The following is a 132676-nucleotide window of genomic DNA, read 5'->3' on the forward strand; positions in this document are numbered from 1 at the left end:
CCAGGAGCTCTCCCTCCAGGAACTCTCTCCTCTCAGACCTCCTTCAGAGCATCCACTTCTCTTAAGAGCATCCACCTCCTTCAGAGCATCAACCTCCTCCATCTTTAAGCAAACAATCTAAGTTCCCTCCCCTCAGTTCTCACATCTACCAATCAATGTTGATGTCTCCCCTGTGCCAATGGTGGCTCTAGCTTAACCCAGGACCGCCCAGAGGTCTGCCCCCTTTGCACATGTCTGTTGAAGGTCATATTCTCAAATAATTAAATCTTGATCTTTGCTGCAGCCCTTCCTAAATCCTGTTACTCTGAGCAGGGTGGAGATTGTAGTTTCCAAGACCTGGTTCTGTCATTCCAAGTATCTCTATTGCATCAATTCTAAAATCAATCATGACTCAAAGAACTTCCTGTTCTATGCTTAAGCATAGGTCAAAGTCCTTTCCATTGTTTAGCAAAAGGTTTCTGTCCTAAAGTAGTCTTAAGTAGGGAGGAGAAGGATCCTCCCATGCCAAGGAGTTTCATATTCCAATAGAGTTCTTACTATCAGTAGGAAATTTTTTTCAAGTATGAAATTTCCCAATGGGGAAATTTCCAACATTCATAAGTCTAAGAAATTTTAAGGTTTACAGTCCCCCCCCTTGATGATCATGGGAGACCAGTCTCCCCATTGATCAAACAACATAACCAATTTTGTAATTCTGAATTCAATTCTAACTATAGATATACACAATATTCAAAAAAAAATTTTAAGAGAATTAGAATAGTGAGAGAGAAAATAGAAAAGAAAAGAAAGCAAAACCAATGTTTTGCTAGGTGCATTGACAGAAAGCCAAATTAGGGGCAGTCCCTTTTGGCATCAATGTGTACAATTACAATAAATGTTCAATCAAAAGTTCAGTCCAATCAATCATATCCAAAGTTCATTCTTGTGTAGGTTTTCGGCATCTTTCTCCAACAGTTCATTCTCTGGATATAAAAGTTTCTTTCTTTAAGATCTTTTCTCGAACAGAATCAAAATCTTTGATTTTTTATAACAGTAAAATCTTAAACAAAGTTCAAAATTCTTGGATTTTTATGAAAATACAATCTTAAACAAAAAAATTCAAAAATTCTTAGATTTTAAATTAAAATACAATCCCCGCTGAAGTAAGTATTAAAAAAATATCAAGTTTAGCTCAGAATGCAATGTTCAGTTATGGGGTGTATGTGTCAATTATCAAAAGAATAGAAAAATAATCAAAAACATAAGAAAAATTCAAAATAGGCCTTGTATAGGTCCAGTTTAAAGTAATTTCTATCCCACAAGTATGTAGGACAGAATGCAGTAATATTTCACTTAGCCATTTGTAGCCAAGACTACAGGAAGTTGCCATAATATAAGAAGAAAATAATTAGAATTCTATTTTGATGGGGAAATGTCATTCCCTGGTCTGATTTTTTTTTTATTCTCAGGGATATAGGGAGCCAGCATGATAGTCAAGCTTTGTACTTGTTTGAATACTTCGTAAACAGTATAGATACAAGGAAGTCCTACGACTTAAACATAAGTTAAGCGTCGCAACCTTGAGTCTCACGTTAATATTTCTTGTGTGCTCTATTGGCACTATTCAGGTTTAGTCTGTGCTCCTTGTTTTTATCCCTTTTCCTGGAATCAGACACAAACATTAATCACAGTCCTATAATATTTTATCGATAAATGGCAGGTTCCCATAGTTTAAAGCTTTTAGGCATATATTGATATTATAGCAAGAGTATATATATTAACTTGTATTACTGCAGGAAAAAATAATATTAATATTAATTATGTCTACCTTAAGTACAAAAAATGAGAAAAAAATCAAATATTCTGATCAAAAAAGAAAAGAAATTAGAAAAATAAGGGAAAAAATCAGTAATTCAACGTGTTCTTGAAAAAAACAGTATCCATTTGTCTATGGATTATTATCTCCAATTCATATGATAAGATATAGTCACAATTCATATGATAGGATAGAGTCAATAAGTCTCAGCAGTAGATGCTTTCTTCACATGTGAGCAGTGAATCCAAGAGTCTCTTTCTCCAATCTTTATAGATGTTGGAGTAGTTAATAATATTTGGAATCTTCCTTCCCAGGAAGGTTGAGTTGCTCCAGTTCACTTGAAATTCTTGATATAAACTTTATCTCCTGGGTTCAGGTCATGCAGAGAAAAGTCTAATGGTCCAGCTTGTACTGCAGCTATGGATTCATGAAGTTCATGTAGTTTGTGCTGTAACTCCTGTATATAGGAAGCAATAGTAATATCTCCCCCTAATAGCAATGTATAAGCCGGGGAGAAAGGCTTAGCCTGTATAGGCGGATGTCCAAAAAGCATCTCAAATAGTGAAATATGTAAGTCTCCTCTAGGCCTGCTTCTAAGATAAAATAGGGCCAGAGGGAGGATTTCAGGCCATTTTAGAGGGGTCTCAGTGCATAATTTGCCAACCATAGTTTTAAGTTCTTTATTCATCCTTTCAACTTGGCCCTTGGCTCTTCGGATCATATGGAACATGGAATTTGGGAGTTATCCCCAAGGAAGAGTATATTTGATTTAAGACAGAATCAGTAAAATGACTTCCTCTATCTGAATCAATATGTGCTGGCAGGCCAAAAAGAGGAATCATTTCTTTTAAAAGTGCCTTAGCAACAAAAGCCACTGTGGCTCAGGTCGCAGGAAATGCTTCTGGCCATTTGGTCAGTTGATCTACTATGACCAGACAAAATTTATAATGTCCAGCCTTTGGCATTGTTATGGAATCTATCTGTAGATGTTCAAAAGGTGTGTAAGCCAGAGGATGTCGCCCAAAGGCTTTTCCACAATATGCATGTTGGTTATATGCCTGGCAGGTAGAGCAGGCTGAACACACTTTAGAGGCTATGGTAGTTATACCAGGGGCTATCCATACTCTCTTAACAGAGTCCACTATGCCCTGGGTACCAAAGTGATCATTTTTATGAACAGATTGGCAAATTTAGTGATAGAAACTTCTAGGGAGCAGGGGTTTTCCTTCAGGTGATACCCATACTCCATTAATCTGTTTTGCTTTGAATTTTTGTTTCCATTTTTCCACTTCCTTTTCATTATAGGAAACTGATAAATTTTAGTCATCAGTGGTTGTTAATGTTAAAATTAATTCAGGCCCTTCTATGGCTGCTAGCTTTGCAGCAGCATCTGCTGGGTCATTTCCCCTAGAGACAGGGTCAGTGCCACCTATGTGTGTCCCTAATTCTTCAACCACCATATAAATGTTGAATAATGTAGTATTCATATATATATATATATTACTTTTCTAGTGGGCTTAACAAAGCCCATGGGGAGCAGGGCAAGGCCAAAACTCTCTTTAGGTCCCATTCACTCCTAATTAAGAGTAATCTAGGCAATTGTTCCCTGAGGGAAAAGGGATGTGTAGCTAAACAGCTTTCCCAGTCCTGCCACTTTGGACTTAAAAAAAAAAATAACTGTATTCAATCTAACTTAAGGAGAGAGTGAAAAAAAAATCCAAATTTACTTAGCTCTATGTAGCAGTCCACAGCTATGTTTACTCAAGACAGATAATTAAGCCATAAAGTTAGGCCTGAGAAGAGGGCATTCTCTGTCCTGTGCATGGCCAGTAAGGCAATGAACTTTGATCCCAACTAGTTTGGGCGCAAAAGTAGGTTTCTTTGTTCTCCCCAGGCTGAAGAAGGATCCGCCCTTATCTTATGACAATTTACCTCTCTACCAATGATAATCCCCTATGTCATTAATTACTATGTATTATGTATCTTTGCATATGATAATAAGTAGACGAGCCCACAGGCCCAGCCCAGCTTGTTGGTCTTAATTACCTGATTTGTACAAGGAGCTGGAGAAGGAAATGCTAAATGCCTCCAGTCTCTTTGTTAAGAGCACCTCAGATGGCATCATGAGAAGTGAAACAGCAGAGCCCTCAGTATTTACTTCTTACTCTTTCCTTTGGAGCACTGGCATCACTAGTTTTGCAGAGTGCCAGAGCCTATTGTGTCTCAAATAGCTGCTTGTGTCCCTGCAGTTAACAAAGCTTATGACACCAGATTCCACCCCAGCTACCAGTTTGCAGACTTAATTTTGAATTAAAACTCATAGAGAGCTAGAAGAATATACAAGCTCTTAATCCTTGGCTAGCTCCTCCTTTCCCCTCCATCTGCCATTGGAATAAATAGGGAGGAAAAACCCGGCATTTTCACTTGCTAGTGTGGATGCTGATGTGTTTGGGCCAATAACTCAGAATCATTGACTCTCAGAGCTTGAAAGGACCTGAGATGTCCACTCCAACTCATAATGCAACAACAGTCCTTTCTACATCTTAGCCAGGTGACCATTTTGAATCCTCTTGATGACCTCCAAGGAGGGGGAAGATATTACCTCCAGAGACATTCCATTACACTTTCGGATAGGCTAATCCTTAAGAAGATTTCCTTATCTAGATATGAAATCAGTATCTGGGCAATGTTCACTCAGGTCCTGGGTGTGTCCTCTTAGAATCATCTAATTCTTTCCTCCTTCAAGTATATGAAGACAACCATTTTCCCCTCCATATTTTCCCTTCTCTTCAGTAAACATCCCCAATCCCTGAAATCAATACTCCACACCTTTTTTCTAGCTTCCTCACCTTTCTGTTCTAAAATATTGTGCCACAGACTGGACATAATATACCAGATGTAGCTTGAGTAAGGACGGATACTGCAGAAGTGCTGCTTAAAGGAGTTTGGTGGGGGACAAAAGAGAACAAGGAAGACTCTGAGAGGTAGGAGAGTGTTAGCCACTGAGGTAGAGAAGGGCTAAGGAGATTTGTTCCTTATTTTTCACAGAGGAAATGTTCCTGGAAGAATGGAAAATCTTAAGGACTTGCCTACATTTTTTTCTAGAAAACTGGTGTCTACATAATTGCATTATGGGGGAGGAAAGTACAATGGAAAACGATAAACTTTTTCTCATGATAACATTTTTGAAGCTCTGTTGGGATCAAAAGAAGACGAGATAGGAGGCTGAATAAATGTTCTGATAGCAGAAAATGATACATAACGAAGTAATTCAACTGTTCCATTGCCTTTCCAGGCAACATCAACTTCAACATGGTTTGAAGGATTAAGGTGGAGGGGAGGCTTCCTATTCAGGAATCTTTCTACATTAGCATGCTGTGGTGGAAAGAGGAATGAATTTGGAATTATGGGGTATAGGTTCAGATTTCAATTCTGCTATTCACTACCTTTATGACCTTTTAAAAATCTTTTAATACATTCATTGGTCTTCAGTTTTCTAATCCATTGAATGAAGAAGATTATCTCTAAGATACTTTCTAGGGTGTGCAACAGTTAAAATTCAACTGTTATGATGAAAATTTTGGGGAAACTGAGGCAGGTAAAAATTAGTTTCTCTTTGCAAAGAGTATTATATTTTATAAGATTTTATAAAAGATTACAATATAAAGAAAATACAAGTAAGGAAAGCATATGGGTCGAGAGACCCATTTGACCTCACCTACATGATGGGACCCTCTGCTCAGAGGCAGATGCAGGAAAGAGACCCAATAGCCTTTACAGCCAGGTTACATAGAAATTCTTGAGGTGGAAATCTCAGGGAGATTAGAGGGCATTCTGGGAGTCCAGAGTTCAAGTCTCCATTTTTACAGGTGAAATTTACAATATCCATAAAACTTATAGTTTCCTGCTTTCCACGTTGGGGTGATAGGAAGGAAAAATCTGACCAAAGGGTCCACATCCCTTGTTTCATGAGTCTCTCACAAAATCCTGTCTTCGTATTTTAGGTGGTTCAGAATCAACCTGATAGTGGCTCTTTCTTCTCTTCTCCCTCCCCCTACTAATAAGGACGTTCTTTCATTTCTGTCTCACATAATTTGTGACCCCATTTGCGGTTCTCCTGACAAGGATACTGGAGGGGTTTACTATTGAGTGAATTGAGATAAACAGGGCGCAGTGAGTTGAGCAGGGTCACAGACCTAGGAAGCATCTGAGGCTACATTTGAACTCGGGTTTTCCTGAGTCCAGGCTTCCCTGCACTCTGTCCCAGGGCTTGATCCACTGCTCCACTCAGGTGGTCCTTTTCTCCCGAGACAAAGCCTCTACTCTATATCCAAATTCCAGCTATTGGTCTCTCTTTTATTCTTGGGTCTCTGGGTTATCTCCAAGGTCTGAGGAGAGACAGTGACATAACTTGACCGAGGCACGGCTGGACTGGATGTCCTTAAAATGGAGCTGTTCAGCCAACACCAATTGTCTGCAGATTTCTTTCTCCAGTCATCAGATTCCTCAGTTGTCTGTGCAGAAAATCTTCCCTCATCTCAAAGAGAGGAAAGGGCGACACTGAGGAGGGCTGGAGGCAGGAAGGCCGGCAGAGAAGGGATGAAGTTGGGAAAAGGGTTGAGGCTGCGACCTTACTTCTCAGGAGCTCTCTGGATCAAACAGGGAGCAGGAGAGCTGGGTGTTCCCGGAGTGCAGAGGGGAGGCGGAAGGGCAGCCCAGAATTAGAGGCTGTTTGGTGAGTAACCGACTAATGAAAGGTCTGGGCTGCTGGGGATTTCCTCTGTGTCAGTTTCAGTTTTGCTCTCCTCATCTGCGAGAGAACGTTCTGCCCATCAACCGATTATGTTTTTGGTATTCCATCTACTATTGGATCTGAGAATCCGAGTCGAGCCAATCAGAAGTTAAGGATTCGTCGGATCGTTGTTTGGGCCTCCGCTTCCCGGGACCATGGAGCTCTCTCTGCAGTTGCTGTTTGTGCTGGGGGTTGTGGCCCTGACGCAGACCCGGGCAGGTGAGGAGAGGAGACTATTAGAGGGCAGCCTGGAGACGGGGCTAAACCTCTGGGGCTAAATGTTGGGCTATCTGGGGGCTCCGCTACGGAGAGCGCCTCCAACAAGCCCCCAGGCGGCTGCCCGGAAACGAGCTGCTTAATCTCCGCGCAGTCTGGGTGGAGGTGAAGGGAAGAAAGAAGGAATAAGCGGGTAAATGTCCCCCGGGAGCCGGGAACCTGGCAGGTGCTTTGGCAGGAGAGTGGGGGTCCTGCAGGGTCTCTTAATTGGGGGAGGGGAGCGGGTTGGTGGCGGGTGTGAGTCCGGGACAGTGAAGGCAGAGCTGGCCGGAGAAATAAACGCTGTGGCTCCACCCACAAGATTTTGTTACTAGAAAGGCCGAGATTCTGGAGCCAAGCTGCTCCCTCCCCTCTCCAGGTGCCTGAGGACTTTTCTCACTTCCCAGCCTCTCCCATCGCAGCCCAAACGGAGCTTCCTCCCTCTCCTGTGTGGGCTTCTCCGTCTAAAAGGTGCCCTCACGGAGCCATAGCCACGAGATTACTGTGGCCCAGGGAGGGGCCTGCAGTGTGGGGGTGCAGAGGCTGGGGGGAGCCTGGAGTCACCCACGGTGTGAGGGGGTTCAGGGGTCACACCCCAGGGGGGAGGGGCAGCCGCCCTGAGCCCGGCCGGTGCTCTCCGTGTCCCAGGCTCGCACTCCATGAGGTATTTCCACACTGCCATGTCCCGGCCTGAGCTCGGGGACTCCCAGTTCATCACGGTGGGCTACGTGGACGATCAGCAGTTCGTGCGCTTCGACAGCAGCAGCAGCGAGAGTCAGAGGATGGAGCCGCGGGCGGCCTGGATGGACAAGATGGACGAGGAGGAACCGAACTACTGGGAGGAGCAGACGCAGATCTACAGGAAGAACGCGCAGATTTACCGAAGGAACCTGGAGACCCTGCGCGGATACTACAACCAGAGCCAGGGCGGTGCGTGCTGCTCCGGGGTCCCCCCAAGCAGAGCAGGGGAGGGGGGGGCGGGGTAGGGGGGGAGGAGGGAGGTCACTCTCGCTGGGGAATGGGAGGGGCCTGCCTTGCCCCGCCCTCTCAGGGGGAGGAGCACCGGGCGGGGCCCTTCCTGAGTTGCTGACCAGGCCGGGGGCGGGGCAGGGCTTCACACCATCCAGAGAATGATTGGCTGCGAGGTTTCCCCGGAGGGCAGCTTCAGGAAGGGGTTTTACCAGTTTGCCTACGATGGACACGACTACATCGCCCTGCATACGGAGACCCTCTCCTGGACAGCAGCAGACACTGGAGCCGAGAACACCAAGCGCAAGTGGGAGCCTGAGAAGAGCATCGCAGAGAGCTATAAAGCCTATCTGGAGAAGGAGTGCACGCACTGGCTGAAGAAGTACCTGGAGATGGGGAAGGATGTTCTGCTGAGGACAGGTACCACCCTCCCCAGCCCCAGTGTGCTCGGCATTCAAGGCCCCGCCTCAGCCTCCACTGGCCTCTCTGAACCTCCCCTACACCCCCAGCCCCCAGCCCTGGTGTCCGGACCCCCAGAGCCCCCTTAGACCTCTGACCGATGGTGGGGTCGTTCCTGTCCCCCCCATCAGACCTTCCCCCCAGGGCAGGGGCAGAAGGGGAGCCCGGAAATGCCTCTGACCTTCTCCCCCAGACCCCCCTTCTGCCAGAGTGACCCGGCACAGCGGCCCCGACGGGGAGGTGAGCCTGCGGTGCCGGGCCCACGGCTTCTACCCTGCGGAGATCTCCCTGATGTGGCTGCGGGATGGCGAGGAGCAGCTCCAGGACACGGAGTTCATTGAGACCAGGCCGGGGGGAGATGGCACCTTCCAGAAGTGGGCCGCTGTGGCCATGGCCCCGGGCCAGGAAGACAGATACAGCTGCCGAGTCCAGCACGAGGCCCTGGCCCAGCCCCTCAGTCTGAGATGGGGTCAGTGAGGGGGCCGGCCAAGGGGGAGGAAGATGGAGCTCTGGAGGGCCTCTGGGAAGGGCTCAGAGAATGCCAGGCAGACCCAGCTCAGGCCTTTCTCTCCTCTTTCCCTCCTCAGAGCCTGAGGCCTCCTCCTTGTGGGTCATTGTGGGGGTCACTGCGGGGGTCCTCGTCCTGGTCACTGCAGTGGTGGCTGGAGCTGTGATCCTGAGGAGAAGGAATTAAGGTAGAGAAGCCTGGAAGGGGCCCATCAGGCAGCAGGAGGCTGGCCCAGGAGGAAAACTGCTTCAGCCTCAGAGCAGAGATGAATGCGGGGAATTCAGCCAAGGAAAGGGATGTGTCTGGGGCTGAGGGGGACACATGAGGGCTAGAAGCTTAAGGATAAAGGCCTGGAGGTTGGAAGTTGCCCATTTGTGGTTTCTTTTCTTCACTTCCTCTTGGATCTGGATACTGTACTGGAGGGGTCGTGGAGTCACACTTGGAACCTGTTGTGTCTAAGAGGCAAATCAAGTGAACTTCTGGGCCCTTCAGAGGGTTTCCTCTCCTGAGTGCCCAACTGCCATTGTTGTTTCTTTTCTAGGTGGAAAAGGAGGAGCCTATGTTCCAGCTGCAGGTAAGTGAAGGGTTAACATGGAGGCTAGAAAGAGGAGGCTCAGCCTCCATGACCTTTGAGACAGGAGAAGTGAAAGGCTCACCCCAGTAGTCTTTTGGGGTCCCTTCCCTTCTCACACCCCCTTTCTGGCAATGATGTTCCTCACTGGGTCCTTTCCCTCCTTTCTCTCCAGACAAGGACAGTGCCCAGGGCTCAGACGTGTCTCTCACAGCCACAGGTGAGGCCCCTGGAGCCCTGGAGCTAGAGGGGGGCTGAGGAGAAGGGGACAAAGCAGAGGACCAGCAGGGGAGGGATTCAGGGAGAAGGTGGGTTGGTGGGGAGGCTCCAGGCCACACATGACTTGGAGGATCTCCTTTAAGCTTTCCCTTTTTTCTGCAGCTTGAGAGAATCTCCTTGTGCAGAGCTGAGGAAAAATCCTGGTTATATTGAAGGCTGCATTTCCTGTCTTGTTCCTGTTGACCTCTGACCTCTCCTCCTCATCATTGGCCCCTGGGATCATTACTGTACTGGACTGATCCAAACCCAGGGAGAATCATTCATGTCCTCATCCTGTTATCTAAGATTCCATCCCCCCCGCCCCCCTGCCTTCTCTCTGCTTATCTCCCTTTGCAGGGAAACAACCAGCACTGGGCGCCAGAAATGAGCGTCCTTCTCTGGCCTCAGACACTCCTCAGCTGTGTGACCCTGGGCAAGTCACTTGATCCCCATGGTCTAGCCATTACCACTCTTCTGCCTTGGAGCAGATACACAGTAATGACTCCCTGATGGAAGGTGAGGGTTTTTAAAAAAAAGAAAAGAAAAAAGAAATGAGCGTCCTTTGGATGATGCTCTGAACTTTGTGACTTGTACTTTTGTAAAAAGAACTGAATCATGAGGTTTTTATTATTATTTATTCATAACTACAGTTCATTAATATTAATTTTTTGAATTACTTTATTTCTCAATTCTTCATCTTTCCCCCCATAATCTCCAGTGAATTTTTTGAGGATACACTAAGTCCTTTGTGCTGCTTCTGTGAATCATTACCCCCAATTCTTCATGAGGAAAACTCTCCTCATCCCTTAGTCTGTACCAAAATCTCTCCTCACCAGAGCTGTGATGAAATAAACTTCTCCATGCTTCACCATCAGTGTCTTGTGGTCCTCCCGATCCCAGAAAAGCCCTCCATCCTTCCTCCACGGTCTCCGGCACCCACAATAACCTCCCCAGCCAGCCTGGCAGAGCTTTACATGTGTGGGGGCAGTCTGGTGGTGGGATGATAGTGTGGAGGCCTTCGGGGCATGTCAGGGGGAAAAGAAAAGGAAGCTGAAGCCTTCTCAGAATTCTCTCTCTTTGCCCAGTCTGTGATCGTAAAGGGGAGCTGGGACAAGCCTGAGGGGGAGGCACAGAGGGAGTTTGGCTGGGATTTCTCCTGCTCAGGGGCACTTTCTGACATGGCCTAATCTGAGCTACTGAGGCTTCCAGACAAAGGCCAAGCTCCATCCTCCTCCTGCAGCTGGAACTCTACATTGACAGGCTGAGAGCTTGTTACCCCACAGACCTGCCCTCAGCACTGACTTCTCAGGTAGTTTTGTTGTCATTTTCCTCCATCATTTGTGTGTGTACATATTTGTGTGCATGTGTGTGTGTATATACACGTGTGTCCTTGCCCTTGCCTTTCCTCAGATGCAGGAGCCTGCCTGAGACCACAGTACAGGCTGCTGAGCCCCATCTCAGCTGCTGATGGCCACGGCACTGGGGAACTTAGACAGTCCCAGGGTTGGGGTTCTTCTTCCCCTCTGGAGAAGGGAAAGGCCTGAATTTGGAGTTCCTCAACGGGATCATCTGTTTTCTGAATATGAAGAAGCCCCAGCCGGCCACTCCTCTGTCTCTCTGAGGTCCTGCCCTATATGTGTTAGAGCCAGTTTGTCCTGCAGGATTGTTTTCAGTGCAGGTGGTTGTAGCCTGTAGCAAGTTTTCAACGTCCTTGTAAGACGGATTATACTGAAAAATATATCTGCCATCTTTTTTGTTACTAGAAAGGGATCTTGTTCATATGTGGGGATATTCCGTGTAAATTCATTTATTTCTTGGGGAGTAAACGGTGAATTGTGTCTTAAAGTCACCACATCCCCATTCTGTCCTATTTCCGGTACTTCTCTTAGAGGAAACAGGCCTCTAGTTGAATTTTGTACCTGTGAGTCAGTTCGACAAGGACAGGTTTCTCTAGGAGGACAAGATCTCCTTTGGGCTGGAATTTGGTTTTGTGCAGGAGAAGGAACATGAGAAACTGGGATTGCAGGGGAGGGTTTGGGGGATTAAATTCAGCCAAAATTTGCAGACCACAAGATGAGCAGCCTGTTAGCTGAGCTATAGGGAAGGTGTTTTCCATCTTAATTTCAGGGAAGGAATTTTCCTCATTCAAAGGTTCAGAAACAGGTCTGTTTCTGGTAGGGTGGATGTTTGCCAATTGATCCTGTAATAAATGTTTTAAATTTTCTAATTGAGTTTGCATGTTCTTTATGTTCTCCTGCATTTTATCCCCTTTTTTATTTTAGAATCTCTAAACACAGTACTGAGGAGTGCAAAAATGACTACATATAAAAAATTGGAGGTATGTATATATATAGGGACATTTCTCAATGTCCCTAATTCTTCAACCGCCATATAAATGTTGAAGAATATATTGTAGTTATTTTTCTAGCAGACTTAACAAAACATGTGGGAAGCAGGACAAAGCCAAAACTTTCTACAGATTTTCCCCACTTCTAAACTAGGCAGTTGTTCCCTAAGGGAAAGGAGATTTAGAAACAGCTCTCCCAGCCAGGACCTTAGGGCCCTGTTGCTAAGATTTAAAATAGCTGTGTTCTATCTAATTTAAGGAGAGGGGGAGAAAAGGAAACAACCCTCAAATTTACTTAACTTTATAGCTGATCAAAATAAGCTATACAAAGGGATAGTCACAGTAGAGAAAAAAAATTTAGGAAAGTTACGAAGATTGCGTGTATTTTGTCACAACTGATGTGGTCACCAAACTGTAAAGGGTGAAATTATGGCTGAGACTGAATGTATAATTAATTTAGGTCACCAAGAATTTTATTTATAAAAATCCTAATGAAAAACCCAAATAATAAAATACCCAAGTCAGCTGCCAAATTTTATGGTGATTTAATTGATATAGTGGAGAAGATTAAGAAGAAGGGAGAAGGAAAGGGTGAAGGATTTCTCCCCCCATCTGGCTGATACTGGTCAGGAAGATTAGATGATCTAGAAAGTAAGGGTTTGGAGTGTGAAGGAGGAAAAAATCAACCTGAACTCCAAAAGGGGCTCAGCTGAGATGCCTGAACCTGAATCAGGTCAAGGACAAAACTCACTGCCAAAACCCAGACAAATAACTGCCACTACTCCCAAGATGTTGGAACACTTAGCAAGCTGCCAGCCAGAGTCGCCTCTCCAGGGAAAGAGGAAGGGACAGGAAGTGACATGCCTTATATGGACGCTTTTACATCACTTTTCTGTGTCTCATCTATACCAATGAGGACTTAGTTTGACTTAGGACAGCCTAGAGGTCTGTCCTTTTTTCTGCACATGTCTGTTGAAGGCCATCTCCTCAGATAATTAAATCTTGAGTTTGATGCAGACCTTCAAAATCTTGTTAAACTAAGAAGGGAGGAGAAATGTAGAGTTTCCAAGACCTGATTCTGTTATTCCAAGTATCTCTATGGTTATTGATTAGGAAATAGCTAAATCAAATCTTCTAAAGAATGGTCTGATTAGGGTGGAATAGTTTTAAAATTCACTGTATCACTAGGTCAAAAAGTGTGCATGGTTTTATAACTTTTGGGGCATCATTCTAAATTGCTTTCCAAAATGACCGCACTAGTTCACAGTTTCATGATTCTTTTTTTTAAACCCTTCCCTTCTGTCTTGGAGTCAATACTTTGTATTGGTTCCAAGGCAGAAGAGTGGTAAGGGCTAGGCAACGGGGGTTAAGTGACTTGTCCAGGGTCATACAGCTGGAAAGTGTCTGAGGCCAGATTTGAACCCAGGACCTCCCATCTCTAGGCCTGGCTCTCAATCCACTGAGCTACCCAGCTGCCCCCAATTTCATGGTTCTTAATGGATCTCTCTTCTCATAGCCTCTTCAGCATTTGCCATTTTCTTTTTTGTCAACTTTGCCCATCTGATACATGTAAGGCAGTACCTTCGAGTTATTACAATTAGTATTTCTCAAATTATGAGCAATTTATGTCACTATTAATATCTTGAATTGCTTCCTCTGAAAATGACCCAATTGTCCTTTGACAATTTATTATTTGTGAAATTGCTCATTTATATAAATTTGAGTCACTTCCCTCTATCTATCTTAAAAATGAGACCTTTATCAGAGAAAATTTTTGCAAAGATTTCCAACTTCTAATGTTCTGCTTCTCTTCCACTTTGAGTTGCACTGGTTTTGTTTTGGAAAGACTTTTAAATTTTATGCAATCAAAATGACCACTTTTACCTTCTGTGATCTTTTCTATCTCTTCTTTGGTCATGAACTCTTCTTCTCTTTATAGATTTGACAGATAATTTCTTCCACATTCTTCTTATTTGATTATAATGTCATTCTCTTTGTCTAGGAACTTATCATATTATATGGTATGCCTAGTTTCTGCCAGAATGATTTAAAGTTTTTCCAACAGGTTTTAATTGGCCATATATTAAGTTCTTATCCCAATAGCTGAGATCTTTGGGTTTATCAAACACTAAGTTATTGTACTCTTTTGCTTTTTTATGTCATATACTTATCAGTCCCACTGATCAACCTTTCTTCTTTTTTTTTTTTAAAACCCTTACCTTCCGTCTTGGAGTCAATACTGTGTATTGGCTCCAAGGCAGAAGAGTGGTAAGGGCTAGGCAATGGGGGTCAAGTGACTTGCCCAGGGTCACACAGCTAGGAAGTGGCTGAGGCCAGATTTGAACCTAGGACCTCCCATCTCTAGGACTGGCTCTCAATCCACTGAGCTACCCAGCTGCCCCCCGATCAACCTTTCTATTTCTTGGATAGTACCAAATTGTCTTGATGATGATAGCTTTGTAGCAGTTTCAGATCTAAGGACTTATTTGAACAAAAGTATTTATAGCAACTTTTTGTGATGGTAAAGAATTGAAAATTGAGAGCATGCTCACTGATTGGGGGATGTCTGAACAAGTTGTGACATATAATTTTTATAGAATACCATTGTGCTAAAAGAAGTGATGAGCCAAATGGCTTCAGAAAAACCTGGAAAGATTTTTATGAATTGTTACAAAGTGAAGTGAGTAAAACCAGAAGAACCTTGTACACAGTAATAGCAACATTGTATAAGGATCAACTGTGACCAACTTACCTACTATGATCAAGACAAAGACCTAAGAACATTTCAAAGGACTCACAATGCAAAATGTCATCTACTTCCAGAGAGAGAACTGATGAACTCTGAGTGCCAATTAAAACATAGTTTTTTTAAGTCCTCTACTTTTCATGTGTATGTGTGTTTTCCTTTGCAACATGGTTAATGTGGAGATGTTTTGTATGACTTCATAGGTATGATTAAAATCATATTGCTTATTATCTCTTCTATCCCCATTACAAATGTTGGCTCTTGGTTTTAGATAGAGACTACTTATTATTAAAGGAAAACACCCTTTAGTCTTATGCTTTCTGGTGGTGGTGTGTTTTTTTTTTAAACAGGAATAAGTGTTGTATCTTGTCAAAAGCTTTTTCTGCATCTTTTGATATACTCATGATTTTTTTTTTGTTTGTTTGTGCTATTAACATAGTCGGAGGGGAAGGAAGGAGGGAGAGAATTTGGAACTCAAAATTTTGAAACAATGAATTTAAAATGTTTAATTTTAGAATGTTAAAAATGTTAATATAATTGGAAAATATTTAATGAAATAAATAAAAATACATTTTAAAAGAGGAAAAGTTTGAGAACTGGTAATGCTAGGTCTCTAGGTGACTGAGTAGATAGAGCACTCAGCCAGGAGTCAGGAAGACCCAAGTTCAAATCCAGCTTCAGACATTCACTCACTATGCAACCCTGTGCAAGTCACTTAAACTCCAGCTGATACACTAGAAAAAGAAATAGCAAACCACTTCAGTATCTGCAACAATAAAATGCCATACAGGATATTAAATTTATGGTTGGACTTGAATATTTTAATTGGTGGTAGCCAGGGATTTAATTTCTAAATCCCAAAATGAATTACTAAAGTAAAATGTAGTTTATGGTAGTTTATTTACAATAGAGGGAAGATATTAGGGATGAGAGAAAAGGGGAGAGATAAAGCTCTGGCTTCCTCTGAGTCAGGTAGAAATTCTAAGCACCAGTCAGGGGAAAGAAGTCTCAAGACAATGGGCCTTTCTCAGAGGTTCACACCTCCAGAAAGGCAAGGAAACTAAGTCAGCCTTTCACTCACCACAGTGACTGTCTAAAAGGAAATCAGTCTGAGGTCTCCTGCACGAGCTCCTCCAGGGGTCCAGTTCCACAGCCAAGTATCTTCACTCCAAATCTGAGTGTCTTACTCCAGTCCAACTCTGAGTGACTGAGTGATCTTGATCTATCAAAATTCCTTGTGTGCCTCTCTTTCCTCTATTTAAAGATCTTTTTCTCTTGTGTCACCTCCCCTAAATTTTATATCTACCAATCACAGCAGACACTCCTCTCCAGGACTGCCCACTCAATGTATGAAATGGGTGTCACACCTTTTTGTAGTTACTTAACACCTTTTTGTAGTTAGTTAACACCTTTTGTGGTTAGTTAACACCTTTTGTGGTTAAAATGAGTAGATCTACTTTAAATACTGGGTTAACATTTTTGGGGATTAAAATCTAAAAATAGACAGGGGATTACAATGTAATCTTCACAATAAAGGAAGAGCTAAGTACTTTCATTGTTACAATCAGGGAAGAGCCAAATCCAATCTTCACAAGGATCAAAAGAGTAAGAAACAATCGAATGACAATGCTAGGTATCCTTCCCATTTTTTCCATGAACTTCCTTGATTCTCTCAATCTTTTGTACCTCCAGATTACTTTTATTATTTTTATAGCCGTATAAAGTAATACTTTAGTAGTTTGATTAGTATAGCACTGAATAAGTAAATTAATTTAGGGAATATTATCATTTTTATTATGTTGGCTCAACTACCCAAATTATATTTCTCCAATTTAAGCCTGTCTTTATTTGTATAAACAGCATTTGTAATTATTTTCACATGGTTCCTGTGTGTGTCTCAGCAGTAGACTTCCAAATGTTTTATTCTATCTGAACTTATTTAAGTGTTATTTCTCTTCCTATCTTTTCTTGCGAGATTTTCTTGGTAACTTGCAGAAATTCTGCTGGTTCATGTGAAGTTAATTTATATTCTGCAACTTTGTGAAAGTTGTTAATTGTTTCACTTGTTTTTTTTAGATGATTCTCTAGCGTTATCTAAGTGAACTATTATATCATACACACACAAAAAGTGATTGCTTTGTGTCCTCATTGATTATTCCTTCAATTTATTTGGTTTTGTTTCATTACTAAAGCTAGTATTTCTAATGCTGTATTGAATAATAATATTGATAGTAGACACCTTTGCTTTGCCCTTGATCTTATTGGAAAGACATCTATCCCCATTACAGATAATGTTGGTTCTTGGTTTTAGAAAGAGACTACTCATCATTTTAAGGAATGCACCATTTATTCTCAGGGTTCCAGTTTTGTTTGTTCTTCTTTTTCTTTTTCAAAAAAGGGAATAAGAGTTGTTTCTTGTCAAAAAAAGCTTTTTCTTCATCTCTTGATATAATGATACAATTTTTAGTTTTGTTATTAACATGATAAAATATACTTATTTCCTAATTTAGAACTAGCCCTGCATTCCCAGTATAAATCCAGCCTGGTCAGAATGAATGGTCTTTGTGATATATTGCTATAATCTATTTGCTAATATTTTATTTTAAAATTTTGCATCAAAATTCATTAGGGAAATTGTTCTATAATTTTCTCTTTGATTTAGGCATCAAGACTATATTTGTGATACAAATCAAAACAACTCTGAGGTATCACCTCACACCTAGCAGATTGGCTAACATGACAGCAAAGGAAAGTAATGAATGTCGGAGGGGATGCGGCAAAGTCTGGACATTAATTCATTGTTGGTGGAGTTGTGAATTGATCCAACCATGCTGGAGGGCAATTTGGAATTATGCCCAAAGGGCGATAAAAGACTGTCTGCCCTTTGATCCAACCATAGCACTGATGGGTTTGTACCCCAAAGAGATAATAGATAAAAAGACTTGTACAAAAATATTCATAGCTGCGCTCTTTGTGGTGGCCAAAAATTGGAAAATGAGAGGATGCCCTTCAATTGGGGAATGGCTGAACAAATTGTGGTATCTGTTGGTGATGGAATACTATTGTGCTCAAAGGAATAATAACTGGAGGAATTCCATGGAGACTGGAACAACCTCCAGGAACTGATGCAGAGCGAAAGGAGCAGAACCAGGAGAACATTGTACACAGAGACTGATACACTGTGGCACAATTGAATGTAATGGACTTCTCTACTGGCAGCAATACAATGATCCAGGACATTTCTGAGGGACTTATGAGAAAGAACGGGGGGAATAGAAACAGAAGAAAAACAACTGCTTGATCACATGGGTCAATGGGGACATGATTGGGGATGTAGACTCTAAGCGGTCACTCTAGTGCAAATATTAATGGCATGGAAATGGGTCTTGATCAAGGACACATGTAAAACCCAGAGGAATTGCGCATTGGCTACGGAAGGAGGGTTGGTGGAGGGGAGGGAAAGAACATGAATCTTGTAACCATGGAAAAATATTCTAAATTCATTAATTAAATAAAATTTTCAATAAAAGACTATATTTGTGTCATAGAATGAATTTGGTAGGACTTATTATTTACTTTTTTTCCAGTCAGTTTATATATTAGTTGAATGAATTCGTCTTTAAATGTTTGGTAGCATTCACTTGTAAACATATCTAGTCCTGGTTTGTTTTTTTTTTCCTTTAGGACTTCATTTATGGCTTGTTCAATTTCTTTTCCTAAGATGGGGTTATTTAAGTATTCTAGTTATTTGGTTCATCTGAGCAATTTATGCTTGTATAAATATTCATGTGTTTCATTTAGATTGTCAGTTTTATTGGCATATGGTTAGTGAAAATGTTGCTAATCATTTATTTTATTTCTTTTTAATTAGTTATAAATTCACCTTTTTCTTTTTGGATACTGACAATTTGGAATTTTTTTTCTCTTTTTAAAGCCAACTTAACTCATGACATCTATTCATGGTGTTGTTTTTTGTTTTTGTTTTTTTAAACAAAAACTGCTCTGAGTTTTGTTTATTTATTGGGAATTTTTTTTTTTGCCTTCAGTTTAGTTCATCTCTCCTTTGATTTTCAGAATTTCTAATTTGGCATTTAATGAAGTTTTTTTAAATGTCTTCTAGTTTTTTAGTTGCATACCCAATTCCTCAATCTGTTCTTTCTCTTCTGAATTGATGGTGTTTAGAGATATATATTTGATGGAGGTGGGCAGTGGGAAGTGAGGGGCAGTAATAGAAGCAGGACCCTCATGTTCTGAATCTTATAGTTCTTACCATTTAGCACTAGCTAAGTATAAACTGCAACATCTGTATTATTAATCAGTTAACCATTCTGTATTGTTAATCACTCATAATGACTTTCAGCTTTTCTGCATTAGTTCTAAACTGTTGGGCTGTTCTGTGCCTATTCTATATTGTCGATAATTCTGTATTTACCTTAGTTATGTTCCCACCTTTGACAAATTATGACAGGTGGGACAATGGGGGGAAACATGGACCATGTTCACCAAGGGTTCTGGCAGTCCAGGGCCCTCAATCAATATACAAACCCTGATTGGGGGGAGGGGGGAGTTGCTCCACCAGCTCTCAAGCTACTGCATTAGCTCCAGAGCTGCTACTCCACCAGCTCAGAGGCTATTCCATCAGCCCAGGGCTATGGGACTACTCCATAGTTCCAGACTGGGCTAACCCATCAGCCCCAAAGCTATAAGGTTAGCCCCCAGGCCCCAGATATTAGTCTATTTCATCACCTTAAGCCTCTTCTTTAAATAAAACTCTTTTCTTGCTTCTGGATTGAACAGTTTGAGCCTCCCATTCTTTGGATGAGACCCTGCTACGAACTTGGGTGTGTTTTCTCATATTTCCCCCTAAGAACCATTTTGGCTCCTTCTGCAAAAATCTTCTTAGGCTATCTCAATGTTGTCATCTTTAATGAAATTATTGATTGTTTCCCTGATTTGTCCTTTGACCCACCCATTATTTACGACTGAATCATTAAACTTCCAATTAATTTTCAATCTTTGTTTCACCAATTTTTATTGAATCTAATTTTATACCATTATGGTAAAAAATACATTTAGTATTTCTGCTTTTCTGCATTTGTTTATGAGGTTTCTATGCCTTAGTGCACGGTCAAATTTTTGTGAAGGTGCCCAGCTTAGTTGAAAATAGGTATACTGCTTTCTATCCAATGCAAAATTCTCCATTCAACTGTCTCTATTCAATATTCTAGAAGTTAATCATACCTAAATTTTATTCAATTATTTTCAAATTTCCTCCCCTCCTCCTTTGTTTTCCTGGTCAGTTGTTTTTGCTGTAAGATACTTCAGATTTTCTTCCATTTTTTCAGTTTTTTTAATTTATTTAACTATTTCTTTTTCTTAAACCCTTACCTTCCATCTCAGAATCAATATTGTGTATTGGTTCTAAGGCAGAAGAGTGATAAGGACTAGGCAATAGGAGTCAGGTGACTTGCCCAGGGTCACACAGCTAGGAAGTATCTGAGGCCACATTTGAACCTGGACCTCCCATTTCTGGGCCTGGCTCTCCATCCACTGAGCCCCCTTATTTAACTATTTCTTGATGTTTCATGAAGTCATTAGCTTCTATCTGGTCAGTTCTCATTTTCATGAAGTTATTTTCTTGGATAAGGTTTTAGGCTTTCTTTCTCCAAGCTGCTAACACTCTTTTCATGTCTTTCTTCTATAGCTCTCTTCCCATTTTTTCCTCTACTGCTCTCATTTAGTTTTTAAAATAATTTTTGGCTCTGTTTTAATTCTCCCAGGAATTATGGCTGGACTTATAGCAATTTTTCATTTTCATTTGATGCTTTTCTTAATGGCTTTAAGTTATCCTTTTGTTCTTGGTATGTGTCACCATAATCGGTCTTTATGGTAGGATTTTTTTGGTATCCTTCCAATGTACTTCTTTGACTTGGGATCACAGGTGAAGGCGAGGAAATGTCTTCTCTTGTCCTGCTGCTGCTTTCACGGCTCAGGTGGGGGCCTGAGAGATTCTGGCTCTCCCAAAGTGATATAATCCAGGGTTGAGTCTGCTCACTTCCTTCCCTGTCTGAACTCTTCAGGTTCCTGATCCAGATCTGCAGGCTTGTTTCTGGTTGGAGTTTATCGGTGAAAAGAGTAGCTGCTAATTCCGATAGGGGCTACCAGATCAGCCACTTTCGGTCTGCTGGGAGGCTCTGTGGGTCCAGAGTGACTGATCTGGGATTCCTGCCCTGGTAATTCCACTAGAAGCTGGAACTGAGACCTTGTTCTCCTCCTGGAATCAGAGTCACTGAGCTATTATTTTCTTCTGGACTTGTCCTTCACTCTGTACGCTGATACAGCCCGTAACTGTGACTCCTCTCTGCCATGCCTCGTTCCCTCTCCAATCTGCCCTGGATCTGTGATCCGGAACTGAGTGGTGGGCATTGGCTCCCAAATGGGGACCGGCTCCTACCCTCTGGGCTAGCTCGGGGATTTCTTGGGACCTGGTCCTAGAGATGATGGAATTGGGCAAAACTGGCAACATCCTCACCCAGCCTCCCTCTGTGACTGTCGTGAATCTCTTGCTCTTTGGGGACCTCAGTCTTCCCTTCAGCTCAATGAGGGGGTTTGATCTGCTCTCTTCTGCCTTGGTTCTGAGCTCTGCCATTTTGGAAGAACACCAATAAACTGGACAGTGTCTGTGGGAAGCCACTCAAGTTGGTGAAGGGCCTCGAGTCCATTCGTGATAACCATAACAAGGACAACAGCTGGAATTGACTCACTCCTTCTCGGTGTTCATATCACCTAACATTCCCACCTAGCTACACTCCCATGACTTCCTCATTGCTGGCTGGGTGCTTCCTCTCTCTCTTCTGCAACTTCCTTTGACAGGTCACCTTCCCCATTAGAACAAAGGTTCCTTGAGGGCTCGGACTATCTTTCTTTGTGCTGGTATATTTATTCTCAGCACAGGCACGTAGTCAGTATTTAATAAAGGTTTGTTGATGGACAGCCTTTACATGCCATCTCATTTGATACTCATGGCCATCCTGTGAGACTTGTGCTATTATTAGCCTCATTATATAAATAAAAGACATTGAGTCTAGAAAGGTAAATGTCTGAGGCCGGATTTGAACTCGGGTCTTTCTGACTCTGGGGCAACGAGGTGACAGTAGATAGAGTGCCAGGTCCGAGTCAGAAAGATCCATTCATCTTCCTGAACTAAAATCTGACCTCAGACACTGACCAGCTCGGTGATCCCAGGCAAGTCACTTGCCTCAGTTTCCTCATCTATAAAATGAGCCGGAGAAGGAAATGGCCAACCACCCCAGTATCTTTACCAAGAAAACCCCAAATGGGGTCACGAAGAGTCGGTCACGACTGAAAAATGACTAAACGAAAACTTTCTGATTCCAAGATCAACCCTTTATCCACTGAGCCAACTACGCTGACCAAGTGGAGGAACTGAGGACCCAGGAGGGCGATCCTTGGCATCTGGGCACCAGTCATTCGGGAGAGGGATTGGACTGGCTCTGCTCGGCCCCAGAAGGCAGAACAAGGACCTCTGGATGGGAGTTTGCCAAGAAGCAAACTGAAGTGATGACAGTCAACAAGGACTTTTTTCAAGCCCTCACTTTAAGGGTTAGTTCCAAGGCCAAAGAGCGCCGAGGGCCCGGCAATGGGGGTCAGGGGACTCACTAACTTAGAGACCAGATTTGAACCCAGAACTACCCATCTCTAGGCCTGGATCTCAATCGACTGAGCCATCTAGCTGCCCCTCAACAAGCACTGACTGAGCTGTTACTGTGAGGGAACTGAGGGAGACCAGGAGCCCTGGAAAGAGCTGAGGAGCATCGAGCTGTCCCAGGGCACAGCAGCCGGCCCTCCCTGGGCAGCTTCCCCAGAGACTCCCCAGGGGAAGCTGGGGCGGGGGGCTTCTCTTCCAAGTTTGGGCTGGACTCACCTGGCTCTGAGAGCCCTTCCAGGCCAGAGATGGTGCAATTCTCTCCCCAGGCGAGCCTGGAGTTCTGGGAGCTCCCCGGCAGCCTGATCTCAGGGGCGGAGGGGCTGGGGGTGGGGGGGATAGGAAGAGGCAGACACAGGCCTGGAGACATTCGCCTTTTATTGCTTGTACAGACTCACGGCTGTGTGCACCATCCTGCCTGCCTTTGTGTCATAGATCCCAAGGCTTGGCCTAAGGGATGGTGGAGGGCCCAGAGATGCCTCGGTGCCACCCGGGGCCTGCCTGCCCTCTTTCCCCCCCAAGTCACCCCCAGGCGGAGGGCCCAGAGATGCCTCGGTGCCACCTGGGGGGCCTGCCTGCCCTCTTCCCCCCCCAAGTCACCCCCAGGCATAGGGACTCCTCGGTGCCACCTGGGGGGCCTGCCTGCCCTCTTCTCCCCCTAAGTCACCCCCAGGCATAGGGACTCCTCGGTGCCACCCAGGGGGCCTGCCTGCCCTCTTCTCCCCCTAAGTCACCCCCAGGCATAGGGACTCCTCGGTGCCACCCAGGGGGCCTGCCTGCCCTCTTCTCCCCCTAAGTCACCCCCAGGCATAGGGACTCCTCGGTGCCACCCGGGGGGCCTGCCTGCCCTCTTCTCCCCCCAAGTCACTCCCAGGCACCCCTCTGCGGTCCGGCACTGCCAGGTAGCAGGACCGGAAGGGACCCGCTTGTCTGTGTTCTCCCTGATCCATGTCAGACTACAGCCAGCCCGCCCGGCCCCCAGGGATCTGGAGCTCCTCTGCGTGGGCCCGGGGCTCACTGGGTCCTCCTAGAACTTCACGAGCCCGGGCTCCACGGGCGCCGTTGGCTCCCTCCTGTCACCAGAGCCTGCTTGGCCCATTCCTCACTGCTGGGGGCAGCCAGGTGGCCCAGTGGGTTGAGGCTAGAGACAGGAGGTCCTGGGTTCAAATCTGGCCAGTCCCTTAACCCCTTATCCCCCCTGGCCTATTGCTTACCACTCACATGAGCCCTGGAATCAGTCCACGGTATTGATTCTAAGGCACGAGGCAAAGGTTCAAACCACACAGGACTGCCCGGCGCTCATTGGTCCAGGCTGGCTGGGGCTGGGGGAGACCCCAGAACTAGGCAGTCGTCGTGGCCTGAGCCACAGACAGGTCGGGAGGCCTGGCCAGGAGGGCCGGCCGTGGCTGGAGGGCCGGCCGTGGCTGGAGGGCCGGCCTCACCGGTCAGCCTGGTGCCCCGGGGAGTGGCCGAGCTGGGGGAGGGCCCTGGGCCGGCCGGGCAGGCACTAGAGGTTCTGGAGGCTGAGGGCCAGCTCGCTCTTGTTGTCCAGGAGGAACCGCTCACAGGCCTTGAAGGTGGTGATGAATTCGGACGACAGTCCCGCCACGTTGGTCGTCACGTAGTTCAGGAAGCTGGTGGTCGCCTGATTGTAGTAGGACACCTGGAAGGGCAGCAAGAGGGCAGGGTGGAGGCCAGTCAAGTCCAGCCGGGTGCCGGGCAGGGTGCCAAGAAAGGCCTGACTGATCGCGAGACAGCAGGGACCATCCAAGAAGACGAGGAGGCTGTCAGGGAGAACGAGCACTGGGGGGGGGGGGGGGGTCGAGGACGGCCTCTCGGGGCATTCTGCGGTCACAGCCAGTCCCAGACAGGTTCTGAGTGACCCTGGGCAAGTCACCTGACCTGTCGGGCCTCCGTTTCCCCATCTGTAAAGTGGGCATAATGCCTCTGAGAGCGAATAGGAGAATCAGAGGAGACACCGTGGGGAGAGGAGGCGAGGCAGGCTGGGTTTTCCTCTCCCTCCTGCCTGGTTGTCCTCTCGCACACTTCCTCTTTGTGACGGGATGGGGCGGTCTTGCCTCCTCACGAGCTGAGAGAAGCGTGGGGGAAGGAAGCCTGGGCGGCCACCCACAGCGGGCAGCCCTTACCTTGGTTTGCTGATCCCCCTCTCGCCAGAGGCAGAAGCCAGAGCACAGGGTCTCCCCTCTGGTGCGCTCCGGGGTCTCGGGGTGGGTGGGCAGGGTGACTGACCTGAGGGCGACCACGTAGGGATCCCTAGAACAGAAGTGGGGAGAGGGGATCGCACACTGGCACCCGAAGAGGGAGCCCCCCACTTTGTGGCCCTGGAGGGGACACCCCTTCTTGGCACACAGTCTCTCCCTCTCGGGCCCCGGATTCACCTCGGGAGCCCTTTCAGGGTGAGGGAGGGTTCCCTGGGCTCGGGGCCACGTAGGACCTGTGGGGCCCTGCAGCTAAGGCCACTGGGTGGGGTCATCTAGAAAAGGAGGGCAGCTCCGACCAGCTGGAACTCCCTGGTCTCCAGCAGGCTCCTAAGGAGAGAGCGGGGCCCCCCAGTGCCAGGACGGGCTCTCACTGGCCAGGCCACCCCACTGCACACAGCCTGACTCAGCCACATTCCTTGTTATTATTCCTCTAAAGAGAATTATGAACGTGAAAATAACGCAGAGAGCTCTAAGAGATCATTTAGTCCATCATTACCTCTCACCTGGGGCCCAGTCCAGGCAAGTGACTTGCCCAAAGTCACACAGCTCAGAAGCAGAAAAGTCAGGGCTTCATGGAAATATAAAGACAAAAATGAAGGGGATTTGACAAGCACAAAAATAAATCAGTACATACAGAGCATTTACAAAGTAGCAAAGTGTTTTGAAGAGGGACAGAGTCAACCAGGGGGAGAATCAGGAAAAGTTTCCCAGAGGAGACAGCCTCAAAGCTCAGCCTTGAAAAAAGTTAGGGAGTCTAGGGGGCAAAGGGGAGGAAGGAGTGCCTTCCAGATCCAGGAGACGTCTGAGCAAAGGCATGGAAGCTGGAAATGAGCAGGCACTGATTATGTACTGACTATATGCCAGGCACTGTGCTAAGTTACTCTGGTGATGCAAACAGAAGCAAGCAAGAGCCTGTGCCCTCCCTCAGCGAGCGAGCATTCTAATGGCAAGTAGTGGGGGAAGAGAACAAAAGCTGAGAGCAAGTCAGGAGGTTCAAGGCCAGGAACCAAGGCATAGGCTGTGCGCAGAAGAAAAGATGGGGCGGAAGACAAAGGCTCTGTGAGGAGGGTGAGGGAAGAAGGAACGCTCTTGGCTCCAATAAGGTTCTAGAGCCTGGCCCTTCCAACACTAACTTTCCCAGTTTTTATAGATGGTTGAAAGTTCTCGGGCTCCCACCCAGGTCTGGCATTCCCCATTCTCAGGTCTTTTCTGCACCAGAAATTCCCTCATCAAAAATCTTCCCCATCGTGACACGCCCTGTTCTAGGCCCCTCCCTCTCAGACATGCCTTGTTCCAAGCCCCTCCCCCTCTGACACTCCCTGTCCACAGGCCCCTCCCACTCCGACACACCCCATCTTAAGGCCCCTCCCCCTCTGACACTCCCTATTGGACCACAAGTACAGTGGGCCATCCCGTTAGATTGAGAGCCCAGAAGACCCAAATTCCAAGGTCCGGCTTATAATTTCACCAGCGCTGTGTCCCAAATTAGGTAACTTCTCTCGGACTCAGTTTCCCCTGCGCTGTGCTAGCCACATCCAGGCACCCTTTAAGGGCGGCTCTCCTTCCATACTCTAACCTGAGGAACAAAAACCCCTGGGCGCTGTCCCTCCTGACTCCGCAAACAGGAAACTGCCCTGGGTTCCCTCTCGCTGGCTTCCTGAGCATCTCCGAGCTGCCCCGCCCAGGGCCACTCACCCACTGTCGCACGGCTTCCTCCTCGAGGCCAGGATGATGAAGTCCCCGGGCTTGCCGTCAGCTCCGGGCAGGACGGGGCTGATGACGTGGTAGATGGCGTCGTCGTCATCCACCTGCTGTATGAGTTCAACGCTCCTGGAGGGGAGGGGGGAGATACACGAGGGAGTCATCGGCGCTGCAAGCGAAGCGAGGATCGATTCCCGCCTCGGCTGCTCCACACCCCTGCGCTGCCTCGGCCCGAATATTTCATTTCCCATCTATTATTCACGAAGCAGCACTGCTGGCTCGAAACTAGGTCCTCACACACAGCCTTGAGCACGCAGGTGAGCTGGAACGAGCCGCGAGACTCAGAGAATGGGAGGGCTGGGAGGGATCAGGAACGGGGAGTGTCAGGGCTGGGAGGGGCCTTAGAATAGGGAGTGTCAGGGCTGGGAGGGGCCTTAGAATAGGGAGTGTCAGGACTGGGAGGGGCCTAGGACAGGGTGTGTTAGGGCTGGGAGGGGCCTTAGAATAGGGAGTGTCAGGACTGGGAGGGGCCTAGAACAGGGCATGTCAGGGCTGGGAGGAGCCTAGAACAGGGAGTGTCAGGGCTGGGAGGAATCTAGAATAGGGAGTGTCAGGGCTGGGAGGGGCCTAGAACAGGGCATGTCTGGGCTGGGAGGAGCCTAGAACAGGACATGTCAGGGCTGGGAGGAATCTAGAATAGGGAGTGTCAGGGATGGGAGGGGCCTAGAACAGGACATGTCAGGGCTGGGAGGGGCCTAGAAAGGCATGTCAGGGCTGAGAGGAGCCTAGAACAGGGAGTGCCAGGGCTGGGAGGGGGCCTTAGAACAGGGTGTGTCAGGGCTGGAAGGAGCCTAGAACAGGGCATGTCAGGGCTGGGAGGGGGCCTTAGAACGGGGAGTGTCAGGGCTGGGAGGGGCCTAGAACAGAGCATGTCTGGGCTGGGAGGAGCCTAGAACAGGACATGTCAGGGCTGGGAGGAGCCTTAGAACAGGGTGTGTCAGGACTGGGAGGGGCCTAAGACAGGCTGTGACAGGGCTGGGAGGGGCCTAGAACAGGGCATGTCAGGGCTGGGAGGAATCTAGAATAGGGAGTGTCAGGGATGGGAGGGGCCTAGAACAGGACATGTCAGGGCTGGGAGGGGCCTAGAACAGGCATGTCAGGGCTGAGAGGAGCCTAGAACAGGGAGTGCCAGGGCTGGGAGGGGGCCTTAGAACAGGGTGTGTCAGGGCTGGAAGGAGCCTAGAACAGGGCATGTCAGGGCTGGGAGGGGCCTAGAACAGGGCATGTCAGGGCTGGGAGGAGCCTAGAACAGGGAGTGTCAGGGCTGGGAGGAATCTAGAATAGGGTATGTCAGGACTGGGAGGGGCCTAAGACAGGCTGTGACAGGGCTGGGAGGGGCCTAGAACAGGGCATGTCAGGGCTGGGAGGAATCTAGAATAGGGAGTGTCAGGGATGGGAGGGGCCTAGAACAGGACATGTCAGGGCTGGGAGGGGCCTAGAACAGGCATGTCAGGGCTGAGAGGAGCCTAGAACAGGGAGTGCCAGGGCTGGGAGGGGGCCTTAGAACAGGGTGTGTCAGGGCTGGAAGGAGCCTAGAACAGGGCATGTCAGGGCTGGGAGGGGGCCTTAGAACGGGGAGTGTCAGGGCTGGGAGGGGCCTAGAACAGAGCATGTCTGGGCTGGGAGGAGCCTAGAACAGGACATGTCAGGGCTGGGAGGAGCCTTAGAACAGGGTGTGTCAGGACTGGGAGGGGCCTAAGACAGGCTGTGACAGGGCTGGGAGGGGCCTAGAACAGGGCATGTCAGGGCTGGGAGGAATCTAGAATAGGGAGTGTCAGGGATGGGAGGGGCCTAGAACAGGACATGTCAGGGCTGGGAGGGGCCTAGAACAGGCATGTCAGGGCTGAGAGGAGCCTAGAACAGGGAGTGCCAGGGCTGGGAGGGGGCCTTAGAACAGGGTGTGTCAGGGCTGGAAGGAGCCTAGAACAGGGCATGTCAGGGCTGGGAGGGGGCCTTAGAACAGGGAGTGTCAGGGCTGGGAGGGGGACTTAGAACAGGGAGTGTCAGGGCTAGAAAGGGCCTTAGAACATGGCATGTCAGGGCTGGGAGGGGCCTTAGAACAGGGTGTGTCAGGACTGGGAGGGGGCCTTAGAACAGGGAGTCTCAGGACTGGGAGGGGCCTTAGAACATGGCATGTCAGGGCTGGGAGGGGCCTTAGAAGAGGGTGTGTCAGGACTGGGAGGGGGCCTTAGAACAGGGAGTGTCAGGACTGGGAGGGGCCTAAGACAGGGCGTGTCAGGGCTGGGAGGAATCTAGAATATGGAGTGTGAGGGCTGGGAGGGGCCTTAGAACAGGGCATGTCAGGGCTGGGAGGGGGCCTTAGAACAGGGCATGTCAGGACTGGGAGGAATCTAGAATAGGGAGTGTCAGGGCTGGGAGGGGCCTTAAAACAGGGTGTGTCAGGGCTGGGAGGGATCTAGAACAAGGAGTGTCAGGGATGGAAAGGGCCTTAGAACAGGGCATGTCAGGACTGGGAGGGGGCCTTAGAACAGGGAGTGTCAGGGCTGGGAGGAATCTAGAATAGGGATTATCAGGGCTGGGAGGGGACTTAGAATGGGTGTGTCAGGGCTGGGAGGGGCCTCAGAACAGGGCGTGTCAAGGCTGGGGGATCTAGAACAAAGAGTGTCAGGACTGGTAGGGGCCTAGAACAGGGCATGTCAGGGTTGGGAGGGGCCTTAGAACAGGGTGTGTCAGGGCTGGGAGGGATCTAGAACAAGGAGTGTCAGGGATGGAAAGGGCCTTAGAACAGGGCATGTCTGGACTGGGAGGGGGCCTTAGAACAAGGAGTGTCAGGGATGGGAGAGATCTAGAATAGGGAGTGTCAGGGCTGGGAGGGGCCTTAGAACGGGTGTGTCGGGGCTGGGAGGGATCTAGAACAGGGAGTGTCAGGGCTGGAAAGGGCCTTAGAACAGGGCATGTCAGGACTGGGAGGGACCTTAGAGCAGGGAGTGTCAGGGTTGGGAGGAATCTAGAATAGGGATTGTCAGGGCTGGGAGGGGACTTAGAATGGGTGTGTCAGGGCTGGGAGGGGCCTCAGAACAGGGCATGTCAAGGCTAAGGGATCTAGAACATAGAGTGTCAGGACTGTGAGGAGCCTAGAACAGGGTGTGTCAGGGCTGGGAAGAATCTGGAATAGGGGGTGTCAGGCCTGGGAGGGGGCCTTAGAACAGGCTATTTCAGGACTGGGAGGGACCTTAGAACAGGTTGTGTCAGGACTGGGAGGGGCCTTAGAACAGGGTGTGCTAGGACTGGGAGGGGCCTAAGCCAGGGCATGTCAGGGCTGGGCGGGATCTAGAACAGGGAGTGTCAGGGCTGGGAGGGGCCTAGAACAGGGAGTGTCAGGGCTAGAAAGGACCTAGAACAGGGCTGGGAGGGATCTAGAACGGGGAGTGTCAGGGCTGGGAGGTATCTAGAATAGGGAGTGTCAGGACTGGAAGGGGCCTTAGAACAAGGAGTGTCAGGACTAGGAGGGGCCTAGAACTGGGCGTGTAAGGGCTGGGAGGGGGCCTTAGAACAGGGAGTGTAAGGGCTGGGAGGAATCTAGAATAGGGAGTGTCAGGGCTGGGAGGGGCCTAGAACAGGGCATCTCAGGGTTGGGAGGGGCCTTAGAACAGGATGTGTCAGGACTGGGAGGGGCCTAAGACAGGGAGTGTCAGGGCTGGGAGGAATCTAGAATAGGGATTGACAGGGCTGGGAGGGGACTTAGAATGGGTGTGTCAGGGCTGGGAGGGGCCTCAGAACAGGGCGTGTCTAGGCTGGGGGATCTAGAACAGAGAGTGTCAGGACTGGGAGGAGCCTAGAACAGGGTGTGTCTGGGCTGGGAAGAATCTAGAATAGGGAGTGTCAGGCCTGGGAGGGGGCCTTAGAACAGGCCATGTCAGGACTGTGAGGGACCTTAGAACAGGGTGTGTCAGGACTGGGAGGGGCCTAAGACAGGGCGTGTCAGGGCTGGGAGGGACCTTAGAACAGGGTGTGTCAGGACTAGTAGGGGCCTAGGACAGGGAGTGTCAGGGCTGGGATGAATCTAGAATAGGTAGTGTCAGGACTGGTAGGGGCCTTAGAACAGGGTGTGTTAGGACTGGGAGGGGCCTAAGACAGGGAGTGTCAGGGCTGGGAGGGGCCTTAGAACAGGGTGTGTTAGGACTGGGAGGGGCCTAAGACAGGGAATGTCAGGGCTGGGAGGGCCCTAGAACAGGGCATTTCAGGGCTGGGAGAAGCCTTAGAACAGGGTGTGTCAGGACTGGGAGGGGCTTTAGAACAGCGAGTGTCAGGGCTGGGAGGGGCCTTAGAACAGGGTGTGTCAGGGCTAGGAGGGGGCTTTAGAACAGGGAGTGTCAGGACTGGGAGAGGCCTTGGAAAAGGACATGTCATGGCTGGGAGGAATCTAGAATAGGGAGTGTCAGGGCTGGGAGGGACCTTAGAACAGGGTGTGTCAGGGCTGGGAGGGGCCTTAGAAAGGGTGTGTCGGGGCTGGGAGGGATCTAGAACAGGGAGTGTCAGGGCTGGAAAGGGTCTTAGAACAGGGATTGTCAGGACTGGGAGAGGCCTTGGAACAGGACATGTCAGGGCTGGGAGGGACCTAGAACAGGGAGTGTCTGGGCTTGGAGGAGCTTAGAACCAAGGAGTGTCAGGGCTGGAAAGGCCCTAGACCAGGGAGTGTCAGGGGAAGGAGCTTTAGAACAAGGAGTGTCAGGGCTGGGAGGGGTCTTAGAGATCATCTAGCCCAAGCCCTTTCTTATACAGAAGGGACTGAGAGCCCAGGAAGAGAAGTGACTGGCCTGGCGGATACAGCGGAGTATTTGTTGAGACAACCAAGGCCTTTGTGTCACCTCCTGTTCCATTAATGCTGCTGATTTTTCCTTTAAAGAATCATTCCCCAGCTACTGGGTGTTCATCTCTTCCCTCCTCCATGAAGGCTACCCTGGTTGACCACATACCCCCACAGGGAAATTCCTTTTATCTCAAATGCCTCCCTCCCCACTCCAATCCGCTCCCTTCTCTAATTTTTTTGTGCTTGAGAAATACGAAGAGAGCATAAGAGAAATAAAAAAATATGAGAGAAATAAGAAATCAAGAAACTGTTCAGAATAGAGAAAAGAAAGCTGAAATCAAAGGACCTGAGTTCGAATCCTAACTTTGGGCCTCTTGCTATTCAACATTAGAAAAATCATTTCCCTTCTGGAAGCTCCCATTCCTTCTTCCCTATAAAGGAGATTCCTTGTGAGGGTCTCCAAGGTCCCTTCCAGGTATGAATCTCTGATCTAAGAGTGTAAAAATCTCCTCCTTCACCTCCTCCACTTGAATGCCCATCAGAGTCCCCCCAAGATAGAGCTTGTCACCTTCCCTAAGCCTGCTCCTCCTCCCGACGTGTCCCTTTCCATGGAGGGCACTGCCATCTTCCCAGTTACCATTGTGGTAAAGGTGGTCATCTCTGTCTCTTCCCTCTCTTCCTACTCCTCCCCTCCCAGAGTCATGGGCAGCCTAGTCCAGTGCAATCCACCTCAGCACCTTTCAGAGGCAAACCCTGCCTCTGCCCTCACTTTCCACCCCTCAGCTCTCTTTCAGCCCCTCATTTGGCACCTAAGGCACCCCGTGCTCAGACAGGAGGAGAGACTTTTCTCTTAGGAAATAAGCTCCAGTCAAGACTCGAACCCAGAACCAGGAGGTTACCCCCTAAAGTGGACAAGTCACCATAGCTTTCCCTCTAACCTGCCCACACTAGTCATCAGAAGCAGAAATAACCCTGGCACTTTGAGATATGTAACAATTCTAGAACATTCTCCCATTTGGTAATCATTACTAGAATAGATAGCAATCAGATGATGCTTCCGGTGGCTCAGTGGTGCCAGAGCACTGGGTCTGGGGGCAGGAAGACTCATCTTCTTGAGTTCAAATCCCACCTCACACACTTCCTAGCTGTGTGACCCTGGGAAAGTCACTTAACCCCATTGGCCTCATTTTCCCCATCTATCAAATGAGCTGGAGAAGGAAATGGCAAATCACTCCAATATCTTTACCAAGAAAACCCCAAATAGGGTCATAACAACCCTGGGAAGTAGGAGCTATTATTGTCTTCACTTAAAAATTGGGAGACTGAGGTTGGGAGAGGTTAAACCCAGGACCACCCAGCTAGCAAGTGCCTAGAAAGAGACGGGATTCGAACTCATGACTTTCTGACTCCACATCTAGCACTCTCTCCCCTGAATCACTCAGATGCCTACCTTGGATCCTCTGACCTCACTGGGATTGGCCCCAAGAGCCAGGGTGGATGCTGAATGGATATTTGCACCAACCATCAGGGTTCCCTATTCCAGGAGCCTCTCCCTCACCCCACCACCAGCCAGGGCTCACTTGTAGTGCTTGTCCCACTCAGGTCTCCGGCGCAGGTCTGAGAGCAGGAGGAAGGCTTGAGTTGTGTCCGTATGGACAGTCATCTCCAGGTGGAAGGACAGGAATTTGTCATCCTCCAAGGTGTAGAGTTTGATCTGAGGGAGGGGACAGAAACCACTGTCACACCACGGTGAGGCACAGCCAAAATGGCATCCAGAGCGCTGCTCCCCGGATGGGCTCATGAACACCCTGGGGTTCCGTCTCACCCCCAAACCCTTCAATCCTGCCTTGTTGACCCAGAGCTTTGCAACGTCCTTTCTTTCTTCCCCCCTTACCTTCTGTCTTAGAACCAGTGCCAGGTATCAGTTCTAAGGCAGAAGAGGGGTAAGGGCTCAGCATGGGAGTTAAATGACTTACCCAGGGTCATACAGCTAGGAAGTGTCTGAGGCCAGATTTGAACCCATAATCTCCCATCTCTGGACTTGGTTCTCGAGCCACTGTGCTATTTAGCTGCCCCTCAGCAGCTTTTCTAAACTGTGAAGCCCAGACCTGACCCAGGTAGGGGACAGAGGAACGAACATCACCTTAACCCAAAGCCTGATGCTTTTCTTAAAGCAGTCAAGCATCACAAGTGTTCTTGGCTGCCATTTTGCCCTGGTGGCTCGTCTTGACCTAGTAGTCCACTAAGACCCCCGGATTGCTTTCAGAAGAAATGCTCACTGGCCACATTAGTCAGGGCCACCTTCTCCTTCTTGGGAAATCTAAACCTGAGGAAGAGAGGGGTCTGTGCCAGGTGTCTCTGGAGCCCTTGGCCAAAGGGGCACACGTGCACACACGCACACACACGCACGCACACGCATGCACACTTCATGGGGCAGCTCGTGAAGAGGAGACGGCTAGCTACCTTATTGATCTCGGAAGTAAGCACCCAGGTGTCTTTGGCCATGAGCATCTTCAGGGAGGAGACATTATTGTAGCTCAGATATACCTGGACAGGAGAAACACCCAGGAAGATCAACGCCCCTCACCCAGGCGGGGAGAAGGAGGCAGACGGGTGGGCCAGGCCAAGAGCCAGGGATTGGGGACCCTCACTTTGGCCTCCCTGGGCCCGCCACACCTGCCTGGGCTCCTTCAGAAGCCGGGCGTGGGAGGGATGAGGAGAGCCTCCGTGGAGGCTGGGATGGGAGGACGGAGAGGGGTGGAGTTCCCTGCTGCCTCATGCCCACCCTAGCCAGGCGGGAATCCGGTGATGGGACTCCTCCATACGTGGGGATGAAGGAAGCCTTTGCAGGAAGCCAAAGGAGGATAATAATCGTTTGCAGAAGGATCAGTGCTGGAGCCCCTACTATGTGCCGGGCACCGGAGAAATGAAGATGAAACCAAAACTATCCCTTGGCCAGGAAGTTTCTGCTCCTGTCATCCAGTGGGGATGGCGCGCTGTATACACAGGAAGAGACAGCGGACGGGAAGAGGCAAAGTCGCCAGGGCAGGGGCGCCAGCAGCCCAGGAAGCAGGAAAGCAGGAAGGGCAGCGTTTGAGCCGACAGCAGGGAGTGGATGCAAAGGCGTGGAGAGGGGACCGAGCTCTAAGGGCCAGCTTAGCTGGAGATCGGAGATTAAGGAGAGTCATGGGAAATAAGGCCAGTGGAGAAGCAGGAAGAGGGGGCCGATGTACACTGCGGCAGCCCCGAGTGGCCCTCCAGCGCCATGAGCAGTGGGCAGGGCCGTCTCCCTTCTCTTTCTCCGTGTCTTTAGTCAAAAAGCCTCCCGCAGACCCACCACGCTTCGGACTAGAGTCTCCCCAAGGGTCTCCGGGGCGAGCTGGACTCACCTGGTTACTTGGGTCCCAGGGAACAGAGAGGGGGACCTCGGCCTGCTTACAAGACACGATGTACTTCCTGGGGGAAGAAAAGGGGTGACGTCCTGCGCGAGGAAGGGCCTCCTGGCTGTGCCTTCAGCCCAGTGCTGGGCACCTCGGGGGGCCCTTCCTCCCCGCAGACAGCAGGCGGGCACTGTCGGAGGGCGGCGCTCCTTGGCCTGGTCCCAGACCTCCTAGGTGGCGCCTGAGGGAGACGACGATCTAGGCCAGGACGCAGAGCCCTTTGATCGCTTAAACACGGGCTCAGTGGGCGGCGTCTCCAGGGGGCCCGGGGAGCGCTCACCTGTCCAGCCTCATCTTCTTCCTAGCGCTGGCCTCTCTATAGCGACGCTCGCCGTCCTGGAGGAGAAAGAGAAGCAGGGCTCAGGCCGGAGGCCCAGAGGGCTCCTGCGGGCCGCAGCGATCCTCCTCCCTGCCCCCGCCGCCAGGACCAAGGCAGCTCCCCCCCCCCCCCCCCCCCCCCGGGAGAGTTTCCTTTTCCTGGTCTTTGTGACCCCAGTTCTAGGGAGCTCCGTGTCGCTATTTTTCAGTCTTGCGCCTGACTCTTTGGGACCCTCTTCAGGGTTTTCTCAGCCAAGACGCTCGAGGGCTTGGCCATTTCCTTCTCATTTTACAGAGGAGGAAACTGAGGCCAACAGGGTCACGTGACTTGCCCAGGCTCGCGAGGCTCGTAGAATTCGAGATGAGGGCCTGGCCCTCCGGCCCCGCGCCACCTAGCTGCCCCAGATACCCACGCCGAGCTCCCTAAATGTCTGCCAGAGCGAAGGGGGGCTCACTCCTCTCTGCGGCTGAATCCAGGGCAGGGTCATGGGCTGGTCCTCTCCGTCCAGGACCACGAAGGTCATGAAGGCGCTGTTGAGGTGCCGCCTGCAGGACTCCATCTCCTGGCGGTAGGCTTCCACGCACACCCCGACCTCCATGCTGCAGAGACACTGCCGGGTGAAGCCCTTCCCTCTGACGCCGCCGTCCCCCAACAAGCAGCCCCTCAGCTCCCTGCGCTTGTCAAGAACTCCGTTGGGAGTCCCAACGTGCCCCCCAAACGGTGGCTCTGTGATCGCCGCGGCTATCGCTGGCATCGCCATCCTCCCTCCATGCCAGCTCGCACGTCTCCAGGCATCCCTCCCTCACTCTGGAAGCCTCCGTGTGTCACAGCCCTCCCCAGGTCTTCCCTGTTCCCTTCTCGGTACATCCCTGCTCGCCCTCCCAGCGTCCAGGCTCACCTGTTCTTGAAGGCATTGTTGACGATGGCCTTGAGCACCAGCCGGTCCCCAACCTGGGATGGGCCTCGAAAGTGGAACATCTCAATGGTCTTCAGGGTGGGGTGGGCTCGGCATAGGCGGCTGAGGGAGTCGGGGGGAAGCATAGCCACAGTCTCAGCCCACCTGCCCTGCTCTGGGCTCCTCACCCGCCAGACCCTCCAGGCATGGCCCAGCTTCATGGCAGACTTGGCCTCCCATCGCAGGGTGGGGGTGGAGGGCAGGGATGGGAAGCGAAGGCAAGCAAGAGGAGGGAATAATTGGAGTGATAACTGTCTGTTGGGGACCTTGGCTCCCGGCCCCCCACCCCAGCTCAGTCTTATCCCCACCTTTGTCTCTGAACTCAGGCTGCTCCTTCTGCCTAGAACATCATGCCCTGACCCAGTCCTAACCATCCTTCAAAGCCCAGCTCGTGGGGATATAATATGGCCCTGGGGAGAGAGCACTGGATGGGCGCACGTATCTATGCCTCAGTTTCCTCCTCTGAAAAATAAGGAGGTCGGACTCAGTAGCCTCTAAGATCTCTTCCAGCACAAAATCAAGGGTCCTCTCATTTTCTCCTTGCTAAGAGTCTTTCCCCAACTACCCCTATGCCTCCCTTCACCATAACATCTGCTAGGCCAATTCAGCATCTCTTCGGTCCCTACAGTGTCCCTGTTGCTGAGGCACAAAGACAAAGAGCTGAACCGTCTGCCCTGGAGAAGCTTAGATTCTCCAGGGGAAAACATGATGCTCTGAAGAAGGTTAAATATGGAGGCTCTGACACTCGGGATTCAGTATGACCCTGATCGAATCACTTCATGCTTCCAGGATCCAATTGAATGATCCACACAATAATGGGATTGGACTGGTTTCCCCCGACTTGGTCATCAAGACGCATCGGCATTCTCCTCGCTCCACAGGGCCACTTCCAGATTCTCACTCCATACGGCTCACTCAGTAACGTCTCCTCCTTCGACGTTCACATAATTCACATCTATTACCCAATGGCAATCCTGGTAGCTGTTGTCTACACACTCTCCTTCCTCCCTCAATGAGCTCAGGTCTGGCTCACAGGATCTCTCTCCTCTCCTGTGCCTTCGCTCATCCAGGGAGGGACTCCTATGTATTCCTTCAAAAGCTCACTTCCCATCACTCCTCCTCCAGCCCACCTCAGCCATACACCAAGATGGCCATTCTTGATCTTACCATCATCCATAGATTCACCACTTCCATGTTCTAGAGTTCCCAAACGCCCATATCTGACCATACTCTATTGGCTTTCCATCTCTCCATCTGCCTTCCCTTACCAAGGTCTACTCTTCACCTACAATGACCTCCAATCCCTCAACTCCTCAGTTCTCTCCCAGGCTATCACCCCTTCACTATCCACTTTCTCTTCTTTCCCCTATATTGAGCCCTCAAGAGAACAAGTTCAATTCTACCCTGTCCTCTTCTCTCAAGACCTTGACTTCTTTATCATATCACCGACTGTGCCTTGTCAAGCTTCAGCCTTGGCTCACACTCACTATCTTCTATCTCATTCCTTTTCATGTGTTGCCAAAAGAAACTAGAGGACAAAACCCTGCTGACTGGGTCCACTACAAATTGGTGTTACATATCCTCAATTGGGTCCTCACTGCTGCTAGGCAATCCTTTTCCATCTCCTTAATTAACTCATTATCCCAATCACTGCAGTGACTTTTCTAAACCTTCCCTTCAAATTTCCCATAGTCCCCTTCTCCTCAGTTTTTCAGTTGGAAACTGCCTCAAATTACACTGAAAAAAAAAATGGAAGCCATTTGAAGAGTTCCCTCTTCTCCCATCTCCCAGATGCTTTCTGCCACCATCTTCTTTGTCTCATATTAAGAGGTGGCCCTTCTCCTTGCCAAGGGAAACCCCTTCTCCCTATCCAAGTAATTCTATTCTATCCTGACTCCTCCAGCAGATTACCCCCCTTCTCATCCTCATTCACTCAATCTCTCCTGGAGCATTGGTCTCCTCTCTACTGCCTACAAATATCACCCCCATTCTCAAAAAAAATTCTCATTTGATCCTTCCATCCTGCTCACTGACATGCTCTAGTTCTCCCCTCTTTTGTGGCTCATCTCCAGAAGGATGTTCACAATTGGTGCCTCCACTTTCTTTTCTCATTTCTTAAATCTTTGCCCCCTCATTCAACCCAAACAACTCTCTCCAAAGATCCTAATGAGCTCTGAATCATCAAATCCAGTGGAGGGGAGGCTCACATTTCTGGTCAAGGTTCAACTCCACAACTTCTGTCTGCCTTCTAATTCTAAGAGCCCATAATCCATCCGTGGGGTGAAGGCCATGGGGCAGTGAAGCCCACCAGGTAGTCATGACACCCAGGAAAGACTTGGGGGAAGAGACCTAGGAGAGAGTTATTCAGTTAGGCCACACCTGGCTGCAATGGTGGCCACATTCTCCATCCAGGCCATGATCTGTCCACCAAAGGTGTTGCCCTGGTGATTGGCATGGGGGGGTAGGACCAACTCCACACTCTCCACTCGGGTCTTCTCAGCAGGTACCTTCATACTGCAGTCTCTGCTCTCTAGATCTGACAAGGGATAAAGGATGGGGCTGAGAGTTTGCTGGTAACCAGGCGACTGCCCATCAAGATTTTGGCTAGCCTAATGAATGGGGGAATATGAATACACAGCTATTTGTTTTCTGTCACATAATGCCTGGAATACAGTAGGCACTTAATCAATGCTCATTGATTGAATTGACTCCATCCAGCTATACCTGGAGGAATCAGATCTGGGCACCATATTTTAGGAAGATTGATAAGCTGGAGAGGGCTCAAATGGAGCCAACCTAGACAGTGAAGACGTGTGAATATTGGGGGGCTATTTGAGGATTGGCTACAGGAACTGGACATGTTTAGGCTAGAAAGGAGGTTATATAGGAAATCGGATGGATGTGTTTGAGTTTTAAAGGACTGACACATGGAATAGGATCATACTTGTTCTGTTAGCCTCATAGGGCAGAACCAGGAGCAAAGAGTGGAAGTTACAAAGAGGTAAACTGAGGCTTGATGTCAGGAGAAACTTCTGAACTAGGATAATTGCCTCAAAGTGCAATGAGCTACAAGCAGAAGTAGGGAATTCTCTCTCACCGCAGGTCTTCAAACAAAGCCTGGGAGATTCTTTTTAGGGATATACCAGATAAGGATGGCCATTTTGGTCCCCTTTTCAACTCTAAAATTCTACAATTCCATGAACTCCTCCCCATCAATCAATAGGTGTTTATTAAGCTCCTGCTCCCACGTGCCACACACAAAGACAAAATCCCATCCTCCAAGGCCCAGCACCAATGCATCTGCCTCCCCTGGTCACAAAGGACCTTTCTCCCTCGGACCCCAGAGGGCACTCTAGCCACATGTGTCTACGGTGCGCCTCTCAGCCTAGTGTCGGGTTTATTCTCCTCCATAAGCTCCATGGGAACAAGAACTGACTTTTATCTGTATTCAACCCCTCTCCCAGAACCCCAGATGTTTGCTGAATCAAACGGGAGGACATCACGGTCCGTGCCGGGGGCAGCCACCTCCCGTTCTCTTGGAGACAGAACGCTGGTTTCTGTCCTGCTAGATAACTTCAGAGCATCCCTGAGTCCTGCCAGCCTGTATAAAATGTGGCTGTTAGTTATCCTGATTATATCTGGAAAGAGGCTCGGTTAGAGGACAAGGATAATCCGTATCATTATTCGTTAATCAAGAACAGACACTAGCATAACCATGGTTCTATAGCAGCTGAAGGTTGGCAAATCCTCTCCCTTTCAACATCCCTACATCTCGGATCCTTGAATCAGAGATTCTTGCCCATCTACTGAAGAAGCTGGATGATCTCCCGTTTCCTTTGTTTGGGGAAGATCCCTTCCAAAAGACCTCTAAAACGCTGAGAAATTTTAAAAATAAATGTACAAAGGATGGGAGCAAAGCTAAGGAGCAGAGAATGGCTATAATGGCTTAGCCCAGTGCAGTAAAAATGGCATCAGGAATGCTAAAGTTCAGAGTGAGCTGAGGTTGCCATTAGACTCTATGGCCAACAAGGAGGGCTTTCATACCCACAGCTGGTCAGAGAAGGGATTGGATCTTTGCTTGGGGTGGATGAGATGATCTAACAAAGAGGTCAAAATGTGTCTATGTTCTTTGCCGGAGAGAATGATCTTTAGATTGAAAAAGGACACAACAAAAGTTGGCTGATGAGGAGCTGAGGTACAAGCTGAGCAGGGAGAGGGCAAGAGCTCCTCATTGCCCTGAATGAGGTCAAGTCCCAGGACCCAGGCAGACTACATACATTCCTAGGCACTGACTGGATGGACTGAGTGCTGAGCTCATCGTTAATCTTTGGGAGATCAGAAGGAACGGGAATGATGCGCCTGGATTGGAGAAGGATCGAGATTGGGCTGATTTTCTAAAAAAAAAAAAAACTGGCAGAGGACAGAATCTGTAAACTACAAGTCAGTGAGTTTGGCTTCTCCTTGAGATACAATTCTAGACTATGTAATTAAAAGGATGGTGAGAGAATGTTTGGAAAAGGAAACAGTGATCACCAAGAGCCAGAACAGCTTCATCAAGAGCAGGTACGCCAGATGAATCCAATTTCCTTTATTGCCAGGGTTACTGACCCACAGATCAGGGAAATGCTATAGATACAGTTCACTGAGATTTCAGCAAAACATATGACCACGTCACTCATGGTCAAGCTAAAGATGCATAGGTTAATTCTGGAGGGTCAGTGAAGCATGCTACCCACTTCCTAAGACCAAAGGGGTGAGTGCAAGATGCAAAATGAGACATATTTTTGGACCTAGTCAACGTGGAAACCTGTATTTGCTTAGTTATGCATATTTGTTAAAAGAGTTTGGGGGGGGTAATTTTTTTTCTTAATTTTGTAAAAAATGGAAACACTCATGTACCAGATAGTTATCAAGTTCCTAAAGCGTGAAAGGGCTGCTAGATGGTGCTATAACACATACATTACCAGGGTTGGAGTCAGGAAGACTCATTTATCTTCTTTGAGTTCAAATGTAGGCTCACACACTTAGACTAGCTGTGTGACCCTGGGCAAGTCCTTTAACCTGTTTGCCTCAGTTTCCTCATCTATAAAATGAGCTGAAGAAGAAAATGGAAAGCCAATTTTCTACCAAGAAAATCTCAAATGAGATTACAGAGTTGGACATAACTGAAAAACAACTAAATAACAGTAACAGCATAAAAACTGAAAGAGAACTTGGAAGTCACATGGTATAACTCATTTTCTGACTTTATTAATTTAGAATATTTTTCCATGGTTCCACAATTCATGTTCTTTCCCTCCCCCCTCCTGGAGCTGACAAGCAATTCCACTGAGTTACACATGTATCATTGTTCAAAACCTATTTCCATGTATAACTCATTTTCTAGAACAGGAAACTGAGGCCACCTAGCTGCCCCAAGTCCAATCACCTCTCCACCCAGACCTTTAAATTCTTGGCAATGGCTCTTAGGTGCTCCCTGAGTCTTCTCTTCTCTGGGTTTTCTCCCCTTCCCTCTATTCAGCCTACCTGACATGGTTTGCAGTTCTCTCTCTACCCTGGTCACCCTTCTCTGAACCTGAATTCCAATATCCCAACTCCCAGCCCAGTTCTGTCTGCCCCATGGAGTGCTCCCACCTTGGTCCTGCAGGGGCATCTCACCATCCTGAATGATGCTTTTGGCCAGCAGGTCCTGGATGGTTTCCGTGTAGACCAGCCTCATCCTTCGACGCTCTGCAGCCACACTGTACTCCACCTTCTCCTCCTCTGTCAGTGGCAAGATCTGTTTTAGCTTCACCTGCCACCCAGAACAGGGGAGAAGGAGAAAGGGAAGAAGAGACCGAAATCAACAAAAAGTACATCCACTCAGGTTGAGGGATGACCTGTGCATTGGCAGGAGTCATGGCGCATGCAGGGAAAAGGCTCATCCTGGAGAAAGACCACCTTGGGCAACCCCCAGTATCTTTCTCCTCAAAGATCTCTCCACCGCCGGCTTTTGAGACACTGCATCCTCCCCCATATTCCCCTCAGACCTCTCTGAGCACCCCTTTTTGGTCTCCTTTACTGTTCTTCTCCTCATCCCTTCCCCCCAAAAAACAGCCCATGGGTCCCTTCCATCGTGTTGTTTTGATTCCTCTTCCCATCTTGTCGTTCTCTTCTACTCCCACAATTCCAGCTAGTCCCACTATGCACACAACTCCCATAGCCGTGCTTCCAGGCCAGCCTCTTTCTTGAGCTCTTGCCCTACGGGAAAGCTTCCAGGTGTCCTGTGGGCCCCTCCACTGCTCTGTAAGCTGAGGGGGCTGAAAAGCCTTCCCTCAAAGCTGAGCTGAAGCACCATCTTCTACGTGAGTTCTTTGATGACTTTTTATTGTTGTTTTCCAGTCATTTCCGCCATGTCCAACCCCTCATGGCCTCATTTGGCAAAGATCCTGGAGTGGTTGGCCACATCTTCCTCAAGCTCATTTTACAGATGAGAAAACTGAGGTAAACTGGGTGAAGTTTGCCCAGTCACTTAATTAGTGAGGGTCAAAGGTTCAGACCCTGCTTTGCATCAATGTTTCCTACTTGGACGTGTGATGGCGAGTACAAATTGCTTCCTATCTCTGGGAGGGGTGAGAGGAGGGCCTGAGGTTAGTATTTTGATTGAAAAATGTCAGGAAACTTGTTAAAAATGGTTTCTATGGGTTATTGGGAAAAATACAATATCATAATCCTGGAGGAAAAAATAAGTATGATAGAGATAATCAAAGAGCTCCCCCCAATCATAATCATCAATGAAGGGCAGTGAGATGGATTAGAGTTGGGGGTAGAGAAGGCCTGGGTTCAAATCTGGCCTCAGACATGTCCTAGCTGTGTGACCCTGGGCAAGTCACTTAACTCCCATGACCTAATTCTTACAGTTACGCCTTGGAGCCAATACACAGTATTGATTCTAAGATAGAACGTAAGGGTTTAAAATAATAATAGTAATTAATAACTATTAATTAAACACCTACGATGTACCAGGCACTATGCTAAGTGCTCAATCTTTGGGACCCTGGAACATTGGGGGGGGGGAGCATTGATGCTTTGGATAACCCAGAAGCCCCTTGGACTCCTGATGGCAGCAGAGTGTGCTTGAGTCAGAGGAAGAGGAAGAGGAAGAACTGTCCACTAACCAGATTTTTAAAAGAAAGACAAGTTCTGCTCATTCCCTTCTTTCTTTCCCTGGAATGTGGGGAAGGAATTCTCTCTCTGGACTTCCCCTAATGGGGGACAAAGGTGCCACGCCATGTGCCCCCCTCACATTGGGCGGCAGGAGTGACCGCAGCAGCTAGAGCAAGTGCTGCCTTGGCAAGCTTCAGGCTCATCAGCCCCCTTGGTTTTGTTTCTTGTCCTAGTCATGGGTGATCCAATAGGATCCCGAGATGGATGTTTCTGGTCCTCAGGGCGAATGGGTGAGCCAGAAGCCCCTGAGCCCCCCGTCAGGCCTCGAGTCACTTTTTGGAGAAGATGACCCGTGCCTGGAGGAGAAGCCCAAGCTCTGTCCTGGTTTCCCGAACGATGTTGACCTTAAGGGGGTTGTTTGAGCAAGGTAGACTTAAAGTAAAGGTGACATGCCGGTTCTGCCGGCCCACTAAGTGGCTCATGTTTTAATGGGTTAAGTGTCAACCTCCTGGGAGAGTCCAATATGGGAGATGGTCACTGGCTCGAGTTGTAAGCTCTGTCAGGCTTCTGGGCTCTAAGCAACACTTTGTGTGGTTTGTCTCTTTCTTCGTGGAGGAAATAAATAACTGTCCTATACCTTGTTTACGTGGAACACACTCCTGCCCTTCGGGGAAATCCTAGAAATAAGTGGAATCGGAGCATTTCGTGATTTTCCACAGGGCTCTGATGTAAAGAACCAAAGAGCAGGAGAAAGAACCCGAACCCTCTCTTTTGGAGGTCAGGCCCCCTTCCACACTGCAGAGCTTCGGGGTCCAGCACCATCACAACCTGGAAAATGCTCGTAAAATGTCTTGGCCCTCCCTTCCCTCCAGAGCAGGAGTCGGAACTTTTTTCCTTTTCTTTTATGGGGTGTTTACAGCACCTTGTTGTAAATTTGGGATTAAGCAGCCATTTCTGAGTTTCTAAGTGCTTCCATGTCATCTGCAGCTTCTGCTGACCGCCCTCAGAATTCCCATTTCATTTCTTATGGCGACTAGTGATATAACCAAACCGCCTTGGGGAAAGCCAGTGTGGAAGAGGTAGCTGGATTTGATATCGGGGTGATGGAGAGCCACCAGAATGGACTGAAAGGGAGGTGTCAGGAGTGGAGCCGCACTTCAGCACAATCACTTTGGCAGCTGCTCGCTCGTTGAATGGATTGGAGTAGAGGGAGACCTAAGGCGGGGGGCCCAGCGAGTAACAATCCTGGATGAGGGACTGAAATCCACCCCAGGGGGTAGCAGTTCCAGAGGAGAAAGGGGGGTGTATAGGAGAGAGATGTGGACAGGACAGGAAGTGGCCACTCAGTGGACGGGGAGGTTAGAGAGACTGAGGAACTGAAGAAGACACGTAGGATGGGAAGATGGTGGTACCCTTGACAAGTTAAGGAGAAGGGAGTGAATTTGGGTTTGAACATGTCGAGTTTAAAACATCTGGGGTTCAAGATGTCTAAAAGGCAATTAGAAATGGGAGATTGGAGGTTGGGAGAGGGTAGGACCTGACCAGGAGATATGAGTCATCTGCCAAGAGATCATTGAAACCATGGGAACTGATGAGATCACCAAGGCAAATAGAACAACAGGACAGAGCCCCGTGGAGTACCCAGAGGGAGCAGGCCTCCTGAATGAAAATCTAAAAGGGGATACTGAGGAGTGGTCAGACACAGAGGAGGAGAACCACCAGCCTGTGGTGTCCTGTAAGCCTATAGGAAAAAGAGTGTCGAGGAGAAGAGGAAGATCATTGACTAGCGTCCAAGGCTGCAGAGACGTCAAGAAGGATGAGGACTGAGGGGAAGGCCTCTTGATTGATACTTAAAAGAGCATTAGTAACTTTGCAGAGAACAGCTTCAACTGAATGATGGATCTTGAGCCAACCTGGGGAAAAAAGTAATAAGAGAGGAAAAGGGAGGAAAATGAAGACATCAGGTATCGCTTCTAATGGAGTTTAGCCAAGAAGAGAAGACAGATCTGGGATAAAAGCTAAGGAGGATGGACAGAATAAGTGAAGTGTTTTTAAAGATGGGGGAACATGGCTATGTTTGTAGGCAAGAGTCTGCTAGTCAACAGGGAGAAACTAAAGAAAAGGGGAAGAGGGGGGATGACAGAGGGCCAATCTCTGGAGAATATGGGGAGAAATGGGATCACTTGTGCAGGTAGAAGAACAGAAGAGTCAGTCTTGATAAGGACTATGGCCACTTCATCATATGAGACAGGAGAGAAGGAGGAGAGAGGGGCAGAAGGCTTCTGGGAGATGAGGTGACGAACATGAGACAAAAGGAAGTTCTTGAATGGTCCTAATTTTTTCAGTGAAATATGAGGCAAGTTTCTCAGCTGAGAGGGTGGTGGGCAGGGGAACCATGAAAGGTATGAAGAGGAATGAAAAGGTCTAGAAAAGCCCTTTGTGGTGAGTGGTATAATGAGTTAATTAGGAAGATGTGAAAGGTTTGCCTGGATGTCGTGAAAGCCCAATTGAAATGAATGTAACATAAATTTGTAGTTGGATCCAGTTAGTACAGTTGTGTGATTTTCTCCACCTTCAGAATTTGGTCATTCAAAGTTTAAAAGCCTTCAAGTGGAGAAGTGGATTCTAAGGAAAGATTCTAAGGTGGATTCTGGGAAAGAACTGGCCCTGGCAATTGAACATTGAACTGCAGAGAGGACTCTGCAAAGAAAGAGAAGAAACAAAGGCCCTAAAGAGTTGTGCTGGTCCCAGATGGCCCCCACATGAGTGCCTCACTACCTTCAAAAAAGGAATACTGGAGGAGGTCAGAGCCAAGATGACCACTTAGAAGCAGCAAAAGTCTAGACCTCTGTGAAAACCCCTCCATACCAATCAAAAACAAAGTGCTTCGAGGAGACAGAAAACCAAATCTAACAAAAGGACAGAGCTGGGGTACCCTCCTTCTTGATTCAACTTAAAATGTACACAGAGAAGGCTGAATTCTTGGGTTTAAGGAAAAGGAAGAAGGAAGGTCCCAGGACCCCTCCCCCACCTACTGTGCTGAGTCTCTCACAGTCACTGGAATCTCAGGATGAGGGTGACAGCCTGGAGGTGCCTTGCTGCCACAGCTGTGCCAGGCTCAGGGCTCTAACCACAGCCTGCAGGGAAGTAGCTGGAGGAGAGGTGCAAAGGGGAGGGCAGCCTAATCACATCCACCACTCTCCATTTTGGGTTTACACTTCTCAGGGTTTTGGTCTCAGGATACATCCAGCTCCTCAGATCAACTCTGCCCTGGCTTAATCTAGTCTATCAATAAGTCAGAGAAGAAGCCTCCAGAAGGCAGGGAAGTTCAATATCCAACACACACACACACACACACACACACACACACACACACACACACACACACACACTGACTGTGCTAAGAGTTGCTGTAAGAATCCTGCTGACTCAAATCCCAGGGCAAAGCCTGCAACCCTGACAGAATACCTAGATAATAGGGTAGGAAGCCCAGCTCCTTTTAGCCTCCACACCTACACCTTCAGCTTCTGCTGCCAGCTGGGGAAGATCTGACCTCAGGATTCATTAATACCATCAGCCTAATCTATTCAATCAGCAGAGCAGAGAAGAAGCCCTTTCAGACAGAATAGCCCAAACCCACAGATCTAGCAAATAATCAGAGGAGCAAGATTACAGTCAATGACATGGGGCAAAGAAGGAAAAAAATATGAGTAAACAACAGAAAAAGAAATTACAGTCAACAGCTTCTATCCAGGTAATGAACAAAGAGCAAATGGAATAGAGGAGGACCAAAGAATGCCAAGAAAAATCACAGAAGCTCCAGAAAATTGAACTTAGGCTTTGAAAGAACTCAAAACACAAATTAAAAAAAAAACAATTAGAGAGGCTGAAGATAATTGGGAAAAAGTAAATTAAGTCATCTGGAAACAGAGGCACATGAACTAAAACAAGAAAATAGTGTCTTGAAAGCTAGAATTGACCAGCTTAAAAATGAGGCAAAGAAAGTGAAAGATGACCTACAAAGAAAAACAGACCAGAAGGAGAAGGATGACCAAAAATCCAGTGATAAAATTCAGTCTTTAAAAATTAAAATCCAACAACTAGAAGCAAATTACTTCACAAGACACAGTCTATAAAACAAAATCAAAAGAATGAAAAAATTAAGGAAAATATGAAACACCTCATTGATCAAACTCTAGACCTGGAAAATAGATCCAGAAGAGACAATTAAAGAATTATTTGACAACCAGAAAAATCATGACAGAAGAAAAATCTTGGATATCATTCTACAAGAAATTATCCAAGAAAACTACTCCAACATTCTTGAACACGAGAGAAAAGCAGAGATGGAAAGAATCCACAAATCATCTCCTGCATTTAATCTCCAATTGACAATGCCCAGGAATGTTATCACCAAATTCAAGAACTACCAGACCAAGGAAAAGATACTACAAGCTGCTAAGAAGAAACCATTCAAATATCATGGAACCATGATAGGATATCACAGGACCTGGATGCATACACAATGAAGGACCAGAAGGCATGGAATATGATATTCTGGAAAGTAAGGGAATTGGGTCTACAACCAAGAATCAATTCCCCAGCAAAACTGACTATATTCTTGCAGGGGAAAGTATGGTCAGTTGATAAAATAGAAGACTTCCAAGCATTGACTTAAACAGAAAATTTGATGCCCAAGGAAAAAATATTACAAGCTGCTAAGAAGTGATTCAGATACCATGGAACCACAGTTAGGAGAACACAGGATCTGGCTGCATCTACACTGAAGGACTGAAAGGCATGGAATATGATATTCTAGAAAGCAGTGGAACTGGGCCTACAACCAAACTGCCCTGTTAGAGTTGGATATGTCTAACCATAAAATTAATAAGAAGTAAAGGAGCTTGTAGCCCCCAGTAGTGAGAGTGGATGCCAGTAAAATCAAAACCATGATCTGACCAGAATCACTCCTCACATGAGGTCCCCAAAATCCATCCTTTCTTGCCCCTCCTTTCTGTACTTTGTAAAAACGATATGTTTTCCCAAGAAATTACTGGTGCAGGAATTCTGTGAGTAGCTTGGTTAGATAGTTACAACTGACATATTGATTTATCAGCCTATAGAAAACTCTGTCTAAGCTTCATTGAGGTAAACTAAGTCATTGTACTAATTATAAATCATTACTCACCATTGTCCCTGTACCAAGCTTACCTAATTCCTTAGCCTACATCACTTTCTCTATAAGTATGTACCTGAAATCAATAAACTTTGTCACTGATTAGCAAGAGACTTTAAGTCTGTCTGTAAGTGTGCCTGTGACCCTAAAAAAAAGAGGGATACAGTGTACGTTTGTGGAAGAGGGCACCCCAGATTTACTAGTGTAGATGTTACGTCACTATGTTATTACTATGTCATTTTAGTAAATGTTTTTGCTACGATTCAACTTGCCTTCTGTCTGATTGTTATGGAAAAGCTCCTCACTGGGAGTTCATAAGCTACAGTAGTAGGATGCCAGAGACACATGCCCCACTGGGGACCCAATCTTCAAATCTAAGAGCACCAAGTTGATGGAGGCAGGATGGATATCTTAGAGGGAGTGCTATTAAGTCCATGCTAAATGTATACAATATAAATGGGCAGCTAAGTGGTACAGTGGATACAGTGCCTGGCTAGGGATCAGCAAGACTCTTCATAAATGCAAATCTGGTTTCATACACTTACTAGCAGTGTGACCCTGGGCAAGTTGCTTCACCCTGATTGCCTCAGTTTCCTCTTCTGTAAAATGAGCTAGAGAAGGAAGTGGCAAACCATTTCAGTGTCTTTGCTGTGTGACCCTGGGCAAGTCCATTCACCCTATTTGCCTCAGTTTCCTCATCTGTCAAATGATCTGGAGAAGGAAATGGCCAACCATTCCAGTGTCTCTGCCAAGGAACTCCCTAGTGAGGTCACGGGGTGAGACATGACTGAAACAACCAAATGAATACAATATAGATGCAAGGTACTTAGGGAGAAGGGCTCTGGGTACTGAGGGAAATCAGAAAGATTTCCTGCCAGATCAGAGCTGGGGACCCCCAGCCTTAGCTCTCTTATTTCAAACACTTGCCAATGTCACACGAATGTGTCACTTCAAAATCCTAGCTGGGTCTTAGAGGTTGCAGTGACAAATTCCTTAATTAGAGAAGGTCAAAGTCCTCAGGGATCTCCTAGGGCAGGGGAAGTAAGCAGAGATTAGAGATAAATCCTAGAGATTAAAGACTGCAGAGCTGAGAGAGGAGATCCGTGTGTGGGAGGAGTCTGGGAAAGGGCAGAGGGCAGAGGATCAGAAAGTTAAGGCTAAAAAGGACCTTAGAAGGCATCAAAATCCATCCCTTTCATTTTACAGATGAGGAAACTGAGGTCCAGAGAAGGCAGGTGACTTTCCCAAAGTCAACAAGTAGTCTGTTAGACTATGACGCAATCTACCCTAAAGTAAGACTGGCAACCTAGAACTTCCCTGTTCTCATCCAGTCTGCCAGAATTAATAAGCATTTAGTGAGTACCTACTATGTTCCTGGTATGGTACAAAGTGCTTGGAGGAGGACAAAGACCAAGATGAAAGAATCCCTGCCCTCAGGAAGCTAATATTCTATGGAGGGACAATATGGACTTAGATAAATATATACTAAATCCATATAAAATCAAAGCAATGACTGCATATGTATATGTCGTGTTGCTCGCCTTCTCAAGGAGGGCAGACAGGAGGGAGGAAGGAAGAGAACTGATGTTGTTCAGCCATTTTTCGTGAACCCATCTGGAGCTTTCTGGGCAAAGATTCTGGAACAGTTTGCCATTTCCTTCTCTAGCTTATTTTACAGGTGAGGTAACTGAGGCACAAAGGGGGAAATGACTTGCCCAGGGTCACACAGCTAGTAAGTATCTGAGACTAAATTTGAATTCAGGAAGAAGAGTCTTCCAGGCTGCAGGCTTGATCGTCTAGCCACTGCAGAACATGAAACTCAAATTTACAAACAATGAATGTTTAAAATGTTTGTTTGCATGTAATTGAGAAAAATTAAAATTAAATGAAAAATAAATGCAAATTTGGGGAGTGGAGACCCCGAATTTGAGCCCAGGTTCTCTAACTACAAATCTCGTTTCCTTCCTGATAAACCAGAATTAAAGAATATCAGAGTTAGAAAGGACTTTAGAGAAGATCTAAACCACTCCTCTTTTACAGATGAGAAATATCTCAAATTTTCACATCTGGAAATTGGAGTAAGACTATGGGAAATGAACAAGGCAGTGCCTTGGGGAGGGAAGTGTTTAACCTGACGGGAGAAGCTCCATCAAACTTCATTTTCATCCTATCAATATAAAATAATATTATGGCTAGAATAGCACACATTTATATAGTGCTTTGAGATATTAGAAGCTCTTGACTAATCATCTCTTATTTGATCTTCACCAGGAATCTGTGCTATGATTAGCCTCATTTAAGAAGGAAACTGAGGCAGACAGAGGATAAATGACTTGCTGGGGGTCACACAGCTAGTAAGTGATGGGGAAGGTTTTGAACTCAGGTCTTTTGGACTCCAATACAACTCACTACCTACTCATTGATCGATTAGTTGATTCCACTTTCCTGCTAGAAGCCTACAGCAGTCCCGAAATTTTAATTAGATCAAGTTCCATATCTTTGGCATGTCATTAAAAAAAAAAAAAAACCCTTACCTCTTTATAGATGCTCTTTTTGTGGTAGCAAAGAATTGGAAAGTGAGGGAACGTCCATCAGTTGGGAAACAGCGGAACAAATTGTGGCATATGTTGGTGATGGAATACTATTGAGCTCTAAGAAGTGATGAGCAGGATGATGTCAGAAAAAGCTGAGAAGATCTACGTGAACTGATGCAGAGTGAAATAAGCAGAACCGGAACATTGTACCCAGTAAGAGCAATACTGTAGGATGATCAAATGTGAAGAACGTGGCTACTCTCAGCAATGCAATGATCTGGAACATTTCTGAAGGATTTTTGAGAACAAATGCTCTCCGCCTCCCGAGAAAGAATGGGGGGAGTCAGATGCAGATCAAAGGGGACTCTTTCACATCAATTTATTAATGGTTTAATTGGGTGGGGGGCTGGGTTTTCTAGGAGTATTCTCTTACAACAATGACCAATATGGAAATATGTTTTGCATGATAATACATGTGTAACGCAGATCAAATTGCTTACCATCTCTGGGAGAGGAGAGAAGTGGGGGGGAGAGACGATTTGAATCTTTTAATTAATGTATGTTGAAAATTGTTATTATGTATAATTGGGAAAATAAAATATCTTTGAATAAAAAAAATTTCAACCCTTACCTTCTTTCTTAATATCAATTCTAAGGGCTAGGCAATCAGGGTTAAGTGACTTGCCCAGGGTCACACAGCTAGAAAGTGCCTTGGCATGACATTGAAGACCAGGAAATTCACAGCTAACCCGCTAGAGAACTTGTCATACGGGATGATCTGTTCCCAGGCACATAACCTCTCATTTGGAAGGGGTTGGGTGCCCCGTGCATCAAGTGTCAAACCTGGAATCAGAGCTATCCGAGTCTGAATCCTGCAGGACCCTGGGTAAGTCACTTCCCTACCCTATGCCTCAGTTTCCACATCTGTAAAATAGAAATAGTATCTCTTGCCTCCCGAGGTTGTTGCAAGGATCAAATGAGATCATCTATCTTTGCAAACGTAAGAGCTCTATAGAAGTGCCAGCTCTTATTATTATCATCGCCAGGTTGATGGTAGTGATTATAATAATAGTATGGGTTATGGCGTTGTGGTTCAAACCGGATGCTTCCCCCAGGAATGATTAACTGAGCCAGAGATTATAGTTTAATTATCGAGGCAATTATGCTCCTTACCTAGGCTATGTTATTTCCAGCTCCTCCTCGACTTAGCGCCAGCCAGCCAGCCCCGGCTCCTGGCCTTCCCTGAACCCGCTGCCCCTGCCCTTTCCTACCAAAGCCCGTGTCTCCCACCAACTGAAATCACGCAAGACGCAGCTCAAGAGACTCCTCTGCCAGGGACCTTCCAGGAAGCTGCCCCCACTCCTATCTGGCTGGTCTCTGGGGCTCAGGGGAACAGCGAGTCCCCCAACACTGGCCTGGGCACCACAGGAAGGACCTGGGTTCAAAGAATAGCGACGCTAAGGCGTGTGAAGCCCTTTACAAATGGCAGTTCATTTTAGCCTCCCAACAAGCCTGGGACAGAGGCGTTATTAGCATCCTCGGGATTCCGAGGCTCCGTGACTTGCCCAGTGCGTGTCTGAGCTCTGCCCTTCCTGACTCCAGGTCCAGCTCTCTAGCTGTTGCCTCAATATCCAGGAGAGGATTTAGTCCGTGCGGGCCATTGGGGAAACCCATCCCCGCCTCTGTTTCCTCTGTAGAATGAGGAGAGTTGGAGTAGATGACTCCTGTGGGAAGCCAGAGGGTTCCATTCATTGTGTCTTTAGCCCCAGATCCCAGGATGGTACCTGCTACATGGAAGGGGCTGAATAAATGGTGGGTTGGTTGGTCGATTGATTGACTGATTGAGGGCAAAGACCTTCAGTGGTCATCTAGGCCAACCTATACCTGGAAAAACAACTCAAACCCTGCTACAACCTACCAGACGAGTGTTCATCCTGCCTTCGTTTGAGGGCCCTTCACTGACCCTGAAGGTGGCCCATCCTATCCTGGGACAGCTGTAACTGTTTCTTCCTCATGGCAAGTCTATGTGTTCTTCCTGGTTCTGCTGTACAGGACCACAGAGGAAAGACCACGGAATCCCGCTTCTACTTCCTAGCACTTGGGATAATAGAAGACGGCTCTCAGCTCCCATGTCCCCCCTCCCTACCTTCCTCATCCCTAGTCTTCTCCTCTTCAGTTTCTTTCCACCAATCTTCATACAGTATGGACTCGAGTATGGCAGAAAGAGTTCCAATTTCTGGAATCTCAAGATTTGGGTTCAAATCCTACCTCTGGCATTTTTTTTCAGCTGTTGTTACCTTGGGAAGGTTAATTAATCCTCCCTGGACATCATTTTCCTCATCTATAAAATGAGAGATGAGACTAGCTGCCCCGTCTCTCCCATGTCAGTCCTAGGATCCTAGAATCCATAAATACATCCTATACATTCCAGATGGAGTAAATCCTACGCTGGCTGGCCTGGTTTGGCCCTATCCCATTTCACGGACACTTGCTGGGGTCTGCTGGGGCACAGTCTCTTGAATGTCCTCCCTGCCCCAAGGGAGCTGAGCCTACAAGCAGGACCCACAATAGTGAAGGGGAAACCCTGGCCCAGGAGAGCTGGTCATAAGCTGGATCACAATGGCGATGGCAGCCCTCTCCCTACCTTGGAAGAGTCTCGCTGGGCCACGAACGTGGCCAGGGCTTTGCACACACTCCACTGTTTCTCACTGCATAGGTCCTCTGAGGTGACCTGGATGCCCACCTACAAGGGGAAAGACGTCTGGATTTGAGGAAGCTCAGTGGAAGGTGCTTGTTGCTACCTCATCCTGCCAGAAGGCTCCTGCATCCTGGTCCTTCATGCTTTAACCACATATGAATCTACTCATCCTGGTCTGGCCGGGAAAAAGTCCTCCCTGCCCCTTTGCATGCTTCCCAATTTCTCTCTTCCACACCAGTCCTGCCCGGGGCGTGCAGGGAGTGGGCGATGAGGGATTTGTCCAAGAGCTGGTTAAGACAGGACTAGAACCCCACATAAAGAGTCTTTGGATTCCTTTCCTCATGGGGTAGCTATGAAGAAAAGGCTGGGTAAGTCCCCCAAACACTGTAGAAATGTGAGCCGCCATGAATGTTGGGTAACAAGAAAAAGAAAATGGCAGTCATGAACCAAGAGCCATGAGCAGGAAGGGATGCCCTAGTGGGGGGAATGCACGTGGGCAGTCCAAGATGGCGGCTGGAGGGCCCAAGCTCCTTGGATGCATACCTCCATGCTGGTGTTGAAGGCTCTGTTCACCTTGGCTTTTATGTTGACCACCTGTCCAGTTCTGGGGAGAGAAGAACAGAGAATGTAACACTGACCGTCATACGAGCATCCGTGGGCCCGAGTTCAAGCTCTGGCTGGGCTGCTTCCTTTTTGTGGGACTTCAGACAGCTCTAGGCCGTCATTTCCTGATCTATGGAATGAAGACATTCCAATGGAGGATCTCAGGGTGCCTTCCAGCTCTAAATCCCAGATACTAAGCTTCCAGGAGGAAGAAAGGAGGAAGAGGAAGAGGAAGGAGGAGATGCAGCCCCCAAGGCATCGCCCTTTTAAAGGGATGCTTCAGGCCAAGCCCTCCTCTGCCATACTGTAACTTCAGGATCCAGTGTGGATTCTGCCCCCGGGTCAAGCAGAGCCCTTTGGACAACCTGCCTGTGTCCGGGGCATACATGGCAAGGCCAGACCCTCGTCTGATCTGTCATTGATGCTGCCCCTCCCTTGAGGGTGTGGAGGGCAGCTTGGGATGGACCCTCTACCCCCTCTGACCAAGCATTGAGAGACGTCGGAGCTGGGGGTTCACCCCGACACGGTTGGGAGGAACGAGGGTGCTAGAGAAGGCCTAGAAGGGGGGGAAATGACCAGTGGGGAAGCTGGGAGGACTCGGGGGCTTTGAGCCCTGCCTTTCTCACTGGCTTACGGTCTCATGGGCAGCAAGTGACTGATGGTGAGAGGAAGCTGGTAAGTGAACGAGCCTGCTGGGTATGGAAGCCAAGCACCTTGAGGCTGAAGGTCACCTGGGGCACTTGCTGGCCCCAGCAAGATGCCTCATTCCTCGGAACCTCAGTTTCCTTATCAAAAAAATGACAGGCTCAGCCTAGATGGCCTTCCACCTCCTGACCTGTGATCCTATAATCACTGAATGTCCCATTTACTTTCCTATCTTTCTGCATACTACTTCCCCCAACCAATGATCCCCTCCTTTCTGTCCTATTTGAGGCCAAATCATCTAGTCTGGCCTTCAAAGCCCACCCTAGGTCCCAACCCCTCCAGGAAGTCTCCCCTGATTCCCCCCACAACCTTCCAAGATATCCCCATCCCTTGGGGTCCCTGCTTCCATTTAGACAAAGCTTCACCCTTTACAAAACTCTTTCCTCAAGTACTGAGTCACAGCTCTGCTGGCCACCTCCAGGACACCTGGCTTTCCCAGCACAGGCCTCTTCTGGTTGGTTTTTCCCCACAGCCCAGCCTCCTTCAACCATACTCTACCTCTTGCGTCTCTGGGACTCTCCCAATCCAAACTCCTTTTCCTGGCTCTCCCTCTTCCCTCCATGCTGTCCCCCTGATTAGACTGGAAGCTCCTTGAGGGGCAGGAGGGTTTCCTTTTTCTCTTGTATCCCAGGTGCCTAGGATGGTGCTGACAGAGAAGGTGCCTAATAAATGCATGATTGGTCAGTTTCTCTTGTATTCCAATCTCACTTCAAATGTAAGATCCTTGAGGACAGGAGCCAGTCATTCACTTAGTCATTCAGCAAACATTTATTGACTTCCTAATGTGGTAGGATACTAGGAATACCAGAGGAAAAGCACCAAAGGCCGGAAGGGAATGACAGAGACATACTAGTGCAGTAGAGTCAGACGGTCTAAGTTCAAATCCCCACCTGACCATTTACCCTCTGTGTAACTCTGGGGAGGGCATTAAACATCTTTAGGACTCGTTTTCCTCATTTGTGAAATGAGACAGTTGAGCAAGATGGTCTCTGACATTCTTTCTAACTCTGAAGGTACAATCTTAGGCTGAAGGTAAATTTGGGAGGAAGCCAGGTAAAAGGCAGATTACTGGGACAAAAAGAATATTGACTCTGCATTCAAGAGAGTCTCGAGTTCAAATCTCATCTCTTTCATCTTCCTAGGTGAGTGTCCATAAGCAAGGAACTAAATCTTTCTTACCCTCAGTTTCCCTATCTGAAAAATGGGGATAAGTATCCCTTTAATACTGACTACCCAGCACTGCTACGAAGATCAAATAAGATATAAATGCTTTGTAAACTTTAAGGTGCAATATAAAATATCAGCAATTATTATGATGAAAGAAGAAAGGAAGGAAGGAAGAAGGGAGGGAAGGAAGGAAGGAAGAAAGGGAAGGAAGGAAGAAGGGAGGGAAGGAAGGAAGGAATAAAGGGAAGGAAGGAAGGAAGGAAGGAAGAAGGGAGGGAAGGAAGGAAGAAGGGAAGGAAGGAAGGAAGGAAGGAAGGAAGGAAGGAAGGAAGGAAGGGAGGAAGGGAGGAAGGAAGGAAGGTTGGAAGGGAGGAAGGGAGGAAGGAAGGAAGGAAGGAAGGAAGGAAGGAAGGAAGGAAGGAAGGAAGGAAGGAAGGAAGGAAGGAAGGAAGGAAGGAAGGAAGGAAGGAAGGAAGGAAGGAAGGAAGGAAGGAAGGAAGGAAGGAAGGAAGGAAGGAAGGAAGGAAGGAAGGAGAGACAAGGGAGCCTACAAATAGGTACAAACAAGCTATAGACAAGGTGAATAGGGGATGACTAACGGGTTGGGAAGGGAACCCTGCGGTCTGCGTTGGTCAAGTGGCTGCCTCTCTCAGGTCAGAGCTGCCCTTGTCTGGGATGACTGACCCAGTCCCAGGCTACTAGGACTCCAGCAGGACCCACCATCCAGGGCCTGCCTGGAAGAGACATTTGGGTCTCCAGGAAGGCGGTCCCAGTCTTAGCTCTACGCTGACTACCTGAGTCACCTTGGCCGTCCCGGCCCTGCGAGCCCTCCGCTTCTTTTTGATGCTCTCCGCTCAGGCATGCCGTAGGTTCTGGTCCTCTGAGCCTTGCCAGCTTTTCTGCCGCTACAGCCCCTCGCCTTGGTTGCCCGGCCCCAGTTCCTTATTCCCTGGACACAGACCCGTCCAGACGTTTGCCAAGCCCTCAGCGCCAGCCAAGGCTGGCCATCGTGGCCTCTCCCTGAGCCCAGGCCAGCCGGGACGCCTGGGAACGCGGTGCCCTACGTGTGACCTTGTGACGCATCCATCCGATGCCCTGAGCTCCTTCCGGGGCCTCCCCGGGGCCGCAGGGTTGGAAGGAGCAGCCACTCTCGCTACTGACGTGCCTACAGTACAAGCTACCAGGCAGAACCGCGCGGGTGCGTGCACACACACTCGCACACTCACACACACACTCGCACACTCACACACACACTCACACACTCATACATGCACGCACGCACACTCACACACACTCGTACGCACACACATGCACACACACACACACACACACACACACACACACACTCACACATGCACGCACGCACAGCCCTGGGCACGCGGCCAGCAAACTCCTTGCCCGGATGCGTCAGAAGCACTCGGCACAGCAAGGCGTGGGCGCCCGCCAGCATCCTGCAGAGGTGCCATCCAATGGAGACAAGAGGGAACAAGTTCCCTTGGCAGGGAGACTCCTCGGGAGAGCCAGGCCCTCCCTCCGCACACAAGCGGAACAGCCGACTTCAAGGTGCTGCGGCAGCCTCCAGGCCCCCCCCCCCCCCCCGCACCGAGCCAGCCTCGTCCCCTCAGGAGAGCCTCTGCTGGCCCCGGCCTCCCCTCCTTCGAGGGGCCTTGCTATGTCTTTAACCCTAGTCCTTGGCACAGAGACGTCCGCCTATGGGTCCTTCCCTAGCCAGGGAGGCCGCATACTCTACTGTGGCCCCACTCTGACCGTCAGCCTGGCCTTGGATAAGTCACTTCCCCTCTCTGCCTCAGTTTCCTCCTCTGGCCCATGAGGATAACAAGATGTCGACTCCCTCACTCGCAGGAAAAGGCAGTCGCTCTGGACTCTGAACGTTCTGGAGATTCCCAAGAAGCCCTCCTGCACCCACCCCAGCTCAGAGGCATCAAAGAACCAGTGACTGTCAGCATCAGAGGGGCTCCAAAGGGCACCGAGGCTGGCCTTTCCTCCAGGGCAAAATCCTCAAAGCCAAAAGCTCTCAGCTTTGGGGACGACGGGGAGCTCACCACCATGGCACAACCGGCCCGTTTCAGGGTGGCGCAGCCCTCATCGCCTGGAAACGTGTCTGTTGTTGGAAAGGACCCCAGAGTCCACCTATTCCCCCTCTGGGCCTTATAAATGAGGAAAGGGAGGCCCGGGGAAGGACGGGGGCTCCCCAAGGGGTAGGAGGACCCAGGGCCTCCGGCTTCAGCCTCGGGGCTCTTTCCACCATCTCAGCTGCTTCCCTAATGTGCTATTTGTCCTGGCTCGGCCCTCTGAGGCAAAGAAGAACCAACCTCCTTCCCGTGGCGGCCTGGGACCCTCAGAAGTCATGCTCAGATCCCACTCGCCCCCAGCCTTCCCTTCCATCAGTCCTCACTCATATGATGTGACTTGGTAGTGGCCCCTTCCTCAGAGAGGGGTCATCAGTGATAGGCTGGAAAGGCTCAATCCCGAGAGGGGAAAAGGGGAAACTGAGGGCAGGCGAGACCGTCACTCACCTAATGGTGTGTTCAAAATAGATGTCGTCCATCGAGGCCGTCACACATGGGCAGCCTGCATGTCTCTCCGCTAAACACAAGGAAAGAGAAAAGGGCGCGAGCCCCCGAAGTCAGAATCCAAGGCTTTACCCACTGAGATCCCCGAGTCCAGCCCTCACCTGAACAAGACTCCCCGTCCCTCGTGACCACAGGCCAGACAGGTGGACATCCAGCCTTACAGAGAAGAGCTGATGTCTCCTGAGCCAGCCCAGCCCAGCCCAAGTTGGGGTCATTCTTAACGTGGTGGTTGTGATTCAGATGCGTCTGACTCTTCTGGACCCACTGGAGGTTTTCTTGACAAAGATAGAGAGAAGTTAACCTTGCCAGTTCATTTTATAGATGGGGAAACTGAGGCAAGCAGGGTGAAGTAATTTGCCCAGAGTAACAGCTTGGACATGTCTGAGGCCAGATTCAAACTCAGATCTGCCTGTCCTAGCTTTCTATTCCCTGCCCTATCCAGTTGCCCCATGGGAGTGTCTGTGTGTCTGTGTTGGTGTGCATGTGTGTTCCTTAATGTATGAAGCCCGAAACTTCCCCCCAGTGCTCAGTTATCCCTCCCAATAACTCCCATGTTCCATCTCCTCCACCTCCCATTGGGCATGCCCTCCATCTCTCTGCCCTAACATCTCCAAGGAGAAAGAAGCCTCCATCTCCCCAGGCAGCTCATCCCACTTTAGAATAACCCTAAAGAGCAGGAAGTTTGTCCTGCTGTGCAGCCAAAATCTGCTTCTCCACAAGGACCCTCTCCCAGCCCCATTGCTCCTTGTCCTGCCCTCTGGGGCCACACCAATCCCTCTGCCCCAGGACAGCCACTGGGATCAGATGGATGCTTTTCCTTTAAACAAAAAACCCAACCAACAAACAAACTCCACCATATTTTTTTGCGCCAAGCAAGACTTTGAAAACCAGGGTAGCAACATCTAATTGCGAAATTTAATTAGCTCCTTAATGCTATTGTGTATGCACCCTAAGCTGCATTGATTATTTTTCCCCTAAAAGAAACCACTGGGGAGACTTTAGAAATGAAAAAAATGAATTTAATACATTGGCTCCCTGTGGCGTGTCAGGCAAGGCAGGCTCAGTGACTCCACCCTGGAGGTCTGTCTCCCCCTCCCCCCATGAGGCAGCTCCCCTGGCGCAGAGCCCTAGACTCGTGGGCGGGAAGGAAGAGGAGAGAAAGCTGCTGGCAGAGCCTGTCCCAACCATCCTCACTCTGGGCCCCTGCCAGACACATCAAGGGCTCAGGAGCCGACTGAGGTCCAGAGAGGAAGCACCTTGACCAAAGTCTCACAGCTACCCAATTTCCAAGGTCATCAATTTAGACCTCTAAGTCCCCCTAGAGTTCTTCTGGTCCAGCCTTCCCATTTTATAGGCTTGGAAACCGAGGCCTAGAAAAGGAGAAGCGACTTGTCAAAGTCAGAAAGCCAGTGGACCCACTGTATCAACCAGCCAGTGTTTATCAAGCATCTACGCTGTGCCAAGGACAGCATCAGGCACCGGGGGCATACTAATGAAGAAGGAAATGATCCCTGCTTGCAAAGAGCAGCCAGGGGCAGGATTCAAATCCAGGAGCCTTGACTCCCAGCCCTGGCCACTGTCAATGACGCTGTCATCGGGCTGGCCACTGGGCTTGCCCTTCATGGTCCAAATCTGCATTGATGAGTAATGACAGAGTCAGGACCAAAAGGTTTAGTCTAGAACCTTTTAGCTCTAAACCTGGAATCTATGAACTTGCTTTTAAAAAAGATTTAGATAACTGCCCCATTCAGGATTGGTTTCCTTTGAAATCCCTGTATTTTACCTTCAATATTTACTAACAGGATTCTGTGTGACCCAGAACATGTCACTTTACCCTGTTGGCCTCAGTTTCCTCACCTGTTGGATGAGCTGGAGAAGAAAACGGCAAACCACCCCAGTAGCTTAGCTATGTGACCCTGGATGAGTCACTTCCCCGTTTGCCTCAGTTTCCTCATCTATAAAATGAGTTGGAGAAGGAAATGGCCAACCTTTCCAATGTCTTGGCCAAGAAAACCTTGAAAAGGGTCATGAAGAATGGGGCACAACTGAAATGATTGAATGATCCCAGAAGCCCCCATTCCAATAGAATGGAACACAGAACAATTTCACTGTTGTCTTAGTATCTTCAGCACTCTCCACAACATTGGCATATGGTAGGCACTTAATAAATGCTCATTGAACAATTAAATGACTGACTCTCAAGTCCATCCCAACAGTGTGGGGTCCACAGCTCTGCCCGGGGACTCTTCAGATGCCCTGGTCCACTCATACCCTCCCAATCTGACAATATTTGTCAAAACCTGCCGGGATCCCCATTGCCCACTGAATAAAGTCCTAATAAGAGACGCTTAGGTGGCAGAGGAGATAGATCATTGGACCTAGCATCAGGAAGACCTGAGTTCAAATCCTATCTCAGTGGCTAGCTGTGTGACCCTGGGTAAGTCAATCAACCTTTGTCTGCCTCAGTTTTTTCATCTGTAAATTTGGGATGAGAGCAGCACCTGCTTCCTGGGGTGTTGTGAGGGTCAAGTAAGATATTACTTCTAAATCTCTTAACACAGATCTCTCACTCAACATGCCCCAAACAGAACTGATTCTATTTTCATAGTCTTGACATTCCATCTGGCTGTATAAATCCCTTTGCACAGGGATGCTCTCCTGTTTCATCCCTAGCTCACGTCAAAGCTCAGCTCAAGGCTCACCTCCCACATGAGGTCCCTCCAGATTGCCCCAGCTGCTAGTACCACCTCTGACATGACTTGCTATCTATTTACATTTGGGCATATTGCTTTCCCCCATAGAATGCAAACTCCTTGAGTGCAAAGACTAGGCTCCATTTTGTTCTTGTATCCTCATTACCTAAACACAGTGGCTTATTAAGTAGGAGGAAAATACTCCATATAGTGCTTCTTGGTGAGTTTTGGTCTCTTCTCCCATTAACCATCTAGGTTCTAACATTCTATGTTCTAAGATGTCTTCCTGTTACAAAGTTCTAGATCCTAGCATTCTACCTCCTGATATCCCTTCCTGCTCTGTGGTTCTAGGTTATGGTGGCACATATACCGAGGCCTCTACCAGTTCTAACCATTTAAGTTCTAGATCTTTCTTAACATTCTGCCATCTGACAGCGCTTCCTGCCCTACTGTTCTAAGTTCAATGCTTTAGTGTTCAATGTGTTATTCGATGTTCCATGTTGTGTTTAATGCTTTCTTTTCCAAGATTCTCTCCATTTCCAAGATCCCAGAACATTCTATGTTCTCACAGTACATGGTCAGAGGTCTCTTCCAATTCTAACCCTTTATGTTCCAGGTTCTAACATTCTGCATTCTGAGATCTTTTCCTATATACCTCTCTTCTTCCTCTTGTTCTTTTTCTGATAAGAGATGGTTCTCTGGGAAACCAGAAAGATACAGAGGAAACTCTAGACAAGAGCAAAAACAAGAGATCCTAACACAAATCTATGGTTAAAGTGTCACGCTTTTTGTCTTCCAACACTCTCTGTTCTCCATCCAACGTTCTAATAATTCTACATTCTGAGATTTCTTCCTGCTCAAACACTCTGTGTTCTGTGTCCTCATAGACTAGGTTCCACGCTCTATTCCAACGTTAATGTCCTACGTTCTAAGCTGGTTCCTTCTTGTTCTAGTATTCTGCAAGCAACGTTCTAGCTTCCAGGCTCTGAGGTCCCTGAAGTCGGTGACTTCACACACACACACACACACACACACACACAGAGCCTCTTGACTGAATAGAATGTCTCCAACAGGAGCCTTGGAGTTCAACCACTCCCTGACTCCATCTGGAGGCACAGCCAGCCAGGCAAGACTCAGGCTGGGACTGGCTTAGGAGGGGGGGGGGGGGCTCTCACTTCCAGAGACTTGTCAGTACTTCACTCCAGCCCCACCTGCCAGACCAAGCCCCAGGGACAATGGATGGCTTGTAAACCAAAAGGCCTCATTAGGCTGGAAGCCACCCTCTCTTCCCCAGGGTGGGGTGCCCTTGCCTGTTTAGGGGCCACTGTTCCACTGTTTCCTTCTTTGCCAGATCCCCCTGGCCCTCAGAGTCCATCCCAGAGCTTGGCACACAGTAGGCGCCAACTCAATGCTTATTGAACTGAGCTAGTTCATCCCAGGTGGGCACTGATGGAAGCTGGCCGCATCCTTAATGCCTTGCACTGATGGCTGGGGCTGGGGGGGTTGGGGGGGAGGAAGGATTCTTGCCTTTCTTTAAACAAGGACAAGGGCAGACACGCCTTCTTGGAACAGAAGAGCCCTTCAGGAGGCGCCTTCCTCCCACCAAATTCCTGCTCCATAAACCGCCATTTGGTTGGCTGCTCTCACAAGGGCCCCCCGGGAAATCTTGCTCTCTTTAAAAGTCCCGAGTCGTTGGATTCGGGAGCCAAGTTTAAGAACACCAACAGCCACATCCAAAGGATCACAGATTGAGGGCTGGAAAGAGCTTTGGGGTTCACCTAGTCCAATCCCTTCATTTTACACTTGAGGAAACTGAGGCCCGCAGGGACGAAGCCACTCGCTCAATTAGCAAGCAGGAAAATCAGGCTTCTCTCCAGCTCCTCTGACTTCAGACCACTGTGGGCTGCAGGAATAACTGGAACAAGGGAGTGGGCGACGGGGGCCCCAGTGAAGTGGCCTCTTCCAAATAAAACGGATTCCATTTTGCTGGTAATTTAAGCTTTATAGAGCCTGCACTCATGACTCCCCTGGAAGCTGGGCTAGTTTGGGGATTATGATACCCATTTTACAGATGGAGAAACGGAGGTTCATGTTAGTTGAAACGACCTGCCTACCGGTCACAGAGAGCAAAGCTGGGATTCAAACAGGGTCGGGTGCCCAAACCCCAGCTAGCACTCCTTGTACTTTGGCAAATGAGGCTCCGCTCCGGGGAAGAATGAAGGAGGGAGGGAGAAAGAATCTGGACCTGGAAGCTTCCTCACTGTTGGAGAGGGGGGGAGGCCAACATCTGGGAGCTCCTCCCAGGCTCCCCACTGCTTAATGAGGGCACCGGGGGAATTCCCCTCATCATTCCCCACCTGGCCACACTCCTGGAAACCAACCATCCCTGTGCAAGATGAAATCAGCTCGGGAACTCCCACCTCGTCCAATCACTTCCCACCTGGGTGGCAGGATTCCGTCGTGCCCTGTGCTGGGCATCTCCACCACTGCCAACCCTCTTAGCACTGTCTCCCCCATCTGTGCCTTTCTTTGGGTCTGAGTGTTTGGCAAACAGTGGGTGCTTAATAAATGCTCATTATCTTTTTTTTTAATAACCTTTACTTTCTGTCTTAGAATCAACACTAAGGATCACATCCAGGGGCAGAAGAGCAATAAAGGCTGGGTAACTGGGGTCAAGTGACTTGCTCAGGGTCACACAGCTAGAAAGTGTCTGAAGCCACATTTTAATAAATGTTTAATGACTGACTCGTGCAAACAGCAAAAAAAAGCAGGTCAGAGCCCCAATCTCCCCGGTGCCGGGCCTCGAACGCCGAGCCAGGGTGCTGGGCTTTACCTGAGAGGCAGGCGGCCGTGTCGATCCACTTGAGCAGCTGCCCCACGCTCAGCTCCCCTCGGTGGTTCGTGTGGCACGGCAGCACCAGCTGGCTCATCTGCACCTCTGTGGGGTTCCGGTAGGGCTCCATGGTGCCAGCCGGGTCCTGGGTTCGAGCAGCCTGCTTCCGGGGGGCCCGGCCCGAGAAGATGGAGGTGAGGCCCTGGGGTGGCCCGAGAGAGCCCCAAAGGGGGGAGGAGGAGAGCGGAAGAGAGGCCAGGAAGTGCCCCAGACCCGAGCAGGAGAGCAGAGGAGCCGAGGGAGAGACAGAGAAGGTCCTGATCAATCACCAACCACTGGCCACCCTCCTCCACAGGGCTGCAGCTCCCAGCTCCAAAGTCAAAGCCACCCCATCAGGTCCTCCCGTACCCCAAAGGAGGGTCTCAGGGGGCCTCACCAGCGCCCCGAGTGCTCCCCTGATCTCAGACTTGGGCAGCCACCTCCTGCCTTGTGCCATTCTGGCAGGAGAAACCAGAGATCCACTGGGAGCGCCACCCCCAGAGCCCATCACTGGGATTCCCCCGCCCCCTCTCTGAGCACCCAGTAGGGCCTCCAGTGGCCCAGGAGCCGCTCTATAGTCAGGACTGATCCAACCTGATCAGTCAATAACGTGACTGAGTAATTCTCTCTTTTTTAGCCCTTCCCTTCTGCCTTAGGATCAATATTGATTCTAAGGCAGAAGATCGGGAGGGCCAGGCAATGGAGTGAAGTGACTTGCTCAGGGTCACACTGCTAGGAAGTGTCTGAGGCCAGATTTGAACCCAGGACCTCCCGTCTCTAGATCTGGCTGCCTATCCACCGAGACACCGAGCCGCCTCCTGATTAATTATCTTACAGACTATTTATAAGCACTTCCTACCCCCCATCCAGACAAGCCCTGCCTCCAAGGAGTTTCCACTCTAAAGGACTGGGGGGGGGGGATAATTGTTAACTTGGGGTCTGCATCCTTGAAGGGGAAGGAAAATCGGCCTGTATTTTCACTAAAAGGAATTGAAAAATGTCTTCAATGAATCCATTTCTTAAAAAACTACCGTTCTGAGAAGGGGTCCACAGGCTTCCCCAGACCGCCTCGGGGGTCCATGACACCAAAAGAAATCTGATCCCACCCAACAAGCACTTGTTCTGGGCCAGAAAATGGGGGGTGCGAAGCTGAAGACCAAACAGTCCTTGTTTCAAGGGGCAAGCCGGGTGGTGTGATGGGGAGCGCGCTAGACCCGGAGTCAGGAAGACCTCATTGCAAATCCAGGCTCAGACACTGGTCCTGTGTCCCTGGGCAAGTCGCTTAAGCACTTTCTCCCTCAGTTTCTTCAGTTGTAAAATGGGGACAATAATAGCACCTGCCATCCCTGGTTTCTGCAAGGATCAAATAAGATAATATCCGTAAAAAGTGCTTGGCAGGAGGCAGCTAAGTAGCTCGGGGGACTGAGAGCCCAACTTAGAGACAGAGCCAGGGTTCAAATTTGACCTCAGATACGTCTTAGCTGTGTGACCCTGGGTAAGTCACTTGATCCCCATTGCCCAGCTCTTACTGTTCTTTTCCTTATAATCAAGTGATTCTAGGATGGAAGGCAAGGGTTTGGTTTTTTAAGTACTTGGCATACAGCAGGCACTTAAGAAATCTTGTTTCCTCCTTCAAGGACTTTAATTGACTCAGTTTGGACTTGTTCTCCGGGGCTTTTTGGTAGCAGGTTTGGAGGAGACTCTAGAAATCTTTCCAGATAGACACAGAGGCAGGGATGCTTGGGGGAGACCCTGGGAGAATCACTGCCCTTCTCCCCAACTCAGGAAGAGCTCGGGCTAGGTGGGCTCCAAGGTCTCCTCCAGCTCTAGCACCCCTTGGGGTGACAACACCTCCCCCCCTTTCTGACACCCCAGGTCCAGGGAAGGGGTTTGATTGGCCAAGTCAAGCTGGGGGTTTAGCTGACATTAGCCTGTATTTGGTGGCCTTTCCAGCCCTGACACTCCCTGTTCTAGGCCCCTCCCCCTCGGCCACACCCTGGTCCAGGCCCCTCCCCCTTGACACTCCCTGATCTAAGCCCCTCCCGCTGTGACACTCCCTGATCTAGGCCCCGCCCCCTCTGACAGTCCCTGTTCTAGGCCCCGCCCCTGACATACCCTGCCTTAAGGCCCCGCCCCCTCTGATATGCCCCGTTCTAAGCTCCTCCCAGCCCTGACACTCCCTGTTCTAAGGTTCTGAGCTTCTCCCATCTCCACTGACAGCCCGCCTTGGCCTTGCCCAGCTTCCTGGAGTCTCTTTCCTAAAACATTTCTTAAACCACAGCCTCCCCCATCCCGGCTCCCATCCGTGGAATTGGTGGCTTTTAACGCCAGCGGAAGACTTTCTGTTTGACTTTTATTCAGTGGTGCCTTTAGGGGCGTGACTCCGAGGCCGCCCCCCTGCCCCACGCCAGGTGTGCCAACCCTGTTCCCTGCAGCCCTCCAGGCCTTCTCCCGCCAGTGACAGAACCGGGTAGCCGGAGGGAGGCGCACCCTGAAGGGCTTGGCCAGGACGGTCCCTTCCTTTTACAAAGAAGGAAACTGAGGCTGAAAGGGGGAGGGTCTTACTCAAGGCCACCCAGGGGGTCAGCGGGAGAGGTGGGAGTCGAACCCCAAGTGTCCCAATTCCAAGGGGCCATATGTGCCCAGTGGCCTGGCTCCAGCCCTCACCTCACTGCCTGGACCCTCTGGCCCTTCCTGTTCTCTGCAACTTTTGGAAGGGACCCTCCTTTCAGTCCGCCCCCCCCCACCTCCGCCCCAGCCAGCCTTCCTGGGGCCCACATTCCAAGTCAGTGAGCTAGCCCACCACCATCCCGTTACCATGGTGACAAGTGCCAGGCCTTCCCGGTCACGCGCCTCAGTTAGCAAAGGAGAGAGGGAGGGAAGAAAGGGGGGGGGATAGGAGAGAGGGAGGGGGAGGGAGAAGGGGAAAGGGAGAGAGAGAAAGACAGAGACAGAGACAGAGACAGAGACAGAGAAGGAAAGAGAGAGAGAGAGAGTGAGAGAGAGAGACAGAGAGACAGAGAGACAGAGAGACAGAGACAGAGAGAGAAGGAGAGAGACAGAGAGAGAGAGAGGGAAGGGGAGAGAGAGACAGAGAGGGAGGAGGAGAGAGACACAGAGAGAGAAACAGAGAGAGGGGGGAGAGAGACAGAGACAGAGAGACAGAGACAGAGAGAGAGGGGGGAGGGAGGGAGAGAGACACAGAGAGAGGGGGAGAGGGAGAGAGACAGAGAGAGAGACAGAGACAGAGACAGAGAGAGAGAGAGAGAGAGAGAGAGAGAGAGAGAGAGAGAGAGAGAGAGAGAGAGAAGGGGAGAGAGACACAGAGAGAGAAACAGAGAGAGGGGGGAGAGAGACAGAGACAGAGAGACAGAGACAGAGAGAGAGGGAGAGAGAGAGAGAGAGGGAGAGGGAGAGGTAGAGAGAGAGAGAGAGAGAGAGAGAGAGAGAGAGAGAGAGAAGGGGAGAGAGACACAGAGAAACAGAGAGAGAGAGAGAGAGAGAGAGAGAGAGAGAGGGAAGGGGAGAGACAGAGACAGAGAGGGAAGGGGAGAGAGACACAGAGAGAGAAACAGAGAGAGGGGGGAGAGAGACAGAGACAGAGAGACAGAGAGAGAGAGAGAGAGAGAGAGAGAGAGAGAGGGAGAGAGAGAAAGACATAGAGAGTCAGAGAGAGAGGGAGAGAGAGAGACAGAGAGAGAGAAGGGGAGAGAGACACAGAGAGAGAAACAGAGAGGGGGGAGAGAGACAGAGACAGAGAGAGAGGGAGAGAGACAGAGAGAGGGAGGGGGAAGGGGAGAGAGAGACAGAGAGACAGAGAGAGGGAGGGGGAGAGAGAGAGACAGAGACAGAGAGAGAGACAGACAGAGAGAGAGAAAGAGACAGAGAAAGAGGGAGGGGGAGAGACAGAGACAGAGAGAGGGAGGGGGAGAGAGTGACAGAGAGACAGAGAGAGAGGGAGACAGAGACAGAGACAGAGACACAGACACAGAGAGAGAGAGATAAAGAGACAGAGAGAGACAGGGACAGAGAGAGCCAGAGAGAGACAGAGAGAGAGAGACAGAGGGAGAGAGACAGAGAGAGAGAGACAGAGACAGAGAGAGAGACAGAGACAGAAACAGAGAAAGACGGAGACAGAGGAGGGAGGAAGGGAGGGAGGGAAGGAGGGAGGGAGAGAGAGGGAGGGAAAGAAGGAGAGAAAGAGTGAGGAAGGAGGGGGGAGGGACAGACAGTCATAGCATCATACAAGGGAGCCAGTGTTAAAATTGGAAACATACACACGCCCCTTGGCAAAGGGGAAATCTTTCTACATGGAAAAAAAAATAACGTGATGGAGAGAGAGTGAGGGACATTGGGCAGCTCCTGGCTATTCGAGCAGTGGGGGGCCGGGTATGGAGAGAAAGAAGCTCACTCAGGGGGACGTGTCTATAAGGATCTGTCTGGCTTTCTGTCCTTCTGTGGGGACTGTGACTACAAGGAGACATTCGAGAGTGTCCATAGTTCTATCCCAGAATCTCTAAGTTGGACAGAACCTGGAGGTCATAGAATCCAACCTATCCATGGACAAAATCCCCTCCACACCATGAAAACTCGTTCTGAGGAGGTCACTACTGCCCATTCCATTCTTCAGCACTAGTGTTAGTTAACTGTCTCATACTATCTCTCCCTCTCCCCCATCCCTCCCTCTCTCTGTCTCTATCTCTTTCTCTGTCTCTGTCTCTGTCTCTCTTTCTCTCCCTCTCTCTCTGTCTCTGTCTTTGTTTGTGTGTCTCTCTGTCTGTCTATCTGTCTGTCTGTCTCTCTGTCTGTCTCTGTCTCTCTGTCTGTCTGTCTCTCTCTCTGTCTCTCTCTCTGTCTGTCTGTCTCGCTCTCTGTCTCTGTCTCTGTCTCTCTTTCTCTCCCTCTCTCTCTGTCTCTGTCTTTGTTTGTGTGTCTCTCTGTCTGTCTCTCTGTCTGTCTCTGTCTCTCTGTCTGTCTGTCTCTCTCTCTGTCTCTCTGTCTGTCTCTCTCTCTCTCTCTCTCTCTCTCTCTCTCTCTCTCTCTCTCTCTCTCTCTCTCTCGTCTCTAATTTCCCCCTTTCCCCATGACTCCTGGTTTTGCCCTCTTGGGCCCAACAGAACAAACCTAACCCCCCTTCTGGGGACAGTCCCCCAACTCCTTGTAGATAGCTATCAGCTCTCCTCCCCAGTCTTCTCTACTACCAACTACCTGTATGACCTTAAATAAGTCCTTTAAACTCTGCTGTGCCTCAGTTTCCTCCCCTGTAAAACGAGAGAATCAGACTCCGCAGCCTCTGCATCCTCGAATGCTGTGAGCTGGGTTCCAGTCCCCCCGCCTGTCATTTATAACTGTGTGACTGATCAGGTCCGTCTCTCTGGGCTTCAGCGGGTCTCATGTGATGCCGCGAGGGGCTTAGGCTTGGACCATGCTACGGTCCCCTCCAGCTCGGGATCCAGGCGCCCATGAACACAGGTTTACAAACTGCTTTCCCCAGATTAGCCCTGGTAAGTCAGTTCCTCCCCATTTGACAGATGAATAGCCCGAGAACCGTCAGGGGCATTGCTGTGCCCATCGCCAGGGAGCCGGTACTGAAGAGGGCCTCTAGAGTCCCTGTGCCAGGGCTCTTCCACCCCTCCAGCTTCCCATCCTTCCCAGGCTGCCCCTACCCTGTCCTGCTCCTCCGGATGCCTCTGAGTAGGACCTATTTTTAACCCACCCCCACCCCCCCACCCCCGGCAGTAAGGAGGAGGGAAGTATAGATGGAGGGGGTGTGCGCTCATGGCCTGGCTCCCCGCTCCTTGTATGGGGAAGTCTTGGCCCAGCTGAGCAGAGGCAGCTGGTCCCCAGCTGGGATGGCTGCCCTCCCTTCTTCTGGGAGAACCAGCTGGGGGACGGTGGGAGGCCGGAGGAGGCATTGGCTGAGGCCGGAGGCAGGACCCCAGCCAAGGGCCAATGGGACTGGGGGAGCCAGACCACTCCTCCCCCCAGGCCAGTCACAGGGTCTGGCTGTGGGGGAGAAGATGCCGCTGGGATCACGTCAGGGCACCGGGTGGCAACGCCAAATGGAAACCGTGGCCTTGGGTCTGAGGCCTCCCAGCCCTGCAGGGACCACGACACGTGGCGCCCCGTCCCCACCCACTCTCTGCGGCTCCTTCCTAGAGGGGGCACTTCAGATAGTTCTTCTCTCCGTGGGCCTCAGTTTCCTTTTCTGTCAAATGAAGTAACAGTCACTCAGGGACATCGAGGCGGCTTGGTGGCCTGAGAACCAAGCCCAGAGACGAGAGGTCCTGGGCGCATCTGCGAAGGCCCCTTAACCCCACTGCCCAGCCCTTGCTTCTGCCTTGGATGCCATGCCCGGTCCTGAGTCTAAAATGGCCCAGATCGGCTGTTTGCTCGGCTTTTTAATTCCATCATGGGATTACAGGTTTGGCAATCTGAGGCCCCGCCGGTGAGTGACTTACCCAGGATCACCTGGCTGAAAAGTATCAAGAAGCGTGATTCAAACCCAAGACTTCCTGAGTCTGGGGAAAGCGCTTCCCTGGCTGAAGCCCCTCCTCCATCTGCAGCTCTCCTCATCCCCTCCACTTCTCTGGCCAAAGCCCTACCTGCCAGGGTGCCTCCCTCTCAGACATCCTTATGGAGAGGGCCCTGGCCTGGAGTCAAAAGCCCCCGATGCTCATCCCAGCTAGGCTGGCTGCAAGGTGGCCATTGGCCTGAATGGCTTCAGGGATCCCTTCCTGGTGGAGACCCAGGAGGGTAGGAAGGCCCTTCCTCCTCTCCCTTCTGCTTGTCGGGCATCCCTGTTGTCTATTCTCTCCTCCCTGGGGGATGGAAATCAGAGAAGGCCAGAACCTCGGAACACAGCACCTCCTCCAGGAAGCCTTTCCAGAATCCTCCCTCTCCTTCTGCCTTGAATTATCTGCACGTTACACCCTACCAGAGCGGATGTTCCTTGAGGGCTCAGACCCTCATTTTAGCTTTGTGCCTCATGCTTGTTGGCCTGCTCCTGCCCTATCAATCGTCCTCTCTCCTGGCTCTAAGAAAGCTGTGAGGCTTCTTGAAAAAGTCCTCTGCACTGGGGGCAGCAACGTGACAGCGGATAGAGCGCCGGACCTGAAAATCAGAGGTCCTCGGTTCAAATCTGGCCTCAGCCGCTTCTCAGCTGAGTGACCCTGGGCAAGTCCCTCATCCCCATGGCCTATCCCTGACCACTCCTCTGCCTTAGAACCAATACACAGTGTTGACCCTAAGACAGTAGGTGAGGTTAAAAATATCCTGTGCCTGAAGCCTCCATTTCCCCATGACTTACTCTCTGCGCTCGCTGCTGCTAGTCACCAAGGACCAAGGTCTGATGGTCAAATTCAAGGGCTGCCCTTCTGTCCTCCCACCAGTGCTGGTAATTCTCCTGACAGCCTCCTCTGCCTGGATATCGGTGCCCCCACGGCCTCCAGTCTGGCTCCTTTGCTGGCTCCTGACCCTCTTTGGGGCACCTCCATGTAACCGAGCAACTTCTCTTGAACCCGTCTCCTCCTTCTCCAACCAAATGAACTACAAGAATACCCTCGGAGCAGATCTCTCTCTCCCCCAACTTTGCCCTCCAATCCATCTCCATTTTAATGCCTCAGTTCCTCAGCAAATTTTCCATAAGCATAGATCGGGTCGTATCACTCTTCTGCTCAAACACAATCCATGGCTCCCTATTGTCTTACCAATAGAAACTGCTAAAATCCAAACTCCTTGGCCCAGAACACAGGCCTTTTATATGACACCCAAGCACCAGCCAATGTGAGAACCTTCCCTCCGATCACTGCTCTCCACAAACCCAATGCCCTCACCAAGGTGGCAAACCTCAAGATGCCCTGTGCTTTAACGAGCCTTTATTGGGCATCTGGACAGCACCAGAGGGCACAGAGCATCTGGCCTGCAGACAGAAGGATCTGAGTTCAAATCTAGCCTCAGACACTAGCCATGGTTTCCCTTCTGTCTGCCTTAATTTCCTCATTGGCAACATGGGGATGATAAAAAACAGCGACCTCCCAGGGTTGCTGTGAGGCTCAAGTAAGGGAACAATTACAAATTGCTGGCCCAGTGCCGAGCACATAGTAGGTGCTCTATAAATGTGAGCTAGTCGTCGTCGTCGTTGTTGAAGAAAGATTTTTAACTCTGATATTCCCTGTTCTGAGGTCCCTCCAGCTTTAATATTCTGAATTTGCAGACTTCCCTTATGTCGTAACAGCAAACCATCTGCTGCAGTCACCCCGCCGGAGAGGGCTCCAAAGTTTCCTCGTCACACGTGTGCACACACCGCACACACATGTGCACACGCACACACGTGTGCACACGTACACTCACACCAGCTCACCGCCTCCCACTTTCTGCAGCTCTCCCAGAAGGGACTGGACCCTCTCTGGGCCAGGGAAAGTCCCAGCTGTTCCCCTTCAATGGTCTCATTGTCCAGAGGGGCCCAGGCTTCTGGGACACAAAGGACCGAGCAGAAGGGACTGCCCTGAACAGAAACCAGCCAGCCCTTCCCCCACACACCCTGAGAAGCCAGAGAGGCCCCTGGGGGCCTCAGCTCCCCCCTCCCCATTCCTGGAACCGCAGCCAAAGGGTCAGCCAGTCCCCCCAAGGCCCAGCCTCCTCCCTTCCTGGCCCCGCCTGAATAGCTGCGAGTCTCCCAGCCTGCAAAGCTCTTACAACCCCAAGACCCCTTTATCCAGCTCTTCCTCTTCCATTTTACAGACAGAGAAACTGAGGCTTACAGAGGGGAAAGGACTTGCCCAAGGTCTCCCGGTGGGGCACTTCACATCCATGCGTTTTCCCCTGGCCCACGCCAGATCCCATATGGGCAGCCTCTCCGGCCTGGGTGTTAAATGTTGGCCGAGGGGCCTCACTTTGCCAGACACAGACAGCAATGGCTGAATCCAACCTCTGCTCCCTCCCCATAGTTTTAGATGAGATCATCATTCTCATTTGCTCATAGCCCAGAAAGGCGGGTCTGTCTTACTCTCCTAATCTTATGGTTGGGGAAACTGAGGTTCAGAAAGCTTATCGGATTTGCCCAGCGGGTGATGACAACTCCAGGGAGTCCAGAGCTGGAAGGGACCTTAGAAGCCCTGAGTTCAAGGTCCTCTCTCTAAATCCAGGTTAGGTGACTTGTCCAAGGTCCTGCAGGCAGTAAGCAGGAGGGGCAGCATTCTGTGGCTCCAAGGCCAGTGTCTCTTTCCCTCCAGCCAGTTATGTCTTTGTCTCATCCTAGGTGGGGACCAGATCTTCCCCGTGTCTTCCCCAGCCCCAACCCAGCATCCTCCGCCTCACAGATGCCCAGTAAATGTCATGAGCTCCCCGTTGTGCTGGGCACCCTGGGAGAGCTGGGAAAACTGAGACCTGTCCTCCAGGTGCCCCGACACCTTCTGTGTTCAGAAGACAAATATTTACCTACAAGAAACAGCTGGGCTTGTCAAACACAACACTTCTCCAGCTCCCGTCTCCAGCCATGTTCTCTGGCTCCTCCCCAAGCCTAGGAGCCCCCCCCCCATCTCTGGCTTCCCTGGCCTCTCTCTCCATCCTCCCCCATTCTAGTTCCCTCTGTAGATTATCTCTAGCTCACCCTGTCTATATCAGGCTTGAATAAAGCTGTTGGCATGTTGTCTCCCCCATTGGACTGTGAGCTCCTTGAGGGCAGGGACTGTGGGGTTTGGGGGGAAGAAGAGACTCTTTTTGAATTCCCAGAGCTACTAGCACAATGCCTGCCAAATAGTAGGTGCTTAATAAATGCTTGTTGCCTGCTAATTCATTGGGACAACCATAAGACTTTGAGATAAAGTTGTAAGAAACTAGAAAGTCAAAAACTGGGATCAAATGTTTAAAAATGGAGGTACTAATACATTGCTGGTGGAACTGCGAACTGATCCAGCCACTTTGGAGAGCCATCTGGGATGATGCCCAGAGTGTTATAAAACTGTGTATACCCTGGGACCCAGCAGTCTGTTGAATGAATGAAAGAACGAATGAATGGATAAGGCATTATGCTAGACACCAGGGATACAAAGATGAAGTGTCTGCCTTCAAGAAGTTTATACCTAATCTGGGAGAGTGAATACTAGGTCCAACATACATAAAAGTGGTTTATGACAGAATGAAAAGAGATATGTGAAGTGCTTGGAAAATTTTGAGGACCAAAAAAGACATTTTTAGCCAGATGAAAGGAAGGAAGATCATGGAAGGCTTCACTGAGGAGGTAGCATTTAGGCTGTGGCTAGAAGGCAGAGGATTTCCTTTAAAACAATGTTTAAACCCTTACCTTCTGTTGTTGAATTGATATTAAGTGTCAATTCCAAAGCCGAAGAGCAGCAAGGGCTAGGCAATAGGGGTTAAGTGACTTGTCTACAGTCATACAGCTAAGAAGGTTGAATTTGAACCCAGGACCTTCCATTTCCAGTCCTGGCTCTCAACCCACAGCACCATCTAGCTGCCCCCAGAGGAGGATTTCTAAAAGGTATAGGTAAGAAGGGAGCACACGACAGACTTGAAGGAATAGGAAAAAGAGGCAAGATCTGAGGGTTTGTGCTGGAAAGGAGCTCAGGGGCCACTGAGTCCAACCTTTTCACTGGCCAGATAAGGAAAAGGAGCTAAGCAGCAAGGCCACAATCAGTCTCAGAGACCAGTTTTGAACTCGGGCCCCCGGACTCTTTTCATCACATGACCTTGCTTCTAATTAATTCACATATTTTAGATGCCTGAAAACTCTCCTTGGATGTGTTACAGAAACAGCTCTGAGTCTGCAGGGCTTAGTAATGCAGAGGAGCCACAAACTTTCAAGGGCAAAAGGGTACACGGTTCAAATCTTGCCCAGAAAAGAGAATGGCTGGTCCTAGAACTATGGAGGCCAAGTGTTAGAAAGGAGCTCAGCAGTCAGGAAGTCCAGGCTGTCTCTGAAAAAGATGTTGTCCTATCCCTGAAGGCTCTCCTGAAGAAAAGAGCGCTCACTTCCCTTCCCTGGTAGCCCAGGACCCTCTGGGAAAGCTTCCACTGGTAAGGAAGTGCTTCTTGACATGGAGCCTCCATCGGTCTCTTTGCCACTTCCTCTGGTCCTACCTGGTGGGGCAGAGCATGGCTAGGCTCATCCTTCTGCCCTCTGGCCATCCTTCAGCGTCTAAACACTCTCGTGCTGATAGAGAGCTGGTTTGGATGACAGATAAATAGATGGATAAATAGGTGGCCAGACAGCAGATGGGTAAATAAAGGGGATGGAGAGAGACGGGGGACAGACAGCTAATGGATGGGTGGATGAACGGAAAGACAGCTCAGAGAGATTTCGGCCGAGCAATGTGTAGACGGATGAAGTGTTTATTAAGCCATGACTATGTTCCGGGCGCTGGGCTGAGTACTAGAGATACAAATGCAACAAACCTTAAAGAATTCGGTAAATGCTATTGTTAATTAGCGCAGGTTGTCACTCACACCTATATAGTATACTGAAGACTCTAATTGTTATTGGCTGCCCAAGCTATTCGCCATCTGGACACTCTCCCTTCATCAGTGTCCTCCCTCAAGACACGGCACCCATCGTGGAGCGCAGTATTCCTGATTGTGGTAAGACCAGCGTGGGGGGCAGAGGGATTGTCGGGGTGTCGCTCTTCAGGAGAGCCAGGTTCACAGAATCCTAGACGTGGCCCTGGAAGGGGCCTCTGGGGTCATCTGTCAAACTCTCCCCATTTTACAAATGGGGAAACTGAGGCTCGGGGAGATAAAGTGAGTAGCCTGAGGCCACACAAAGAATTATGTTTGCAAGATAGGACTCAGACCTAGACCCTCTGGCTCCATTCTCATTAGGGTTTGGATGACCACATTACACAGTGAAGTCCACTAAATACCCTATCTCCTCACACAGAGGTGTAGCGAGCCATACTTGCCTCAGGGAGACCTGAGTGTCAATCTGACCTCAGACACTTACTAGCTATGTGATCTTAGACAAGTCACTTAACCTGCCTGTATCCTAATTTTCTCATCCATAAATCTGACCTCAGACACTTACTAGCTATGTGATCTTAGACAAGTCACTTAACCTGCCTGTATCCTAATTTTCTCATCCATAAATCTGACCTCAGACACTTACTAGCTCTGTGATCTTAGACAAGTCACTTAACCTGCCTGTATCTTAATTTTCTTATCTGTAAAATGAGAAGAATAATAGCATCTACCTCCCCAGGATTATTGTAAGGATCGAAGAATATAATATCTGTAAAATGCTTTGTAAACCTTAAAGTTCTATGCAAATATTGGCTATTATTACATTTCTAGAACTCAAGTATAAGACTGTGGCTATTAAATATCATCTTCTTATAATTGGGCCAACAGTACAGCCTGTAGAAATTTTGCCAGAGCCTTACTGAAAGGCTAAGTGGTCACTTGGACTGTCCTAGGAGGCACAGAGCAAAACAAAACTATTAGGGGGCAAGAATGCCCCCAACCTTCCCCCTCACAGTGGTCAGCCCCACTGTCTTTCCAGGACAGGATTCTGGGTGTGACAGAAGAAGCGAGGCTCAGTTTGATGGGGATCCTCATCTTCTCCAACATCTCAGAAACTCAGCATCTCAGAGCTGAACTAGTCCTCAGGGGGGAACCAGTCCAACCTGTAGTCCCAGATAGGAATCGTGTCTGCAATTTCCCTGACAGTGAAGTTATCGATGTTCAGCTTCTGGGTTAGTGGTAAGCTCATCACTCAAAATGAGCTAGCCCTGAGTAGGTATATAATAATAATAATAATAATAATAATAATAATAATAATAATAATAATAATGTGTATGGTGCTTTAAGAGTTACAAAGCAAAAATAACTGTAGACAATATAAAATACTCGGAAGTCTACCTGAGAAGACAAATCTACTAGGAACTAGATGAGCAAAACTGCAAAATGCTTTTCAAACAAATAAAGTCAGATCTAAACAATACGGAAAATATTAATTGTTCATGGGTAGGCCATGCCAATATAATAAAAATGATAATTCTACATAAATTAATTTACTTACTCAGGGTCATACCAAACAAACTACCAACAATTATTTTATAGAGCTAGAAAAAAATGATAGCAAAATTCTCCAGGAAGAACAAAAGGTCAAGAATATCAAGAGAATGAATTTTTTAAAAATATGAAGGAAGGTGGCCTGGCTATACCAGAACTCAAATGGTATTATAAAATGGTAATCAGGTTCTATTCGTACAAAAATATTTATAGCTTCCCTTTTTATGGTGGCAAAAAAATGGGAAAATGAAGAGGTGTCCCTCAGTTGGGGAATGGCTGAACAAATTATGGTGTCTATTGGTGATGGAATACTGTTGTGCTTGATTTCTATAAGAACTGGAAAGACCTCCATGAACTGATGCAGAGTGAAATGAGCAGAACCAGGAAAACATTGTACACAGAGACTGATATACTGTGGGATGATCAAATGTGAATGACTCTGCTACTAAAATCAATAAATGATCCAGAACAACTCAGAGGGACTTATGAGAAAGAATGTTATCCACATCTTGAGAAAGAACTGTGGGAGCAGAAACACAGAAGAAAACATATGATTTATCACTTATTTATATGGGTATGTGATTTGGGGTTTTGGTTTTAAAATATTGCTCTATTGCAAAAATGAATATGGAAATAGGATTTGAGTGATAATATATGTATAACCCTGTGGAATTGCTTGTCAACTCTGGGGGAAGGGGGAAGGGAAGGAAACAACAAAAATCATATAACTATAGAAGAAATTAAAAAATTAAAATTAAAAATAAAATGGCAATCACGAAAACAATTTGGTACTGGCTAAGAGAGTGGTGGATAGATTAGGAGCACAACACACCGTAGTAAAATAATCATAGTAATTTAGTGTTTGATAAACCCAAAGATCCAAGCTCTGAGGATAAGGACTCACTATTTGACAAAAACTGCTAAGAAAACTTGAAAACAGTTTGGCAGAAACTAGGTATAAGCCAACATCTTACACCATATACCAAGATGAGGTCAAAATGGGTACATGATTTAGACATAAATAGTGATGCTATTATATAGCATATATATATATTATATATAGTAAATTAGGGAGCACAAAATAGTTTATCAGATCTATGGATAAGGGAAGAATCTATGACAAAACAAGAAAGAGAGAGAGAGAAATGTGGATCAATTTGATGATATTAAAATAAAAAGGCTTTGCACGAACAAAACCAATGTAGCCAAGATTAGAAGGAGAGCAGAAAGCTGGAGGAAAAAAGTTGAAGCAAATATCTCTGATAAAGGCCTTATTTCTCAAATATAAAGGGAACTGAGTCAAATTTATAAGAATATGAGTCATTCCCCAATTGATAAGTGGTCAAAGGATATGAACTGGCAGTTTTCAGATAAAGAAATCAAAACTATCTATATTTGTATGAAAAAATCTCTAAATCAAAATTGATTATAGAAATGCAAATTAAAGCAACTCAGTGATACCATCTCACGCCTATCAGATTGGTTAATATGATAGAAAAGGAAAATGATACATGTTAGAGAGAATGTGGGGAAACTGGGACGCTAATGCATTCTTGGTAGAGTTGTAAACCGATCCAATCATTCTGGAGAACAATTTGGAACTATGCCCCAAAGGCTATGAATCTCTACTCTGACCCAGCAATACCACTATTTAAAAAAAGAAAAATATATTTATTTATACAATAATAATAATTTGCAGCTCTTTTTTGTGTGGTAGCAAAGAATTGGAAACTGAGGAGAAGAGATGGCCATCAATTAAGAAATGGTTAAGCAAGTTGTGGTATATGATTATAATGGAATACTATTAAGCCACAAGACATGATGAGTTCAGAAAAACCTGGAAAGATCTATATGAACTGATGTAAAGTGAAATGAGCAGAAGCAGAACAGAACCGAAACAGACATATTGCATGAGGCCAACTGTGAATGACTTGGCTGTTCTTAGCAATACAATGATCTAAGACAGTTCCAAAGGACTCATGATAAAAAATGCTTTCCACCTCCAGAGAAACAACTGATGGAGGCTGAACGCAGATTGAAGCCGACCATTTTTTAGTCTTTATTTTGGATGGTTTTTTATCCGTTTTCTTTCATAATGTGCCTAATATGAAAACATTTTGCATGATCGCACATTTATCAAATTGCTTGCTAGCTTAGGGATGGGTAGGAGAGAATTTGGAAATCAGAATTTTTTAAAATGAATGTTAAAATGTGGTATTATATTTCATTGGAAAAAATAAAATATCTTTTTTAACTTGCAAAACACTTTACATATGTTAACATAAATTTGTTGATCTTCCTAGCCCCACTGTGTAGTATTATTATTCCCATTTTAGAGCTGAGGAAATGGGCAAAGAGAATTTCAGTGACTTGCTAACTGAACAATAACCCACATTTCTGTAGCCCTTTAAGGTTGGAAAAACACTTCAGTTATCTCAATTGACTCCCCCAACCACCCTATGAGGTAGGTGCTTTTACCATCCCCATTTGACAGATAAGGAAACTGAGGCTGAGAAGCAGGAAGTTACGTCATATATAGCCAGTGGGTCTTCCTGACTCCAAGTCCAGTACTCTAAGCTCTTTGCCACCTCGATGGCATTGATGATATGATCCCCATTTTATAGATGAAGAAACTGAGACTCTGAGAAATTACTTCTTGCTCTTGATTATCCAGCAAGGAAATAGGCAGAGGAGAGAGTTCTGAGCTAGGCTCAGACACCCTAGATTCAAGTCCCAGCTGTCTTTGAACCTCTGGGATCTCCCTCTCCTCATCATTCAAATGGAAGGTCAGACTAGATCTCTTCTGTCCAGCTCCAGATTCATAATCCCATGATCCCAAATGCCTGAGGCAGCATGTAAATGGCCCCAGACCTCCGGGTCCCTCTCTTTAGCTGCTCTACCCTGTGAGGTCTTCCCTTTGCCTGAGACTGCACATATGAGGGGACGTCTAGCAGTTTCCCCATAGCCTCAGAAGGATAGTATCTGTGAAGGTAGCCTGATCTCCTGCTCCATCCCTCCATCTCTCCTCCTCCCTCCTCTCTCTCCATCCCGCTCTCTTTTTCGCTCTTCTTTTCTTTCTCTCTTCTTTTCGCTCTCCTTGCTCTGCCCCCTTTTCTTTTTCTTTCTGAAAGTCATTTTTGATTTGCATCTGTGACCACCCTGGTCCACTGCACTGTATTCATCTCTGTCCAGATGTGCTCATTGGATGACCCACTCGTGAATATTACAGAAAGGTCTACAGCTAGGAGGGCTCGGTTCTCCCTTGTTGGCTAACCCAGGAGGCACTGGCTGGGCTCGGCAGGCACCCTGGAGTCCCCGAACAAGGAGAGAAGAAGGCATCCCCAGAGCCACACCTGGGGCCAGTCCAGTGGGGATCGGGGCAAAAAGGCATGCTGGCAATGATCCAGAAGCTTCAATCAAGTCTAGGACTGACTTTCCTTCCCATGTCCACACCCTAGAGCGAAGTCCTGTTTGCCCTGCACCAGCTATGACCACATACAGCGTTATTTAGGATAATAGCCAGCTAGCATTTCTACAATGTCTGCTAGGGACCATGCACTGTGCTGAGCCTCTTAGAAACATTAAATTTTTTATACTACCTGGAAGGTAGATACTATTATTATCCCCATTTTATAGTTGAGAAAACTTAGGCAGACAGTGATTAATTGATTGCTCAGAGTCACAGAGCTAGTTGGTATCTGAAGCGGAATTTGAACTCAGGTTTTCCTGACTCCAGACCCAGTACTCTATCCATTTAGCCCCCTAGGAATGAGATCCTGGTCTTACAATTACTAGCTGGGTGACCCTGGGCAGATCATTATATATCTATGTCTGCTTCATAGGCTTTCAAATGGGAATAATGCTAGAATTAGATCATTTGCCCAGAAAGTACCAAACCTTTTAATCCAGAGATAACACCACCGCCGCCGCTGCCGCTATTACTGCCACCACTACTGCAGATAGCCCTACCTAGCCCAAAGAGATCAAAGAAAGAGGAAAAGGACTTGATTGCGCATCACCATCCATCACAGCTCTCCTTATAGAAGCCGAACATCGGAAACCGAGGAGGAAACAGCCAGCAAATTAAGGCATATCCATGTGATGTTCCTTAAGAATGGTGAAACCGACGATTTTAGAGGAAACTAGGAAGACCTCCATGAACTGATGCAGAGCCAAGTGAGCAGAACCGGGAGAACAATTGATACCAAGATAATAACATTTTAGGCGAAAACAGCTTTGAAGACTTGAGATCGCTCGTCAATGAAATGGGAGCCACAAGCACACACCAAGAGATGAAGATGGACACACCATTTACCTCCTGACCTCGAGACGCAAAAAGAAACACAGTTTGGTTTGGGTTTGGGTTTTGGACATGGCTGATGTGGGAATTTATACACAGCTTTGTGAAGAGGGATTCGGTTGGGGAGGAGTTCATTAAACTGAATTTGCTTAAGGCAGGAGGCGTGGGATATAAATTATTTTTTAAATGCTTAATACTTGAAAAATAAAAAACATTTTTTTCAAGAATGGACACCATACTTCCTAGGCAGCCTGATGGAGGTTGCTGTATTAATAGCAATGGTATCAATAATGATGATTTATAAAGCCTCTTTGTAAACCTTAAAGTGTTTTACATATGAGATTTCATTTGATCCAATGAGATAATGGATATTAAGTGCTTGGTAAACCTTAAGGTGCTATGTCAATGTCAGCTCTTATTATTGCCATTCTAGAAAGTCAGGGTGGGGGTAGGGCTTGGCCAAGGGTGGAAGGGGGAGCGAAGGAGCTCTCGGCCCTCCTTCTCTCCCTTCAACCCACCCCTACTTATTGACTTTCTCTCTAGGACAGCAAAAACGGTAGTGTTACTTTGACATAGTAGATAAAGCGCTGGTTCCAGAGTCAGTCTGTCAGTCAGTCAGTCAATAAACATTTAAGAAGTGTCTACTATGTGCCAGGCTGGAGATACAAGCAAAAGGCAGTCAGTTCCCTCTCTCAAAGATCTCCCAGGCTAATGGAAGAGACAACATCCAAATAACCATGGACAAACAAGCTGTAGACAGAATAATTTGGGAATAATCAACGGAGGAAAGGCACTAGAATTAAGAGAGGTTTGGGGTGACTTCCTGTAGAAGATGGGTTTTCATTAGGAACTAAAGGAAACCAGGAAAGCCAGGAAGCAGAGATGAGAAGGATGAGTATTCCAAGCATGAGGAACAGCCAAGGAAAATGAAAGCTAAAATGGCAGGAGGACCATGTTGAATGGAGGAATAAGTGGAGGAGGTGAGGACTATTTGGACCCCAAGCAGAGGATTTTCCATTTAATCCTGGAGGCACTAGGGAGCCAGTGACGTTTATTGAATAGGGGAATAACACCATCAGAACTGCAATTTAGGAAGATCACTTTGATAGCTGATGGAAGATGGACAGGAGTCAGGGAGAGATTTGTGAGAGGAGAACTTAGATTCCGATCCAACCTCTGACCAACATTGGCTGTGTGAGCTTAGGCAGATCACAAGTTTTCTATAGGAGGGGTATTATCAAGGCAGCTAGATGGCTCAGGCCGGAGTCGGGAGGCCCTGGGTTAAAATCTGGTCTCTGATATTTCATTTGGCCCCTATTGCCTAGCCCTCACTGCTCTTCTGTCTTAGAACCAATATATAGAATCAATTCTAAGCCAGAAGGGAAGGGTTTAGAACCCAGAAATGAAATAAAATGAATCTACAAAGAAAGGCATTGTCCTACATTAGTAGAGGCAGCCTTGGATTTGGGGCTAGCTGGAACGTTAGAGGTGGGGACCAGCTTTCTGGTCTGTATTAGAATTAGCCCCCCATTCACTTTCCTTCTTCCCAACAGACCCCAAACAAGTCACTTTCCCTCTCTTGGCCTGTTTCCTCAGCTGGACAACAAAGGGTTTGGACTAGCCAAACTCTAAATGTCCTTCCCATCCAGCCTCACTATCCTTATTTCTTTTGTCCCCATTCTCTTTTCCTCCCACCCCTTTTCTTCCCTCTCTTCTCCCTTTTTTCTTTTTCTCCCCTATACCCCCCTTTCCCTCTTCCCTCCTCTTCTCTCTCTTTTCTCCCTCCCTCCCTCTCCCCTGATTCCTTTCTTCCTCTTTTCCTCCCACCCCTTTTCTTCCCTCTCTTCTCCCTTTTTTCTTTTTCTCCCCTATATCCCCCTTTCCCTCTTCCCTCCTCTTCTCCTCTCTCTTTTCTCCCTCCCTCCCTCTCCCCTGATTCCTTTCTTCCTCTTTTCCTTCCACCCCTTTTCTTCCCTCTCGTCTCCCTTTTTTCTTTTTCTCCCCTATACTCCCCTTTCCCTCTTCCATCCTCTTCTCCTCTCTCTTTTCTCCCTCCCTCCCTCTCCCCTGATTCCTTTCTTCCTCTTTTCCTCCCACCCCTTTTCTTCCCTCTCGTCTCCCTTTTTTCTTTTTCTCCCCTATACCCCCCTTTCCCTTTTCCCTCCTTTTCTCCTCTCTCTTTTCTCCCTCCCTCCCTCTCCCCTGATTCCTTTCTTCCTCTTTTCCCTCACCCCCCCTCCAAGGAAAGCAGGCCTGGCTCAGTGGGAGGAGGGGGCAGGAGAGCCGGCTGGTGACAGGCACGTGCCACAGGGCTAAGGCTGGTGCCCCGTTGTGCGCCAGCCCACCCACTGGCAGCACCACCCTCTCAAACAAAGCCTCTCAGGTGTCAAACCCCCCAAGGGCCGTGCCTCAGTTATCCACATTAATTTACACCCTGGAGACCCTGGAAATATTAACAAGATGGATGGGGTATTTTTAGAATATTAGGGGACTGAAGGGAACTAAGTGTCTGGCCTCATTAAAAATCTTCAGTCTCACTCAGCTGTCAAATTTTTAAGGCTGTTGACGGATGCTGCCTCTGGATCCCCATGGCAACCAGATGCATTACCTCGAGATGGCAACCGGCTCACCATCACCCCGCAAGTGACCCACTTCTGGGCCAGGGGAGCAGGGTTGGGGGAGGGTTTTTTAAAGCACCTTAAAAGTCAAATATATCATTTTTCTTCATCACAGGCTCAGTTCTGGGGCTAAGAACCCACAAAGTGGGAAGGAGAACCTGCCAGGGAGATGAGAAGGCACAGAGGAGAGGGGAAGGGTGGAGGGACAATAGGGCTGCAGAGAAAGAATGAGGGGAATGAGAAATAAAGCAGAGAAAAGATACACAGGGGGAAAAAAGGAAAGAAAGTACCATCAGAGAAAGAAAAGAAGGGAAAAGAGAGAGAAAGGAAAAGGTATGAAAATAAAAGGGGAGAAGAGAAGGGGCAAAGAAGAAAGAGTAGAGGCAGAGAGAGATAAGAAAAGGGAGAGAGAAAGGGAAGGAAAAAGAAAGAGGAGAGATGAAAGAAGAGAAGAAAGGAGAAAAGAAGAGAGGGAGAAAGAGAAAGAAGAAAGAAAGAAAAAAGAGAAGGGAAAAGAAAGAAAAGAAGAGAGGAGAAATGAAAAAGAGGAGCGAGAAAAAGAAAGAGAAGAGATAAAAGAAGAGAAGAGGGGAGAGAGAAAAGGGAAAGGAGAGAAAAGGGGAAAGAGGAAAAATGAGAGATGAAAGAATAGAAGAGAGGAGAAAAGAGCAGGAAAAGAGGGAAATGGAAAGAAAGGAGAGATTGAAGAGAAAGAAAAAAGAAAGAAAGATTTAAAAAGAGAGGAGAAATGAAAGAAGAAAAGAGGGAGAAGGGAGAGAAAGAAAGAGAGAGGAGAGAGGAGAGGAAAGGAGAAAAGAGGAGGAAGAAGGGGGAAGAAAAAGGATTGATGAAAGAAAAGAAAAAGAGAAGAAAGGAACAGGGAAAGAAAAATGGAAAGAAAAAAGATGAGGAGAGAGAGAAAGAAGGGAAAGAGAATGACAAAGGAGAGGGGGAAAGAAAGAAGAGAGATAGAAGAGAAATAAAAGAAGAGAGATGAGGGGAAAGAAAAAAGAAGGAAAAAGAGAAATAAAAGAAGAGAGGAGAAATGAAAAAAGGGAGAAAGAAAGGAAAAGAAAGAAAGAGAAGGGAAGGACTAGCCCATTGCCACCTTTCCATGTTCTCAACCATTGGGTGCCTTTCCACAACCCCCCAGAGCAGGACAATTCATACAACAGCCTTCAGAGATTACAAGCTCCTGTAAGGAGGAGAAAGAAAGTTGCCCAACTTTTTGGTATCCTGTCAAGAAAGAAATGGCAGCAAGCCATGACCAAAGGGCAGGTAGGGCAAAGGAAGGTTTCAGGGGCTGGGCACAAGGAGCCCTTTAATTCAGGGCTCCTCCTCATCTCCCCTGCCAGGTCCTCATGTTCCCAGCACCTGCCATGGCTCCCTACCACCTCAAGAAACTTCCCTTCAGAATATTATCTTATCCAAAGCAGCTAACCTGGAGGACCCATCTCTTTCTTCTCACTAAGAAACCACTGTCCCTGGGCACAGCATGCTTTCCTCTGCAAGTACAAATCCATCACTTAAAGGAGGTCCTGGGTTCTAGCCTCAGCTCCTTGATCCCTTGGGGAAGTCCCTTCCCTTCTCTGGAGCCACACGTTCTCCTAAGATGAGAGGGTTGGACTCATGCTCAGATTTCTAGCATGAGGGGACCTTGGAGGTCCAACCCCTTCTTCTTACAAAGGCTCAGAGATGTCAAGTCCCACCCAGAGGAAAGTAAGTGACTACTATGCGCCAGACACTGGGCTAAGTATTATCTCATTTAATCCTCACCACAACTCTTAGAGGCAGGTGCTATAAGGCTCCCCATTTTACAGTTGAAGAAACTAAGGCAGACAGAGGTTAAAGTGTCTGGGGCTGGATTTGAACTCAGGTCTTCCAGCCTCCAGCCCCAGTGCTCTATCTACTATGACACTCAGGTATTAGTAACCCAGTCAGGACTTGCATCCACTTCTGACTCTAGAACACTCCTCACTGAGGCTCCTTCCCTCTAACATTCCATATGGATGTTCTAGACTCCATCATTCTACAATCTAAGGACTGTCCCAGCACTGTTACACGACATCTAAGGTCCTTCTCTGGCTGATGATGGACAGTGGGGCAAAGGATGTCAGGGACTCGGAAGGGCTTTAGAAGTCAGAGTGCACAGACTGGGACCTGTGACGTTCTAAGCCAAAAGCAACAAAAGTCAGGGCCCTCCCCGCAATTACACCCCAGCCAGGGAGGCAGCGTTAGAGGTAAGACAAAATGAATTTGTAGATTGGGCCGGCCTGATGGAGCTCTCTTGGGATAGGAAGAAGAAACAGCTGAGCACAGAACAGGAGGGGACCTAAAGACCATCCCCTCCCCAGCCGCCTTTTCTACAGATCAGAACACTGAGACACAGAAAAGTGAATCAACTCACCCAAGGTCACACAGCTAGTATGGAAGATTTGAAACAAGATTTGAACTCAGATCATATCGACTCCAAGACCAACATCCTATCTACCAGATCATGCAGTCTTGAAAGCTGAAACAATCAGGGAAGACTTCCTGGAGGTGGATTCTAAGACAAGGGCTTCCTCTTTCCCCGGGAAGCCCCCTGAGTTGTCTCTTCAGTAACTAGTAGCCTCTGGCCCTCCTTCATCACTGTCTGACAGTGGTCAGGCCCCAAGGGCTCCCAGTACAAGCTAGATGAGCCTGGGCTACACTGCCCTGATGGGGGAGGGAGGGAAGGGGGACTCTGCAAATATCCCAAAGGCACCAGAGCCCACCCGGGCTGTCTGCAGAGACAGAGTCCAAAGGGGGAAAGACCCCAGTGACTGATGAGAGCTGGAAGGGCCCTCAGAGGTTGGGGTCCAGCCCCTTCATTTTCCAGATGGGGAAACTGAGGCTCTGGGAGAGAAAGTCACCGAACAAGGTCATCCAAGCAGAGAGCAGCCAAGCTGAGATCTCCACCCTAGTCCCTTGGCTTCCAGCCCCGGGCTCTTTCCAGTGAGCCCCGCCAGGCAGACCAGCCCAGAGAGAAGCACAGGTGAAAATCACCTCCTCACCCACCTGGTGCTACTGAGCCTCCAGGCTGACTGGAGCCTCTGCCCCAGAGCCAGCCCACAGCAAAGCCCCAGCCCCAGGACTCCTGCTACCTCCCCTGCCAGGCTGCTCTCTGCTCCCCACCCCCATCAAAGGCTTACCACCCTGGGGTCCAAGGCACCAGAGAGAGCAGGATCTGAGGGCTGGCTCCTCCCTGCGCCTTCCTGCTGCTCGAGGCCCATCCCAGGAAGAAGGTGGGGCAGACCTCAGCCAGGTGGGAGGGGAGGTTTCAAACATCCCTGGAGTCAGGGATTAGAATGAGAGCCCTAGAGTCTGAGTCAGGAACATTGTTCAACTTTCTATTTGGGTGATAGTGGATGGGTCATTTCACTGCTATCAGCCTCAGTTTCCCCATCTGTAAAATGGGCACAATAATACTCAGAAAGTTTATACTGAGGAAAGCACTAGAGAAATGTGAGCGTGGTGGTGATGATGATGATGGTGGTGATGGTGATGGTGGTAATGGTAATAATGAGAATGATGTTACTCAGGCCAGGGACAATTTCATTTCTAATTGTTTTCTCAATGTCTAGCACCAAGCCTGACAGATAGTAGGTGCTAAATACATGCTTGCTGAAGAATAAAACAATAAACAATGAATACTTCAGAATGATAATAAACCTGTATGCCCCTGGGTAAGTCACTTAACCCCAGTTGCCTAGCCTTTACCTCTCTTCTGCCTTGGAACCAATACAGAGTATTAATTTTAAAATGGAAGAAAGAAAGAAAGAAAGAAAGAAAGAAAGAAAGAAAGAAAGAAAGAAAGAAAGAAAGAAAGAAAGAAAGAAAGAAAGAAAGAAAGAAAGAAAGAAAGAAAGAAAGAAAGAAAGAAAGAAAGAAAGAAAGAAAGAAAGAAAGAAAGAAAGAAAGAAAGAAAGAAAGAAAGAAAGAAAGAAAGAAAGAAAGAAAGAAAGAAAGAAAGAAAGAAAGAGAGAGAGAATCAACGGAGGGAGGGAGGAAGGAAGAATCATAATAAGCAAAGTTTGGCCCCAAAGAAGAGCTATGAGAAGACACTTCCTCCTGCTTCTTTGCAGAGGTGGGGGCCTTTGGGTCTGTAACACAGCATGCAATCTCAGGTTTTTTCAGTATGTTGGTTAGTTTTATTGAATTGCTTTCTTTCCTTCTTATTTATTCTATTGTTTTAAGATCAAAAGAGATGCTGAACATAAAATGCTTTGTAAACCTTTAAGTCTAGAAATGCTGGCTATTATAAGGAATGACTTGCTGGGAGGAGAAAGGAGAAGAGTTACACACATACAATGGAAAATGTTGGCAATGGAAAAACAAAAAATATCTCTAAAAATTTATTTTAAAAGAAATCAGTGCTCGCTGATTGAAATTTTAGTCTGATGGCTATTTTAGATTAGGGGTGAGGGACTTGGAGAGCCTTCCTGCTTTACTGCTCACCCCAAAGCCATTGGCTTGGGGCTGATTGCATCAGCAGAGCCAAGCCCTCCAAAGAGGCAGGTTGCTAGCCTGGGAGTCAGAAGCCCTGGTTCAAATCCCAGTGATGTCAGGCTAACCCTTTGTGTGGCTTTGAGCAAGTCACTTCTCCCGTCCCCACTCAGTTTCATCCTCTGTAAAATGGGAATAATGACAAGGTCATTAGGATTTCTGAAGAGATATTGCATACAAAGCACCATACAAAAAATGTAAAGCCCTCCAGAAATGGCAGCTAGTATTTTTTTTTATCACAAAATGTCTAGTTGGAAAGGACTCCAGTGGCCATCTCTAGCAGGGATTATCATTCTTTTTCTTTAGAACTAGAACCTGGATCTCTCTCCGGACCCAACCCTCTCCCCTCTCCCAGGGAGTGGTCTTTTCTGCTATACACCACCTCATCCTAGCAGCAGAGAGGTCTTTAGAGCTGAGGAGGAAGGGGGAGAAGGGGAGACAAGAGGCCTCTGGCTCAGCACCTTGGCCAGGGACCAGCCTGGCAGGACGCTCTGTCCCAGGGTTCTGTGGGCCAATAAGATCAGGGAAGAGGGGAGGTACTGTTGCCCTGCAACAATCCTGGGGTCAGCCCAGGCCAAGGAGAGAGGGGCAGACAGTTGTGGGAAACTGGGACCGACTGCCCAGAGGGAGAACTCAAAGGCTACCTGGTAGAAAGCTCTCCTGTCCTCCAGGCTCGTCTCTCTGAGTTTTTACAGTTACCCTGTGTGTGGCTGGGCAGAGGCCGGGCACACACAGAACTAGCCAGCTGAAAAGGGGGCATTCTAGGTCACCAAAGCCATTTCAGGTGAGGAAATAAAGACAGAAGGGACTTAGTCCGAGTCACAAGCTCGGGATTTCGGAGTCTAAGACTGCCTGTCACCCTTCCCACTCTATACCATACCAATCAATCATTCAACAAGCATTTATTGGTTTTGCCTCCCCTTTGCCAAGTGATGAGCTCAGTTCTAGGGACACGAAGATAACAGAGCAGCAGTCTCTGCCTTCAAGAAATTGATATTCTGGGGAGCAGCTGGGTAGCTCAATGGATGGAGAGCCAGGCCTAGAGATGGGAAGTCCTGGGTTCAAATTTTATCTCAGACACTTCCCAGCTGTGTGACCCTGGGCAAGTCACTTGACCCCCATTGCCCAGCCCTTACCGCTCTTCTGCCTTGGAACCAATACACAGTATTGACTCTAAGACAGGAAGCGAGGGTCTAAAAAGGATAAAAATAAATGTTTTTTTAAAAGAAGTTGATATTCTATTTGGGCAAAGAACACCACCGAATGAAACAAATGGAGAGCATTGTATGTTGTCTCTTCTACTAGACTGCAAGTTCCTGGAGCATCATGATGGTATATTTGCCTTCTTTGTATCCTCAGCATCTAATACAGTGCAAGCTTCATAATCAATGTTTGTTGACTGACTCATTTGAGAGTTAGAAGTGGCCTCAGAGATCAGAGGATGCCATGCACCCAAAGGTGACCTAGGTGGTCCATAGCAGCCCCAAGATTGGAATTACCCCATTTTCCAGAAAGGTTCCCATTTAGCCTTTGAGGAGGACCAATGACACCGTGGAGTGACGTCGTGACTCGTGTGTGAATTGGATTGATGTGAGGCAGCGTTGCGCAGTCATGCATCTTACTCTGTCTTCCAGTTATCCAAGCCCAGTAGCAAGACAACTGGCGCTGGCCCAGGATGCAAGGGGTGACCTTGGCTTCTCAGATATCTAACCAAGTTCTAAGTGTTCCACAGCACCTGCCTGAACTGCCTTCCTGGCCGTTGGAACACACTGTTCTCACCTGCATGTTGTGCAGGTCTTCACCCTACCTCACTGGGAGAGCTGAGCCCTTTGCTTACCCTCCACCTAGTTTGCCTGCCAAGATGGCTTCCTGGGAGTGACGGTTGCGCACGCTACATTCTTGGAGCCACAAGGGCCACCACAGGACGATGGACCGCCCTGAAATGGCTCAGCGAGCTCAGGAGGAAAGTACAAGCTCTTGGGGGGTCAGGGGTGTTTGTATTTGCCTTCCTAATGGGTCTGGGTCCCTCCTGCTTGGGGGGAAGGGAAAGAAGGGGATGCAGGAGGTCTCTGGCTCAGGACCCTGGCCAGAGAGCAGCCTGGCAGGGCTTGCCTAGGAATGCAGAGCCTAGACCTCTGGCTCTCCTGCTCAGCACAGGTGATGGGACAACAATCTTGAGATGGCTCAGAGACTGCCTTGGGAGATGGGAGGGGTGCCGGGCTCCTTCGCCCTTCCTTTAGTCAGTGCTGGCTGCGCTTATCACAGGGGCCCCTGACACCCAACAAAGCAGGTGGGTGCATTCCAGTGCTCACTAAGCACAGCCACATTTCCTAAAGACCTACTGTGCACCAAGCCCTGGAGTGAGATAGACAGGAAGCTTACAGTCCTCTGCCTCGAGAATCCTCCCATCTAATGAAAGAAAGAAATTCACTAACCAAAACAAGATGGAGTTACTTGGGTACTTCAGAGACCTAGACTAGAACATTAGAGATATGGAAGCCCCAATCAATCAGTCAGTCAGTCAACTACCAGGTGCTTATTAAGCCCCTTCTCTGTGTCCTCAATTACATCTTTGTGACGTGGAGATCGTTTGAGGGAATCCTAGTAACTGGAGGTGGGGTGGGACAGGAAATGCTTCATGCTAAAGATGATGCTTCAATCGCATCCTGAAGGGAGAGAACTGAGGCTGAGAGAGAGGAGGGAGAACTTGGAGGAATGGGAGAGGCTCGTTACTTTTTTAAATGTGGGGAAACCTGGGAGGGTTTGAGGGTAATAGAGAAAGGAGCCAGTAGACAGGCAAAGATGGAAGAAAGGGGGGAGGGCTGTTTGAGAGTCTAATCTGCTGGCTAAAATGGAAGAGGATGGAATCCCAAACCCCGACAACACCGGGACAGATGGGCTTGGGCAAAGGAAAGAGCCACTTCGCTGTCAGAGACTGGGGGAGGGGAAAGATGGCCTCCATTTCTACAGCAAAGTGATGGTGAGCTGAGGGGGAAGGGGAGAGGCTGGAAGAGCCGAGAGGAGGCTCAGAAACGCTTTTGAAGGGAGCGAAATAGGGCACTGATTAGGGAAGAATCAAAGGATTGCCCAGCTATAGTGTGGCCCCGGCTGAAGGAAGGTGGAGGAATGTCTAAGGGCAAAAGAAGGACTTCTTCTAGCTCCACTGAGCAGAGAAGAGGAACCAAGGGCTGAGGCTTGGCCAGGCACCATCAGAAACAGGACAGCCAGGGAAGGAACTCAAGAGAAGGGGCCAGCATGGAGCTGAAATGGCCAATGATAGGGGAAATTGGAAGGGAAGGGAAGTTAAGTCAGAGCAGGGGGGATGAATGGTCCCAGAGGGATTGGTGGTCTCCATGAGGAGGAAAAATGAATTCAAGAGGACTGAGGCACAGGGAGGAATAGAATTATAAGCAGTTATGGCCAATAGAGGCAGTTAGGTGGCTGAGTTCAAATCCAATCTCGGACACTTTCTAGCTGTGTGACCCTGGACAGGTCACTTAATCTTGATCCACCTCAGACAACTCAGCTGTAAATTGGGGATGACAACAATAGCACCTACCTCTCAGGGTTGTTGTGAGGATTAAATGAGATAATATTTGTAAAGCACTTAGCAGGGTGCCTTGCGCATAGTAGGTGCTTTCTAAAGGGTAACTGTTACTAGATAATGGAACTTCAAGGTGTTTAATTAGAGAAGTAGAATATTTGTGGGTAATGGTGAGATCCAGGGTGTGAATGAGGTAGAATAACGGAGTAGACCATGGGATTTAAGGAGCCTGAGGACCAGGAAGGGAGTGAATTTTGAGGAAGCCTCAGCATGGGGTTTCAAGCTCCTGGCTTGTATATAGCACTTTAGGATGCAGCAAACATTTTATGTGGGTTCCTTCATTTAATCCACATGCCAACTCTGTGGTGTAGAGGCTCTTCTGCAGATAAGGAAACTGAGGCTGAGTAAAGTGATTTGCCCAGAATCACACAGCTAGTACCTGAAGTAGGATTTGAACCCCCGTCTATTTAGAGAGGCATCTGGATCTCTCTTAAAGTACAAGGGAAGAGGGAAAGACCGTGCGTTGTGTCTCTGTCTTGTTTTCACAGTTCCATGCGTGTGGTTTGCCCCATTAGGTTGTGAGCTCCTTGAGGGCAGCAGGGACTGGCTCAGGCCTTTCTTTATGGCCCCTACACTTAACACAGTTTCCCGTATACAGTATTTAGTATGTTTTGACTGACTGAGTGACCGACTTCCAAAGGAGGAGAATGAGTGTAATAAAGGGCAAGTCTGGGTCCAGTTGGCTGGGGATGCAGGTAAAGTGGGGCCCAGGAAGGTGAGGATGCTGCATCAAGAGCAGAGGATTGGCTCCTATTTTCTCCCATGTGACAGACCGTAACGAATACCAGGATAAGGGGGAAACAGGTGATTTCTGAAGCAACAAGAATAGATCTCCATAAATGCAGTGGCTGCCTTGCTCCACGGAAGAACACAGAAAAGCCATCACATCTTGCCCTGCCCCTCCTCCAGGCCTCTCTGCTGATCCAGTCTGGGCTCAGTGCTCCAAAGGGTCAGTCCCTCAACAGGGCTCCCTGTTTCCACTTCAAGGCTTTAAAAAAAAGTCTAAGATACGGCTCATGTCTAGGTTTCTCCAATTATTATTCCCATTTTTCAGAGACCAAACTGAGGCCCAGAGAGGAACCTCCACACATTAGATAATAGGTCACAACATTTAAGGCCCTACAAAGTATCAGGCACTTTCCTTGCTCCTGTCCCACTCATTCCTCCCCTCCGCGTATTCTGGCTTCTGTTTCCTGCACTTAACTGAAGTGTCTCTCCAGCATCCCCAGTTGCCCCTTCGTTGCTGCCATGGTCTTTTCTCAGTCCACATCTTTCATGTCCCTTTCACAGCATTTGACCCTGTTTTCTGCCTTCTCCAGATACCTTCTTCTCTCTAGATTTTCCTGACACAACCCTCTCCGGGATTCTCCTCCTGCCTATCCGGCCACTCCTTCTTGGTCTCCCTTTCGGGTTCACGATCCAAGCCCCAACACTGTCAGTGCACCCCGGGGCTCAGTCTCGGATCCTTTCTTCTTTCCTCAGTCATCTTGGCTTCTGGTCTTTATGAAGGTGACTCCCATAACGACCCATCCAGCCTTGTCTCTCCTCCAACTCATCTCCAACCGCCCGATGAATATTTCCATCTGGAAGTTCCATCTCGAATTCAACACGTCCAAAATGGCACTCGTCATCCTCCCACTAAAGCCACTCTTCCTGCTGACTTCCCTGTTTCTGTTGAGGGGTCGCCCTTCTTCCAGTAATGAAGGTTGGCCATTGGGAAATCCTTCCTAACTCTTTTCTTGCCTATCCCAGTAACACCAATCATCGGCCAAGGCTTATTCTATTTCCTTAATCTCTCTCTCATTCATTCATTCCCTTCTTCCTATTGACACCACAACCAACAATTTCAGACTCTTCTCCTTCTGGCCCCTTCAAGGCCCAGCTTACATGGCTCCTCTTCCATGAAACCTGCCCTGATTTCTTCATACCTTTGGATTTGAACTCGGGTCTTACATAGGAGCCTAGATTTAGAACTGAAAGGATCTTAGAGGTCATCACATCAAACTCCCTCATTTTACAGGCAAAGAAAACCAAGGACCAGACAAGTTAAGTGGCTTGGTCTAGGCTACCTGGCTGGTCAGTATCTGAGGCAGGATTCAAACCCAGACCTGCCTGACTCCAAGCCCAACATCCTATCTACTCTACCATGCTATCCCTCTCCCCTAATAACTCCTATTGCAGCCAGAGGCATCAGCCCTTAAGTAATAATAGGCATAGACTCTTCGCCCTTAACCTTGTAACCTTGGATGTTATTCTCTGTTCTGAACCTCAGTTTCCTCCTCTATAAAATGAGGATGATCGATTTCACAGGCTTATTTCTAGAAAAGAATTTGCTGAATGGTAAAGGGCTGGATTGACACCAACTATAAGGCCCGAGTTTATAGGACGATGGATACTGCCTGCCGAAAAGGGGTTGGGGAAGGGGGGAAGGAGGGTGGGGCTCTCTCATGGGGTCCATGTTCCCCGGTGATTCATTCCCTCCCATACAGCCAGCTCTAACCACAACTGACATTCTGCCCACAGTCCTCCAAGGCTCCTCAGAGAAGAATAAACAGCCCCGCTTCCTGATGGAACAAAGGGGCCCCAAGCTCCCAGCCAAGGTCCCCCACCCAGGTCAGAGCTGAAGTCCAGGGAGGTACACAGAGTTCTCAGCCTGCAAGGACAATACTCCACTCCCTAGTGCACAACTGCCTCTCTCCTTGGCTGACTAAGCCATCCCACAGACCCCAGGGGCCAAGTCAATGTTTACTTTGCTTTGGATTGGGAGGGAGAAGAAAGAGGAGAGGAAATAGGTAGAGGGGAAGTCACTCTGCCATCCCCCCTTCTCAGGGAAGGTCTAACACTCGCCCCTTGGGTCACGGACATCTGAAGTCTTTGTTATTCATCTTCACCTGTAATCTTGGTATTAGGAAACAGTGGGAAACCCTAGCTCCACAATCAGAGAGCCTGGGTGACCTTAAACAAGTCATTTCCTCTCTGGGACTCAGTGTCCTCATCTGTAAAATGAGAGAAGGAAGGAGTTGGATGGTCTCTAAGGTCCCACCCAACCCCAGGATCTTCATTCAGTTTCAAGAGCTCTAGAATCTCCGAGTCTGATGGGACCTCTGACGCCCTCCAGTCCCATCCCAAGCCCCACCTCATGGGCGATTCTCCCTACGATGAGGGCTTAGCCAGCCTTTCCAGGGAGACCTCCAATGAGGGGAGCCCATCAAGTCTGGAGGCGGCCCCTTCTCTCACTGCTGGAAGGGTTTCCTCACTCAGTGCCTGGCAGAGAGGAAGAGCTTCAGGAGTCTCATCTATCTTTATCATCTGACCTCGAGCTTCACTTGGCTTCTTGGCAACTCCCATTCATTTCTCCTAGCTCTGCCCAATGGGGCCAAGCGGATCAGAGGACGCCAATGACGTCAGTCTGGGGAACTCCATGTTCCAGCCAATGACTATCACGCGACCCTCTCGGTGACTCCAGAATGCCTCGGGCACTGACTCCCAGTGCTGGTCCAAGAGCTTTTCATGGTGCTTCAAGCAGAAAAAGACTGCAGACTATTGAGTAGTGTGGTGCATTACCCTGAGAGTACAGAACACATTTGTTGTTGTTGCTATTGAAGGGATTGGAGAGCAGAAAACACTGGGAACCACCGTCCTTGGGAGCTCCTTGGCATGGCCAGAGATGAAATGACTTTTCCAGAATCACACAAACCCTAAGTCTCCTAGGGGAGATTTGAACCCAAGTCCAAGCTCAAGACTGTCTGATATACTAGGCACTCTACGTGTACAATCTATAAATCAGCTTGTTCCATTCAATTTAAACCTTTATTTATTCTATGTCTATGATATGCTTGGCAAGCATTTTAGAAAAGCATTCCCTGCCCTGCACCTAGTGAGTCTACACAACAACAGTGTGAGGTCTGTAGTTTTGAAACGGGCCCAGAGACATTAATGCTTTGCTGGTGGAGGTGTGAATTGGTCCAACCATTCTAGAGGGCAATTTGGAACTATGTACAAAGGGCTTTCAATGAATGCCTACCCTTTGGCCCAGCCAAAGCACTGCTGGGTTTGTACCCCAAAGAGATAATAAGGAAAAAGACTTGTACAAGAATATTCATAGCTGTGTTCTTTCTGGTGGCAAAAAATTGGAAAACGAGGGGATGCCCTTCAATTGGGGAATGGCTGAACACATTGTGGTCTATGTTGGTGATGGAATACTATTGTGCTCAAAGGAATAATAAAGTAGAGGAATTCCATGGAGACTGGAACAACGTCCAGGAAGTGATGCAGAGCGAGAGGAGCAGAACCAGGAGAACATTATACACAGAGACTGATACATTGTGGCACAATCTAATGTGATGGACTTCTCTTCTAGCAGCAATGCAATGATCCAATACAATTCTGAGGGCCTTATGAGAAAGATGCTAACCACATCCAGAGAAAGAACAGTGGGAGCAGAAACACAGAAGAAAAACAACTTCCTGACCACATGGATCAATGGGGATATGATTGGGATGTAGACTCTAAACCATCATCCTAGTGCAAACATCAACAATATGGAAATGGTTCTTGATCAACAACACAAATAAAACCCAGTGGAATTGCATGTTGGCTACGAGGGGAGGGGGGAAGGAGGGGAAGGAAAGAACATGAATCATAGAACTATGGAAAATATTCTAAATCAATTAATTAAATAAAATTTTTCAAATTTAAAAAACGGGCCCAGAGAGGCTCAGGGAATTGGGGTTATAAAAACATGGATTTAGAGCTAGAATTGTCCTTAGAGTCCATTAATACCCTCTTTTTTACATATGAAGAAACCAAGGCCCAAAGAGAGGAAAGGATCTTGTTAAATCTATTGATTATGCTGAAGCTGATAGAGATGACAAAAGGACAGCCTAAGCTGGCTTTTCTGGTCAGCCAAAAGGCCCCCCACATTGTGTTCCCTTTGATTTCCTCATTTCATGACAAAACAGAAGGAAGAAACAGTTATTAGGTGGTGTAATGGACCTCAGCTATAATTACTCACATGTGGCAAACCCTTTTCAGAGCATTTCACTCTTACTTATTAGTTTCCCTGTCAGTTAAGTCTTCTCTTATTTCTTTCCTCTTTCACTGGAGTAGAAGTTCTGGTTCTTACCTCTTTCATGAGCTTCCCTGGGTGTAGGAGAAAAAAATAAAATTTACATTCAGTTGTTTCCAGAGTTACCAACTCAGTTCTGTCTACTAAGGGATACAGACTGTCACCTTTGAAAGAGTCCCTAACCACTATCTAGCTGTAGCTATTTAAAGATGCTGTACTGTATTCAGCTGGAAATGTAAGGACCAACTCTCAATTGAATCCATAACTGGCTCTCTTCTCTGCTGCCAATGGTCACTCTATTCAGGGCTGCATATGCAGACTTGGTGCTCTCTGATAACTGCAATGTCTCCAAGTTATACTGCAAGATGCCATGGCTGATGAGGATAGGAAGAGAGAAGATGGGGATTAGGGAGAAAGAAGAGAGAAATCTTTTCTCAAAAAGAAAGGGAAAGGGAGCAGCTAGGGGAGGGGCTCAGTGGATGGAGAGCCAGGCCTAGAGATGGGAGGTCCTTGGTTCAAATCTGGCCTCAGATACTTCCTAGTTGTGTGACCCTGAGCAAGTCACTTAACCCCTGTTGCCTCGACCTTAACACTCTTCTGCCTTGAAACCAATACACAGGATTGATTCTAAGATAGAAGGTGAGGGTTGAAAAAAGAAAAAAAGAATGAAAAAGAAAGGGAAAGAAAGGGAAAGAATGATTCCTCTCTCAAGAGTTGAGTTCTTCTTCTGATTCTTTCTCTGTGTCTTTCTCTCTGTCAGTCTGTCTCTCTGGCTCTGACTCTGGCTCCCTATGACTCTAGTAGAGAGAGCCCTGAATCGGAATCATGGGGCTCCAGTTGGATTCACCACTCTTCCTCAGTTTCCTCACCTGTTGAACAAAGCTAATAAAACGCACATAATCCACCTCTCACTATTGTTGCCTGCTATCAATGGATGAATGAGTAACCCAGGATGGAGTCAGGGCATTCCTGGGTTCTAATCCTGGCTCTGACACCTCCTGTCAATGTGACCTGGAAGAAGCCACTGAGTTTTGTATTTTACCCAAGCCTTAGCCCACCTGCAAGCACAGAGCACAAGACTGGATCCCCAGAAGTGCCGCCCCTATTGTCCATCGAATGAAGTCTTGATCCCGGGGATGGGAGACTCAGTACCCTTACTTTTCTGCAAAGAACACACTCAGGGCCCTGCAATGTTCATTTCCCCCCACCCCCACCAGGAAAGCAGCACTCTGTGGAAACAAGATGTCTTGCTTGTCCTGCCTGACTCCCCAAAGGACTGAGGCCCCTCAGAGCCTGGCTTCCCCAGCCCTGCCTCTCTGGGGAGGGGGTGTCACATTGGGTGAGTCTCTTCCCCTTTCTGGCCTCTGGTTTGCTCCTCTGTAAATGAGGGAGTTGGAGTCGGCGATATCCATGGACCACCCTTCCTGACTACAGCCCAGGGGAGCAGGTGGCCCCACCAGCATAGTTATGAGCAGCCAGCATGACTGGGGTTTGAACCTCGTTTTCTTGTGCCAAGTGCAGTGCTCCTTACATGGGAACAGGCCATCCCAACTCTGGTCTGCCTTGACAGTTTTGTTGGGCTGAAGTGAGGGAGGCAAGACCCAGGACAGAGTAGAGGGTCCAGGAGGAGCCCACCCTTGGACCCTCCCGTAAGGGGTGCCCATTGCCCTGCCACCAAGGAGACGTGTGCGCTGGGATCACACTCCTCTCACCCTGTTTCTCCACGGGAAATTGAGAGAATTGAATTACCGAAGGAAGACATTCCCAGCTCTGACAGCCTGTTTCAGAGGCTCCCCAGCTCACCAGGGCTAAGAGGCCCTGCAGAATTCTCACCTTCCTACTGTATGTACCCTGTGCATCCCTGATAGCTCCCCCAGTGAGACCGTAAGCTCCATGAGGGCAGGGACTAAGTTTCTTAAGCCTCTCTCTACCTTCCCTCTTAGAATTGCTACTAAATTTCAGATCCAAGGCAGAAGGGAGATCAGGACTGGCTACTGGGCTTAGGTGACTTGCCCAGGGGTACCGCTAGGAAGTGGCCACCTAGTTGCCCCTAAAATCTTCACTTTTGCCATTGTATCCCCAGGACATAGCATAATGCCTTGTCCATAGAAGGGGCTTAATAACTGTGTATTGACTGACTAAAGATCATCTAGTCTAACCCACTTCTTTTACACAGGAGGAAATCCCCCCAATGCTAAAAGTGACCTCCAACTGATTCCGTCTCTGTCTTGTCTCTGGTTTCCGTGCTGGCCCCCTGTTTGACTATGAGCTCCCTGAAGGCAAAGACCCGTGGTTCTGCCTTTTTGGTGTCCCAGCAGGTGCTTAATGAACCTGGGTCAACTTGACCTGAGAAGGAAAGCAGCAAACTGGGACTCAAATACCAGCTGGAGTACCCAAAATCTCGTGCCAGGCAACAATCAATGAGTAAATATCGAGAGAGCTCCTGCCCAAGGCCTTGACAAATAGAAGTTGTCTTTATTACTTATTACTCTAGAGGGCAGGACATGATGAGGGCAAAGGAGGGGACCAGTCAAAGTCCCCTTCGAGCTGAGTGAGATGCCCTCTGTCCAAAGGACTTTGTCTCTTCTTTGCCCTCATCAGGCCTCACCTTCTGTAATAACACCAACAAGTGACCTTTCTATTGGACCTTAAGGTTTTCAAAATCTATAATCTCATTTGAGTCTCTCATCATCCCTTAAGAAGTAGAGTTTATGATCCCATTTTTCAGGGGGGGGAAAAGGGACCCTAAGAATTGAAGTGAGATACAGCAGCAAGTCACTGAATCCCAGAACATCAGAGTCAAAAGGAATCTTTGAAAGCATCCAATCCAATCTCTCTTTTGACAGAAAAGGAAACTGAGGATCCATGACATGAATTAAATTGCCAGACTTCGCCCAACAAATAGAAACGCCAAGCTTGGACTTCAAATCCTGTGCTCTGCCCCAACTTTGTGAAGATTTCTTATTCACTTCTCTCCCTTTGCCTTCCTCCTGCCATCAGGCAATAAGCTCCTGGAGAGCAGGACCTACATTTGGTTCCATCCCACTATCTCAAGGAAGTATTGGGTTCATTTCTTATTAGACTATAAGCTCCTTGAAGGCATAACCTACATTTAGTTTCATGCTAACACCCCAATGAAATAATGGGATCTTCAGAGACTGGAGAAATAACAAGACTCTCTGAACATTATAAGTGAAAAATAAGCCTAGACTACTTTAAAAGAAAACTGCTATGGGGGCAGCTAGGTGGATCAGTGGACGGAGAGCCAGAAATGGGAGGTCCTGGATTCAAATCTTGCCTCAGACATTTCCTAGCCATGTGACCCTGGGCAAGTCACTTAACCCCTATTGCCTAGTCCTTGTTACTTTTCTGCTTGGGATTTTAGGATGAAACCAAATGCAAATCCTGCCTTCCAGGAGCTTATAGTCTTGTGGCAGGAGGGAGGGGACAGTGTTGATTCTAAGATAGAAGGCAAGAATTAAAAAAAAAAAAGAATCCATTGGTTACTTCCTGAAAGAAACCACCAAATAAAAACTGCCAGGATCATCAGACCCCAAACCCAGAGCTTCTAGCTTAAAGGGGGGAAAATTCTGTAAACAATCAGAAAGAAAGAATTCAAATGCCAAGGGGCTACAGTCAGGATCACACCCAATTTAGCAGCCACCACTGTAAAGGAGTGGAGAACTTGGAATATGGTATTCCATGAGACAAAAGATAAGGACTTACAGTCAAGAATAACTTACCCAGCAAAACTGAGTATAATGCTACAGGGGGGAGAAACTGGACGAGCAAAACCAAGTATAATGCTACAGGGGGGAGAAACTGGATCTTTAATGAAATAGAGGGCTTCCAAGCATTCCTGATGAACAGATCGGAGCTTCAGAGAAACTTTGAAGTACAAACAGAAAAAAAGGTAAATATGCATGAACAGTGAAACAAAGAGATGATACATGCATCCCCTGTGAACCGTATCATCTTTAGGAGTGCTAGAAGGAGTCCAATCAGACAAGACCTAGAAGGGGTTCTTTTGTGTCTTTATAATCTAAATAAGAGAATGGAAAGAAAGGGGAAGAGGAACACACTTGGGAAAGAAAGAGTATGGGAAAATCATTTCACATAAACAGGGCACACAAATAGATCCCTATACACACAAGGAGGAGAGGATGGTGGGGAATGACTGACACTTGAACCTCACTCTCAGCTGAATTGGTCAAAATAAGGAAGAATATACACATGCTGAGTTGGATTCAGAAATATATTTCACTCAATAGGGAAATGGGAGGGAAAGGAGAAGGGAGAGAGGGAATTTAAGTAAAACAAACTCTAAGAATATACAAATCTATTTATAGCTCTTTTTGAGGTGGCAAAGAATGGAAAGCTGTGGGGGTGCCCATAAATTGGAGAATGGCTGAACAAAGTATGGTAAGTAAATGTGATCGAGTGCTGTTTTTCTTATCAGCCCAATAACCAAATGGGATTCCAGAGTACTAATGATGAAACATGGTGTCCACTTTCTTTTTCTAAAAGAACCCTTACCTTCTATCTTAGAATCAATACTATGTATTGGTTCCAAGGCAGAAGAGCGGTAAGAGCTAGACCAGTGACGGTGAACTTTTTAGAGACTGAATGCCAAAACCACAACCCTTACACAGCAAGTGAGCCCCCCCACCTTACCTCAGACAGGGGAGGGAGGAAGCACTCCCATTGGGCTGCTGGGCACAGGGGCAGGTCATATGAGAAATGTCCTTAGCCTTGTACAGAGAAGAGGAAGGGAACAGCCCCCTCTGACATGTTCAAGCAGGTGTGCCATAGGTTCACCAACATGGGACTAGACAATGGAGGTTAAGTAACTTTCCCAGGGTAACACAGCTAGGAAGTATCTGAGGTCAAATTTGAACCCAGAGCCTCCTGTCCCTAAGCTTGGCTCTCAATCCACTGAGTCATCTAGCTGTCCCCTCAAAGTGATCTTTGAGATCTTAAGGTCATTACCAAAGAGGATAAAGGAGAGAAAGTGAGGGGATCCGGGTAGGCTTCCTACATGTGGCATTTGAATTTTTAAAGATTAGGTAGGAATTCTGCCATCAGAGATGAGGGGAGTATTCCAGGCACAGAACAAAAACAGGAGGATAAAGGACTGAATCAAGCTCTTACTTCTTCTGTGTCTGGTATAGGGTGCAGCATGGTCCATTTTGGTCAGAGTACAGATGGCACCAAAGGAAATAAGAAGAGATAAGACCAGCACAGTATGTGAAGCACCTCATGGCTGGCCCCCTTGCAGCTTACTTTCTCAGTTAGCAGAAGAGGAAATAGACAGAGAGGTGACCTTGTATGTCATAATTCAGCTCTCCATTGGCAGCTCTTAGGATGTGGAAGTGAGTGAGCCTTTGCTCTTGAAGGCTAACAAAGCAGCAGCATCTGGCCAGAAACCTTTAGCCTTCCAGCTCAAAGGGCCTCAGGCATGGTTCTGGCAATGAGATTGTCTCCCCACGATCTGCTGAGTTGAGTTCAGGGATACATAGCCCCGGGAGGTTGGGTGCTAGACAAGGAATCCTTTTTTGGCCAGGACCGCTCTTGAAACCATCCACTGTGGCAGGGAGGAATTATAGTCACCATCAATGGAAAGAGGCTACCCGCTGAGTAAGTAGTGGGTGGTCTTAGAGATAGAAAGAATCTGGCACTGGAGACTAGGAGGGGGCAGAAGAAGCTTACAGGGCAAAGGAATGGCAAGACCCTTCCAGATTTAGGTGAAGGGCTTGGGGGTTCAAAAGAGAAAAGCAGAAGCCAAAGGAAACTGTCAGACCCATCTTCCTTTCCCCTACACCCATCCTGATGGCTCAGCCCCTCTAGAAGGGCAGGAAGGATCAAGGAGTCATCATCCTGTACCCGCAGAAGATAATTCTACCAGGTGAGTGGGCTCATGAGGCCATCGCAGATCTGGACCAAGGGAACGGGTAGAAGATGGAGTTGAGTAGTCGTGCCAAGTTTGGGGAAGAGTCTGACTATCCGAGAAATGTTTTGTAAACTTTAAGGTATCATATAAAATTATTTTACATGTATATAATATATGTAGTATTATTGTTGAAGGGATCTCAAAGGCCACTCCTGTACAGTTACAACCCTTATCTAAACAGGAAATTAGCTTACAAACATCCCCAACCATTGATCCTCTGCTTGCAGATTTCCAGCGACAAGAAACTCACCCCTTCACGAAATCAGAGAATCTCTTACGTTGGAAGGGATCTTAGTAGCTACCTAGTGCAATCTATGGAGGAAAGTATCTTCTCTATGACAATACAAGGAGGAGGCATATAGCCCTTTGGGGGAGACTCCAAGGAAATGGAATCCATCACCTCCAGAAGGCACTAAGTTCCATTTTAGGATGGCTCCAATCATTAGGAAGTTCTTCCTTAAGTCAAGCCTGAATTGATCCTATTTCCTGAGTGGGAGAGCTGGGGCCCCTGGGAAGTTTTCCTTCCAAGCAGCCACTGGACCAGCCTCTCTGCAGGTTCCCCACGATCAGGTTCATCCTTCTAATCTAATCTCAGTTCCAAAGTCCCCAGCCCAGGGCTCCTCTTGGTGCCAGTCTGGAGAAGAGGTCACCTTGACAGGTTTCCTTTTCCATAGTCTGTAGTCCCACGTTTAATAGGATTATAGATCAGAAGTGAAAGAGATCTTAATGATCATCTAGGCTGAGCTTCCATTTTACAGATGGGAAAACTGAGGTTTAGGGAGACTAAGGGACTTGCCCAAGGTCAGGGTATTATGAACTTCATAGATGTGAAGATGGAAGGAATCTTTAAATCATCCTCTTATTTTACAGATGAGGAAAGGAAGCGACACAAAGGGGAATGAATGGATTTGATCTGCCCAAGGTCATACAGGTAGGAAGCAGGAAGTAAGGTTGTACCCCGGGGCTTCTGACTCCAAACCCGGTGCTCCTTCTGTCTCTTGATCCCGAAGCGTTTATTAAGCCCCTAAATCAGACATCTGCTTACCCCGCTGCCCCACCCCCCATCTCCCTAGGTTGCTGGGAGTACATCTAACTCGCCCGCAAGCACGTAAGCATCCGCGGAGAATCCGGGGAATTCACTTCACCGAGAGAGCTGCGGGATGGTCCTCTGCAGAACTCTGGGAGCGGAACCCAGACACCCCCCAGAACCCCAGCCGCGCAGAAACAAAGTTCCCGGGTCGATTCGTCCCCCGCCCAGCCCCCTCCCCCTTTGGTGCCAGCTCGGCGAGCGGCACCGCAGGGGGAGGGGGCCGAGGAAGAAGCGCACGATTTGCAGAGTTTTTGTTGGAACGCTTCCCCTCGCCCCGCCCCCACCCCGCAGCGGGGAGAGTCCCAAAGAGAGAAGACGTGCTAAACTTCGAGGCTCAGATTTCCAGCTGTCCGTGACCTTCGAGGTCATCCCATTCCAGCCCCTCCATCCGACAAGAAAGGAAACTGAGACCCGACAAGCTGTCGTCTTCCCCTGGGTGCCCCGGCTGCAGCCACAAGCCCCCGAGCCCCAGTCCCTGAGGGTGGCCGTTCCCACCCCCCAGCAGGGTCCCTACCCGCCGGAGCTGAGTCCCAAGGTTCTGCATTCTCTACGCCGGGCCCGCCGCCGCGCTAGCAGCCGGCAGGGAGGACCGTTAGACTGGGAGCTCGGGTAGCTGACCCTCCTCTGGGCTGGTCCCGTCACCTGAGTGGCGGTGCCGGCTCTGGGCTTTAAATGAAGCCGTCCTCCCCACCCCCACTCCACCCCACCCCGACCCTTCCTCCTTCACCTTGTTTCAACCCCTTCCCTTCCAGGGCCACCTTCCCCCATTCCCCACGCAACGCAGCCCCGGGCCGGGACAGCCCCTTACACCCTCAGCACCCTCTTCTGGCCTCGTGCCAGCAGGGTCGCCCAGACCCCGCCGCCGAAACTGGGCATAGCCAAACCTCTGCCCCGTCTGGGGCGGAGCCATGTGGCAGCGCCGCCGGCTGGGCACAGTAGCTGGGCACCAGGGCACGTCTGGCCAAGTGGAGTCCGCGTGGGAGCATTCCCCCCACCAGGGGTCGGGCCGGGGCCAGCTGAACAAGCCAGCCCCACGGGGAGGGCGGAAGGAAGGGAGGGAGGGAGGGAAGCAGGGACAGACGCTGGACCCACCTGCCAGTCCCCTTCACCCAAGAGGGCTCCAGCTCTCCCTCCCTCGGGGCCCCCAGGCAGCCTCTAGCCAACTGGCGCCCAGACAGGGGCACACCCCCTCACTTCCTGAGAACGGGCAACTCAACTTTTCTTAAGGTGGCACCTTGGAAATCCCTCCTCCACCGCCACTCCACCGTATGGGCCAGCCTTCCGCCTTTCTGTGACGCCCCCACAGCCTTGGGGACCTGCTTGTAGGACCTGGGGAAGGGGAGAGGGGAGGGGAGGGGAGAACTTGTCAGCTGTCTTTACGCGTCTGAAGAGTCACAAGAAAGAGGATTTCATCTTCCTGCCTTGGTTCCAGGGGACAGAGCTGGGCGGGGGGGGGGGGGGGGGGGGGGGAGGGGGAGGGCGCGTCACAAGTTATATAGGAGAAGCTTTGCGACCCGCCCCAAAGTGAGAGGAGCTGTCTTTGGAGGTGGTGCGTTCCTCCTCTCCCAGGAGATCTCTAAGCAAAGACTGGGTGACACTTTGGGGAAGGAAGAGGTTGGAGAAGACTCTTTTGTAGGTTTCCGTTGGACTAGGGGGCTTCTGGAGACGACTCTTCGGTCTTGGAGATTCTGAGTTGTGCATCCTTCACCCTGCTGATAGCTGAGTGGCCACGCCAGCGCTGGCAGGCACACAGGAGAATACACAAGCTTTAAAAGAAGGGAAAGAGGGGCGGGATTTCTCTGCCATATAGAATATCCGGGATTCCTATTGGCGATCAGACAAGGAAAGGTCTAGTTGCCTGTAGAGCACGTGATTTAGCCCTGGGTGAAAAGCAACACCGCTTAGGGGAGGAAAGACAACCCTAGGCTTAGCATCAGCTCCTGGGTGCTCTCCCGGTGGGACCTCAACGGAGGGAGGGGGGGTTATGGAAATGCCCCAAGGACAGGACTTGTTCCATGTGGGTCTTGGGATTCTTAGTGCCTGGCACAAAGTCATTGCTTAATCAATTGTTGTTGCTGTTGAGTCATTTCCCTCTGTTTGACTCCCCATGACCCCATTGGGGGGTTTTCTTGGCAAAGATCCTGGAGAGGTTGGCCATTTCCTTCTCTGGCTCATTTTCTAGATGAGGAACCGAGGCAAGCAGAGTTAGGTGACTTGCCCTGGGTAAGTGTCTGAGACCAGACTTGAAGTCCCGAAGATGAGTCTTCCTGACTCCAACCTCTGTTCTCTAACCACTGCACCACTTTAATGAAAGCTTGGCGATAGAGCCGGGCAATTCGAAAGTTGATGGGAACACTTAGACAAAAACAAAGCGGTACCTGCCCTCAAGGAGCTTACATTCTGGCCAAAGGTTGGAGGAGAGGAGCAACAACATGTAACATGGCCACAAAAAACAAACCTCACAACAAAGTAATTTTCAAGGGTAGAGGGCTAACATCTGGGCTTAATCAAGGTAGACTCCCAGTAGGAGATACTTGAGCCGAGTTCTGAAGGAAGTCATGTATTCCAAGTAACAGAGTTGAGGAGAGAGGGAATAACAGGCATGAGAGACAACTTGTGCAAAGGTATGGAGTTGGGAAATGGGTACGAGAAACGGCAATTTGGGTGGTTTGACTAAATGTAGAATTCATGAAGAGTTGTAATGTATGTAAGCCTGGAAAGGCATGTTCAGGCAAAGTCAAACAGACTGTCATCAAAAGACAGAGTTTTACATTTTATTCTGAAGCCAATAAGGCCCACTGGCATTCTCAACTTTATAGGAAGCTAGAGTACACCCAATTGCCTAGGGCAGTGTTGGCAAACCTTTTAGAGATTTTGTGCCCAAACTCCACAACTCCACCTTCAAGCTGCCTGTGAGCCCCCTCCCTCCACCCGCATATTGCCCCAGACAGTGAAAGGAGGAAGTGCTCAAACTGGGCTGCTGAGCAGAGGGGCAGGGCATGCAAAAATGTCCTCAGGCACTGTGGAGAAGGGGAATGGAGCTGCCCCCTCCAGCATGCTGGGGCAGGCATGCCACATCTTCAAAATGGGCCTAGGGCCTCAACCGAACTGCCCTTGTTGATCTCTTTAAAAATATTGGTTTTGCCTGAAAACACTTTGAAATTAGGGCAAGGAAACTGCCAGGCATATGCTTTGAGGTCAATAACAAAAAGAAAGATCTCATACACAGCAAAATATTTATAGTAGCCCTTTTTGTAGTAGGAAAAACTTGGGAATAAAATAGTCATGGTGCAAGATATTGTTCTTTAAGAAACTATGAGGATACAGAGAACCACAGGAAGTCTTGTCTGAACTGATGCAGAGTGAAGTGAGCAGAAGACATTTACACAATGAAAATGTAAAGAACACCAAAACCGAATGTTGTGAAATTGGTCCCAAAGAAGGAAAAAATTGTGTAGGCTCCTTACCTTGTGTCTTTGTACAGTAGGGGACTTCTACAACTGAATACAATGTGAAACTTTTCCAATCTGTTACTGCTCATGTTTTTTCACCTTTTTAAAAATTCTTTATCCTACAGAATAACTGCCGCTGGGAAGTATAAAGAGATACTAGGGGAAATGTAAATAAGGTAAAAAAAAAAGCAAAGGAAATCCCATCATTAAGGAAAAACTCTTGCCTTCCATCTTAGAATCAATACTATGTATTATTTCTAAGGCAGAAGAGCAATGAGGGCTAGAGCAGTGATGGTGAACCTTTTAGAGACTGAGTGCCCAAACTGCAATCTTCACACTACATGTGAGCCCCCCACCTTACCCTAGAAGGGGAAGGAGGACTCCCATTGGGCTGCTCAGCAGAGAGGCAGGTCATGTGAGAAATGTCCTTGGGCACAAGGGAGGGGGGGGGGGAGCACTATTGCATACTTGCCATAGGTTTGCCAATACAAGGCAAGGCAATGGGCATTAAGTAATCCAGAGTCGCACAGTATCTGAGGCCAGTTCTGAACCCAGGACCTACTATCTCCAGGTTTGACCCTCTAGCCACTCTGTCACTTATCTGATCCTGAATTAACTTTTTTTTTAATATACTTGTTCATTGCTTGAATGAGTTCCTCCCCTGACCAGGCTTTCAAAGATTCCTCAATCTCCTGTAAGCTCACTTTGTGCCCATTTCTTGGCTTCAGTAGACTTTGGGGCTAGAAGGAATATCAAAGGAGCATGAGGTGATCTGTTCAGTGTGGCTTCAGGGGATGAGGTCAAGGCCTGTGGTGGAGGGGAGAGATGGAGGAACAGAGAAGAAAGACATAGGCAAGCAAATATCAGGCTCGTTATTATAACAGTAACGGATATTTCTCTGGTGCTTAAATGTTAGAAAAACACGTTATGATTACTCATCAGAGGCCCAAAATAACTCTACAAAGGAGGCACAACAGTTGTTATGATGCCTATTTTATAGAGAAGGAAATAGACGTAGAGATGCAATGACTTACCCATAGCCCCTCACCTCACAGGTAATAATAGAGACAGAATGGGAATCCAAGGCTTCCTAACAAGTGGTAGTGAATTCCCTGACAGAGGAGATCTTCAATGGGGGATTGTAGAAATCGTTGTTAGGACTGCCCCAGAGGAGTCTCCAGGAACTCAGGGACCCCTGAGACTCTTTCTGGCATTCCCATTCTCCAATCTTTATTATTGGCCCTGCCCACCCTCACCCAGTCAAATACTGGATTTTCCTTCATGCCCCACTTAAGAAAACCATTCCTAGGGGGCAGCTGGGTAGCTCAGTGGATTGAAAACCAAGTCTAGAGACAGAAGGTCCTGGGTTCAAATCTGGCCTCAGATACTTCCTAGCTGTGTGACCCTGGGCAAGTCACTTAACCCCCATTGCCTAGCCCTTATCACTCTTCTGCCTTGGAATCAATATTGATTCCAAGATGGAAGGTGAGGGTTAAAAAAAAAGAAAGAAAAGAAAACCATCCCTTGTCTTTAGTTTTCCAACCTATAAAATCCACTATCTGGGGCTGGAAGAGGTGAAATGAGACCTTTGGGAGAAAGTCTTGAACAAAGCAGATCTCAGTGACCATCAGAGGGTCTGTTTCTGAAGTCACTGAGTTTTTAAAATACTTTGCTGCCCTCTTCGCTTCCCAGAATCAATGTGAGGACAGGCTTTGGTAAATCATAAAACTTTGTGTAAATGGGAGAGGGGAATAAACTTTTATTAAGCACCTACTATGTGTCAATACTATACTTTGTCCCATACTAAGTGCTTTACAAACATCTCATCTAATCCTCACAACAATCCTATGATGTAGATGCTATTATTATCTTCATTTTATAGTCATGGAAACTGAGGCAGAGGTTAAGTGACTTGCTCAGGGTCATACAGCTAGTCTATAGCTGAAGCTGAATTTGAACTCATTTTCCTGAGCTCTATTCAGTGAGCTTCCTACCTGCCAGTGAGGGTGGCAGGGATATAATTAGGGAATCAGGAATAGGGCTTTGACAATTTTTAGGGACATGGATCCTCCATGTCAGTCCAGTGGTACCCCAACCACTCCTGAACTGTACTCTCTTGTATCATTCCCCACCGTCCCAAAATCGAGGGCAATTACAATTGCCTAGAAGGCTCTCCCTCGCCATTCCTGGCTTCCTTCAAGCCTCAGCTGAAATCTTGCCTTCTACAAGAAGCCTTTTCTGGTCCTGATTAATGCTCTGCCGCCCCTGGATTGGCTCCCTCCATTTATCTGGACTACATCTTGTTCATACACAGATGACTGCATGCAATCTGGGAGCTCCTTGAGAGCAGCAGCGGCTACTTTTCTCTTGCTTTGTGTTGCCAGCACTTACTTAGCACAGTGTCTGGCACTTGGTGAGCAAGTGGACCTAACTAAGGGCACCACATCTTCTCCCTGACTTTCCTTCCTCAGGAGGTTCAGGATGTTTAGACTTCAGGTAGGAGCACAGACCGATCCCTTTAGATGATGACAGATCTTTGGCAGCACCTCTAACCCCAGTTACAAGTGATTCACATGAAAATCATCTGTGTAATAATGGATGGGAACTCCTGTAATTGCTAGGTCGGGATCTCAAGGAATTCCCACACCGGGCAAACCCCTCCGTCCCCTTCCCCCAGAAGTGGGGCTAGTTAACTTTTGTTTTTGCAGTCCTAATATATAGTATAGAGTACGTGTCTAATAAATGCTTGTTGGTTGACTGATTAACTTCCCAGCAACGATCTCTCTCTCCCTCTCTCCCTTTCTCTCTCCCTCTCCCCCCTCTCTCTTTCTCTCTCCTTTCTTTCCTCTCTCTCCTTCCCTCCCTCCCTCTCTCTCCTCTCTCTTTCTCTCTGTCTGTCTGTCTATCTGTCTGCCTCTCTCTCCTCTCTCTTTCTCTCTCCCTCTCTGTCTGTCTGTCTGTCTGTCTCTCTCTCTCTCTCTCTCTCTCTCTCTCTCACACACACACACACACACACACACACATACACACACACTCACTCCCTTTTCCCCCATTCCCCTGACTCCCAGTTCTTTCCCACACATTCTAGCTTAACCAAGAATCCAGACCTCTAGGGACTGAAGTGTAGCTTTCTTCTTAATTTCAGTACTTGCTGACTGACTGACTGACTGACTGACAACAGGGAGTGAGATGGCACATTGCACAGCAGACTAGAGAGACACGAGTGCAGAGCTCTCAGCTCAGATTTCAGATATTGTTAGCTCTATGCCTCCTGAGCAAATCATTTCCCTTCTCCAAGACTCTGTTTTCTTAACAGCAACAACTTCACAGGCTTAGGGAAATACTCAAATGAGATTATGTAGAAAAGCACTTTGCAAACTTGAAAATGATATATAGATGTAAGCTATTATTGCTGCTGTTGTTGTTGTTGTTATGTTAAAAATGCATGATTTCATCATTTTTGGTGGGCCAGTGGTACAGTGAATAGAGAGCAGGCTCTGGTGTCAGGAAGATCTGAATTCAAATCCTACCCTAGTAATTTATCAGCTATATATCCCAAATGGCTTTGCAAACTTTAAAGCTATCAAAATATTAGTAATGACTACAATGGTGCTGGTGATTACGCCCCACACCAATGTAGATCAACCTCAGACATTTCTTGATGGTCTATGGAAAACTGTTATAGGCAAAAGTGTAATCACCTAAAAGCCAAACTTTTGATAGTGTAATAGGCAGAGAAGGGGGAAAGGAAAGGGAATAGGCATTTATATAGTAACCTATTATGTGTCAGGGACAATTCTAAGTGCTTTTCTTACAATTTTTTTTCATTTGATTATCACAAAATCCTAGGAGGTAGATGCTATTATTATACTATATATTAAAGAAATATATATTATAATATAAATATATATGAAAGAAAGAAAGAAAGAAAGAAAGAGAGAGAGAAAGAGAGAGAGAGAAAGAAAGAAAGAAAGAAAGAAAGAAAGAAAGAAAGAAAGAAAGAGAGAGAGAAAGAAAGAAAGAGAGAGAGAAAGAAAGAAAGAGAGAAAGAGAGAAAGAAAGAAAGAAAGAGAGAAAGAAAGAAAGAAAGAAAGAGAGAAAGAAAGAAAGAAAGAAAGAAAGAAAGAAAGAAAGAAAGAAAGAAAGAAAGAAAGAAAGAAAGAAAGAAAGAAAGAAAGAAAGAAAGAAAGAAAGAAAGAAAGAAAGAAAGAAAGAAAGAAAGAAAGAAAGAAAGAAAGAAAGAAAGAAAGAAAGAAAGGAGGAAAGAAGGAAAGAAGGAAAGAGAGAGAGAAAGAGAGAGAGGAAGGGAGGAAAGGAGGGAGGAAGGGAGGAAAGGAGGAAAGGAGGAAAGGAGGAAAGGAGGAAAGAAGGAAAGAAAGAAAGAAAGAAAGAAAGAAAGAAAGAAAGAAAGAAAGAAAGAAAGAAAGAAAGAAAGAAAGAAAGAAAGAAAGAAAGAAAGAAAGAAAGAAAGAAAGAAAGAAAGAAAGAAAGAAAGAAAGAAAGAAGAGAGAGAGAGAGAGAGAGAAAGAAAGACAGAGAGAAAGACAGAGAGAAAGACAGAGAGAAAGACAGAGAGAGAGAAAGAAGGAAGGAAGGAAGGAAGGAAGGAAGGAAGGAAGGAAGGAAGGAAGGAAGGAAGGAAGGAAGGAAGGAAGGAAGGAAGGAAGGAAGGAAGGAAGGAAGGAAGGAAGGAAGGGAGGGAGGGAGGGAGGGAGGGAGGGACGTAATGTATCCCTTCCTCCTTCCAGCATTCCCAGTGTCCTTCAAGACTGATTCAAGAACCTCCTTTTCCATCAGATCTTTCCTGACTGCCACCCAGCTTCTATCACTTTCCCCTCCTGATAAAGAATCACCTTGTATCTACTTTGTTTATGCCTATATACACACCTGCTTGTCTTCTCCAACAGAATGTAAGCTTCTTGGAGGCAGGAAATGCTTCATCTTTGTCTTTGTATTCCCAACATCTAGCTCACCTATGTGAATTTTAAAAGTCTCCATCTTGGTCTAGCACCCAAAAATTGTGCACACCCACACTACACGGGCATGTGCTAGTCAATGACAAATCAGAAATAACTAACTGCCCACCTGGGCTGTCCTAAGCCAAGCTAGAGCCAACCATTGGATTTTGTGAGACACAGGAAGTGAGGTAGGGAACAGCCTCTGGAATTCGCGCACTTCCTGTGGGGAGAGGGAGACGCCAGTTGGTGTTAGGGAGAGTTGGTGTTAGGAGCTTGGAGAGGGAGGACGCCCGCAGACAGCTTTCCTTCAGATTGGTCACGTGAGTTAAGGACTGACTCTTTCCACCTGGGCCTTTGGGCCTAAAACTCCCTCTGCCTTGGTCAGAGGTTGAGTAGCCCCTTTTTCCCTTTTCTCTTCTCTCCTTCTCTCCCTATCCTTTTCCCTACTCCCAGTGTGATTAAACCTCCATAAACTTCATTCTGACTTAAGTGTTTCATTTTTAGGAATTTCATAAGTAAATTCCTTGGCGGCCATTGTTTAATATTACATAAATCCTGTAGCCACATTCTTAACCATTACAATATTATAACCCTCTCCCAGAGACCTAAATTTCCACCATTACAGGAAATTCACACCTAATAGGGTACCTAATAGATATTTAATAAATATGTGTTGAATTATTAATTATCAAAGAAAGAAACACAAACTGTCCATGACCATTTATTTTTTTAAATGTTCCAAGTCACTAATAGAGAAATACAACAGAGCACCTATGAGGTTCTACTTCACATTCATCAGGTTAGTAAAAAATAACGAAAAAAGAAAGCAAGCAATAATTGTTGGAGCGGCTGTGGGAGAACAGGCAGATCCTTGCACTGTTAGTGAGTGGAGTCTGAATGAGTCCAGCCATTCTGGAAAGCAACTTGATACTATGTTGCCAAAGTTGCTAAACTGTGAACTTAGCCACTCCACTAATGAGCTTGTATCCCAAAGAGATGACAGAAAAAGGAAAAGAACCCACCCAGAGAAACATCTTTGTGCAGCTCTTTTTGTGGTGGCAAATACCTGCAACATAGAGGCAGAGGCTACCTTACCATTGAGGATTTGCTGAACAAACTGTAGCATATGAATATAATAAAATGTTATTGCACTGTAAGAATTAAGAAAGGGACAATAGTTTCAGGGAAATCTGAGCGCTTATGTGAAGTGAAATGGTGGAAGCAGGAGAACATTTAATATAACAGCAATAACATTGTATGAAACACTCATATAAACATCCTGATCAACTCAATGACCTGCCACAATTCCACAGGACTGCAGATAAAGCATGCTGCCGATCTCTTGACAGAAGAAGGAGATACTCAAGTTGCAGAATGAGACGTACATTTTCAAACATGGTAAATTTGGGGATTTGGCTTGCTTGGCTGTAATCTTCTTACAAGGAGTTTACTTTTCCTTCCTTCTCTCTTTTTTTTTTCAATAAGAGGGATAAAGTGGATGGGTGAGAGTTAAGAGTAAGGTGCCCATTTTCTCCCACCACCCAAAACAACAGAAAGAACAGAAGAAATCACAAACAAGACATCTTTGAAAGTTATGTATTAATTGGTAACATACTTTAAAAGAAAAGCAAAGGGGGCAGCTGGGTGGCTCAGTGGATTGAGAGCCAGGCCTAGAGATGGGAGGTCCTAGGTTCAAATCTGGCCTCAGACACTTCCCAGCTGTGTGACCCTGGGCAAGTCACTTGACCCCCATTGCCTAGCCCTTACCACTCTTCTGTCTTGGAGCCAATACAGAGTATTGACTCCAAGATGGAAGGTCAGGGTTTAAAAAAAAAGAGAAAGAAAAGCAAGCAATAATGATAGATATTTGCAGTTCCATATAGGATCCTCTCCTTTTGGTCAATGCATAAGGAAATGTTGATTGATTTAATGGTATTTGTTAAGTTCAGAATCCTTAAAAATTAAAAAATATATATATTTTCTTTTTAGCATCTGCCCCATAATGAGGAATGGCAATCACTTTATATATAGATGTAAGGATTATTTACTACCTGGTTGTATTCCCTGTTATTACACTGTCCTGTTTTAGGTAAATGCGCTTTTACTTTTGACTTCATGTCATTTGGTATTGGTGGGTACTCAATCCATGCTTTTTTGTATTTTTTTTAAATCCTTACCTTCCATCTTGGAATCAATACTATGTGTTGGTTCCAAGGCAGAAGAGCGGTAAGAGCTAGGCAATGGAGGTTAAGTGACTTGCCCAGGGTCACACAGCTAGGAAGTGTGTGAGGCCAGATTTTAACCTATGACCTCCCATCTCTAGGTAGCCAGACTGAGCTACCCAACTGCCCCCTCAATCCATGCTTTTGAATAGATACTCACATAAAATAGCACACTGAGTCCAGAAAGTAACCATAGGTATCAGAGATAAGTGGGAAGAAGGAAGGAAGGAAGGAAGGAAGGAAGGAAGGAAGGAAGGAAGGAAGGAAGGAAGGAAGGAAGGAAGGAAGGAAGGAAGAAGGGAGGAGGGAGGGAAGGAAGGAAGAAGGAGGAGGGAGGGAAGGAAGGAAGGAAGGAAGGAAGGAAGGAAGGAAGGAAGGAAGGAAGGAAGGAGGGGGGAAGGAGGGGGGAAGGAGGGGGGAAGGAGGGAGGAGGGGTGTGGAAGTAAAAAGAGGGAAGAAAAAAGAAATTAGAAGAGGGAGAGAAATCAGGAAACAAAAGAGAAGACAGGGCAGAGGGGAAAATTGGGAAACTAAAAGGTGGGGGAGTGGGAGTTTGGGGAAGAAAAGAAGAACTGGACGGATTGACCTCCAAAATCAGGCTCTGCCATTCCTCTTCCTTATTAGCTATGAAGACCCATTAAGACAACATCTGTAAAGGGCTTTGTAAACCTTAAAAGCACTGTATAAATGCTAGCTAGTCCTTATTGGTTCCTAATGATCTTCCAGTATTTTAACATTCCTCCCCTAGAAATTTTAGGCATCCCAAGGAGAATAGCTGCTTGTAACCATTTACTAATTACAAGTATGAATGTCAATTAATTCATTTAGCTAATTATCCACACTCTGAGCACCATGCACCAAAGAACTGTAAAAGACACAGGCATATGGTGATGGATGAGCACCAGGCAGAGAGCTGTGTGTTGGTGCAGGAGGCAGGCTGCCCGGGTGTGCTCAGCGAGCCAGCACTGGCTGCCATTCCCCCAGATGAACGAATGGAGTCAGTCAGTCTGAGAGCCGGGAAATCCACCCTCTGGGACGCCCCATCGGAGCACTATGCTAATGGAGCTTGAAGTCCCAGGCACTATTCCCTAAGCCAAACCCTAGGGTGGGAGCCAACACCCAGATATTTGCTACACACACACACACACACACACACACTCACACACACTCACAGACACACTCACACTCACACACACTCACACTCACACACACTCACAGACACACTCACACACACACTCACTCACACACACACTCACACACTCACAGACACACTCACACTCACAGACACACTCACACTCACACACACTCACAGACACACTCACACACCCACACACACACACACACACACACACACACTATCCTGCCTTTACCCTCTCCCTCTAGGGGCTGCACCCTGGATGGATCAAGTCTCAGAAGGGCTTCTTGGAGGGAGAATCAGGGTGGGCCAGGAGGGGGCCTTAGGAAGGAATCCCCAAGCATTTCTAGGGAGCCTCTTTCAAGTAATCACAGCTGGTGCTTCTATGGCTTTACAGCTCACAGAGAGTCCTTCACACACATTAACTCATTTGAGCTTTACAACAGCTTTATGAAGTAGGCAGTATAAGCATTATTATCCCCATTTTATGAGTAAGGAAATGTAGATTCAGAAAAGGAGAGTGACCTGCCCTAAATCACACAGCAGCTGGAGGCAAAGATGGGATTCCCACGGATCTCACTCTTGAATCTAAGTCCGCAGAAGACCCTTCTCACTCCTTCCTTCCCAGTTGCCCCTGTCTCTCATTTCTCAGCGGCAAATGGCCTCATCAGGCCTAAAACAATGATCATAGGTTTACAATTACAGGAGATCTTTGGGACCATTGAGTTCAATTCCATCATTTTGGAGATGGAAAACTTTGGGAGTGTTTTGGAAGTGATTTACCTAAGGTTATACAGGGCAAGTGATAACAAAATTGGGAATAGAACCAAGGACTTCTCAATTTCAAATTCAGTGTTGGGATAGAGCCAAGACGACACTTGTCTGAGCTCTCCTAAATTCCCCTACAAAAAGAAAAATTTAAATAATCCCACAAAATGAATTTTAAAATGAAAGAATCAACAAAAGGACAGAGTGAAACAATTTTCCATCCCAAGACAACATAGAACGTTGGCAGGAAAGGTCTGTCTCACTGGGGTGAGTATGAAGAGCAGCCCAGCAAAGGCTGTGCCAATGTAAGCCAGCAACAGGCCTTGAAGGAGATTGAATCAGCAATGGCATTTTCCAAAGCTCTCAACCTATGCACAGTAAAGGGATCAATCAAATGGTCAGAAGATGATTACAGGGAATCATTTGCTAGCACTGAATGCAGGAATCTGTTGTATTGCCCATACTCAGTTCTGGGTCACAAACCCATGATGAAGAGAACCACTAGAAGAGCAGGAACCTTGGAAACAGTTCCAGGGCAAAAAAAGAATGCCTATGGTCACTCATAGACCAGAGAATAGGCATAGGGAGCAGTGACCACACTTTTCCTTGGATCATGCCACCTTACAGAAAACTTACAGACCACCAGAACTGGCTCTGAAAACAGTAGCACAAAAAAAAACCAAAAAACAGAAGCTTTGGAAAGTGTCTTCCCTCACCCTGAAAGCACAGCCCCAAATGACTAGAAAAATAAGTAAACAAACAAATAAAATAAAATCAACTTGACCATATCAAGTTACTATGGTGACCAGGAAGCTCAAAACACAAATTCAGTAGAAGGCAATGAAATCAAAGAAGCTTCATGTAAAGTCTCAAAAGAAAATGTGAATTGGTCTCAGCACCCCCCCCCCAAAAGAAATTTCTGGAAAAGCTCAAAAAGAATTTTTAAAATCAAATAAGAAACACAGAGGGGAAATTGGGGAAAATAAATGAGATTCATTCAAGAAAAAGCATTTTAAAAAATATTCAATAGCTTGGTAAAGAAGGCACAGAAAAATACTGAATAAAATAATACCTTTTGAAAAATAGGATGAATGTTCAAAGAAGCACAAAAATCCGCTGAAGAGAATAGCTTTTTTAAAAGCAAAATTGGCCAAATGTGAAAGGAGTTAATTGAAGAAAATAATTCTATAAAAATTAGATTTGAGGAAGTGAAAACTAATGATTCCTTGAGAAATCAAAAAACAATTAAACAAAATCAGAAGACTGAAAAAATAGAAGAAAATGTAAAATATCTCATTGCAAGAATAATCTGGAAAACAGATCAAGGAGAGGTAATTTAAGAATTATTGAGCTACCTGAAAGCCATGTTCAAAAAGAGTCTATACATCACCTTTCAAGAAATCATCAGAGGTGATGATGGGATATTATTGTGCTGAAAGGAATAATGAATTGGAGGGATTCCATGTGAACTGGAAAGGCCTCCAGGAATTGATGCAGAGCAAAAGGAATAGAACCAGGAGAATGTTGTACACAGAGACTGATACATTGTAGCACAATCAAATGTAACTGACTTTGTGACTAGCAGCAATGCAATGACCTAGGACAATCCAGAGGAATTTGGGAGAAAGAACTATGGGAGCAGAAATGCAGAAATAAAACACAGGATTGATTGCATGGTTCAATGGAGATGTGATTGGCGATGTTGACTTTAAAAGATCACTCTAAACAACTCTGAGGTATCACCTCACACCTAGCAGATTGGCTAACATGACAGCAAAGGAAAGTAATGAATGCTGGAGGAGATGTGGCAAAGTAGGGACATTAATTCATTGCTGGTGGAGTTGTGAATTGATCCAACCATTCTGGAGGGCAATTTGGAACTATGCCCAAAGGGTGATAAAAGACTGTCTGCTCTTTGATCCAGCCATAGCACTGCTGGGTTTGTACCCCAAAGAGATCATAAGGAAAAAGACGTGTACAAAAATATTCATAGCTGTGCTCTTTGTGGTCGCAAAAAAAATGGAGAATGAGGGGATGCCCTTCAATTGGGAAGTGGCTGACCAAATTGTGGTATATGTTGGTGATGGAATACTATTGTGCTCAAAGGAATAATCAACTAGAGGGATTCCATGTGAACTGGAACGACCTCCAGGAAGTGATGCAGAGTGAGAGGAGCAGAATCAGGAGAACATTGTACACAGAGACTGATACATTGTGGCACAATTGAATGTAATGGACTTCTCCATTAGTGACTGCAGTGATCCTGAACAACTTGAAGGGATGTATGAGAAAGAACACTATCCACATCCAGAGGAAAAACTGTGGGAGTAGAAACACAGAAGAAAAACAACTGCTTGAATACATGGGTCTAAGGGATATGGTTGGTTGAGGATGTAGGCTCTAAATGAACATCCTAGTGCAAACACCAACATGGAGATAGGTTCTGATAGGTTCTGATCAAGGACATAAGTAATACCCAATGAAATTGCTCATTGACTACAAGAAGGGTGGGTGGAGAGCAGGGAGGGAAATAAAGTGAGTATTGTAACCAATAAAATTAAATAAATAAATAAATGAATGAATGAATGAATAAACAAATAAATAAATAAATTAATGAATGAATGAATGAATGAATAAATAAAATGCAGAAAAATAATAAAAGATCACTCTATTACAAATATTAATAATATGGAAATGGGTTTTGAATATGATACATGTAAAACCCAGTGGAATTGCTTGTCAGCTCTGGGAGGGGGAGGGAGGAGGGGAGGGAAAGAACATGAATCATGTAACCATAAAAAATATTATAAATTAATTAATCAATAACAAATTTAAAAATTAAAAAAAGAAATGTTCAGAGGGGTGACTAGGTAACTCAGTGGGCTGAGAGCAAGGTCTAGATACAGGAGGGTCTGGGTTCAAATCTGGATTCAAATGCTTCCTAATTATGTGACCCGAGGCAAGTCACTTAATCCCAAATGCATAGCCTTTACCATGCTTCTGTCTTGGAACTAATACTAAGTGTCAATTCTAAGATAGAAGGGTTTAAGGTAAGGGTTTAAAAAAAAGAGAAAGTATCAGGGAAAACTGAAAAAAATACTTTTGAAGATGGATGGAATGAAAAAGAATAGAGAGATTGAGAAAGAAGGATAAAATGGGATGAAGAGAAATACACAATCAAAACCATGATTGTGAATGGAATGAATTCACCCATAAAATGGAAGTGTATAACAGAGTAGATTACATGATTTAGGTATGAAGGATAATATCATGACCAAATTAGTGGAGCATGGAATGGTTTACCTGTCAGATCTATGACTAGGGGAGGAGTTTATGACAAAACAAGAGATGGAAAAAATTGCAGGATGGTTTTGATTACATTAAAATCAAAAAGGGTTGCACAGTCAAAATCAGTGTAGCCAAGATTAGAGGGAAAGCAGAAAGCTGGGGGAAAGAAATTATACAACAGGTTTCTCTAATGAAGGCCTCATTTCTCAAATATATAGAGAACTGAATCAACATTATGAGAATGTGAGTCATTCTCCAACTGATAAAGTCAATGGATGTGAATGGACAGTTTTCAGAAGAAGAAATAAAGGTGATCTCTGATCATATGAAAAAAATGCTCTGTTACTATTGATAAGAGAAATGCAAGTTAAAATATCTTTGAGGTACCATCTCATGCCTATCAGATTAGGTGATGTAACCAAAGAGAGAGAGAGAGAGAGAGAGAGAGAGAGAGAGAGAGAGAGAGAGAGAGAGAGAGAGAGAGAGAATGAAAATGTTGGAGGGGATATGAGAAAACTGAAACATGAATGCACCATTATATGGAATTGTGAACTGGTCCAGCCATTCTGGAAAGAAATTGGGAACTATGCCCAATGGGGCTATGGAACTGTATATTCCCTTTGACCTATCAATGCCACTGGGTCTGGATCTCAAGATTAAATAGGGGGGAAAGGAACCATATCTGTGGAAATATTTGTGGTACCCTTTTTGTGTATGTGTGTGTGGTGGCAAGGAATTGAACTAGGATTTCCCTAGTTGTGAAATGACTGAACAAATGATGGTATTGAATTGTGACAGAATACTATTGTGCTGTGGAAAATCATGAGTAGGATGCTTTTGGAAAAATCTGGAAAGATTCACATGAACTGATACAAAGTGAAGTGAGCAGAACCAGGAGAACACTGTACACAATAATGGCAATATTCTACAATAATCAATTTCTATAAAATAAAAAAAATGAGTTAAAGAAAATATGGGGGGAGGTAGATTCTGTCCAAACAACAGGCTATAATTCCTTAACAGGCTTAAGAAATCAATAATTAGTTGGCAAGGTGTCAAGAGCTGTCTCTCAGTAACAGGTATCTGCTGTCAGAGGAGCCAACCAGAGTCTACAACTTCACCCCTCCTTTCTGGAATCTGGAAAGCTCCAAGAAGCAGCCCGGGTTAATTTGCATAACCTGGGAAGCAGCCACTAGTGGAGAATGAAGAGGTACTTAAAGTGTGCCTGGGGGCTTTTCCCACAAGGGGACAGCCCACACTCTAGATGACTATCTTGGGGTTTTGAAAGATGGATAAGAAGCTAGAGTGGCCAGTCAAATCAAGATGAATGTCATGGAGATCAATGTTAAGTCCTTCATTTTGCTGCAGAAAATCAATTAAATGTGTCCAGGTTGGGGAAGCAAAGCTGGGAAAAACACTCTTGGAGGCTACCCCGGCCAACTTCAATTCATCTTTTCAATTCACACATTTCTGAAGGGTTTACTTCATCCAAAATCCTGAGCTAGGCTCTGGGAAGACGTGCATTAATGTGACACTCAGTCGTTCAACAAACATTTGTTAAATACCTGCTATGAGCCCAGATTCTGAGTTAGGTGCTGCCAAGACAAAAGCAAAAATGCAATTGTCTCTGCTTTCCAGGAGCTACCATTCTATCAACCTTGCAAAGAGTTTACACTCTAACAGGATTAGCATTAGGGTTTTGGCAAAATGACAAATGACTCGTCAAACATCAACTAAGCAGGGAAACAGGCTTCAGCACCAGGTCTCCTGACAGGGGGCAGCATCCTTCAATGGAAAGAGACTTTTTCTGGAGTCAGAAGACCTGGGTTCAAATCTTCCATCCAATAATATTAGTGTGACCTTGGATCCATTTTCTCCTCTTTAAAAGGAGAGAATTGGATTAGACGACCTTTTGTGGTAGGAAAAGCATTTCTTTTCCATGGGTGAGGGTGGTTCTCCTTTAAAGAGGTAAGTCGGAAGTCCCAGGGATTTGGTTGGACAGTAATAGTAAGGATAAAAAAAGAGCAGCTTATGGGGAGTTTTGGCAGGGTTTCTATTGCCTCAGGATCAGGTTGCTTCTTTGGCAAAGCTGGATATAGACGAGATCTACACTTGTTTTTAGTAGCATATCCTTTTTTATGACAAGTCAGGTTCTTTTCATTGCATTTTAGGGTTCATCAGTGTTTCATTCCAGTCCTGACGGAATCACGAGATTGGCCTGAACCAGCCCTGGTCCAGAATCCCACTGAGGTCCCTTCAGAGCTTTGTTCAGAGAATCGGACACCTCCAAGTCCCTGGATGTCCACAGCCTCCGGAAGCTGACTTCCTCCAAATGATCCCTCTCTCTCAGCGACTCACTCCCACACAGGATGTGCTTTCCTGTGTCCTGAAACCACAGGGCCAGCCAGAGGAGTGAGCAATCAATCTTGCTCCCCAAGGCCATTCCCAGACATGCACACATCCTTCCTTCACCCTCATGGTCACCAGTGAGCAACGTTGCTTCCTGGAGGGTTACTTCCATCTGTCTACATACCTGATGCAGGTTCCAAGAGCTATCAACTCTTGGGACATTTTCCCTTCAAGGAATTAAGAATAAGGCTCCAAGTCTTCCTCCCCACCCCAGCTTCTGTCTTCCTACTTGGGGACTTCATTGGCATCCCCTCAAATACCCTGGCCTCCCTTAATAATTAATCCACCCAAACGAGGGGATGCCCATCAATTGGGGAATGGCTGAACAAATTGTGGTATATGTTGGTGATGGAATACTATTGTGCTAAAAGGAATAATAAAGTGGAGGAATTCCATGGAGACTGGAACAACCTCCAGGAAGTGATGCATAGCAAAAGGAGCAGAACCAGGAGAACTTTGTACACAGAGACTAATACACTGTGGTACAATCAAATGTAATAGACTTCTCCATTAGTGGCGGTGTAATGTCCCTGAACAATTTGCAGGGATCTATGAGGAAAAACACTATTTATAAGCAGAGGATAAACTGTGGGAGTAGAAACACCAAGGAAAAGCAACTGCCTGACTACAGCGGTTGAGGGGACATGACAGAGGAGAGACTCTAAACGAACACTCTAATGCAAATATTGACAACATAGAAATGGGTTCGAATCAAGAACACATGTGACAGCCAGTGGAATCACGCGTCAGCTATGGGGGGTGGGGGGGGAGGAAAAGAAAATGATCTTTGTCTTTAATGAATAATGCTTGGAAATGATCAAATAAAATATTATTTTAAAAAATAATTAATCTACCCCTTTAAAAATCAAAACAACCATCTTCACTCTACCCATGGTGTAGGAAGCACTCCTTGGACCTCACCATCACCCAAGGCTATCAAAAGGTATGTGATGTCAGGAGGCAGTGGATTGAGAACCAGGCCTAGAGACGAGAGGTCCTAGATTCAAATCTGGCCTCAGCCATTTCCTAGCTGTGTGACCCTGGGCAAGTCACTTGACCCCCATTGCCTAGCCCTTACCACTCTTCTGCCTTGGAGCCATATTGACTCCAAGACAGAAGGTAAGGGTTAAAAAAAAAGATATGTGATGTCAAGTACTGACCCAGTGGACTTGGGTTCATCAGAGATCTGGGTTCAAATGCTGTCTATTTCTCAGGTTGTGACCAGAGACTCGAAATTAAATTGACCCAATCTTAGTTTCCTCATCCATAAAATGGGCATAATACTCATATCTCCTACCCCACAAGGATATTGTGCAGATCAGATGAGATATATGCGAAGCACTTTGCCAACCCTAAAGTGTCATATAAATAATAGTTCATTTATATTTCTTTCATTTTCCAATTGCACAATCATGAGCTGTGAAATTACTTCTCTTGTTATAATCCCATAGGATTACAGATAGAGAAGGGTCCTGTAGAACCAGAAAGGAACTGGAAGGGACCCCAGAGGCCATCTAGTCTCACCTTTCCTTCCAACTCTCCCTTTGCATCCTTTCTCCTGTATCTATTCCTCTTCCTTATCACAGCTTCTATCCCTCCAGCCTCCTCAATTTCTCCAGTGCATGGCCTCTTGTCTCACGTTCCTCTCTTCATTGCTTTGACCCTACTATTGGTCAGTTCAGCCTTACTCTACTCTACTTTCTACCCTTGAATCATGCTGCTCTTACCCAGTCAGTGCTCAGCTGTGGGCCAATCCTACCATCTCCCTCTTCCCTCCTATCCTCTTGATGCCAAAAGATGATAAGAGGAAAGCATACAACTGTGTAGACTGGGTCTACTACAAGTATAGACTGCCTAATTTCTTCTGGGCCCTCATTATTATATATAATCCCCTTTTTCTTTCTTCCATGATTAGCTTTTTAAAAATATTTTTAATGGGGGCTATTGGGTAGCTCAGTGGATTGAAAGCCAGGCCTAGAGACGGGAGGTCCTGGGTTCAAATCTGACCTCAGACACTTCCCAGCTGTGTGACCCTGGGCAAGTCACTTGACCCCCATTGCCTAGCCCTTACCACTCTTCTGCCTTGGAACCAATACACAGTATTGACTCCAAGATGGAAAGTGAGGGTTTAAAAATAAATAAATAATGATATCTTTTGTTTTTATATCATCTAATTTCCCAAAATATCCTTTTCTCTCCCACTTTGAGAGCACCATCTCTTCTGACAAAGAAAAAAAAGGAGAAAAATAGTTTAACAAAACTAAGCAACATATCCAGAAAATCTGACATTGGGTGCAGTGTTCCACATCCATGATCCCTCACTTCTCCCCACTAAGTTGGGGTGGTAGTATCTCATCTCTCTTCTTTGGCACCACGCTTGATCACGATGATTCTGCAGCACTCTGGTATAATTGCTTTGGAGTTGTTCTTTCCATTTACATTTTTTAATTGTCTTGCATGCTGTCTGTCCTCTTGGTTCTGCTTACTTTTTTTGCATCAGCTCATATAAGTCTTCCTGTGTGTACTTGGTTGACTCGTTACAACATTCTTTGCAATAGTTGTTCCCAATCTTCTCCCCTTGTCCCCACCACCACACCCCTCCCTGATGACCTCGCCTCCTTCAGTGACAAGAACAAGGCCATGCACAGTGAACTCCTTCATTTCCCCTTTCATACATGCCAGACACCCTACACCACTTCCCATCCTTCTCTCCTTTGTCCCTAAGCCCTTCTCCTTGTGCCCTTCCTTCTCTTTCCAGAGTTTGCCCAATTGACTCACCATCAATCTTTCTATCTATTGACTCCTTCCCAGTAGCTTACAAACCCTCACAAGTATGCCAATGAGTTCATGTCTTCCTCAAACCCTGCTATTCCCTCAAGCTCCCCCATGTCTATCCTACTTCAGCGTCCCATCAGTTCTCAATCCTTTGTGGTTATCTTCCAACCAACGCCATTACTCAAGTGAAATTGATCAAGCTTATCAATGATTTTTTGTTTTATTCATTTTAAACATTGTTCTCTTTTTAAATTTTGAGTTCCAATTTCTCTTCCTCCATCCCTCTACCATCACCTGAAAAGGCAAGCAGCATGTCAGTTTTACATATAAAATCATGCAAAACATATTTCCCATATTAGCCATATTAACAACAACCAAAAAAAAAAACCAACAAAAACAAGAAAAATAAAGTGAGAAGAATACTTCAATTTGCACCCAAAATTCCGTTCTCTCTCTGGAGGTGGATACCATTTGTTCATCACACCAATGGTCTTTTTTATTTTTATTATTTTATTTTTTAACCAATGATCCTTTAATTGCTAAATACAAAAGTCTTTTCTCCGTCCTCTTTTTGTGTGGCCTCTCTGGTGCTTTTGATGCTGACAGCTCTCATCCTGGACATGCTTCTCTTGACTTTCAAAATATTGTTCTCTCTTGGTACTCCCATTCCGGGTCTGAGGACTCCTTATCAGTATTCCTTGCTGGATCATTAACTATTTCTTATCTCCTAAGAGTGGGTGTGCCCCAAGGCTCTCTCCTGGGCCCACATCTCCTCTCTTTATAGGATTCACATACTCTCCTGTAGTCATTTCATCCGGCTCCCAGGAGTTCAATTATCTACTCTGCGCAGCTGACTCCCAGATCCATATATCCAGCTCTAATCTGTCTCCTGAACTCCAATCCTGAATCGCAGGAATCAGTGCATGGACGTCCCTGGAGCACCTCAAAGTCAACATGTTCAAAAGGGGATTCATCATCTTCCCCAGAACCCTTCCCTCCTCCACACTTGTCAGTTCGGTTGAGGATATCACCATTTAACCAGTCCCAAGTTCAGAACCTCCGAGTCGTCCTTAACCCTTTTCTCCTTTACATTCAATCCATGGCCAAGCCTTGTAGATGTGAGAACCTCTCTTAGATCTCTTCCCTTCTCTGTTCTCAAAAGGCCTGGGTTCAAGTCTTGACTATTGCAACAATCATTTAATTAGCCTTCTTGCTTGTCTCTCCCGTCTCCAGGTCATGTGGCACATAGCTACTAAAATCAACTTCCTGTGGCATGGCACGGGGCTGATTGTACTACCCTGCTCAAAAGTCTTCAGTGCCTCCCTATTACCTCTAGGATAAAATACAGGCGCTTCAACCAGACATGGGAAGCCCTCCACCATGAGGCCCCCAACGCCCTTTCTAGTCTTCTTTCAGATTTCTTTTTCTTGCTCAGTCGGCGATCCCTAAACTCCACACACTATCACCTACTGCCATGGATTCCCATGAGCCCACTTCCCTGCCAGGTGTGCTCTCCCTCTTCATCTCTGAGAACTTTTATCTCAGTATGATGAAGGAGAGAGGCAGCATGTATACTAGCTGTGTGACCTTAGTCAAGTCCTTTAACCTCTCTGTGCCTCAGTTTCCCCATCTGTAAAATGAGTATCCTCGGAAGCCCCTTAAGGCTCTAGACCTATGCTCCTACCATATGAATTCCATTCAAAGCTGGGTGAAGGTGTTACTTGTGCCACCAATGAATATTACTAATGATAAATTAATGTTAATGATAGTAACTGACATTTATTTAAGTCTTTAAGGTTCGCGAAGCACTTTTCATCCATCATCTCATTGAGCACCCTGACAATTTTGTGGCTTATCAATCGGTACCCGTTTATTAAGCACCTGCTGAATAATTCCTCTGCCCTCTTGTCCAAGCCTAAGCCCAGGCCTGTCTTTCGCCAGCACGGGCCTCTCTTGGCTACGCGGTCCACGCTCTTCGGTTGTTGGGCAAAGCCAGCTCCCTGCCCGGAGGCGGAGGATCCTCTCCCTTCTCTCTGCTCCCTGGCCCTTGCTCTTGGGCCCCGCTCCTCAGCCAGGCCCTTCTGCCCTTGGCCCCCGGGCACTGGAACCCGCTCTCCTCCAGCCCCACGTCTTCCAGACTCCTGGTAGTTTTCTGAGCAGCCGGGGGGCCCTTCCCAACACCAGAAAGCCCACCTTCGTTGGAGGCCAAGGCCGTGCCTTCAGAGGCCTCCCCGGTCTGCACTGACCAGTGGAGCGCACTTAAGGCCAGAAAATACATTTTCTCCATGTATTGAGTGCTCAAGCCCCTCCCCAGCTCTGTCCTGGAATCAGCATCGTGTTGGACCCAAGGCAGAAGAGCGGTGAGGGAGAGGCCATGGGGGTCAAGGGATCTTCATTTCTGAATTGAATAGGAAAAGGGCGGAATCTAGTAATAAAGGAAGGGAATGTGGAAGTTGGAAGGTGATGTGACTGAGACTAGAATCAGGATGACTTGAGTTCAAATCCAGCCTCCGACGCTGGATGTGTGACCCTGAGCAAATCAAATCATTTCTATCTGCCTCTGTTTCTCCATCTGTAAAAGGGGAATGATAAGGGACAGCTAGATGACACAGTAGATAGAGTGCCAAGCCTAGAGTTAGGAGGACTTGGGTTCAATCTGGCTGTGACAGTAATGAACAAAGGCAGGATTTGAATCCATGACGACTCCCCCTCCAAGCCCAGAGCTTCTGCTGGTCCGTCACTCTGACTTGGTCAGAAGTCCAGCAGACATGTATGCAGCAGCCTGCTCACCACATCTGTCCTCTCAACCCCCTCCACCCCACCAGAAATTGGGGCTCCGCCCCTGGGTCCCCGGACTCTGACGCAGGAGCTCTCCTCTGGCCGGGTCTTCCCTGCCACCAGTCACTGTCCCAGACGCGGATCTTGGGGATCGGGGCCCTCCGTCTTGATGCTGATGCCATCGCTGGCAATCTCAGCCTTCCAGACAGCCCTGGACCAGCCTCCTCATCCCCGTTTGCAGCACCGCAGATGTGGAAGCCCAAGAGCCCATCATCCAATCAGGGCCTCCTCCCGAGACCTAAGGCAGGGGTCCAGAGGACAGGGCTTGGCGGCCAGCTCACTCCCTGCACCCAGGCCTAGGCCTTCAGCCTGCGGTCAACGCCTCTGAATCTAGGGTCCCCTCAAACTCAAGGGAGTCAAGATGCAGGCCTGGGCCAGAAGCGGAGGATCTTCTCTGAAGGCTGACAAATGGCCATGATTCCCCCAAAGTGCCGTCTGCACCCATTCAGGCCCCCGATCGGTCCGCAGGCACCCAGGCACCCTGGCAGCTGATGATGCCACTGGGCTGAGTCAGGATGTTAATTAGGCTCCTGCGCCCTCTTGGCCATCAGCACTTTCTAAGGCTTCTTGGCAGCATGGCTGCCACCCCCACACTGAAGCGCTTGCCCCAATCGCCCATGTGGGGACTCTTGGGAGCCTTCGTGGGCGGGTACCCTGGGCACGATTCTGACCTTGTCTTCTTTAACTGTGCATCTCCCTCCAGGGCCCGGAAAAGGGCCTGGAACAAACTCCCGCTGCCTTAATAAGTGTTTGCTGAAGCTTTAATGATAGCTCCCATTTCTGTCCCACTCCACGGTTAACAAAGCGTTTTCCTGGCACAGCTTCCGTTTCCCTGTAGATGTGGAGGTCTCTGGGTGAGCAAGACTACGTAGAATGTCGGACTTTTAAAATGGTTTTTTATTCTTTGTGAGGAAGAAGGGAACACATTGGGAAATGGAGATGATATAAAAATAAAAGATATCCGTAAAAACTTGTTTCAAAAGAGGACCATTGTTCTTGCCACAAGAGTTTAAGGTAGAAGGAATGGATGGATGAATAGCTAACTGACTGAATGAAAGAAAGAATGAAAGAAGGACACAAACAGAACTTCCTGCCCTAGAGGACCTTCCATTCCAATACGAAAGCTAGCACAAAGGGGGGAAGGGGGCACAGGCAGGGCTGATCCCCCCCTGGGGAATCCAAGAAGTGGTAACCTGAGACATGGAGCAGTGATGGCAAACCTATGGCACGGGTGCCAAAGATGTCACACAGAGAGCTCTTTGTGGGCATGTAGTCGCATCCTACCCCAGCACCCCAGAATTCATTACTATAAAGGCAGAGGGACTTGGATGGAGCTGCTCCCCTCCCACTCTCCATCATGCCTGATGACATTTTTTCACATCTCCCACCTCTCTGCCCAGCAGCCCAATAGGAATACACAGGGGGTAAAGTGGGCAGCTCACAGGCAGCAGAGCTAGAGAGGAGCAGAAAACTTGGGTCACTCTCTGCCCCCTCTCTATACTCCATGAGGACATTCCTCACTTCACCTGCCCTTCCACCCAACAGTCCAATGGGAGTACTTCCTCCCTCTTCTGTGTGGCATAAGGTGGGAGGCGGGGAGAGTGCCCAGCACTCAATGGGGGGAGGGGAAGGCATGGTACTTGGTCTAGGGGATGGGATGGGGCAGGTTCAGGCACTCCATCTCTAAAAGGTTTGCCATCACCGCTGTAGAGCAATCTATTCATACATCCTTTCCAGAAGCAATGGTAGTATCAATTTTAGCAAGGGAATTGAGAAGTGGATGGAGACTAATAAAGGATCTGTCTGTCCAGGACCCACTAGATATGGAATTCTTAACAATCAGGGCAGCAAAGAGTGTTGTTGGGGTTCAGTCATGTCCGACTCTTCATAATCCCATGGGTCATACTATCCATAGGATTTTCTTGGCAAGGATAAGAGGAGTGGTTTGCCATTTCCTTCTCTAGTGGATTAAGGCAAGAAGGAGTTAAATGACTTGCCCAGGGTCACACAACTAGTAAGTATCTAAGGCTAGATTTGTATTCAGGTCTTTCTGACGCCTGGCCCACTGCTCTATCCACTGAGTCATCTAGCTGCTCCCAGTAAAGAATACAAGTATGATTATCCCCATTTTGCATATGAGTAAACTAAGGCTTAGGAGAAATTGCTTTCTTATGGCTCTTTGGCTAAGAAGTGTCAGTACAGTGAAAGAAACATGGAACTTGTAGTCATCAGACCTGTGAATTTTGAATACCAACTTTTTCACTTACTACCTGTATGACTCGGTTTCCTCATTCAAATGTAATACCAGTAAATAGCATTTTCTGACATACTGAGAGTACCAGCTCTTCAATCTCAAAAAATGGACTCAGAGGACAGTTGAGGCAGGGATCTCAGCTAAAGAATAAGGGTATGAGATGTCAAATGTGCCCAAAATGCAGCTCATTGATGGCCTGACAATTTCACAAAAGACCTAAGGAAATTCAGTTGATCTCAGAGACTATCTTTAGAAGGAATGAGTTAATGGCATCCTCCTGGGTCCAATAGCCAAAAGGCATCGCATAGAATAGTGAACCCAAAGAAAAGAAAAGAAAGGTAGGTGTGTAGTCTGCTGTGCTTTGAACAACAACAACAAAAATCAAGGTGAACCAATCCATCATGCCAAGATTCCAAGAACTCCTGGATTACTTATTAGCGAGCTGGTGGTTTCCACATTGGATTAGCAGTGGTCATTACCAGCATTCTATGGTGAAGAGTATGTGTCCATGGATCCTGACCCCAGAGGCACTGACTCTCGGGGCCCAGGAGAGAGCTCCATCTAAGGGGACTTCATGATCAATCCCCTTACCTTGGCCAAATACTCTCCAGGGATGTCCACAGAGATGATGGAGTTGACAAGTGTATTGTTTGGGGGGCTCCAAAGGAAAGCATGGGACACAAGAGGTATTGGGCTGCCGACTACATGGAAGGACTGCAGAGCCATTGTGCTGACCTCTCTGTTGTATGCCTGTGAAACTCAGGACAGTATACTAATGCCTGAATTGCTTCCATTTGAATTGTCTTAGCAGGATTCTGAAGATCACCTGGCAAGAGAAGGTACCAGACACTCGGGTCCTTTCTCGATCTGAACTGCCAAGCATTCAGACTCTCCTGCAGAGCCACCGTGTTTGAATGCCAATGAGTTTGCCCAAAAGATGATTTTATGGAGAACTTCCATGAGGCAAGTGCTCACATGGAGGTCAGAAGAAGCGATACAAGAACACGCTCAAGACAACTGTATGGAAGACATTGGCACAGGTCCATCCTTCACGGTATGCCCACATCAAAGAAGATGCTGTGTTCCATGAGCAAACAGACTTACGATACCTCAAAAGAAACAGAAGATGCACAAATTTCGAGCCATCTCCATCCCGAATGTTCATCTGGATTATTTGGGCCCAATCCAAAGTCAGCCTTCTGAGCTCATATTGGTCTGATCAGTCACAGTTGGACACACTCTACGTTGACCATGACATCATTATTTTGATCCTCTTCAAGTACGAAGGACAACAACCAACCAACAAAAGGAGGAAAAGACATCCTCGTGCCCACAGTTAGGGGAGGGACCCCTTGCTATGAAACTCTCTCTCTTATTTCCCTTTATAGAATGACCTCCATTAAACCTAGTAGAGTTCCCATTTCTATGGTGCTCCAAGGTTTTTGAAGCATTTTCCTGGCATGCCTCTCATTTCTCCACAGAAGTGGAGGATTATGGGTAAACAACAATATATAATGTCAGACATTTTCAATATATTAGTGAGTTTTGCTGAAGGTTTTTTCCACCTTTTTTTAAATTTTATGAGATATATACACCATCCTATGTGCAAATCCAACTATACACCCCCAAATCGATCTTACCTGCGAACCCAAGAGAGTCACCAACTTGCCAGTTCAAGTGAGAATTAGGGAAGGAGCCCAGAAAGGCAGACAGTTCCACTGTCTGTGATGACTGCGGGGAAGGTGACTCAACCTTCGGACAACTGCTTGGAAAGGATCTCCATCTGGGATGCTTATTCTTAGACACCTTCATTTTAGGGAGGGATCCATCGGGGAAAACAAATGATATTTTCTCCTTATTTTAGACAATAATTGGACAGTCTGCTTTCTTGTGTGTTTTCTTACAAGTCAGACTAGTTTCTTTAAGATGATTTTTGTTTGTTTGAATCCTTAAATGTTAATATTTATTGTATTGTGGGAACCATTTGTTCAAAATCACTGAACCATTTAATTTGGGGACACAGAACTCGTAAATGTTTGTTTTTTTTTTCTTTTCTCCTTTTCTTGCTTTGAACAGATCTGCTCCCTTTATTGTAATGCAGGTCCATAAGATACTTAGAGATGGCAAAGTAAGGCTTGCCTGCTAACTTACACACCCAGAGAAATCAGCTCCAAGTTCTTAATTTCTTTTAGGTATGCTGCCAAATGTTTTAACAACTGGCTCTCTCAAAAAATCCTGCAGGACACATTCTGAAGTTTGACCTATTGTTAACATTCTCTCTACCACCAACCAGGGATTGACAAACTATGGCTCAC

General features: G+C 47.4%; 2 protein-coding genes across 15 annotated transcripts; one reads left to right on the forward strand and one right to left on the reverse strand.

Annotated features, from left to right (window-relative positions):
- The first annotated feature begins 6618 nt into the window (after positions 1-6618).
- MODO-UC (MHC class I antigen) lies at positions 6619-10475 on the forward strand. Of its 2 annotated transcripts, none has more exons than XM_056814098.1 (8): positions 6619-6806; positions 7491-7772; positions 7953-8231; positions 8464-8739; positions 8858-8965; positions 9320-9352; positions 9525-9569; positions 9731-10475. In XM_056814098.1, the coding sequence occupies exons 1-5, from the start codon at positions 6743-6745 to the stop codon at positions 8962-8964; spliced, it is 1008 nt and encodes a 335-aa protein (XP_056670076.1). In that variant the 5' UTR covers positions 6619-6742; the 3' UTR covers position 8965; positions 9320-9352; positions 9525-9569; positions 9731-10475.
- A 12314-nt stretch (positions 10476-22789) lies between these two features.
- On the reverse strand, positions 22790-105457 carry ACOT11 (acyl-CoA thioesterase 11). Of its 13 annotated transcripts, none has more exons than XM_056815087.1 (17): positions 105355-105457; positions 64044-64245; positions 58461-58530; positions 53992-54052; positions 53395-53493; positions 41553-41688; positions 38274-38430; positions 35838-35957; positions 35394-35538; positions 34901-34956; positions 34570-34636; positions 33644-33727; positions 32761-32894; positions 26344-26478; positions 25152-25216; positions 24574-24700; positions 22790-24089 (listed from the first exon to the last, which is right to left on the reverse strand). In XM_056815087.1, the coding sequence occupies exons 2-17, from the start codon at positions 64171-64173 to the stop codon at positions 24053-24055; spliced, it is 1623 nt and encodes a 540-aa protein (XP_056671065.1). In that variant the 5' UTR covers positions 64174-64245; positions 105355-105457; the 3' UTR covers positions 22790-24052. The 13 variants fall into 13 exon arrangements, 12 of the variants coding, with proteins under 12 accessions (XP_056671065.1, XP_056671062.1, XP_056671063.1 ...); XM_056815084.1 differs by having other exon boundaries at positions 25145-25216; XM_056815085.1 differs by lacking the exon at positions 105355-105457 and adding an exon at positions 104777-104933.
- Positions 105458-132676: the final 27219 nt, after the last annotated feature.

This window comes from Monodelphis domestica, chromosome 2 (assembly GCF_027887165.1).
Source record: "Monodelphis domestica isolate mMonDom1 chromosome 2, mMonDom1.pri, whole genome shotgun sequence".
NCBI classification, from domain to species: domain Eukaryota; kingdom Metazoa; phylum Chordata; class Mammalia; order Didelphimorphia; family Didelphidae; genus Monodelphis; species Monodelphis domestica.

What these genes read in the sequence shown, in the direction of transcription:
- MODO-UC (XM_056814098.1), top strand. Translation starts at nt 6,743, where the DNA reads ATGGAGCTCTCTCTGCAGTTGCTGTTTGTGCTGGGGGTTGTGGCCCTG. An exon ending in CCTGACGCAGACCCGGGCAG is followed by an intron (nt 6,807 to 7,490) that starts GTGAGGAGAGGA and finishes TCCGTGTCCCAG; the next exon opens with GCTCGCACTCCATGAGGTAT. An exon ending in CTACAACCAGAGCCAGGGCG is followed by an intron (nt 7,773 to 7,952) that starts GTGCGTGCTGCT and finishes GGGGCGGGGCAG; the next exon opens with GGCTTCACACCATCCAGAGA.
- ACOT11 (XM_056815081.1), bottom strand. Translation starts at nt 87,277, where the DNA reads ATGGGCCTCGAGCAGCAGGAAGGCGCAGGGAGGAGCCAGCCCTCAGAT. An exon ending in GTGCCTTGGACCCCAGGGTG is followed by an intron (nt 64,246 to 87,196) that starts GTAAGCCTTTGA and finishes GGGCCACCCCAG; the next exon opens with GGCCTCACCTCCATCTTCTC. An exon ending in CACGGCCGCCTGCCTCTCAG is followed by an intron (nt 58,531 to 64,043) that starts GTAAAGCCCAGC and finishes CCTTGTGTTTAG; the next exon opens with CGGAGAGACATGCAGGCTGC.